The sequence below is a fragment of the Tamandua tetradactyla genome, chromosome 3 (assembly GCF_023851605.1).
Source record: "Tamandua tetradactyla isolate mTamTet1 chromosome 3, mTamTet1.pri, whole genome shotgun sequence".
NCBI lineage: Eukaryota > Metazoa > Chordata > Mammalia > Pilosa > Myrmecophagidae > Tamandua > Tamandua tetradactyla.
In genome coordinates, this window is record NC_135329.1 from 62,291,852 (window position 1) to 62,436,030 (window position 144,179).

Consider the following 144,179-nt stretch of genomic DNA (forward strand, 5'->3'; position numbering starts at 1 on the left):
CATACAAACACACTTTCACACACAGTCTTCCTGATTAACAGAAAAAAGGATGGGTACTGCATTCCTCAGGGCAGCTAGAAATAGACTTCAAGGGCAAGGTAATAGGCTAAAATAAAAAGCCCAAAATATGAATTGGTTCTTCCACAGAGAATCTAAAGTCCTATGCAAAAATGATGCTTAGTACCAAATTATGCCACTTCCCTTCATAGCACCCATTCAGAAGAGGAAAAGGAAGGAAAATTAAAATAAATTTATAAAATAAATATCTGATAAGACAATCTGTGCTATTTGAAATTTAGATAAAAATATCCACATACTATTAGGTTTTAGAAGGCCTTAATTGGATGTTGTTTGTTCATTTAGGCACGAAAACACATACTTGAGAGGTAATTCACCTCAAACATCTCAGAATTTGAACCCAGACCATGGGGGTGATCCTTAGAGCTTGATGAATCCTGGACAACTCTTAAGCTGGACCCTTCCCTGCCTGCACTGTTGGTGTCTAGACTCACACATTTTCCCTGCAGTTGTTTCTGATAATATTACATGGCAGGGTCCTCATCATACACAGACTGAGCTAAAGAGAAAACTGGTTCTTGGAAATTGGCTAGAGTCAGAGTCATCTATAGAGTGACAGGCTATTCATTGTCACTATCAGTGCTGATGCATCCCACCTACTGAAGTCCATTTTGGGCTGGAAGATCCATATTCAGCAGTAATTACTGATTGTGATGGAGAACACAGACTGTGCTGTTGAATGAAGGGGTGTGTGAGGCTTTCACCTGCCCTGGACATGGTTCCTGAAACTGCACCTGGAAACAGGTAAAACTTTGAGTCACTGACTACATAAAACTTGTTTCCATTTGCAACATTCCCAAATACTAGGAGATGCTGAAAACCTGAGATTTCCCACAGGAGGTGGATATAACAAAATGGTTTCATGCTCACTGGGATAAATCCTACGTTTCCCACAAATGTGTACATAGGAAGATGAGAAATGTGATGGAGTATCAGAGTGGCTGTGATGTATGTCAGAAGGCAAGAAGGTGGTTTTTGAGAGGAAAGGATATTTGTGTATAAAAATAGGAAGAATCAATCAGTGATCCTTCTCTCTGGACAACCTGGTTCTTTCCCAGGAACCACTGTGTACACTGACCACAGCCAGAACACAAGGTTTTGTGACAATAGGTAAAACATGTATGTCATTTTTTTGTTTTGTTTTCAAATTTTTAGGAGAACCATCTGCCCGTGAACAAATAAATATCCCTCTGATTATGAAGGAACTCAGTTGGCACTTAGAAGACAGTATATGAATGCATCTTAAATTAATGAATATGTTCATAAATTAATGGGAGAGGATTTTATTGCATAACCATAAACCATATTGGATAGAGACATGTAAAGTTTAATTTTCACAGGGACATTGCCGTGTCCAAGTCTCATGGTCTCATCTCTGTCCCTTGGAGCAGAGGAACATGTGGACCAGCAGGGGATGTGATATAACCCAGTGTGAGGAGGAACTCTGGCCATCTGCACAATTCTTGGTCACATCTGCCTCTGTTTCAATTTCTTTTTAAAAAAAGGAACTACAATTACCCCATTGTGTGGAGTTTCACACTTTATTAATATGAAAACTATGGTGAACTAATAACAAGAAATCATTGATTAATAAAATTAAAAATTAAATAATAAAAAAGAGAATTAAATGTAAATAGAATCAGGGATGATTTTAGGGAAAGTAAAAAGTAAATACACATTGTGAGTCTGCTATTTTTATCCTCTATCCCCTTCATGTAAGCCTACTGGAGGCCACCCTTCAGGGGATCTCTCAGGCTATTCACAGACTCTCAAGTTATACATTGTTGTTTCCAAAGCTCTCAGACTGCCCATATCAGATACAGCATGTTCTACAACTTATCTCTTGAGGCTTTCCAAAGTCTTTGTAGTGTGCCTCATTTCCAACCTTCCAGACCACACCCCTGGGATATGCTTGTAAGTCACTTCTGTAGGTGAATCCAGAATGTGGCATTCCATCTAATGGGCCGTACCTAAATGACCCATAACAAATGTGCTATTGTAAAGGCCTAAGGTCAAGAAAGAAAATAGTCTCCCAGGAGTAGGAACAATGTTACTATCAATTTAAATTCAATATTGATTGTGTCATAGATATAGACACTAATTATCAATATATCAGGTTTTAGGACCTTTTAAGAATATACAAGAGACCTGATGTCCTCATATATATAGAACATCATTGTTCTGAAATCACATATTACTATGTCCACACCCCCTATTGCTGTTGGGGTCCTCAACATCTGGAACACTCACCACTGGAAAATTTCTCCTGTTAGAAAACACAATAAGTCTATGGATGCTCCTGTGCCTTCTGTTATATTTGGTCTCACAACAGCAGTAGCATAAACTCTACAGATACTCAATCTGGGCTCAAATAGAGAGGGCGTCCAAGAGAATTTCAGAGACCCCCAAGCAATACTAAGTGTCCCCAAGATTCACCATCTGCACACGACATTGGACATCTCCAGGCACTAAGAAAACTTGACAGAAAACTGCATGCATTAAGTGTAGTGCTGTCTAAGGATAAACTTTGGTTTGGTATTTGTGAGATATGTACATCAGAATACAAGAAGATACATTGGACAATCAATCTCTTTAAGCAATCTGAGGATTCAGTAATGATATTTTTATGATTAACAGATACAGTATATCGGATTTCATATGTCATCAATGTCCACTTAATTTTTAAAAGCTGATGATGAGAGATTTTTGAATTCTATGTTTTCATATACCACCATGCAAATGTCATTTATATGCACAGGTATTTTAATGGGCATTGCTGTACTTTTCTTGCCCCATAGTAGTTTACAAAGGCAGTTGATTACTTAAATTCATTCAAATTTAATGGACCTGAGAGTAGAAGATGTGCTGGGGAGTTGGGCACATCATAAACTCCTTCAGTGTCAGAGTTCAGGAACATTGACATGTGTGGAGAATCTGGTCAGATTTATGTTGAGTATGTGAATGAATAAAACAAACAGTGATCTTCTCAGGTATGAATAATGATTTTCTCATGCTGTGCACAAATTCTGCCCAAATCCTGTTGAAGGATTCTCACCCACTTGTCTTCCCATATCCATTGGCTGTCCATTCTAGTGGATGTAAATTTCCTGAGAAGAGTCCAGTGATCACACATTTCTCAAATCTGAGTTGGGAGTGAATTCCGATTTGTGAATTCACCATTCTATCAATCCAGCTGCTTCTAGATGATGGGGAATGTGGTCAAATGAGAAAATTCCATGAACATGTGCCCATTTCCTCACTTCATTTTCAGAGAAGCAGTGTTGTGTGGAATACCATGAGGGTAAATAAGACATTCCATGTGTGCTTCCTATGTACAATATGTGCTGTCTCAACATTCTCCATGTGGGACAGGTTGGAATGAGTGTGAGCTCCCCAAGGAATATGTTTATGACAGATGAGATAAAGACCATGTTAGGCATATCCCTTTTTTGAAGTTGGGATTAGGAATTCTCCTTGGATCAAAATTTATTTTCATAAACTCAGTGCTTTCCTTCCAACAAATGATATTTTCTTTGGCCTAAAATTACACAATTCTCGGGAGCCAGTCCATTTTAATTCTGAAGAAAGTTAAACAGAGCCTGAGGATACCCTTGGCATTTCCTCTTGATACATGGGGCTTCACAAAAGCAAAGGACACCACTGTCCTCCAGGTTGACTGTCAGAATTTGGTGGGATTTTCTGCACTGTAGGATATTTTCTCCAGGAATAATGGATCTTGGCTAGAAAACCAAGAAATTAATGTGATTGTCATTGTATTGGTGGCTATATCTGCCCGTGACTTCCTCTTACATTTCACAATGTAGTTATAAGAGAGAAATTAGCCAGAAACAAAACTTTAAATGCTGCATGGTCTCACTAATATGAACTCACATTAATGAGTAAACTTGGAGAATTTAAGTTAGAACACAGTTTTTCAGGAAATAGAAATAGGGTAAAGAATGGACAGTTGGTGCTGATGGAATACAAATTATGCCAGAAGACTTATTTAGAAATTAAAAAATGGATAGCATAATACTACCTGATAGTAGCAAAATAAGATAAGGACACTCAATGAAATTGAGTGTGAGTATGAATGATGGAGAAGTGATGATGACGCTATGAAACCAGAAGGAAAGATAGGGGATAAAGAATAAGATGGAGTAATTTAAGAATAGCTAAATTAGACAATGATGGAAATTAAATATAGTCAACAGTAACATTGTAATATGTTTCCACTGAACATAACAAAGGCATCATGCCCAAACCTACTGTCAGCAGGCAGGGGGCAAAGAGAGAGATTTGGATTCTTTGTGGAAGGAAACGAAATCTCTTCATAGAAATGAATTTGGCAAAGTAATGTCCACACATGCAGGTTTGTTGCACCTCTGGGATTGGGGCACAGCTTTCACCTGAGTGGCTTCCAAAAGAGGATATGTTGAACCATCGTTCTGGGCTGCACAGTGGGACACAAAGACTTGTTGCCGTTTCTAGTCTGGACAAAGGAGGTACAAACACCTGCAGGTGTTATACATAGCATGATGCAGAAAGTTTGGGTAGGGCATTGTGAATCAATCATAAGGGAAGTTAGAAATGATATCCATAATTGGGACTAGCTGCAGACCTGTGGTTACTGATTTGTTGACCTTTACACTTTGCATGCAAAAGGGACATTTCAGATGGCATACATGACAGCCTCGCTAAGGGTTAATGGATGCCAGCTGACTGTGGCTCATTTTGAAAACCTGTTGCAGGCGCCACAGGTTGGGCTGTATGATGTGTGAATAACACTATTTTGAAAATGAACAAAGAGAAACAGGTGCCAGAAAAATGCTGAAAACACACTGCCAGGAGACAAAACAGAACATGTGTTCCCTGTGCAACCACCATGTTCTGAGATGAGAACTCACATGGGTGTTCTCATTTTTCTGAAAGTTTATTTTCAAGTTAATAACAGTGATGATAATATCTAAGAGAACTGAGCCCTAATCTCTGGTTTTCACATGAACTATCTAATGCAAATTCCAATTTAATTATTTTCTGAATGAACACACAGAGATGAGATTACATACATAGGGCCATACACTGAGTGGAGGATCAAGCTGTTTTCTGGTTTCCCCGCTGCAGGACTTCAACTCTAATCCTAGGATTCACTGATGAGATACAACTCTCAGGTGCCTTGTGAAGGGGAGTTCCTTCCTGAGCAGTGATGGCCACTTTATCTTAATAGGCTTCTCCCATCTGCATACCATCTAGAATGAAGCTCTATTACCAAGAATTGGGCATTTCCTAATCGATAAGTACCAGACCCATTTTCTCTCAATCCAAATCCATCCATTTTGTCATAGAGATCAAGATTTGTGAACATCTGGAATTCATGAATATATACATGAAGAACACCTTATTGATTACATTGTTATTATAGGGTCGCTTTAGAAAAGTATCACAATTCTATGACTCAACATAACAGAAATATATTTTCTCCCAATCTTGAAGGCTAGAAGTCTGAAATATGTAAGAAGGAATCCTTCCTTGCTAATTTAGGCTACTAGGGGTTTAGCAGCAATTTGTTGGCTTACCCTTGCTAACATATTCTTCTTATGCATACATTTGAAAATATTTCAAGATATTTATGCATTTACACAGCATAGCAGCAACAAGTTAAGGATTCCTTGTCAGCAAGTCTTTCTAATCTGATGCATCATGTTCTCTATCCATGAGATTATGTCTAACGTAAGAAACATCAGAGGAAACCTGTTTTAATCTCATTTTAAGGGAGCTCATCAGGAAATGTTAACATGAATTAAGTAGGGAATTCCCATGCAGTTAAAAAAATCAATATTTCTGTGTCAAATAAAATAAACATTCATGAGTTCATATTGTTATTAATAATGCTTGAGTAAATAAAATTAATGATGGATAAGGGACAAATCATCCACAAAAATGAATTTCTAGTAAATTATTTAAAGAATGCCCCATTATAGGAGATAGAGCCTAAACACAATCTCTGAATATGGCCTTTAATTAGGAACTTTTGGAAAAAGTAATTGGTGACTTTGGATATTGCTATGAGTATTTGAAAAAAAAAATCTATGGGGAGTATATGTAATTTAAGCACTGCATTTTCTTTCTTTGAAAGGCACAGTTAGAAAATGAGAAGACAAGACACAGAGTGAGGACATTGGGTGAATCAGATAATTTTTATGGACTTGTATTGGTAGTATACGAGGACATATAAAATTTACAAAACTATAAAAATGGGCCCCATATATGATCTAAAAACTCAAAAAGAAGATATGAAAATATATGTCACTAGAGAAAAGGAAACTAAAATAGTAATAATACATTCCTATTCACTTAGTATGAAAATGATTGAGTGCTATTGAGGATACAGAGAAACAAAGTTATTCATACAATGCGTGCAAGAGGGCAAAATCGCTAGCCATTTTGTAAGATGGTTTTAAAATTTCTAATGGAGTTATATATAGAGTTACACAGATAGAAAAATTATGCTCCTAGGATTCTGTTCATATTTCAAGCATTCACATTGTGGGTTTTGGTTAGACATAAGTTAAGCAAAATCCCCAATGTGAATATTTGTAATATCTTTTTTCATTACAAAATCTCCACTCTACTTTGAATTTGCTGACTGGGAGTTTGCTATAAGTAAAATCCCCCATCTTATTTTATTAACACTTTCTAGTATTCCTTATTTGCTTACAAATCCCATGTCACTGGCTCCTTCCAATACAGCTGCCATCTACCTCAAGATTTATGGTACCTCCCAGATGGAGGGTGTTCAAACTGTCTCTTACACAGTAAGAGAAGACCAAATCTTTACATATCAGACTGCTCAGTTTGATGAAGTCTGTGCTCATGGACAAATACCCTGTCATGGTGACTCAGCCCAAGACTTAGCACAGTTAATTCCACGAGATTTCACAATGACCAATCCCTTCCTTGAGGCTTTCATGTTCCAGCTTGCCATACTCACTACATTTAGTGGTAGAGAAATAATATCCAGAAGACTTTCCAGAGAACTTCACTGAACTACTTACCTTCTTCACCACAGTCCTCAACAGCCCTTGCTACACCTGGGCTGGGTACCTGTAGAGAGTAGACAGGAGTGGGGGAAATACCCCCAAGAGGTCAAAGCCCCAACTTCAGCTACTAACCTGAATTGGCCTGTATCCACTACAACCAAGAAGCCCATTTCACAACCACCATCATTGGTAAAGGAGCTAGGTACACACACACATATAAATGCATGAGCATACACACATAACAATCACACATTCCCATAACGGTTATACCCATAAAGCACACCCACCCATATACACAAATATAGACCTGCATATGCATATATATGTACACACATACACAGATTTCACATGCATGCATAATTTGATATTCAAATCATAACCTTCCCTATACTCAGAAGCACACCCCAGAGGTAATTGCATATTCCCATGTCCACATTCTCACATACTTTCCCTCAGGCACACATGGACACACTGACATTTATAATACCAATAACACCTACACTTATAAACATATAAGGAAACACAAACACATGAAAACTTAGGCAGACTCTACTAATGCTAACTCACAGTTAATACATCTATAACCCATGCACATGTGGATATACACATACGTGAAAAAGTGCACATGCTTATGTGTAAATGTTTTTGCAAACATAAATGCAAATATACATGTGCTGCGTATGATTATTGCAACTTTGGATTCCAAATTTGTAATTCTCCATGGTGTCCATAACACGGCTATTTCTCCCCATGTGGACCCTAGACTCATGGGTCATTTAGCAAATATAGTGAAAGAAATTAGTGTCATCATAGACTTGAGAACTGTGTCCCTGTTGGGCTTCCCTTTACCTGCAATTCCATGGCTCAGGAACACAAGGATAATCACATACAAAAAGAAGAACCATGACTTACCCTCCTCTGATAGTTGAGAGAGGACATTCTGGATATAAAGCCCAGCAAGGCGTTATTCTCAGTGACACAGAACCTTGAGTGAGTGCAGAACCACGGAGACCATGTGTCTGGGAGTCCCTCTTTGGAGAAGATCCAGTTGTTAATCAAGGAGTTGGGGGCCAAGAACAATGACCGTGGCTGGGGGACATATTCCCTGCAGGTCAGCATCTGCAAAGTACCTCCTGGTCTTGCCGTCTTGGATGGTGATATCTCCAGGTTGATGTTTGCCTGCCCACTTCTGCAGTGGTATGAATTTGTGAGAATTTTCATCTTTTTATTCAAAGGTCTCCATAAAAGGGTGATGTTAATAAAATATTAACCATTGTGAAAAAAACAATAAATAACTTTAAGTAAATGGAAATTCATGTCACAATCAAAGCTAATATTGGTTGTTCATATCTATGATAAAGATCTTCTATAAAAAATAAAGTATACTTTCCCAAAATGAAAAGAAGACATGCAATCAAGTTTAAAAATTACTTGAATTTTTCGACTGCATATTTCATCAAAATGCATGAATGCCTAATAATTTTTATGAGAGAAATACAAATTTTAGCACAAATGGGTTACTGCTTCATGCCCTGCAAAATGGATATTAGTAATGAACTTTAGAACTGATGAGAAATGATGGAAACTTTTGGGAAATAAATGATAATTATAATACACCAAAATATGTTGTTTTGGAGTTAACTAAATGTATAACATTTATATAACTGTTCACAAATATGGATTTATATATGTGAATTATATATATAACATAATAGCAATATTATATTATGAGATAAATAATATAATGATAAAATCATTAATTACTATAAAGGAGGAAAAATAGCAAAACATAAGCCGAGGGAAGCACATAATTAAGATAGAAGAAGAAATAAATGAAATGGAGCAGAAAGCATCAATTAAAAAAGACAAGAAGTAGTTTAATGACATAATACAAAAAGGTAAGGCACTATCTAATGTGACCAGAGAATAACAAGAACAGAACTTATCAATGCCGTGTCTGAAAACAGAATTTCATTGCACATACTACAGGAAATAAAACAGAAAATAAGATGATATTGTCTAAAATGCACACCAAAGCACTGAAAGTTAAATGGAATGTACAATTCAATGATGCCAACTCAATATCAAAGTTTATTCAGGATTTACAGATAATTTTAACATTTCTATATCTAAAAACGAATTGTAATATTCATAAGTAAATTACCTTTTAGGCAAAAAACCTAAGCCTCATTGTTTTTCTTAGCCAATTATTTTAAATGCTAATGAGAAAAGTTAGTGTCAATCTTATATTAAATCAATCTATAAAAACATAAGTGGGGAAGTCATCAAATAATACATGCAAATAGGATAGTCCAAATAAAATGTGAAAACGTCACTATGTAAAGTAAATTACAGGCCAATCTTACTTATAATTTTACAAGAAAGATACTTGACACAGTATCCAGTGATGAAGATGCATGGCTCAAAAACATTAGAAAATGCATTCATTTAATTTGCCATTTCATAAAATAAACAGGGAGAGTTTATATTTTTCTCAATATGTGTAGAAAAAGATATTGTCAAAATCAACACCTATTCATGAGACTATGTCATGTCAAATTTGCAATAGGAAGGAGCATTCCAAATTGATAAAGGGCTTCTACTATAACCTTGCAGCAAAAATGGTACCTAAAACCAAATTTTGCCACTTTCCTTCCAGACACCCATTCAGAAAAGGATGATGAGAAAAATAAAAGTAAATTCAATAAATAAAAGTTTGTATTGAGAAATTCTGCATTGTTATTGAAATTCAGATAAAAATGATGAGGTATTGGGAGGTTTCAGAAGGTCTTAGAGGATGTTTTCTGTTCGTCAGGGAAGGAAAATATTAGACCTTGAGAGGCAAACCACTCCACACCTCACAGAATTTGAACCCAGATCACTGGGAGTGATCCCCTGGGCTTGATGGGTCCTGGATACCCCTTCAAGCAGAGCCCTCCCCTGACTGCACTGCAGGAGGAGTTGGTGTCCATATTCACATGGCCATATCATCACTTCTATTTCTCGTAATGTTACATGGCAGTGAACTCATCACATACAGACTGATGGTCAGAGCGAACTGATTTTTGGAGATGCCTCTGGTGGCAGAGTCATGTATAGACTGATTCATTATATCACTAATAGCACTGACACATCCCACCTACTGAAGCCCCTTTTGAGCTGGAATTTCCACATTTAGGAATAATAACAGAGTGTGATGGAGAACACAGACAGTGCAGGTGAAGGAAGGGATGTATGAGGGCTTCTGTCCTGAACCTCATTCCTGCAACTGCACCTATGAGAGGAAACCTGTGGATAGAAAATTCTCTGAGTCACCCACTTCATAAAACTCATTTCCATCTGCAACATTCCCAATTCCTAGGAGATGCTCACAGCAGAGGTCTCAAACAGGACATGGTTGTAACAAAATGATTTCATGTTCTTTGAGATAAAACTCATGAATCCCAGAAATATGTATGTAGAAAGATGAGACACCTGGTCGAGTAGTGGCTGCAATGGCTCTCAGGAGGCCAGAGTGTGGTTTCTATGCGGGAGGCATGTTTGTGTTTTAAGAGGGGGAAAGTTGACTTTTGGTTTCTCTCTCTCAGCCCTCCTATTGCTTTCCAGGAAACCAGTATGTACACTGATCACATCCAGAACACAAGGTTTTGCGGCATTAAGCAAAACATTTATGTCATTACATGTTGTTTTCTAATGGTTAGGATAATTTTTTGCATATGAACACAAATTTTTCTTCAAATTATGAAGAAATTCCCTTAGCAGTGAGAAGGCAGTAAATAAATGCATCTTAAATGAATGAATATGTTCACAGATAAAAAGGAGAGGATTGCATTGCATACCCAGAAACCATGTTGAATAGGGGCATGTAAAGTTTAATTTCATGGGGACATTGCAGTGTCCAAGTCCCATGGTCTCTTCTTTATCACTTGGAACAGAGGAAGATGTGGACCAGCAGGGGATGTGAAATAACCCAGTGTTAGTGGGAGCTCTGGTCTTCTGCACAATTCCTGGTCACGTCTGCTTCTGTCTCGATTTCTTGTAAAAAGAGACCAGGATTACCTCCTTGGGCCCTCTGGAGTTTTCTAGCACAGCAGTATGCACAGCTGTGTCCTCATGACTCAGAGGCTAACCTGTAAATGCTCCTGCTCTGAGAGTCCCTCTGGGTCTGTCTTGAAACCTGAGGGCTGTTCTTTGGCTGGTGATCCCACCGCTGTCATTTCTGCCCACATAGTTGAGTCTTTCCCCAGGAATTTGGAATATGGGAAGTGCAATGGAAAAGGGAGCTGGTTATCTTACATATGAAGCTGTGTTCTGGAAGGATGTCACCACCCCTGGCCTGGATATCAGTAGGTGTACCTGGACTGTCACCACCAGAGACAGGTACATTCATTCCCTAAACACAAGATGCTTTAATGAGAAAGTATTTCCCAGTCGAGGTGCTAGAAGGCTGAAGGAAAATGGAGACATTTTCCAATTCGCAGGGTGGCCTGGATTATGAGCTACAAGCACACATCTGAAAGGCTCTGGTTTCAATGAGAAGACATCATGTCACATCCATCTGCAGTTGTTACGATAGTATGAGGAATGTGACATGCTTTCTTCCTCATAAACCTGCCTGGTTCACAGAAATCTAAGTGTATGGAGGTTGATATTTTCTTAATATGAAAATATTATTGATCAATACATTCAAGAGAAATTAAACTAAAAGAAAGAATTAAATGTAAATGGAATCAGGGATGTTCTTTGAGAAAGTGAAAAGTAAACAAAACACCATGATTCTCCTATTTTTGTCTTTGATCCTCCTCTAACTTTCACATTGAAAATGTGCATGCTTTATGTGGCATAATGGTACCATGCCATATAAAGCATCAGAATTTATAAGGCTTTTAAAAATAAGCACAGAGACCTGGTCCTGGATGACACAAAGGACTGAGCCTGCTCCTGAGGCCATGCAAGGTTTTCCCTCCTGCTCTTCCTACCACCTGAGGACTCAGGCTCCACCTGATGGAAGAAGAATGCTATTTTTCCTTGCAATTCTTGGGAGTTTGACAAAAGAAAATTAACTTCACAAAGTCAGAAGAAAGATTCTTTATCCCTACATCCAAATCCAGAAGAAATACACATGCAAACACACACTCACAGATGCACCTAATAGCATTTAAGCTCTATTTTGTTTGAATTTGGGGAATACCAAAGACATGTTTAGAAAACACACAGAGCCCATTATCTGGGGATTCCAGATTGTGAAGCAAGAAGAAGTAGCCAAGGCAAGGCAAAAAATTCTTACCTGAACCTTTTTGCACCTACCCTGGGGCCCCTCATCTCTTTTCAGATGATCATGCAATTTTATTGATTATCCTATTGACATCAGGTATTTTAGTGGTTAAATTGATGCATACAAATAAAACTTGCATGTCTAGGATAAATGCCAATTTCTTATGACAATTATTTTCATATGTTACTCTACTTTTCTATCTTGTATTTTGTCTAAGATTTTGGCCCCATCTTCAGAAGATGTATTGGTGTATTATTTTATTTTGTTCTTAATACTTATTCTTCTTTTGAATTTTGCAAAAAGGGCTTTGTATAATGAGTAAAAAAGTGTTTCTTCTCTTCTATTTTAATGAAACATAATTCCAAATTTGGAGGGACTGTGGTTCATTCCACATTGAATGATAAGTAAAATTCAGTATTGAGTCTATTTTCCCCATGACTTTTATTCATGGTTATTTATGATTACTGGTTAAATCTCTTCATTTGTTATATGTCTATTCAAATTAAAGTCTCCTTTTTGATTCAGTTTGACCATTTTGTGTATTTATCAAAACTTTCTTTTTGTTATCTACAAACCTGGATTATCACAAAAACTATCCAGGTTTTCTAAATTTTTGTCTTACAATAAGTAAAAATGCTCCTGGTATATTTTTAAAAATGACATCCTCTAATTAATAATTCTAATAGTTATGTTAAATCTGACATTTCAAATGTCAGGCATTTTTAAAAATTTTCAGTTATTATTCTTTTTATCTGCAGGATGTACTTTACTTTTGCTTCATTTAGAAATGACTAACTCTGTGTTCAAAATAGGTATTTTGTTCAAAACTACCAATATATCTTCCTTTGATTGTGTATTAAGGCTCTACTCTCTATTTCCCATAGAAAGTGGGATGAGACAGTTTCCAGCAATGAAGGTATGTGCAGAACTACCTCCCCTCTCCTCACTATGTAATAACAGCCTTAATCTGCAGAAAAGGAGTTCTGAAATAGGAAAATACACGACAGCAGCATGGTCAGAAACAACTGGGAAAAACAATGGATAGAAATACATAATAAGAAAAACATTGATTCAAAAACAAACCCAGCCTGCCCTCTGGCAGTCAGGAGAGCTTCCTGCAGGCCTCCCCTACTGTAACTGCAGGGGAGGTTTATGTCTGGCCTCACCCTGAATTCCTCTCATTGTGTCTCTTGCACAGTAATAGGTGCCCTTGTCCTCACCTCTCATGCTGCACATCTTTAAATAAACTTCATTCTTGGAGGTGTCCCTTGTGATGCTGAGTCGGGACTGAAGTGCTGAGTTATAGCTTGTGCTTCCACTACTAATTATCCAACCAACCCATTCCAGGCCCTTTCCTGGAGCCTGGCAGATCCATCTCACATGTTTGCTAGATGTAGAAAACCCAGAAACAGTGCAGGTGAGGGACAGGGTCTGCGATGGCTTCACCAGTCCAGATCCCGACTCCTGCAACTGCACTTGGACAGGACACATAGGAACAAGGAGAACCAAAGTGAGTCGTGTGCTCAGACCCATCCCCCTATTACCTTCATGTATGAATCCCTGAGGCACTCATATCTTGGAGTTGCCATGAGAAAGAAGAAGAGCCACGAGGCTTCCATGTTCTTGTGGATGAGTTCAATGATGCCTAGGAAATATTTTCCAGACTGAGGAGGAACCGGAATTTAAGTGACTGTGTGATATGGTTTCATCTGTTGGTCATGTGGTGATTTGCATTTGGGAGGTAACTCTGTCAATAAAATGAAAGGAGATGAGAGGAAGTGCTTGTTTCAGAGGTAAAATGTGAGGAGGATGCTGGCTGCACCCTGGGAGAATACATCATCTTTTATTTGGTGTGCAGACACTGCTATCCCTGTTTCCTTAACCCTCAGTCAAGAAATGTGTTGAATTAGGAATCAGTTGGGTCCAACGATCAAGAATAGCCCTGGAAATATAATCCCTGTGCCCCTACTCTGAGATATTATACAAATTTTATTGTGTATTTTTCTATGCATATATTACAAATATGTGGACTATAATATATATTTCCTGACCATGGAAGCTATTATGGTTTCTGGTTGATTTTTGAAGTATTGGTGGAGAGAAGGGGATTTGCTGCCACTTCATCCACTTTGGTGATGTAATTCCTCAGTTGTTACTTCATGTATGAAATTTTAGGAAGTTTTCAGTGTTATATATTTTCATTACACCTATTAATTTTATAACTCACCATAGGAGCCAGAAAGAACCTGCTTGGGTTCTCATATTTCACACCATGTTTTCCAAATAGTACTTGCCAAGTTCTGAAACTTTTATATCACACATGCGCAAACAGGGCAGATTAAACCCTTCTATTTGCTCTCATCTAAATTGAATGTCTCTTATATATTCATCTCAATCACTTGTCCCTAATGACCAGATGTTGTGCATTCTAGTGGAGGTAAACTTTCGGAAAAAAGTCCAGTGATCATTAGGTTCCCAAAGGATAAGATATAAGTGAATAAAGACCTGTGGATTCACCATTCTATAAATGCATCTGCATCTGCATGATGGGGAACATGGAAAGATGAGAAAATTCCAAGAGCATTTGCCCATTCACACACTTCATTTGCTGTGAAGTGGTTCCTTCATCTGAGGCAATGCTATTTGGAATACCATGAGGGTAGATAAGACATTCCATATGGGTCTGCTATGTACCATATATGCTGCCTCAACACTCTCCATGTGGGACTAGATGGAATGTCAGAATAACGGATTAGGGTGAACTATGCCAGGAATGCGTTTATGACAGAAGAGAAAAGAACACGTTGGGCATATCACTTCTGTGGGGTTGGTGTGTGGGATTCATCCAAGTTCCAAGTTTATTTTCACATACTCAGACATCTCTCTCTGTAGATTATTAGCTTCTTTGACCTAAAATTACAGAACTCTGGGTTCTTGGTAAATAGAGGATCTTTCCTGGGCAGCCAGTCAGTAGCGTTTCTTAAGATTCTTAAACAGAGGCTGAGGGCACCCTAGGAATTTCCTGTTTATACATGGGGCTTCCGATAAGCCAATCACATTCTGTCCTGCAGGTTGAATATCAGAATCTGGTGTCAATGTCTGCATTGCAGGATGTTTTCTCCAGCAGCAATGGACCTTGTGTTAAAAACCATGAGATTTGTGTGGGTGTCTTTCTAATTGGTGATTACACACTGCTGTGACTTTGTCATATATTTCACAATGGAGTTATATGGATGGGGATATGACATTTTTTTCCTATTAAATGCTGGTTGTTTTTTTCTTTTCCCAAGTGTCTTGCCCCGGTTTAATTGTATGATTCAGGCATAAGCCTCTTGAAGCCCTAACAGGCCATCATGCCCAATTATGCTGACTTGACTCTACTTAACAATCAGAGGTTGTTGCAGAGAAGTGATCAGCCATCCCCTGGATGAGCAACTGGAATGATAGGCAGTATCTGTTATGATGGGAATGTTGTCACCACCCGTCCCTCAAGGGTTGTGTCATGGGGGCAGGGCTAGATGGTGGCTTAGTGATGTGTGGAATTTAATTCATCCACCAGGTCAGTCAGTAAATAGCTAGGAAGGGAACAGAACAATGGTGTGGGGGGACATCACTGACAAGACACACAGCATACACTAGTCTGGACCAGGTGGAATAACTAAGGGTTTCCACAGAACTGTAAGTCCCTTGAAGCTGTGGAGGCCAGTGACCTGTCCCTATGGGGACATCAGGCTGATTCCACAGTGGGAACAGAAACAGACTTAACTAGAAGCAGAGACTAAGCTCAACGAAACTCCAGTTGTGGAATTAACAAATTCTCACTACTGAAAACAGGCATCCACCCATAAAAAGCTATAATAAGCACTATAGGTGCTCAGAGTTTTTTGTCCTAGCTGTGAGGGGGTGGAACTGACAGAAAAAATAAAAAAATCAAACAGCACAAATATTGTAAAAGAGCTGGAACCCACATAAAGGACACATATATATACTTGAGATACTTAAAGCTACTTACAAACATATGCTCCTGATTGACAAACCCATGGAGTTCAGGCCCAGCTTTGTAAAGGCTTCTTTTCTTTTGCTTTTTTCCTACTCTATAACAGCTCATTAGACAGCCCTGGAAGCACTCTCATCTTCTGGTACTGACCTAGGCAAGGGCAGAATTAAGCTTGCATGAGAGGCAAAGTAACCACTCAGGTGAAAGCAGTTAATTCTCCTATGGTTGTTCTCCCCAAGAAAAAGGTGGGGCCCAGCTCAAGTGGTAATCCTCCTTAAAGGAATTCAGACACCAAGAACTGGAAAACTCAAGAAATGAAAGGCATCCTGCAATGTCACGTCTGTCTCAGTCCTGTACCTGAGAGGGAGAGTCTGCTGACACCAAGGGCACCATGCCACTGTGCACTGGCAGACAAGGACCACCTGCTGGGCAGGACAGGCACAGCCCATAGTCCAGAGGCTTGATATGAATGTCTGTCACCCTGCTGGTCTCACCCTCAGGGAAAACTGATGCTGGCCACTCTCTTTTCCTGTGACATGGACCTATTTGCTCTGGGAAAATCTGTGTAGGGTCTATAAAGTCTCAGGAGATCCACCTCAAAAAAAAAAGAACAAACTCCATATAGGCAGAGCAAGAAATGAAAAATTCTGACCAGTTAACCAGAACTTAGGAGCTATAGGGCAATAAAAAGTTGAGCAAATTGTCAAAGAACAGAAAGAGAACAAAGCAATCCAAGAAAACATCCCAGGATAGCTAGTGAAAACAACCACCAGAATAAACTAATTAAGGAAATAAAAAATAGATGCCAGCAAAAAAATTACAAGTCATACTAGAAAAATTGAACATATGGCCCAGTCAAAGAACAAACTAACATTTCAAATGAGGTACAGGAGTTGAAACAACTAATTGAAGGTGTTTGAACAGATGTGGAAAATCTCATCACAAATTTAATTCGTGAGTTTAAGGAGGATATAAAGAAGACATTGGGTATTTAAAAAGAAGAACTTGAAAGTTTGTAAAAAAAAACAAATCGTAGAACTTATGAGAATAAAAGGCACAATGTAAGAGATGAAAAGAAAATCATAATGGAAAGCTACAGTAGATTTGAAGAGGTGGACACATGAAATCCAACATGCAAAAGAAATAGAGGGAAAAGAATGGGAAAATAACAGCGGGGTCTCAGGGAATTTAATGAAAAAAATGAAGCACATGAATACATGTGTTTTGGGTATTCCAGAAGGGAAAGAAAAGGGTAAGGGGGGAAAAGGCTAATGGATGAAATAATCACTGAAAATTTCCCATGTCTTATGAAAGACATAAAATTTAAGATGCAAGATGTGTAGCATACCCCAAATAGAGTAGATCCAAATAGACATACCCCAAGACATTTACTAATCAGATTGTTGAATGTAACAGAGAAAGAGAATTTTGAAATCAGCAAGAAAAAAAGCAATCTGTCACATACAAGGGTAACCAAATAAGACTATGTGCAGATTTCTCAACAGAAACCACTGACGTGAGGAGGCAGTCGTAGGATATATTTAAGATTATAAAAGAGAAAAACAAACAACCAAGACTTCTATATCCAGCAACATTGTCCTTTAAAAATGGGAAGATTAAAATATTTTCAGATAAATAATCACTGAGAGAATTTGTGGCTAAGGGACTGGCTCTTCAAGGAATATGAAAAGATGCACTTCAAGCAGATAGAAAAAAGCAGGAGAAAAAGAGGTCTAGAAAAGCGTGAACACTGAAGACTATCAATAAAGATAAAAAAGATGAAAAAAAGATTAGGTATTGAATATAAATTCCTAAAGATGACAGGGTAGAAGAAAGCACTACTTCTACAATTATAACATTATACGTTAATGAATTATCTCCCTAATCAAAAGACATAGACTGGTAGAATAGATTTAAAAAACAAGGACAGTCTATATGCTGTCTACAGGAGACTAATTTTAGACCCAAGGATGAAAATAGGTTGAAGTTGAAAGACTGGGAAAAAATATTCCATGCAAACAAAAATCAGAAAAGTGCAGAAAAATCTATACTATCATCCAACAAGTTAGGTTTCAAATGCTAAATAATTAAGAAAGACAAAAACGACACTGTTCTAGTTTACCAACAGCTGGAATGCAATATACAAGAAATGAAACAGTTTTTTGAAGGTAGAATTGAAAAAGCTACAAGTTTGCAGTTCTAAGGCTGTGAAAATGTCCCAATTAAAGCAAGTCGATATCCATTGTCTGTTGATGAGCATTTGGATTGTTTCATCTTTTGGCAATTGTGAATAATGCTGTAATGAACATCAGTGTGCAAATTAACAAAACGTGGTATGTACATGTGATGGAATATTATGCAGCAGGACATCAAGTGACATCCTGAATCACATAACAAGATGGAAAAGCCTTGAGGAAATAATGCTGAGTGAAATAAGCCAGACACAGAAGGATAGATACTGCATGATTCTACTTTTATGACCATGATAAACATAAAATCAGAGGCTTATAATGCATAGTATAGGAGGCTTAGAGGTACATAGAAAGTGGAGATGGGTAAATGGTTAGCTTATGAGGTTAAACTCCAATGTAAAGGAGTAGATAGAAGTGAAGGCAGTTCTCTAGTTGGTCCATAAGTAATATTACCATATTGAAGATGAACAAAACTGAAAGGGCTTAATTAGACCTACATGTCTCACTGTTTAACACATGGAATATAAATTAGTCCTCAAAGAACTAATGCAAAGGTAACTTTCATGTGCAAAGAAAGTTTAAGTCTGAGTGCAGGGGGAAAACTGCCACCGCATGCTATGATCTGTATTTAAAATGAAATGTCAGCACTATCACAGCAACAGCAGTGGTGAATAAGGGAGGGAGGGAGAAGACTTCAGAGGAGGTATGAATTTCCTATTTTGTGAGGGTGTGTTAATTGGCTATCTTTCTCTTGGGAACAATGAAATTATCAAAAATTGAGAGTGTTGATCAACTGTGGACTTTGCACACTATATATGATGTCTGATAAATGCAGGTGGCTGAAGGATGCACTGCCTGAGATGTAGATTGGCAAACAATGGTGCATATTTATTATCAAATGTTGTGCTTCTGTAAAACGGAATGAAATTGTGAGGCATGTGTTGGAGACAGTTCTCTGAGGGCTTGAGTGTTTTGCTGACACACCGTGCTCTTCTGATGTGACAAACTGCAGAAACAAATGATCTCATGGATGCTAACTTAAGAGTCTGAAGAGACCTGAAAAGAGAACAGTACGTAAAGAAATAAACAGTTCCTGAGACAGGAAAATGGGAACCAAACTTTTTAGCTTTGCTGGCATGACAGATATTCAAAAATAATTTTGCTTTGATTACACTCCCTAAAGCACTTCCTGATGAGCTTGAGTCCCCTGACCCCACTTACCTTCTTTTGTCTGAGATTTCATAATCCTGTTTGACACCACTTCTTTTCCCCTTTTCTCCTAGTAATTCCCAGTAGGCATGCCACTATGTGAATGACTGTGAGGGACATTTGTTGAGGCAAAATAAGTCAGAAAGGAAACAACAATTATGGTATGGTGTCCTTTAGAAAACGTTCATTAGAAAACAGGGACCTAGATTGTAAGCTTTTATAGCAGACACATTTAGTCTGGAATGGTAATTATTATTTCTGGATTTCAAGAGGCCATTTCATATATACGTGTGTGTGCGTGTGTGTGTGTGTGTGTGTGTGTGTATATATATATATATATATATATATATATATATATATATATATAGAAGAGAATGAAGCTGATCAGGTTGGGAATAAAGTAATTCAGAACACAGGTTTAATGAATACAGTGTCTATATTACAGAACTACACATTCTCTTAGAGACCAAAAGGAAAAAAGTTTTATTCCATCTGTAACCTAAATTCTCTGTAGCACATAATCTAACTGAACTTATGTGTATAGCTCATTTGAACAACTGAAACACAGGGAGCCCAGAATAAAAAATAAGTTATTTAATCATGTATTGCTTAATATAATGACTGGATACATCTTGGAGTATATTAAGCAGATAATCAAAATGTACTAAAAAATTCCTTGAGGGGTGGGAGAAAAATATGGCACTACTAAACCTTACCATCAGGGATTTCCTGATCCTGTGTCAAAACTTAGGGACACCCAAGTCAATAGGCCAATCCTTTCATCTTGAGGCTTACTCTTGTGTTGCTTATGTCAGCAGTGGAGAAGATTATCCCAACTATAGGTATGCCTAATAGTTACTGCTGGAGGACCTCTTTCATTGTTCAAATGTGGTGTCTCTCTCTAAGATAACTCAGCAGGTAAATTCACTACTCTACCCTGGCTATGTGGGGTGCACAACTCCCTGGCAATGTGGGGTAGAAATCCCAGTATGATCAAGACACAGCATCAAGGGATTGCCAAACCCTTCTTGACCAAAAGAGGAAAAAGAGAAATGAGACATTATTTCATTTCAGTGGTTAATGTATTTCAACTGAATCCAGAGATTATCTTGGATATCAATAGAATATATAGCATATAATAGATAACTTTTTACAGTTTGCCATGTATTGGAGTCACAGGAGAGAAGTACCTGGAACTTGAAAGACATGTAAAAAACATGGATTGAAGTAAATAAAGAACAGTTGTGAAAAGGGTAAATTAAATTGGGTTGATGGAAATATTAGTATTTGTATAAGTTAGGGTTCTCAAGAGAAACAGAATCAACAGGGAATACTCAGAAATATAAAATTTATAAAAGTGTCTCATGTGAATGTGGAAATGCTGAGTCTAAAATCCACAAGGCAAGCTGTGATGCCAATGATTTCAATGGAAGGTCTGGGTGAACTCCAAAGGAAAGGCTCACCAGCTAACGCAAGAAGAGCCTGTCTCTTCGGAATTGAAGAGTTTCCGTTAAATTAAAAAAGTTTCCCATTGATTAAATTAAGCACACTCATTGAAGAAGACACTCTCCTTTGACTGATTATAAATAGAATCAGCTTTGGATGCAGCTGTCATGATCATGATTTCATTCTATGAAATATCCTCATCACAACAGACAGACCAGCACTTGCCCAACCAGACAAAGAGGTATGACCACTTGGCCAAGTTGACACATGAACCTGACCATGACAGTCCACCCCTTGTCAACCTGGAAGCTATATATATCACCTTAAATCATACCCAATTTCTAAATAAAAACAATAAAAAATGCATTTTTTTCACCTGACAATATTCAACTGTCCTTCATATAACTGGAAACACATTAAATCTCTCCAGAATAGGGCACAAATCCTTGGTGGAACATTCATTCCTAAACTTGATATCTTACAACTTAAACAAAATAGCATGAACAAAATAGCATTACAGTCCTCGTTTCTATAACTGATCACGTGTTTGAAGTTCATATTTATCACTACCTTCAGCTGGTACTTCAGCTGGCCTTGTTTCCTTACCTGGTGGAGTGACCCAAACTTTCATTCCTGAAGTTTCAGAGCCATTGGTAATCCTGCCTGGATTGAGTTGTTGCAATTTTCCATTGATCTTAATCACAGGGAATGGCAGTAGTAAAAGATGCCCTAGGGGATCTACAATATTCCAAGAAAACTCTTCTTTACCCCCATTGTGTAGTTGCAGTCCTACTTTCCCCTGGTAGTCAGGGTCAAACACCCCAGGCAGTAATCTAATCCCCTTTTTGTCTTGTTGATCCAGTGGCATGAGTAGCCCAAAGTGACCAGGCAGCAGTCTTAATTTCCAGTTCAGTGGAATCATAGTTGTTTCTCCTGGAGGAAACACACCTCATTTTGGAACTAAAACCTATAGACCAGCAGAGCTCAAGGTTGCAAGGACATGAAGCAAAAATTTTCCTAGTGGACCACTAAGGGTAATAGTGAGTGGTACCACTCCCATTTCCACCCCTTGGTTCCTGGACCCATGGATCCTGGCTATAGGAGAAACAGCACTATACAGCAGATGCTGATTCAGAGTACACACAGCTTCCTGGAGAACATGACCCCAGACTTTCAAGGTATTGCCACCTGGTTGGCACCATAATTGAGTTTTCAAAAGGCCATTCCACCATTCTATCAATCCAGCCACTTATGGATGATTGGGAACATGGTAGGATCAGAGAATTCCATGAGCATGTGCCCATTCCCGCACTTCATTTGCTGTAAAATGTGTTCCTTGATCAGAAGCAGTGTTATGTGGAATACCATGACGATGGATAAGGCATTCTGTAAGCCCATGGATGGTAGTTTTGGCAGAAGAATTGCATGCAGGGAAAATGAACCCATTTCCAGAGTATGTGTCTATTCCAGTTAGAACAAATTGGTGCCCCTTCCATGATGGGAGTGGTCCAAATAAATCAACCTGCCACGATGTAGCTCACTGGTCACCTTGGGGAATGTTGCCTATCAGGGGCTGAGTGTGGGTCTTTGCTGCTGGCAGATTGGGCACTCAGCAGTGGCTATAGCCAAGTCAGCCTTGGTGAGTGGAAATTCATGTTGTTGAGCCCATGCATAACCTCCAACCATACCACCATTATCACTTTGTTTATGAGTCCATTGTGAAATGACAGGAGTTTCTGGGGAAAGAGGCTGGCTGATACACACAGTATGGGTCACCTTATCCACTTGGTGATTAAAACCTTCCTCTGCTGAAGTCACCTCTGATATGCATTCACATGGGACACAAATATGTTCATGTTTTTAGCCCACTCAGAAAGGCCTATCCACATACTTCTTCCCCAGACCTCTTTGTCACCAGTTTTCCAATCATGGTCTTTCCAAGTCCCTGACCATCCAGCCAAATCATTAGCAACAGCCCATGAGTCAGTATACAAACACACCTCTGACAAGTTTTCCTTCCAAGCAAAATAATCACCAGGTGCACTGTTGAAGTTTTGGCCACTGAGAGGATTTCCCCTCACCACTGTCCTTCAAGGACACCCCAGAGTAGTGCTGCAGCTGTCCACTTTCAGGTGGTACCTGCATATTGTTCTGAACCTTCGATAAACCAGGATGGAGTTTTCTCTTCCTCAGTCAATTCACTGTAAGGAACTCCCCAAGAAACTCCTGTGGCAGGAGTGAAGACAATTGGCATTTGGGCCACTTCTTCATGTAACTTACTTGTACCTTCAGAACATGCTCTAGCTCTAACTCATATATATCATTTCCATTTTACAATAGAGTGTGGCTGTGCACACCCAACTTTATGACTTGGTGGGTCAGACAACACCCAGCTCATGATAGGCAACTGAGCTTTCATGGTAAATTGGTGGCCCATTGTTAAGCATTCAGTCTCTACTAAGGCACAGTAGTAGGCCAAAAGCTATTTCTCAAAAGGAGAGTAGTTATCTGCAGGAGGTGGTAAGGCTTTGCTCCAAAATCCTAAGGGTTTGCATTGTGATTATCCTATAGGGGCCTACCAAAGGCTCGAGGCAGCATCTCTATTTGCCACTGACACTTCCAGTACCATTGGATCTGCTGGATCATATGGCCCAAGTGACAGAGAAGTTTGTACAACAGCCTGGACCTATTGCAGAGCCTTCTCCTGTTCAGGTCCCAACTCAAAATTATCAGCTTTTCTGGTTATTCTATAAATGGGTCAGAGTAGCACAACCAAATGAGGAATACATTGTCACCAAAATCCAAAAAGACCAACTAGGCATTGTTCCTCTTTTTTGGTCGTAGGAGGGGCCAGATCTAGCAACTTACCCTTCACCTTAGAAGGGATATCTTGAAATGTTCCACACCACTGGACACCTAAAAATTTCACTGAGGTGGAAGGCCCCTGTATTTTTGTTGGATTTATCTCTCATCCTCTGACATGCAAATGACTTACCAGAAAATTTAGAGTAGTCACTACTTCTTGCTCACTAGGTCCAATCAACATGATATCATCAATATGATAGACCAATGTGGTGTCTTGTGGGAGGCAGAAATGATCAAGGTCTCTGCAAACAAGATTATGAAACACAGCGGGAGAGTTGATACACTCCAGAGGGAGGACAGTGAAAGTATGCTTCTGACCTTGCCAGCTGAAAGCAAACTGTTTCTGGTGGTCCTTACTAATAGCTATTGAGAAAAAAGCATTTGCCAGATCAATAGCTGCACATCAGGTACCAGGGGAGGTATTGATTTGCTCAAGCAATGATACCACATCTGGAACAGCAGCTGCAATTGGAGTTACCACCTGGTTGAGCTTATGATAATCCACTGTCATCCTCCAAGTCCCATTTGTTTTCTTCACAGGCCAAATAGGAGAGTTGAATGGGGATGTGGTGGGAATCACCACCCCTGCATCTTTCAAGTCCTTAAGAGTAACTATAATCTCTGAAATCCCTCCAGGAATTCGACATTGCTCCTGATTTACTATTTTGCTCAGTAGGGGCAGTTCTAGAGGCTTCCACTTGGCCTTTCCCATCATAATAGCCCTCACTGCATGAAATAGTGAGCCAATGCCGGGATTCTACCAGTTGCTCAGTATGTCTATAACAATTATATATTCAAGCACTGGGGAAATAACTACAGGATGGGTGTGGGGGCCCACTGGACCCACTTTGAGATGGATCTGAGCTAAAACTACATTGATCAGCTGGCCTCCATAAGTCCCACTCTGACTCGTGGACCAGGATGATGTGTGGGGTCCCCTGGAATTAATGTAACATCTGAACCAGTGTCTAATAATCTCTAAAATATTTGATTGTTTCCTTTTCCCAAAGCACACTTACCCTGGTGAAAGGCTGTCAGTCTCCTTGGGGAAGGTTTAGAGGAAGATTAACAGTATAAATCTGTGGCAGTGTAACAGGTTTCTCCCCCAAAGGGACCTGGCCTCTCCTTCATTCAAGGGGCTCTGGGTCTGCAAACTTTTTCATGTCTGAAAATTGTTTCAGGGGCTGTGACTCTATGTTTTTATTATTCAGGTGAGAGTTCTGTTCACCTGACCTAGAACTGTTTTGTTTATATAGTGCAAACAAGAATTTGCTAGACTGCCCTTGTATTGTATTTCTACGTACCCCATGATTTACTAGCCAATGCCATAAATCTCTGCATGTCATAAAATTTTGACACCTGCTTTGAGTTTGCTGTCCATTATAATAGCCACGTCTACCCTGACTTTGGTGATTAAGTGCTGCCACCTGGCTTCTGCCAACTCAGGATCCTGTCATCTCCATTGTGTTTAAGGATTCCAGCTCAGTGACAGCAGTTCATTGAGTAATATCTGACCTATGGAGAAGTGCAACTACAAAGTTCTTTAGGGATGAGGGTGCTAGTCTCACAAATTTATTTCTCACTGTTCTGGTAAAAGGTGCATCCTCCAGACATTCCTGGGGTGTAAGAGCAGGCTTTGCATGATAAATCCACTCTAACTTTCTAATCTTTCTAAGCTACTGGATCCCCTCATCTACATTATACCAGGGAAGTTCTGGCATTTCAACCTCAAGTAATATTGGCCACCATTTGATCCATGTTTCAACCAACCATCCAAACAAACTGTTCATACCTTTTCTAACTGCTTGAGCTATAACATTGAATGCAGAATTTCTGCTTAGTGGACCCATATCAATAAATTCATCCTGATCCAGCCTTATATCCTCCCACCATTATCCCACACGCTTAAAACCCATTGCCACACGTATTCCCCTGATTTCTGTCAATATAAATTTGAAAACTCACACAGTTCTTTTGGAGTATAACATACCTCCTCATATATGATACTTTGTATCTCACCTTTAGGGGCCAGTTGGGCCTTTAGTCTAGTTATATGTCTGGAAGAAATTAGGGGTGGTGGGGTGGTTCATGAAAAGAATTAGAAATATCTTCCAAGCTATTTGCTTCAGGGCGTTCATTTGCAGTTTCATCTAGTGAAATAGGAGTAATCACTCTAGGGCTAATCCCTTAAGCAGGAGTATGGGTGGTCAACTCTTCAAGGCAGGCTGAAGGTGGGGCAGTTGTGTCCTCAGGGTAAATTATTACAGGGTTATCTAGAGAAGACTCAGAATGATCTAGGGCTTCAAGGTCACACTGACATCATTATCAATCCGTATGTCACCATCCCATTTTTCAGGGTCCCACTCCTTTCTAATTAATGCCCTCACTTTAACAGCAGACACTATGCAAGGTTGAGATTCCAGTTTATGTTCCAAAGTTGCTGCTCTAACAATAATATTCTGAGTCTGATTTTCAGAGATCTAAAGTCTACAGCTACAGGAAATAAGATTTTCCTTCAGGAAACTCATAGAAATGTCTACATCTTTCAGATGGCATTTAATCTTCTTGTTTGAAGCCTTAAGTCCATCTCTTTCACCCCTTAATGTAGCCAATGTATCTAACAACAACCAACCAACATCTCTATACCTCTTATTTCTGAAAAACTCTGTAAAGGTGCCAAAAACATTATCCCCCAGAGTCTGGCTTTGTACAAGCGAAGCATTAGGAGAGTTGAATGATGATTTTTTTGACTATCTCTTTTCCCAACTCACTGTATGTATTAGGAGTGTCATTCTGATTATGGGAATCAGAGTCCTTAGTGTCTCTGAGTCCAGTAAGAGTAGAAAACCATTCATAAAAACCCATTTTTAAGATTCTATTTCTTAAGAACCACTCTTGGTACCAAGATGTATTAGTTAGGGTTCTCTACAGAAACAGAATCAACAGGGAACACTTGCAAATATAAAATTTATAAAAGTGTCTCATGTGATCATGAGAATGAAGAGTCCAAAATCCCCAGGAAAGGCTGTGAAGCTGACGAATCTGATGGAGGGTTTGGATGAATGCCACAGGAGAAGCTTACCAATTGAAGCAAGAATGGAACATGTCTTCTCTGAATCCTCCTTTAAAACGCTTCCGGTGATTAGATTAAGCATCACTCATTGTAGAAGACCCTCCCCTTTGCTGATTACAAATGAAATCAGCTGTGGATTCAGCTGACGTGGTCATGATCTAATTCTATGAAATGTCCTCATTGTAGCAGACAGGCCAGCACTTGTCCAACCCAATAAACAGGTACCACAACTTGGCCAAGTTTACACATGTCCCTGACCATAACACCCCGCCCCAGGTAAATGGCTATAATATTTTTCTTCATTACCAATTCTCCACTCTCCTTGAATTTGCTAACAGGAAGTCTGCTGTACGGAAAAGTCCTCAACTATTATTAGAATTATTACTACTCTCTAATGTTTCTTGACTGCTGTAACTGAGGGAATGACTGTTGACCATCAAAACAGTGTCTATATGGGTCCACAGACAACTGTACAATACGTTGAGCCTTCCTGAGCTAATGTCCCCAAGAATCTGCCTGGGTGCAATGAGCTCAAAGGCTGTTTTTTGGACTCTCAGCAGTTCAAAAATGATCCATGACCCAGACCTGAGGTTATTATTCTCCTGACAATAGTCATTTTATTGCATCCTTTTTAAAATTACAGCTTCCAGAAATTCTCCCAAGAATTTGCTTTGAATAATGTAGGTTCATATTCTCTAACTCTACATAGTACAATTCCCCACTGTATACATGTATTTTAAGTTTATCTCCATAATTCCTTGATTTCAATAAATATCTGGTCAGCTTGTATTCATGCAACTTTGATAATATCTAACCCACTCTTCTGCATGTACACTCATCCCAGACCACATAACCTAGTTTAATCTCTGAATGTATTACTTCTTGCATTACTGTATCTCTTACGATTATATATACACTGATTTTTAAATAATGTATCCCTGTCCTATGGATTCTCACACTTAAGGCATTAGCAGCACCTAGAAGCCCCCTTAAAATGGCTTTCCATTGCCTTACTGTGTTAGGCAAGTCTTCCCAAAGCAGTGGGATATTAGAAGCTGCAGTAATCAGCTTAATTAAATTCTTATTTAATATTGTCTTTTGAAAATAATAACTGTGTCCTTATGAGGAAACTCCTCCTCTGTGTTCCCTGTACCTACCCTTGGGATGGGTCCTGTGTTCATGTGGTCCTTGGTGCCCCTTCAGCTCAGCCCTCACACTGCAGAGAGGTTCCAGTCACTCTCAAAGGGCATTTTCCTTGCACTGTCTCTGCCCAGGCTTACTGGCTTGTCTTTAGACTGCTCTTTAAAGATGCTGCATGTGGGTGATTCATCTTGACAGTGAATTGTTCTTACTAACCTGAAAAATTCTGCAGGCAGACCAAATGTAGGATTCTATGGAGCCCCAAGGCACCCATTCACTGGGGTATGCAAGATGTTCTGACACAGGACTGAGCAATGAATCCAAAAACTTGTCTGGGCTTTTAGCCCTTTTGTGCCCTTCTAATTTATGGTCACATCAGAGAATACCCACATATAAAGAAGTAATGGTTTGAAAGAAAATTTACATGTGTACTTTATCCATAACACCATAACATGCCCACATATATACACAAATATTGACCTGGAAATCCACATGTGTGTATATACATCACATACTACACATAAATGCACAACTTGATATTCAAATCATATGCCCACACCTACTCACAGGTATACCTGAACATATTCCCAAGTGCGCATTCACACATATCTGTACAAAAGCATACATGGACACACTGACATTTATAATGCCAATAACACCCACATGTACAAATATATGAAGAAATACAGGCAGATATTACACATGCTCACTCACTGCTAATATCCTGCAACAAATGCACACATGCACATGGACATAAATGCACATGGGTATAGGCTCATACATATACATATGTGCACACATACGAAGACAAATATACACATGCTGTGTCTGATTATTACAGCAATGGATCCAAAATTTGGACTTCTTCCAGGTGTCCAGTACATGGGTACTGACCTTGCATGGAACCGAGGCTTGTAGGCCCTTCGACAAACATAACAAATGAAACAAGAACCATCTGAGACTTGGCGAATGTGTACATTTAGGTTTGCCACTACCTGCAATGTCTGGGGACCCTGTAGATGCCCTTATGAGATGAGCCAGGACTGCCTGCCAGGGGTTCAGGACACACAACTTCAGGTGATTGATTATTATCCTCTCCACTGGCTCTATCTTTAAATGATCCAGGAACTTTTGGATTATACAAACCCTTTGGAGATCACTTGTGTTGATATTTGAGTCCCTTCACTGTGTTACATTCAGTAGCACACAGTTGTATCCTCAGCATGTCCAGACACAGAATGTTCTAGGCTTTATTTCTTGAGATAATGAACCAGCCTTCCACAGACTCCCTTGTAATTCTTCTTAATTCCAGCATTCCAGAACCACCCTGGGACCTTTTTGTATGTAGCCCATACAATATCTACTAAACATGAATCTAGAATGGGGCAACACAAGATCTGGGCCCCTCCTAAATGGCTTGTAACAAATGAAATATGGCTAAGGCCTAAGATCAAAAAGGTAAATGATCTCCCAGGAGTGGGAAGAATGTTACCATGAATATAAATTCCGCATGGCTTGTAGCGAAGCCATAAACACCAATCATAGCAAAATATCATGTTTTAGGCCCCTTTAATGATTGTGCAGTAGACCTGATGTCCTCATATTTATGGATTTCATTGTTCTAAAATCATGTATTACTCTTTGTGTGCCTATTACTTGTGGGGCTTGAATCATTTGGAACAGCCAGATGGATAATTTATCCAGTTCAAAAGCACCAATAAATCTATGTTTACTTCTATGCCTTGTTTTTTTTTTTTTTTGTTTCATAACGGCACCATCCCATGCTCTACAGGAACTCTACCTGGGCTCAAATAGAGGGGGTGCCAAGGAGTATTTCAGAGACCCACCAAACAATAATAAGTTTGGTCCAGACTATACCATCTGTACTTAGTTTTGCACACCTCTGGGTGCTAAGACATCTGGCCAGAAAATTGTTTTCATTAAGTTAAGTGTTGTTTAAGGAGGGATATTGGTTTGCTATTTGTGAGATATGGATATCAGAATACAAGAAGAAAATAAGACTATACCGTTATGATATTTGAGGGGTCATCAATGCAATCTTTAAGACTAACAGATGCAGTAAAAATACAATTTCATATATTTCTACAATGTCCACTTAATTTTCAAAGTCTAATGACCAGAAATTTGTGGATTCTGTGTTTTTACATAGAGCCATCCAAGTGTCACTTATATGCACATGGATTTAAATAGGCATTGCACAGATTTCCTGCTCCATGTAGTTCAGAAAGGTAGTTGGTTAATTATATTCATTCAAATTTAATATGCCATTTCCTATGGATTCAAGCACAAAATATCCTGAGAGATGAGGATGTGCTGAGGTATTTGGGGCCTCTCATAATCTCCTTGCGGTGTCAGAGTCATAGGAACACTGGAATGTGTGGAGAATATGCTGATATCTTTGCTGAGTGTGAGAGCCAATCAAATAAATGATTTCAGTCATGAATAATGACCTTCTCTAACTGTACAAAAAGTTTACCCAAATACTGCCTGGGGGATCTCATCCACCTGTCCTGTAATGCCCACCTGTTGTCCATTCTACCTGATAAAAGTCCTGTGATCATGCAGTTCTCAAAGACTGAGTTGGGAGTGAATCCAGATTTGTAGATTCACCAGTTTATCAATCCAGCTGCCATTGGATGGTGCGGAACCTGAATTCCATGAGCATGTGTCCATTCTCACATTTCATTTGCGCTAGAGTGGGTTCCTTGGTCAGGAACAATGCTGTGTTGAATATCATGATGGAGGATAAAGCATTTCATAAGGGCCTGCTATGTACAGCATGTGCTGCTTTATGTACAGCATGTGCTCCACATGGGAATAGTAGGAATGCCAAGATGATGAATGAGGGAGAACTCTATAAGGAATATGCTTTGAGAGAGAAGAGAAAGGGCATGCTAGGCATATCACTTTTGTGGAGTTGAGGTGAGGGATTCTTCTGAGGTCAGAGTTTATTTTCACATAACCAGAGTGCTCCCTTTTTTGCAGGGAGGAAGAAAAGGGCTTAACTATGATGGCATTAGGCTCCAATTACTACAGGACTTGGTGAAGTAACAGGTGCAGAGGGAGTTTGTGAATGAATGCCTTCCTAGCAAAGCCCATGTCTCTCCCTCTGTGGAATGTAGCTTCTTGGGTTGGAATGTAGGGTGCTTGGTAAATGGAGGACCTTCCCTGAGGAAGCTAACAGTCTTCCTTCTTAAGACTCTTAAGAGGAGCATAAGGTCTCCCTAGTATGTCTTTTTATACACCAGGCTTCCCACAAGCACAACACACCACTACTTTTCCAGGTTAAATTTTACAATCTGGTGTGAACTTTGCACTGTAGGCTGTTTTCTCAAAACAACGTTCTAGTGTTTGAGGACATATAAACAGTGTCCTTTGTGGTGAGAAAATGGAGCCAGTTGTTTCCCTTTGGAATTGGAGAAGTCCCCTAGACTTGGGTTTCCTCAGCATTCCCATTAAGTGCCTGGGGCTAAGTTCAGATAATTCATCCTGAATTCAGGCTGAGCAAGGTTTAACTTTTGTATCTCCCTTGACTCATTTTGTGGAGATAAGAGATATTGGGTATATGAGTAAATATGATTAATAGAAGCAGCAGCTATCAGTGGCAGTTTTTTTATGTGCAGGATGTTTTAGTTTCTACAGGTGTTCAGAATAAGGTACAACTGGTTGAGTCTGGAAGAGGCTTGGTACAGCCTGAAGGGTCTATGAGACTTTTGTTCATAGTTTCTGCATCCATCTTCAGTAGCTGCTTGATGAGCTGGATCTGCCAGGCTCACTGAAATGAAATGGGCTACATGTGGCAAAATAAACCTGATGGTAGAACAATATACATTGTAGGTTCTGGAGTCAATTCACCATGTCCAAACACCATATCAAGAGCATCCTGTATCTGAAGTTGGCTAGCCTAAGATCTGAGTTCACTGCCATGTACAACTGTGGAAGAAACATATACAGTGATAAAAGCCCAGACACACACTTCTCCTGCAGGAATTCAAATTCAGGGCACAACTAGAAGGAATTACTCAGGACCCACTGGACACACTACCCAAACCAGTTTGGAGGAAAAAGGCTGGTTTCCTGGAAGTTCTTGGGGATTCCCTTATAACTTGCATTTCATCAAGTGAACACCTCTGAAGCTTCTGAATTAGAAAAGGTTGTTTTAATAGGAGAAAATAGTTTCAAATGCACATAAAGCAGACTATTACTTATGGAGACAGATATGACTCAGCCTGTGTTCACCTCAGAGTGCAGGGGATGCTCAGGGCAGCTTGGTGAGTCTTCCCCAGTGTGCATGAGGGCAGGGAACTTAACAGGATTGCCTGATTAAGACACACTTTGTGATTCAGGAAAAAGTCAAGAGAAAGTCTATTTCAGGCTCATTAACCTATATATCCTAATGGATTTCAATCTGACTCCCCCAACGAAAGTGAGAACATAAGATTCAGCCATTCCTCTGTTGTTGTTTTTCTGCTAATTCATTTTATATCTCGTGAGTCTTTGTTCTTACATCTCTCTTTGCTCTTTCTGCATGCCTACAGTAATGGTCTCTTCCTGTGGTCTAAGTTCAGGATTCATGACTTTCAGCTTGCTCTCAGGTTGTGGTTCAGTCTGTGGCTCTTGCAGGAAGTGGACAAACACTAGGGGACACCATCACTCACCATGGATTGGGACCCCCTTCTTTGTCCTCTGTATGTGGATTCATTTGGGAAGTACATGTGAAAATTACTAGGTAAGGAAATAATAATGTTTGAATAAGAAAATGAATGTGGATATAGGATTGATTTATTGTGTTGGTAATGTAGTTATTTCTAATATATATAACTTTGGGGGGAGTTGTTTATGGGATGCTTCATTCTACTCTCTCCTGGGCATGATGGTATTCTGGCTTTTGTGAACTATGTACTTGGTTCTCCACTTGGTGACTACAACATCTACAAAATAAGTAACTGTTATATCAAATGTGAGCTCCAGAAGATATTTCTTCACATGCACTCTATTCATTCCCCTCTATCATATATTTATTTCCATATTTTGCATGACAAAATTATTCTGTGCAACCTGAGGAACAATATCTGAGAGCAGCATGTTTCACATTTTTCATGGATTTGAATGAAAATCACATGTGTTTTTAAAACATTCCTTCCAAAAATTAGAGTGCTTTATCCTGAGTGAATAAGGGGTAATATGTGCTAAAGTTTATTTTATCCAGATACTTCTATGCTTGATCAATGTTTATTGGAAGATGCAAATGTGTCCTCACTTTAAATATACTGGATTATTTTATGGTTGACCCTGCAGGCTTCTACAGGCCCAGATTATGTCTCATCTTCGAGATTAGATGGGCAAAGTTAAGGGTGCCTTATTGCCTGAAATGGGCTTAGTAGGACAGGAGAGAATGTCATTAGGACCACACTTTAGCATGAATCCTGCAGAGAGTTTTTTATTTGTTTAACAAGATTGTTTCAATCTTTTATTTTTCATAAAATTTTCTGCAGAATTAAAATTCACTTTCATTTAGTAAGAGTGCCAACAATGTTGTCATGGTCAGGCCTTGGTGAGCTTTCAAAAAGCAGAGGGATTTTCATGTAGGAAACTGTGGGAGTTGTAAGGGGTGGCTAGAGAAGGGTGTAAACTCAGCATGTGGCCTCAGTAGTAGGGATGTTTTGTCAAAGAAGCGATTTTTCTGGTCCATGTGGGAGAAGGATGCCATTGGCACTGTTGAATATGTCTCCAGGGCTTCCAGGTTTTAAATTGATATAATTCTAAATTGTACCCTCTACCCTCCTCATGCTTTTAAGTTTCATTGTACAGAGAGCCTTAATAATTAATTAACATCAGGTTTGGAGGCCTCCTACATGGCAGTACCTGAATCAATAATCCTTTGATTATGCCTTAGGCTCCATGACTACTTCTCCTATACCCTGAGGATAAGGGGTATTCATTGTGACAGAGGCACAGACAAGACAAAACAACAAAACAGACATTTTGTTGCATCCTAAGGCATGATCTGCTTTAGGAGTCTGGACCTCAGCATTCCAAGTCTTAAAATGCTTTTCTTCATTTAGTGACTACTTCAGCTTTCCCCAACCTCCCATCAGGTGAAGCTACTTATCATGTGAGGTAGAGATTTTCACTAAGTGACACATAACAGAGTAGATGTCTCCTCTTTGAGACAAGGAACTAGTTGTTCACAAGGTCAGTATAGTTAAAACCAAGCTTAATATTATGCAGAGTTTATGCTGAGATCATTCTAACAATACGTATGTGTCACTGTCAAGGTGCATGTATATGCCCGAGAGCCCCTATAAGGGGAGGACTGACCTCCTATTCTGAAATATAATACCATGAATTATTGGAAAACAATATTTACATTGGTTAAATCTGTCACAGAGATTCATTACAAATTGGAAACTGGAGCACAGAGTAGTGCAGCTCAAAATTTTCTGATTATCAGATGGCAGTCAGTTGACCACCAAATGAGAGAAGAAAAACTTTACTACAGGATTCATTGTCTTAGAATCTTGCCCCCGTGTGTGTCTTTTCAGCACATCATGAAAAGAAGATGGGCCTGTATGTTGGTTTGAAATTCTGTATGGACCCTAGAAAAGCCATGTTTTAATCCTAATCCCATTTTGTAAAGGCAGCCATTTCTTCTAATCCCTATTCAGTATTGTATGTTTGAAATGTAATTAGCTCATCTCCTTGGAGATGTGATTTAATCAAGAGTGGTTGTTAAACTGGATTAGCTGGCTGCATGTCTCCAACCCTTTGGGTGGGTCTTGAGCAGTTTCTGAAGCCCTATAAAGAGGAAACATTTTGGAGAATGAAGGAGATTCAAAGAGAGCAGAGAATGCTGTAGCACCATGAGGCAGAGCCCACCAGTCAGTGACCTTTGGAGATGAAGAAGGAAAATGCCTCCCAGAGAGTTTCATGAAAAGGAAGCCAGGAGAGAGAGCTAGCAGATGATTTCTTGTTCACCATGTGCCCTTCCAGTTGAGAGAGAAACCCTGAACTTCATTAGCTTTCCTGAATTAAGGCATCATTCCCTGGATATCTGTGATTGGACATTTCTGTAGACTTGTTTAATTGGGACATTTTCTCAGCCTTAGAATTGTACACCAGCAATTTATTGAATTCCTCTTTTTGAAAGCCATTTCATTTCTGGTATATTGCATTTTGGAAGCTAGCAAACTAGAACAACCTCCATACACAAAATTTAGTTGGATGTTGAGGCATTCAATTCACCAAGAGAAGTACAGAGAGATTTTATATCAATCAAGCTACTTTCTGGGAAAAATGAACAGGCACAAGCAGCTCTGAACTGCATTCAGTAAACCAAAGGGCATGGGATGGGCTGTTATTTTGACTGGAGATAGGAATGGGATGAATTTCCTTGGTGTGGTAGGTTTAAATTTCCTTTAAGAGCTAAGAGAACACGCACACACATGGGCATTTAAAATCTTCCGGTCAGATGAGGGTCCAAACAGCAAAGGAATTAAAAATCAGTCAAATATAAACAACAGAAATGGTGCTAGATATTTAATTAATTTTTTTAAAATCATTATGGGTTTTTTGAAAAGCACATAAACTCAAGTGGATTTTTTTCAGACCATAAGATTGTTACTTTTAATATATAGTATGTTTCACATATTATTTCACATCAGACTTTGAGAATTAACATCAGATTTTAAGCATATTTGTCACTGAGTTATCAATCATTTCACAAATATCATTAGAATTCCAAATAATAATTCTCCTTCCTGATAAGTTAAGATATTGAAAATTTTTATCATTAGAATCAATAGTCTTTTAACAGGAGAAAATATTTCTGATGGAGATCATATAAATTTTCAAAATAAAAGCATATATATATATATTTCTTTTTTTTTCTTTTTGGGATAGTACAGGATTTGGGAATCAAACCCAGTTCTCCCACATGGAAGGTGAGGATTCTTCTGCTAAGCTACCCTTGCATGGCCCTAAACATATTTTTTAATCATTTACTTATAATATTCTAGATTTAAATAAGTGATAGTCTCAGGAAAGGAATGTGTCATTGGTGGAGCAGAGAAACTATATTCATGCCTTTTACAGAAGTCATTTTTCTTATCATGGAACATGCCTATGTTCCATGATAAGTAGGACTCATGTGAGTCTCCTAATAACTGTTTAAAAGCATCTCTGCTGAGAGCACAACCAGACTTTTCATAATACCTGATCTGACATTTGATGTCAGTTTTATTATTCACTCCCCCTAGGACATCCACATTTCTTGGATGGCATTCAGTTCATAATTCTCCTCTTTAAAGAAATTAAAATATGTATTGACTAGTCTTGGTAGAAAAACCAAAACACCCAGTGAGTAAATTCATCTTCCTTGTTTGATGATGCACAATATTGAGGGAAAGTCAACTTTAATGAAATTTTATACTAAATTTTATGACATGAATATTCACATTTTGTTTCCATTATAATATTTTTGGTTTATGTCTTCAACTTTCCCCAGCAATGAAATAAATCATGATCTTTCTTTCTTTCTTTCTTTCTTTCTTTCTTTCTTTCTTTCTTTCTTTCTTTCTTTCTTTCTTTCTTCTTCTTTCTTCTTCCTTCCTTCTTCTCTTCCTTTCTTCCTTCTTCCTTCCTTCCTTCCTTCCTCCTCCTTCTTCCCTTCCTTCCTTCCTCCCTCCCTCCCTCCCTCCCTCCCTCCTCCCTCTCTCCCTCCTTCCTTCCTTCCTTCCTTCCTTCCTTCCTTCCTTTCTTTTTTTTTTTTTTGCATGGGCAGGCACCAGGAAATGAACTCGGGTCTCCAGCATGGCAGGCGAGAACTGCATCTGCTGAGCCACCATGGTCCACCCACCATGATGCTTGTGATGCTTTGTTAAAATCCCTTTGACAAAATTAACTTATCCCTGTTTCCTTTAAGAAAATCTGCACTAGTCAAGTTATGCATATTTGAAGGAAGGGTTAGTTAATTAAGATAATATTTAATTCCTATTTCTTTTGTTTCCAGGAAGGTTATATTTCCATCAGAAGTGGAGGTATGATCAGCTGTTCAACTGAAGTTTCCCTATGGGCCTGACCCCTGATAAAGATGAGGGCATTATTATTTTGTCGTGTTTTTTACAAGCTTAAGTTTGAAGATATAATGGGCAATTTGCACCAGTTGTCAAGATTGTTTACTGATAACAATAAGATCAATGTGATAGAATCTTTCTCATTTACACGTGCTATCTTAATATTCTTGTTATGATAATTTACCTGAATATTTACCTTTTTATGTTCTGTTTTCTCAGTTCTTGCATATTAGAATTTTGCTGTGTATGATAAGTCAGTTCTCACTTTTTAAATTTCTAAATAATTCACGATTTAAAAAAAATTGTCTTTTATTTTTCTCCAAAGATTGGTTGGTGTTGGCTCCATATTTGGTAATCACATAAAAAATATATCCATCCAAGGCTATTTTCCATTTTTTTTTGTTTGGCTTGAAATACCTTGTAGTTAGGCACCTCTCATCCTGCCTAGTTTCCCACATTGAAAGAGGGGAAAGACAAATTGTGGTTGTTTGAACTGTTTCCCCCAAACAAATATACATAATTTTGAATTCACATCCCTGTGAGAGTGGACCTAATGTAAATAGGATATCTCGAAGATATTATTTCATCCAAACTGACTGAGGTTGAGCCTTAATGTATATCACTGGATACCTTCATAAGCATTCAGAAGTTCAGTAATAGAGGGGAAAAATGCTTTGGGGAAGAGTTAGGGAAAGGAAGAACACAACTTTTTCCATGAATCTAGAAAAACAAGACATTATGTATGTTTTCACCACACTAACAAATCCAGTTGAATAAAGACTTCTAGCCATCACACTGAGTGCTAATGCATTCCTATTGTTTAAGCCATCCAATTATGCGGGATTTATCATGCAACATGAAAAAGAAAGAAAATTAAACCCTGAAAGACAAGCTCCATCATTTTATACTTGTGGAGCCCAAACCTCTTGGATATTATTTTGCTGGGATATCCTGGAGAACAACATGGTTTCTATCACTAAAACTAAATGTTTTCATATTTATAGAAGATATTATTTTCATTACCTTTTCAGAACAGCTTTACTGTGATAAAAAATTATCACTAATACTCAGTAGAGGGCAAGAGTAAAATGAATATTGAGGCCATGTAAGTCTCTATAATGAGCCTTGAGTTTGTTAAGGACTCTGGTTGCAAACCATTCCATTGCCACGGAATTGTTCACATGGCCACCTGCCCAGCCAGCACATACTTAGAAGAAATTCTTTCCTTTCTTGCAACTTCACACTGTGTTTTCTGAATTCTCTTCTCTTTCCTAATACTTCTTGATCTTCCCTCAGCAGACATTATTATGTCAATTTCCCATAAGTCATTTCTGTAATTATTAATCTTCATATTCCTTCAAAATTTTATGTATATCACTTTCTGTGCTACAAAATAACATCAACTCTGTCTCATCCCAGGTAATTATGTTTTCCTATGTCAAGCTTCAGAATGACCAAAGAATTCATTTTCTTATATTTTTGAATTCTGTACCAATATAATTATACTATAGCCTCATATAATCTAGTGTGTCTTACTGGACTATCCCATGTAGATATGGCTCTCTGCTCTTCTACTTTTTCTTCATCACGTCTCTTCCAGTCTTCCCTAAATTGTGATGCATTAAAAACTCACTACTGAATTTCTCCTTATTCTTTCAATTCTGCCACTGACATCTTGAGATCAGTGACATTGCTGTCCAGGTAGAGTTTTGTTCATCTGAGGTTGCTGCTTCATTCATGTGTTCCCATGTTAATGACATGGGTCCTGTGCCTTATTTATTATTTAGGTCACCTAATTTATATTGTTGAATCGCCAGGTTGCAAAATGCTGCATTTCAGGCTCCTCCGTATATAATAATTTGAAAAGGGATTTTAGATAGTGAGAAACATAAGTTTTTCACTGTAAAGCTGAGGACCCTGAGGTTGTGTAAGTTTGAGTTGTCTCAGTTGTTCTGTTTTAATATCTAGTAGCTAAGCAGAGCATGTCTTTTTATGCCAATATGTGGGTCATGGATGAGGGCTCACAGAAGAAATTATGGTACTCAAGGCAGGATAATAATGGTAATTTCAGTGATAATAACATCAAATAACATTGATAATCAATTGTAAATTGTTACATAAACAGACAATATGGAGACAAATCAGTAAAATTGCAAAGGACATGGCTCCAAAGGGAAAGAAAGAATGAATAGTAAATGTTAGAGGCAATGTTTTCAAATCTGATGCTGACATAAAAATATCCCTGAAAATACGTACACCTTGACCCTATTCCACAGTCTTGTGATATATGGCCACATGTGTCTTTCTGACTGGTTCCTTCTATTCATTTTCCAACATGGAAATATGTATTTTGAGATGTTGATAATTTTTTCCAAGAATATGGCCCACATTTTCCTCCCAGGCTAGCTTCAGGGATATTGACTTTTCTTGTTCCCTGCTCTTTTTATACAAAGACACTTCCCACATTCATATCATCAGTTAACTATATGAAAGCACAGGGTAATAGCTTAAATTCAGTATTGTTCTCATTCTGGAATACACTTTTTTGAAGTTGAGGATTTTATCCACAAGAACATAAAACCCGTGTGTTTCTTCATCTTTCTGGCAGCAATATCCAGATGTGAGTGTCTCAGGTATTCAGACATGAAGGTAACATGAGCGATGCATATGACCACATGACTCATTGTGATTCTCCTTTACCTCAGGATTCCTGTCCCAGGGGCAGCTGCAAGAGTAAGGAACTTATTCTTATGTAGTACTTACAGAGGGTTCTAGTTTTCTGGCTGTTGGAATGCAATATACCAGAAACAGAATGGATTTGAAATAGTGGAATTTATAAGGCTGCAGGATAATGGTTCTAAGGCTGTGAAAATGTGGAAATTAAAATAAGGCTATGAAAATGTCCAATCTAAGGCATCCAGAGTAAGATACCTTGGTTCAAGAAGGCCAACAATGTTCAGTCTTTCTCTCTCAGCTGGAAGTGTATGTGGTGAGACCTAATGGCTTTCCTGTACTGGCTTCCCCAAGGTTCTGCCCATTCTGTTGGCCCTGACAATTATGACGGCTGTCGTGGCTCTCTTGGCACTCATGACTCTATTCTTTTTCCAAAAGTGGTTCCCTCTTAAAGGGCTACACTAGCAACCCCACCTTGAATGGGTGAAGATATATGTCCATGAAAACCATCTAATCAAAAAGTTAGCACCCACAAGTGGGTTGGTCACATCTCCAAGGAAGCATTCAAAAAAATTCCACCCAGCAATATTGAATGAGAATTAAAGGAAATGGCTTTTCTGATGTACACACAGATTCAAACCAGCACATTCTACCCTTTGGACCCCCAAAAGGCATGTTCTTTCCAAATGCAACATGCATTCATTCCATAAGAATGTCAGAGAGCCTTAAACAATTTCAGTAACTATACAAATACCATACAAAGTCAGAAACTGTACAAAATCCTCAAAAAGTCACCTACCAGCATGGTCAGTTTTAATGTAAAATATTCCTTTGGTTCTGGATCTGTGAAACTCAGAATGAGTTATTTGCTGCCAGCCAACAAAGGAGGTACTATCATAAGATAAAAATTCTCACTTCCATATGAAGAAATTGGAAGGAATATAGCGGTCACCAGACATAAGCAGTTTTGAAAAACTCCAGGGAAAACTATTATATTTCAAAATCTGAGAGTCATTTAACTTCTGGTCTTTGGAAAGTGGTCGACCCACCCTTTCCAAGGGCCTAAGCAATGGCCTGCCTCTCTCTGAATGCAACTTTGGAAGAAACTGGGGAGACCACCATTATCTCAGCTCCACCCTTTCCAAGAATCAGGGACTCACCCAGGCTCTCTGTCATCTTCAGGGCACACACACACAACGCTTCTATGTGGTAGCAGCCAGGTTCTCACCAATCTCCAAGGAATATGCTTCACTCTGACCAAGGTCTGACACAGCACAACTCTTCCCCTGCAACCAGGTGGAAGGTGCACCCTCTACCATTGGGGCAAATTCACCCTCTCCAAGTACATGGATGGGTCTGCTCTCATGACCCAGGATTTCCTGATTTCAGACCTTAGCCTCCATGCTTCTGCCTCTGAAGTCATTTTACCTTCAAGTTGTCCATTTTCTGATCCTTTTAGTTCAGTCTGGCAGTGGTTCCATTTATACAGATCCCAGAACACTCTCGTTTGTTTTCTATGTAGTAGGCAAGGAATCATGCCCATCAGACAGAAGGAGTTTCCTCAAACCCTTCCTTGATAATTCTATCTCCAAACTTAGCTTTTCCTGAAATTCCTGACTGGTTCTATGTTTGGTTAAATCCTCATGTAGGACACTATTCTATAAATTCTTCCTTCCTGGATGTCCAGAATTTTCCAGAACATCAACTTCTGGTTTCTTTGTACCCAAGAGTTCAGTTCTCAGCTTATCTCTTTCCTGTTGTATTTTCCTGTGAGCTGCAAGGAGAAACCAGGCTGTGCTTTCCATATTTAATGTGGAAATATCTTCTGCTAAAGAACCAAGTTCATGGCTTTCAACATCTTCCTTCCATCTAAAGCCAGAAGGTAGTTTTGATAAATTTTCTGCAACTTTAAAACAAGCACTGGGTGGGCAATGGTGGCTCAGTGGCAGAGTTCCCACCTGCCATGCCAAGGACCCAGGTTTGATTCCCGGTGCCTGCCCATGTAAGAGGGAAAAAAAAGCATCACCTTCCTTCTAGCTTACAATAACATGTGCATTGTTTCCATCTAAGCCATTTAAAAAAGCAGTTTCAACATGTTTGGTATTTACCAATCACTGCCCCACAGTACCAAAATCTGTTCTTGTTTGCAAGCTGAAAATATTTGATATAGCAGAAACAGAATGGCTTTTAAAAAGGAGAATTTATAAAGTTACAAATTTACAGTTTTAAGGCTGTGAAAATATCCAAATTAAGGTAAGGCTATGAAAATATCCAATCTGAGGCATCCAGGGAAAGATAACTTGGTTCCAAAAGGCCGTTGATGCTCAGGGTTTCTCTCCCAGCTGGAAAGGCACATAATGAGATCTTCCAGCCTTCTCTTCAATGAATTCCTTGGGGTTCTGTCCCTTCTGTTGGCTATGACAGTTATGGTGGCAAGCCTGACTTTCATTGCTCCATTCTTTTCCTAAAAATGGTTCCCTCTTAAAGGGCTCCACCAGCAGACACAACTTGGATGAGTGGAGACACAAGTCCATGGAAACCATTTAATAAAAAGTTACCAAACACAATTGGTTAGACATATCTCCATGGAAACAATAAATATGATACCACACAGTAATACTGAATGAGGATTAAAGGACATGGGATTTCTGGGATACACAACAGATTAAAACCAGCATACAGAGCGTATCCTTCATCTGTCCTTGCCCTGATTTCTCTGCATCCAGCAATTATATGGGCTGGATGTGTCCATTTTCAGGAAATAGGCAGGAGTTTATTGGAAGGATAACTAGTTGAAGAAGTATATACTATAATGTAACTTTTTATCCGCAATTTACCATCAACAGAACCACCAGCAGAATTCATCTTTTTTAAAACTGAAATGTGCATAGTTAGTTCCTGCCATGCTGGAGACCTGGGTTCAATTCCCTGTCCATGCAACAGAAAAAACTGACTTCTCTGAAAGCTGAAGGGGGAAAATGATCCTGCATTACTGTGTGAGAGATACAGTAGGGAGAAGTCAGGGTGAACACAGGAAAAACCCTCCTTTGTAGTGTCCCCAAGGACTCATGGGGTGTTCAATGGCAGGATGCTCTCTAGCTGCACAGGAACTTTGGGTTTGTTTTCATGCTCATGCACACAAAAAAATGCTGTAGAGCCTGAGAATTGGGGACATGACTGAGTATTACTGTGCTTCAGAAAGAGTGAGGTTAAGTCTGTGTTAATCCCGACAGAAACCTCCCCTGCAGTGTGTCCCTGGGGCCCTGGGTTCTAATGACCTCTGGGGGAAACACAGGTGCAGAGAAGGGTTGCAGAAGAACATCTTGTCCTTATTTTAGAATTTCCTCTTCATGCTTCACATATCTAACCTCCGAGTTCCTGCAGGTGTGCACTTCTAAACAAAACCATTATGTTTCCAAGGTTCAAATTAAGTGCAATTTCTTTTCAAATCAATACATTTATATTTCATAATTTTTGTTTTGTTTTTGTTTTGTTTATGTCACCTTCTAGATTTGGATCAATGTGTGCAAAATCATGTATTAATGCGAATCATTTAGGTTAATTTTTTAAACTGAAGTCACTGTTCTTGGAATCCTCAGAAAAAAGAGTCTTCCCAATCCCATGTAGAGACCCATCTCCTCATGGAAAGGAAGAATAAGTGGAAACCTCAGAATGTATTACGTTTAAATTAAGGTTAGATGAGCTATATTATCTTCCAATGTTTTCACTCTTGCCAAATGGAATAAAAAAATAAAATCACTCCTAAATCAAAGAGAAACTATACATAAGCAAAAAATTTGTACCTTTAGAAATCAACAAATATCCTAAATTTACATCTTCTGTGTTCTGTCACAGTTTGTCTGTTTTCATTAAATCAAAATTCAGTCAAAACATTACTGGACACCTCTCAACTGTTCTTTGGCTTATCAACATTCTCTCACTATAAATACCACTCTGCATGGCCACTTTCTACCTCAGTTGTCCTGCCAAGCCATGGAAATGTCACTTAGATATAAGCAAGAGAGGAATTAATAGACTGAGAACCACTCACTTTCCATTCTCTGAGCCTTCTCTCTGAGTTAGGCCTGCTGATGAGAGTGAGTGGAAAGGGCTGGACCCAAAAGGAAATAACAGAGCAGTAGATGCCAAGATTTTCTAACTGAAGCTAGTAACAGTTGTAATCTGAACAAATCCATGAAAACCCCAAGCAAGAAGGCAAATTTTCAGCTAATTTCAGATAAAATCCCCATTTAGGGACACATTCATGGAAAAATGGCTGGAGAATATACTAAGGGGGTGGTTACCATACATTAGAGCTCTGCATAGCTATTTATATTTATCATACATTATCATCACATGAATCTAAAATTGAAAGAATCCTACTCTTCCTGTTCACCTTCTACAAGAGAGGTATCTCAGGAGTACATACATCAGAAAAACCTGGGCAAGCAAATAATCTATAAAATGTCTCTACAGACATATCACCTTTCGTCTAAGGGCTTTTATATTCTATGAAACAATCTGAAATGAATCAGGACTCAGTTGGTGAGAGAAAGAACAGTGAATGAGTCATAAAGTGGGAGATGACAGAAATTTGTTTCTTTGGTAATGTAATTATTTGCTTGGATTCAAAATGCTAGCAGAAGTTTTCAGAGATTCAAAATTATGGAGGGAAGCAGTGCAACTTGTCTTTAAGATGAGGTTGTTGCATCAGTTAACTCTCAATGAATTACAAGCCATCCCAAGTCAATGGTTAACAAATATACACAAGTACTCATTAGTAGTTGGGTGTTATGGAAACACTGTTATTTTGACGTAGACACTGTTACTTTAGGCTCTGCTTTTTCTTGCACCCATAGTCATGCATTCAACTCAAACCTGTGTTAAGGGAGATGTCAGGCCTGGAGGTTCTCAGCATTTTATAGGTTGGTGGTCAGTGTAGTACCATGCCAGTTGATAGAAACACACAAGGTCCCCTAGCCCAGACTCAGCACCGCATGGCCTCAGCTTACCTGCATTCTATTAAGCAAAAAAGTCCTTGGAAAAGACAGATAATGTTTGATGTTATTTTTTCCATGTCTAGATGGTAGAGACCAGATTCATCATGAAAAAGTCTGCAGGGGCATGATCAATGACCATACATTGCAATTCATACTACAGAGTTTGTATAAAAACACCAGAGAATATCTGTCTAATTACAAAAATATGCCTCAAGCAATGACACCTTTGATTAATATCTTTAACAAAACTGTGGAAATGTATTGAAATGAAAAGATTTTGGACTTGAACATGGAAATAATTTCATAAGTAGATGGCAATACACAAAGTGCCACTATTGTGGTTGATATTTTGACAGGAAAGAAACTTCACCAGTAAGAAACCTCACCAGTGGCTTGAGGAAGCCAGTAATAGTGAAGCAGGGCAAGGAGATAAGTCCCACACTGGAAAGAAGGAAGAGGAAGGGGGATACTTAAAATGTCTAGGTGATGGCAGAGACTCAGCATGACAGGGGACATCAGAACCAGGGAGTTCAAAGGTGTCAACGGGATTTGTGGCCTTTAAGTGCAAGATATTATTTGATTACCTGGGAAGGGATGTTTGGGGTCTTGTCAGTGAAAGGTATTATCAATTGAGAGGGGATTTTTGGTCAGTTCTCTAAGGTATCGAACTTAGCATCAAACAGCTAAAAATACTTATTTGGGGTTGTTTATAAATAAATTGTATAGATAAAATTTACAATTGTGCCAGCAGATTCTAAAGGATCTGGGATTCTCTAAAATAGAAACAAAAACACAGGTCCAGCACACAGGGACCATGTTTAGCTCACTTATGTAATGGTATGAGAAGCTTATGGAAAAGAATTGGGATTATTTTAACTGCATGGTATGAGGCACATGCCTCTCATATTTCCCTACCTATTGCTCTTTTCCACCAATAATGGTTTAAAGAAAAGTAAGAGAAGACTCAGATTGTGGTATTTCTACTCAGGAAATGAGCCCAACAATCCTATGGGTGCCATCTCCTCAACTTTGTATCTTCCTAGGAGTGTTGAGAGAGACAGCCATGACCTGGCCCAAAGGCTTCAATAATGGTTAAAAACCATTATTAACCTTCTTAGTTGTAAGACAATATTGTAATAAAATTGTCTGTCCGTATTCCTCTCTGTTTCACCCCAAGAAGCTCAATTGTGATGCCCCACGTAGTTTGCCAAAGTTATAATTGAAGCGTGAATGTCACCATGGTATGCATTCTCAGGGACAATTCTCAAAATTTAACATTGCATATAATATTATAAACATACAAGGAAAAATTCTTGTTCTTCAAATAACTCCTCTTCAATTTCAGTTATGAATATGCCAACAAAGGAATTTTCCATGTGCTCCTCATATACTAAGTTGCCAAGGTGTTGCCAGGGACGGCAAGTGTGAATGGTTGGTGGAGTGAGACAGCTGGGGTCTTGCAGAGAAGTTTTTTTTTTCTTTTCTCTTCAGCTTATCAGTGGGAAGATTTTAATTCATTCTCTTATGAAAGTGAAACAGATCTTCCCAACCATCTTCTTTTCTAAATGGCAAAGAAAAATTTACTTTTGTTCTGATTTCCAGTTTATTATGGAACAAATTTTTTTATTAATTAAAAAAAAGAATTAACAAAACAATTAGAAATCATCCAATCTACATGTACAATCAGTAATTCTTAATAACATCACATAGTTGCATATTCATCATTTCTTAGTACATTTGCATCGATTTAGAAAAAGAAATAAAAAGACAACAGAATAAGAATTAAAACAATAATAGAAAGAAAAAAAAAACTATACCTCACATGCAGCTTCATTCAGTGTTTTAACATAATTGCATTACAATTGGGTAGTATTGTGCTGTCCATTTCTGAGTTTTTTATATCCAGTCCCGTTGTACAGTCTGTATCCCTTCAGCTCCAATTACCCCTTCTCTTTTTTTTTTTTAATTAACGGAAAAAAGAAATTAACCCAACATTTAGAAATCATACCATTCTACATATGCAATCAGTAATTTTTAACATCATCACATAGATGCATGATCATCATTTCTTAGTACATTTGCATCGGTTTAGAAGAACTAGCAACATAACCGAAAAAGATATAGAATGTTAATATAGAGAAAAAAATAGAAGTAATAATAGTAAAATCAAAACAAAACAAAACAAAACAAAAACCTATAGCTCAGATGCAGCTTCATTCAGTGTTTTGACATGATTACTTTACAATTAGGTATTATTGTGCTGTCCATTTTTGAGTTTTTGTATCTAGTTCTGTTACACCGTCTGTATCCCTTCAACTCCAATTGGCCATTATCTTACCCTGTTTCTACCTCCTGCTGGACTCTGTTACCAAGGACATATTCCAAATTTATTCTCGAATGTCTGTTCACATCAGTGGGACCACACAGTATTTGTCCTTTTGGCTAGACTCACTCAGCATAATGTTCTCTAGGTCCATCCATGTTATTACATGCTTCATAAGTTTATCCTGTCTTAAAGCTGCATAGTATTCCATCGTATGTACATACCACAGTTTGTTTAGCCACTCTTCTGTTGAGGGAGATTTCAGCTGTTTCCACCTCTTTGCAATTGTAAATAACGCTGCTATAAACATTGGTGTGCAAATGTCCGTTTGTGTCTTTGCCCTTAAGTCCTTTGAGTAGATTCCCAGCAATGGTATTGCTGGGTCGTATGGCAATTCTATATTCAGCTTTTTGAGGAACCGCCAAACTGCCTTCCACAGTGGTTGCACCCTTTGACATTCCCACCAACAGTGGATAAGTGTGCCTCTTTCTCCGCATCCTCTCCAGCACTTGTCATTTTCTGTTTTGTTGATAATGGCCATTCTGGTGGGTGTGAGATGATATCTCATTGTGGTTTTGATTTGCATTTCTCTAATGGCCAGGGACATTGAGCATCTCTTCATGTGCCTTTTGGCCATTTGTATTTCCTCTTCTGAGAGGTGTCTGTTCAAGTCTTTTTCCCATTTTGTAATTGGGTTGGCTGTCTTTTTGTTGTTGAGATGAACAATCTCTTTATAAATTCTGGATACTAGACCTTTATCTGATATATCATTTCCAAATATTGTCTCCCATTGTGTAGGCTGTCTTTCTACTTTCTTGATGAAGTTCTTTGATGCACAAAAGTGTTTACTTTTGAGGAGCTCCCATTTATTTATTTCCTTCTTCAGTGTTCTTGCTTTAGGTTTAAGGTCCATAAAACCGCCTCCAGTTGTAAGATCCATAAGATATCTCCCAACATTTTCCTCTAACTGTTTTATGGTCTTAGACCTAATGTTTACATCTTTGATCCATTTTGAGTTAACTTTTGTATAGGGTGTGAGAGATGGGTCTTCTTTCATTCTTTTGCATATGGATATCCAGTTCTCTAGGCACCATTTATTGAAGAGACTGTTCTGTCCCAGGTGAGTTGGCTTGATTGCCTTATCAAAGATCAAATGTCCATAGATGAGAGGGTCTATATCTGAGCACTCTATTTGATTCCATTGGTCGATATATCTATCTTTATGCCAATACCATGCTGTTTTGACCACTGTGGCTTCATAATATGCCTTAAAGTCAGGCAGCGCGAGACTTCCAGCTTGGTTTTTTTTCCTCAAGATGTTTTTAGCAATTCGGGGCACCCTGCCCTTCCAGATAAGTTTGCTTATTGTTTTTGATATTTCTGAAAAATAAGTTGTTGGGGTTTTGATTGGTATTGCATTAAATCTGTAAATCAATTTAGGTAGGATTGATATCTTAACTATATTTAGTCTTCCAATCCATGAACATGGTATGTCCTTCCATCTATTTAGGTCTTCTGTGATTTCTTTTAACAGTTTTTTGTAGTTTTCTTTATATAGGTTTTTTGTCTCTTTAGTTAAATTTATTCCAAGGTATTTTATTCTTTTAGTTGCAATTGTAAATGGGATTCGTTTCTTGATTTCCCCCTCAGCTTGTTCATTACTAGTGTATAGAAATGCTACAGATTTTTGAATGTTGATCTTGTAACCTGCTACTTTGCTGTACTCATTTATTAGCTCTAGTAGTTTTGTTGTGGATTTTTCCGGGTTTTCGATGTATAGTATCATATCGTCTGCAAACAGTGATCGTTTTACTTCTTCCTTTCCAATTTTGATGCCTTGTATTTCTTTTTCTTGTCTGATTGCTCTGGCTAGAACCTCCAACACAATGTTGAATAATAGTGGTGATAGTGGACATCCTTGTCTTGTTCCTGATCTTAGGGGGAAAGTTTTCAATTTTTCCCCATTGAGGATGATATTAGCTGTGGGTTTTGCATATATTCCCTCTATCATTTTAAGGAAGTTCCCTTGTATACCTATCTTTTGAAGTGTTTTCAACAGGAAAGGATGTTGAATCTTGTCAAATGCCTTCTCTGCATCAATTGAGATGATCATGTGATTTTTCTGCTTTGATTTGTTGATATGGTGTATTACATTAATTGATTTTCTTATGTTGAACCGTTCTTGCATAACTGGGATGAATCCTACTTGGTCATGATGTATAATTCTTTTAATGTGTTGTTGGATACGATTTGCTAGAATTTTGTTGAGGATTTTTGCATCTATATTCATTAGAGAGATTGGTCCGTAGTTTTCTTTTTTTTTGTAATATCTTTGCCTGGTTTTGGTATGAGGGTGATGTTGGCTTCATAGAATGAATTAGGTAGTTTTCCCTCCACTTCGATTTTTTTGAAGAGTTTGAGGAGAATTGGTACTAATTCTTTCTGGAACGTTTGGTAGAATTCACATGTGAAGCCATCTGGTCCTGGACTTTTTTTTTTTTTTTTTTTTTTTTTTTTAAAGGAAAGACAGATAGAAGGAAGGAAGGATAGAAGGAAGAAAGGGAAACATCTTTAAACATTTTCTTGTTTTATTGTATTTTGTTTTTCCGTTTTTTGTTACATGGGCTGGGGCCGGGAATCGAACCGAGGTCCTCCGGCATAGCAGGCAAGCACTTTGCCCGCTGAGCCACCGCGGCCCGCCCTGGACTTTTCTTTTTAGGAAGATTTTGAATGACTGATTCAATTTCTTTACTTGTGATTGGTTTGTTGAGGTCATCTATGTCTTCTTGAGTTAAAGTTGGTTGTTCATGTCTTTCCAGGAACCCATCCGTTTCATCTAAAGTGTTGTATTTATTAGCGTAAAGTTGTTCATAGTATCCTGTTATTACCTCCTTTATTTCTGTGAGGTCAGTAGTTATGTCTCCTCTTCCATTTCTGATCTTATTTATTTGCATCCTCTCTCTTCTTCTTTTTGTAAATCTTGCTAAGGGCCCATCAATCTTATTGATTTTCTCATAGAACCAACTTCTGGTCTTATTGATTTTCTCTATTGTTTTCATGTTTTCAATTTCATTTATTTCTACTCTGATCTTTGTTATTTCTTTCCTTTTGCTTGCTTTGAGATTAGTTTGCTGTTCTTTCTCCAGTTCTTCCAAGTGAACAGTTAATTCCTGCATTTTTGCCTTTTCTTCTTTTCTGATATAGGCATTTAGGGCAATAAATTTCCCTCTTAGCACTGCCTTTGCTGCATCCCATAAGTTTTGATATGTTGTGTTTTCATTTTCATTTGCCTCGAGGTATTTACTAATTTCTCTTGCAATTTCTTCTTTGACCCACTCGTTGTTTAAGAGTGTCGTGTTGAACCTCCAGGTATTTGTGAATTTTCTGGCATTCCGCCTATTACTGATTTCCAACTTCATTCCTTTGTGATCCGAGAAAGTGTTGTGTATGATTTCAATCTTTTTAAATTTGTTGAGACTTGCTTTGTGACCCAGCATATGGTCTATCTTTGAGAATGACCCATGTCATGAGCACTTGAGAAAAAGGTGTATCCTGCTGTTGTGGGATGTAATGTCCTATAAATGTCTGTTAAGTCTAGCTCATTTATAGTAATATTCAGATTCTCTATTTCTTTATTGATCCTCTGTTTAGATGTTCTGTCCATTGATGAGAGTGGGGAATTGAAGTCTCTATTATGGTTTGTATCTATTTCCCTTTTCAGTGTTTGCAGTGTATTCCTCACGTATTTTGGGGCATTCTGGTTCGGTGAATAAATATTTATGATTGTTATGTCTTATTGTTTAATTGTTCCTTTTATTAGTATATAGTGTCCTTCTTTGTCTCTTTAACTGTTTTACATTTGAAGTCTAACTTGTTGGATATTAGTATAGCCACTCCTGCTATTTTCTGGTTTTTATTTGCATGAAATATCTTTTCCCAACCTTTCACTTTCAACCTATGTTTATCTTTGGGTCTAAGATGTGTTTCCTGTAGACAGCATATAGAAGGATCCTGTTTTTTAATTCATTCTGCCAGTCTATGTCTTTCGATTGGGGAATTCAGTCCATTAACATTTAGTGTTATTACTGTTTGGATAATATTTTCCTCTACCATTTTGCCTTTTGTATTATATATGTCATATCTGAATTTCCTTCTTTCTACACTCTTCTCCATACCTCTCTCTTCTGTCTTTTCAGTTCTGACTCTAGTGCTCCCTTTTGTATTTCTTGCAGAGCTGGTTTCTTGGTCACAAATTCTCTCAGTGACTTTTTTTCTGAGAATGTTTTAATTTCGCCCTTATTTTTGAATGACAATTTTGCTGGATATAGGAGTCTTGGTTGGCAGTTTTTCTCTTTTAGTAATTTAAATATATCATCCCACTGTCTTCTAGCCTCCATGGTTTCTGCTGAGTAATCTACACATAGTCTTATTGGGTTTCCCTTGTATGTGATGGATTGTTTTTCTCTTGCTGCTTTCAAGATCCTCTCTTTCTCTTTGACCTCTGACATTCTAACTAGTAAGTGTCTTGGAGAATGCCTATTTGAGTCTAATCTCTTTGGGGTGCGCTGCACTTCTTGGATCTGTAATTTTAGGTCTTTCATAAGAGTTGGGAAATTTTCAGTGAAAATTTCTTCCATTAGTTTTTCTCCTCCTTTTCCCTTCTCTTCTCCTTCTGGGACACCCACAACACGTATATTTGTGCGGTTCATATTGTCCTTGAGTTCCCTGATACCCTGTTCAAATTTTTCCATTCTTTTCCCAATAGTTTCTGTTCCTTTTTGGAATTCAGTTGTTCCATCCTCCAAATCACTAATTCTATCTTCTGTCTCTTTGAATCTATCATTGTAGGTATCCATTGTTTTTTCTATCTTTTCTACTTTGTCCTTCACTTCCATAAGTTCTGTGATTTGTTTTTTCAGTTTTTCTATTTCTTCTTTATGTTCAGCCCATGTCTTCTTCATGTCCTCCCTCAATTTATCGATTTCGTTTTTGAAGAGGTTTTCCCTTTCTGTTCGTATATTCAGCATTAGTTGTCTCAGCTCCTGTATCTCATTTGAACTATTGGTTTGTTCCTTTGACTGGGCCATATTTTCAATTATTTGAGCGTGATCCATTATCTTCTGTTGGCATCTGCACATTTCGACAGATTTCCCTGTGTATTGGATCCAAAAGCTTGGAAGATTTTTCTTTGAAATCTCTGGGTTCTGTTTTTCTTATCCTGCCCAGTAGGTGGCACTCGTGGCACACGTTTGTCTGCAGGTCCCACCAGTAAAAGGTGCTGTGGGACCTTTAACTTTGGAAAACTCTCACCGTCCGGGAGATTCGCTAGCCGAAGCGGCTTGAGCCAGCCCAGGGTCCGAACGCAGGGAGGGTTGCTGGCCGCCGCAGCCCGGGAAAGCGCCTGTCCGAATTTCCTAGTCGGCCGGGGCGACAAGCGTGGCGGGAGGGCACCAGCGACAGCAGCCTGCCTGGGAGAGTGCATGTTCCCGGGGAGTCACGGGTTTGGAAAAGGGCCCCCCCACCCGTCACTGTTCTCCGCGGCCTGGGGATTTCCGATCCAATTCTCTCAGTTGGTCCAGGGGGCTGCGCGTGGTGTGTGCACCAGCCACCACGGTTTCAGGGTACCGCCTCTCCAATTCTCCCAGCCGGCCCGGGAAGGGGGAAGGGAGTGATTCTGGCCGCTTGCTGCCCCGCCCGGTGAAGTCCGCGTGCCTCGGTGATCTCACCTGAGCTACTTCTCTCAGCCAGCCAGCTGTTCCAGGATGGAGTACGCTGTCTTTTTTATCTCTGTTGTGGCTTTGGGCACTGTTCTGTATCATTTCTACTCCCCTAGTAGCTGTCCTGGAGAAGGAACTAAGATCCGTACGTCTTACTAAGCCGCCATCTTCTCCGGAAGTCCTGGAACAAATTTTGAGCAATGCATGGACTTTCATAAGTGTAGCCTTAAAATCAAGTGGCACAGGTCATTTGAAAGCACAAACTCAGAGCCTCCAAACTAGAATCAACTGTGAATGTGGCAGGAACAGAGCTGTGCTTGTTTGAAAGCAGTATGAACCCTCAGAAAAGCCATGTTTTGCTTCTGATTAAATCTTGTGGATGCTGCCTTTCTTTTAATCCTAATTCAATACTGTAGGTCAGAAATTTTGAATATATTATCTCCACAAAGATGTGACACACCTAATTATGGGTCTGACCTTTGATTAGATGGAGATATGACCCCACCCATTCCAGGGGGTCTTTATTGGTTACTGTAATCTGTTAATAGAGGAACAATTTAAGAGACAGACATAAATGACAGAAACCACAGAGCCATCAGAGAGAGAGAGAGAGCTGACTCAGATGCTTGGAGCCCAGCAGAAGTTGCCATGAGATGTTAAACAGGCCAGATCCTTGGGAGAGCCAAGTGAAGCCAAGAGAGGAAAGCCAGCCCTAAGGAAGCAAATTGGGGAAGCCCCACAGGAACAGAGTAAGGGACCTGTGGATGCCAGCCATGTGATTACCCAGCTTATAGAAGTGTCCCTGACCCATCAAACTTCCTTGAGTGAAGTTATCTTTCCTTGGATGCCTTTGCTGAATATTTTTATAGGCTTAGAAATGTAAACTTTTAATTTAATAAATTCCCCCTTTTATAGCTATTCCATTTCTGGTATATTGTATTATGGCAGCTTAGTAACTAGCACAATTGTTAGATTAAGTTATAGATAAAGAAAGTTTCCTGGTGAAGTGAAGTTTTCTTGAACCAAGCAGACTGAGGAGAGTAAAATCTTTGATATAATTTTCCATATTCACTGTGCTATTACAGAATTCAGTAAGTTTTAAACAAACCACAGCACTGTGTTAATACTCAGTTCAGGTCATATTCATCATTATTCAATTATTAGCTTCTTATGGGGTTCCCATAAATCTACAGAAATCGGAAACCTCTTTCAAAATAAGCATTGGTAATTTCAGTTTGATGCTTTTTAGATAAATGCATATATATATATCTTTAGGAATTCATAGTTTCCATCCAAATTCCCTAGTATTTACAGTAAGATATACAAATAAATGGAACACAGTTGTCAAAGGGAAATCATATGTATTGTGGAGGTATTGCCATGCATAGGTATGTTTTTCACTGAGAAAATTACATAGCAATTCATATGTATGTGATGAAGCCCTCCCACATGCTCTCCAACAAATTTCTCTGTCTTCAGTTATTCTATCACCATGAGTTCTTGCTAAGAATTCATAGGGCAGCCTGGGGGAATGGTCTGGAGTGGAACTAGGAGATACATGCTAATAGTGACACCCTTCCTTCAAGTGCTTAAGCTCCATCTCCAGAGACACATTCAAGGACCAATTCTATATATAGTTGATCTGCATAACTTCTGCAAATATTGCTATAAATTACTGTGCAGGATATATCGATGGGAGAGCAATGTGACCCCAGAAACAAACCACTGCTTCAGGGAGACACTTGATCTGTTCAGGCTTTAGAGCCACGGTCCAGGAACAGGCTCTTGAAACTGTGTAGTTAGAGACCAGGAAGGCTATTCCTATAGTGTTCTGCTGTTTTCCCTTCAGTATCAGTAAGAAAATATGATGTGTTGCTAACAGGAGCATTCTAAGCCTCTTAGATTATTGTACTTTATTATTATTCCACATTTACTAGCTCTATTGAAAAGAAAATATTTTAAAAATATTATCTAATGAAAAAATCAGAAAGAAAAATTTATGCTTACTAGAAGTTATAGTTCATAACAATTTTACTGTATCATATCTTGAATCATTTCATATAAATATAAATTTATATATATATATATGCTGAGATATACAAGCCTATGCATAATCACATATAGCATTTCATATTTAACATTATTACATACTAGCTATATAATATATTTGCAAGTGGTCTTTTATTATGGTCATTCATAATTTATTTCACTTATTTTTCATACATGCATCAATTGATTTGTCATTGTTCACTACAAAAATGCCAATTTTCTTCAAATTTTTATGTCAGCAAAGGGTTTTATATTCTTTCTTTCAAAAAAAGAAAACACAAAACCTTTGATTAGATGGCCCTGAGGTGCTCATCCTCACTCCTCCTTCCTGAAAATTTCTGGGAATGATTTGAGAATAGACAGAAGAGCTTCCATCCATTTGTTTCCATGTGAATAGGCATCTCCCTCTTCATTGCATTAGGTGATATCTTCAGCATAACCTAGTTTTTCATTATTGCCATCTTGTACTGCCACAAAATATAAAAAAATAGCACTGGTCATCTTCTATTTCCCAAATCAGATAAGAAGATAAATTTTAATAACATTTAAAATGCAACTAAACATCCATAGATATTTAATATCTACAGGCCCAGATTTATTTTCAGGATTTTACATGCATTCCATTTTTTACAATTAATTTGCAAGGTAAGAGAATCTAATATTTCCATGTTAAAGATGAAATAATTAAGGCTTTAAAATGTATCTAAGGACACAATAGAAGGGATACTAGGCTTTAATTCATAATTTCACCTGTCATATTTTACAGAAAACATTAGAAACCAGTAAAGTTTTTAAAAAAGACTCTGAAATCTTTGAAGTTATATTTTCAGCAACTGTATTCATTATATATAATATTTAGGAGGTTGACTCATGCACCCCACAAGAAACATGTCCAATTCTTAATTCAATATTTGTGAGTATAAACCAAGTTTTAAACAGGACCCTCAAAGATATGATTAATAAAGTAGATAATCTTCACTGCTGTTATTTGAAAATCTCTATTTATATGAGGCCAAATTAATTAGGGTATTCCTCAACCTATAAGACTAGGGTAACTATAAGCAAGAGAAATTCAGGCACATTAGGTCAGTAAAGGCTTGAAATCAGATATGACAAAAGTTATAAAGATACAAAAAAAGTGTCACCATGTTATAAAGGCAGAGATAATACAAAGGAACCTCACGATTTGTAGCAAGCCTGGCCAAGTATGTTACAATTTCAGCGAGAAAAAATGGCCTGCTCAGGTTTCATTTTTGAATTCTAGCTTTCAAACATTAGAAAATAAATTTGCACTATTTTAACCAACCAATTTTGAGGTATTTCATGTTAGCCTTCGAAGCAAGCCAAGAATGTTTTTGGTAGCATAAAATTGTGGGCTGCTATTGTAGATTCCTAAAGATATGGAAATTATTTAGTGATTTGATAATGGGCAGAGACTCAAACCCATTTTTTAAGAACTTGTTTGTTTACAGCACCATAATGCATAATATAAAAGATTCCCCTTTACTACCCTATTAATAACCCCTTGTTTGGTGTGAGAAATGTTTTAGAATTGATGCAAACTAACTTTTATAATTGTACTCTTAAGTAAAGTCCATGGTACAATTTAAGATCCAATTTTTGTGTAATGCAGTTATATGAGATTTTTTTCATTTTTTAAAGTATTTTACCATACATGCAGCCTAACAGTTTCTCCTGTTAACCACATTCAGATACATACCTCAGTGCTACCATTGCCAGCTTACATTACAAATCATTTCTACCATTTCAAGTATGAACTCTGTACAAATTAATCTTTGCTTCTCTTTGCTGTATCCCTACCTCATCCTCTGGTAACATATACTGTAGATTCTGGATCTATGTGGTATCTTATTCTTTATATTTCTCACAACTTATGTCATATAATATTTATCTTTTTGTTTCCAGTGTAATTCTCTCAACATGATGATCCAAATTTCATCCATGTTTTTGCATTTATCTAAAATATATATTATTTATGTATCTAACAAATGTATTGTTTTTATAGCTTACTAATACTCCATTGTATGTTGTATTACTTTGCTAAATGCTGCTGGAAAGCAATATACCAGAAATGCAATGGCTTTTATATGAGCAATTTAGTAAGTTAAATGTTTACAGTTCTGGTGCTGAGAAAATGTCTAAACTAATGCACCAAGAGGAAGTTACCTTCATTCAAAAAAGCCTGATGCTGTCCAGAACACCTCTGCCAGCTGGGAAGGAATGTGGCTAGTATTTTCTGGTCTCTTGTTCCTGGACATCATTGATTTCAGCCTCTGTTTCTATGGGGTTTCCTTGCTTGTTTTCTGTGGGACTTCACTTATCTCTTCCAGGACATAACTCTGGTATCTGGCTTGCTTAGCATCTCATAGCAAGGTGTAGGGTGATGTTTTCTGGCTCATATCCAAATGTCTAGGTCTTGTGTTGGCTGTGTCATCTTGGAAATGACTGTTCTCCAACTATCTACATCAGCAAGCATCTCTGTCATCTTTGGAACTCTTCAAAATAAATCTTCTTTTGAAGGATTCCAATAAGCAAATCAAGATCCACAATGAACATGCATAGTTAAATTTCCATCTAATGACAGGCACATACCCACAATTGAGCATGTCACATTACATGGATATAATCTAATCAAAATTATTCCCACCCTACAACAATGAATCAGGATTAAGAGAAACAGCTATCCCCAAAAGATTGAGTCAGGATTAAAATGTTGCTTTTTCAGGGTACAAAATTGTTTCAAACTGGCACATGTGCATAGACTACATTTTCCTAATCTGGTCATTAGTTGATGGACCCCTTGGGTCACTTCCATCTGTTGGTAATTGTGAATAATGTTGCTATGAACCCCAGTGTGTACATTTATGTTTGAGTCCCTTTTATCAATGTTTTGGTTTTTATAACAAGAAGTGTGATCATGATGTCTTATGCTCATTTTATAATTATGAAATTATATTATAAATGCTATGAAAGAATGTTAATTATTTAAGAGAATTTTTATTGGCTTTGATAGATAAAGCTCACATTCCTGGGAAAAGTGTTGTACAGAAATAGTCTATCACCATAGGGAATACTTATATATTCAGGAGTAGAAGGTTGCTAGAAGTTTGGCTTTTAATCAAGACTTTTGGGTATCTTTAGGAGAATAAATCTGCTTTTGGAAACTGGAGGAAAGGCAATTTCTCCCTTCAAAATGTGACTTTCTATCTTATACTTACAACACTATTTTATTTTGGAACCACATGTTTGGTCATATTCAGAGGACTATAAAATGAGTTTTGTCCAGAAATTAAGAACCCTCACAAATGGTTTTTATGAGATTTGAAGCTTGGTTATTACTTAAATGGGTTAAGGCTTTGAAGACATAGGTATAGGTTAAATGCATTCGGCATGGGGGAGGAGCATGAGCTTTTGGCTTCAGAGGGCATACTGGGAATGAATCATATATTACACAGAAGAATGTTCAAGCATTTATTTTGTTCCTGTTATTGTGAACACCTTTGTTAATAGGACCATCAGAGGCATTATTATCAGTGAAGGGGCACACTCACTTGTGAATAGGATCTGAGAGGTTCCTATGTATATTATGCCAAATTAAATAATGGTGAGACTTAACGCATGTTCCTTGAGTCATTTTAATTAAAAGAAATTAAGATGGGTTCGATCAGTAGTGCCAAAAATCAGTAGAAGACACAAGTCAGTGGAAGCAAGAAGTCATGGAATACCAGAAACTGAGAAGGATCTCCATATAAAAGGGACAAATTTGGATAACAGGGAACCCTAATGATAAACACAAATCAGCCCCAAAAAGATACAGAATGAGAGAAATCCTTGGTGTGGAGACATGTATCTCTTCCTTAAACCAACTAGATTTGTGGTATTTGTCATAGTAGTTTGAGAAAATGAAAAAATTTGTATTGTATATAAATACAATAAGATAAAATATTATTCAAATCTGACACTGAGAATGCCTTTGATAACTATGGAATGTAGTACTTTCCTAATATTCCTTTGCCATATTCTCTTTTTAAGCAGGAGAATAATTTTATTGCACTTTTATATGCCATACTTTTATTTACTATTTCTAAAAAATAGTACTAGGTATTATAATTTTATTTAATTAATCCCATCTGTGCCTCTGTCTCATTTCCACTTTCTTGATTTATTTTGTTAGAAATATACTAAATGTATTATATTTTTAAAATAGAAATCTAACCTGTTATTTTATTTATATTTCCTATTATTCTTGTCATTTCTTTGTATCAAGATTTTAACTTTAATACCTTATTTTTTTTCTGTTTTCTTCATTTGCAAAATTATACCAATAGGTCTAGAAAAAAATTTTAATTTAACATTCAAAGTTACATACTGCCTTCTGTAAAATTGCCTTGCTTTCTTCTCATAAATATTATTGATTGTGCTTAAAAATTACAATATTAACATTAGGATAACTTCACATTCACAGAAAGGTGGTAAAAATATTGTAGAATTTCATGGTGTGTTCCTGAATACACCTTGACCTGAGCCACCCATTATTATTAACTAATATCCTCATGGAACATTTGACAGTCTAAGGAATTGTACTTTGTGAGTTAGCATTAACTAAATTCCACTCCTTATTCGCTTTCACTGATTTTTCCATAATGTCCTTTATTTGTTCCAGGATTCCATTCTGTTTATCATATTACATATCATTTCATATCTTCCATAGTTCATTACTTTCTTTGAGGGTTTCTCTGCATTTGAAGAACTTGAAAGATGTGAAGGATGGAGAAATATTATTTTGTACTCTACTCAATTGGAAAGTTTATAAGTGTTTTCATGATTAAACCTGCAGTATAGATTTTAGACGGAAGGTCACAGAAGTATGATGCCATTTTCATAACATTTTGTCTTGTGTATGTTATGCAAACATGGTTTTCATTGTGAGTTTGTCCTTGATCACATAGCACTGGTAGTGTTTCTTGTCTTCCTCCACTGTGAAAGTACTTTATTTCTCCCTTCCCATATTATTTCATATGTAGTCAAGTTATTAACACAGACAACACTCATAATAGAGGGATAATTTATTTCATGATAGAAGCTCTTTTATAATTCATTTCATTATTTTCATAAATCATTTGGAATTATGCTCTAGGGTAGATCATCTCTCCCAGTCCATGATGTTTTTTATTATTTATTCAATTATTTATATCAATATGGGCTCATATATTTATTTTATACTTTGAGTTAATAGGTAATATTGTGTTATTTAGTCTATTTCACCTGTTATGAATTTGGTCATTGGAATTTCTATAGGGTTGCCTTGCATTTTCTGTTGAAATGCTCCTATCTTTTTGTACTAAATTGCTTCTTCACTTTCCGGCACTAAAATACACTACATGATCATTTTAGACCTACAAGTGGTGATTTCACGTAGTTTTGTGGTATCTTACGTTGAATATTGTTATTTATAAATTAATGCATTGACATTAGTTATGGTAATTCCTGCTTGTAAGTAACTATTTTTTGTATAGATTCATTAAAGTGTATGTGCTTTGTTTTCTAAATCTGCTGGAATGCATTTACCTGAAATTAAATGGCTTTTTTCAGTTGTGGTTACACATTTACAGTTCCAATGCCATAAGAATGTCCAATTAAGGCATAAACAAGAGGATACCTTCAATGACAAAAGTCTGATGACATCTTGGTTTCATCTGTCATATAGGAAGGAATATGGTGACATTTACTTGTCTTATTCTCCTTGTTTCTGGTTTTAATTGTGGTTTCCAAAATGTATCCAGACACTTTCTTTCTCTTTCTCCAAATTTCACAGATTACTGAGCCCTCTGTGTCTTCTTATAAAAGGCTCCAAGGAAAGGATTACAACACACCTTCAATTGAATGGATCACAACGACATGGAAAAACCTAATAAAAAATATCCCACCCACAATGGGTCTGCACCCCAAAAAAATGGATTAGGAGAACACTGCTTTTCAGGGGGACATAGCAGTCTAAGACCAGAATATTATACCTTCAAGAGTCCAAAAAGGCATGTTCCTTTCATATATAAAATACAATCATTCAGAGAAGGCCATGGTGGCTCAGCAGGCAGAATTCTCACCTGCCATGCTAAAGACTTGGGTTTGGTTCTGGTGTCTGTCCATGCAAAACAAACAAGCAAACAAACAAACTAAAAAAAGTAAAATACTGTCATTTAGTCAATATATCGCAAATATCTTAGACCATTTCATGAACAATGCATACACAGTATAATGTCTCATCCAATCATCTGCAGACATGGTCATTCCCAAGGCAATATTCTCCTCTGGCTGTGGAACTTTGAAACTCTGAGTAAGTTATTTGCTACCAATATACAAAGCCTTTCATCTCTTGTAGGGAGAGTCATAGGAAAATCATTCCCCCTGCCATAAGGATAAATTGAAAGAAAAAATGTAGTCACTATACTTCATCAGTTCTGAAAACCTGCAGGACAAACTTCTTTAAATTTTAAGGTCTGTGAGTCATCTATATAAATTGTGTTTTATCCTTGGAATTTGAAAGAACATCACTTCCATTCTCTCCAAGGGCTTATGCAGCAGCCCTACCCTCTCTAAACAATGGTATGAGGGTTTTATGATATCCAAGCACTTGGGAGACCACCTTATTCTTTGTGTTACATTCTCCAAGCATTGAGGGTGCGCATAGATTTTTGCCATCTCTGAGCACATGTTCAACCACTTCATAAAATTAGATGGTGGCCAGACTCTCCCAAATCCCCTTCAAGTTTGTTCCATTATCTCTGAAGCATTGGGCAACAAAATTCTTTTTGTACAATGAGATGGAAATTTCACCCTTTGCGGACTCTAGGGCAAACTCATCCTCTCTCACTGATGGATCTACTCTCCTGGCCTGAGCTTTCTCTGCTCCAGTTTTCAGTTTCTATTTTTCTGCCTTTGAGGTTACTTTTCATTCAATCAGTCCATTTTCTGTCCCTTCTAATCAAGAATGTCAGTGAAATTATTTGGTTTTATGGGCAGCAAAGAGAAGTCCCTACCATTTCCAAGCTGTCTCCAAGTGACATGGCTATTTTTACATGTTTGGTTAAATCTTCATGTGGCAATTTTCAGAGAAGGCCATAGTGTCTCAGTATGCAGAACAATATTCAATAACCTTGAAGGCTCATGTTTCAAAAGCTCAGTATTTTCTAAACAATGAGGTTCTGATTTTTTGTGCCCAAGAGATCAGGCAGGTATCAGCTTATCCCTTTGCTCTCACACTTTACTATAAAAAACAAGGAGAAGCCAGGCTGCCTTTTCCACATTTACTTTGGAAATTTCGTCAGGTAGGTATTCAAGCTTATCATACCGGACTTTTCCCTTCCATCCAACATCAATACCCATAAAACAGATTTTCTGCCAGTGAAACATTAATCATTTTTATTAATGAAATGTATATTTCCACATACTCAATGGAAGTATTTTTAGAGTTCATATATCTATCCAGAGTCTCACCAAAGCAATCTAGACCTTTCATATTGAGCACCTCACAATATTTCCAGAAACTTCTACATATCCATTTATAAAGCCTTTCCAGAATTTTTGGTATTTGCAAATAGCAGCACCCAGCATCTCTAGGACAAAACCTGCTTTGGTGTGGCAAAGTTGCTAGAATGAAATATACAAGAAATGGGGTGTTGTTTTCAATGGTGATTTATTAGATTACAAACTTATAGTTCTTAGGTCATAAAAATGTCAAAACTAAGGCAACAATGAAACGATATTTTCCCTGAAGAATGGCTGATGGCATTTGGAACTCTTGTGTCAAATGGGAAGGCACATGGCCTTGCCTGCTGGTCTTTTTCTTGCACTTCTGCTTTCAAATGCTGTCTTCAATAGCCAGCATGTTTTATTTAAGCATCTCAAAATATCCTTGAGCCTTGAGCAATTTGTGTCCTCTCATAAAGAACTCCAGTTGAATGAGGAAGACTGTCTGTGAAATGGGTGGATCACATCTCCATGGAAACAACCTAATTAAAAAGTCCTAAAAAAGGGGGAAGGAGATAGGGAACAGTGGCTCAGTGGCAGAATTCTTGTCTGCCATTCTGGAGACCCAGGTTTGATTCCTAGTGCCTGCCCATGTGAAAAAAATTAAAAATAAAAGTAAACAGTGCTGCCCACAGTAGGTCTACACACACAATAATGGATTAGGAAACCATGAGTTATCTAGGGCACATAACAATTTCAAACCAGCACAGGATGTATGCTTCTACACTAATTAATGTGCAGAACTATACTATGTTCATAGGAAGGGTTCATAAGAAGGACCTAGCATGTGATGGAAGTTAAAAAGCATTGGCCTTTCTTAGGGTTGACTTTTACTATATTCCAGGACTAGCTGGGCAGAGTTGACCATTGAACTTAAACTCCACTCAAAGATGTCCCTGAAATGTATTTGAGAATTGAACTGCTACTTGGGCAAGATCAACTGCTTTCATGGCCCCGAGATCAAAATGGGAGCTACTTTCAAATGGAAAATAGCTGTCTATGGAAGGCCTGGTCTTAAGGAAACAAACATAGTGCTTTGTCCATGTAATTTACCACTAGAGCTCTTTAGATCACTCATTCTACAGAGTTCAATTTAGGGTTCTATTAACAACTAAACTAGTCACCCTCGACCTCCCTAATTTTTTGAAATCTCTTTCATGCCAAAAATTTCACCCTGTTTGGATTCTATTACATGTCACTTTGACTCCAGTGTGCCCTTCCAGGCATCCTCCCAAGGTTGATACACATAATAACAGTGAAGGTCTTGTCATTCTCTGCCTTAGGTCTTACAGTTCATGACAGATACCTGTCAGCATGTAAGTATAATTATCTTGGAAGCAATAATTACAGTTTGTATGAATACATGCTGTGTGTGTGTGTACGTGTGTATGATTTATTTGGAAATAAAAACCAATAGTTTTCAAAGCACTCTTCAACAAGTGGTTACAGGACAGTTCCCAGAGTTTGTCATCGGCTACCATATGATCTTCTCTTATTTTTCATTATAGTTGCTCCAGAATATAGGGGGCAAGAGGGCTTAAATACTTTATCATCACAATCAACTTGTTTTCCTTCTTTGTTTGTGAAAAATAGTATATATACAAAAAAAGCTATAAATATCAAAATACAACACCACAATTGGTTGCAGAACATATTTCAGACTTTGACATGGGTTACAATTTCACAATTTTAGGTTTTTACCTCTATCTGCTCTAAAATACTGGAGACTAAAAGTGACATCAGTTTAATGATTCAGCAGTCATATTAATTTGTTAAGTTCTATCTTTGGTGTGTAATTCCACCATCACCTTTGGTCTTTCCATACCTCTGTTTAGGGGTGTTTGGGCTATGGCAATTCTAAATTTTTGATATTGGAAGGATCTGTCACTAATATGGGGTAAGGAGATTGAACTGTCTGATGTTCTGGATATGCTGGCTAGGTTTCAGGACTTCTCTAGACCAGGGACCCATCTGGAGGTTATAGGTTTCTGGAAAATTACTTTAGTGACTGAAACCCTTGAGGAATCCTATATATTGCCTGAGGTGTTCTTTAAGATTGTCAGGAATGTCCTGGTTGTGGGTTGGCAGGTTATGAAAATAGCAAGGTCTACCTGAAGCTTGCAAAAGAGCCATTTTCAGAGTAGTCTCTCAACTTTATTTGATCTCTCTCTGGGTAGGATGAATTGGAGAAATCAAGACCCAACAGGGAACATTTTGCAACTCCTCCTGCACCTAATCCTAGGAGTGGGGCCCTGTGTTCAGTGTGCCCTGAATGCCACCTGCAGCCCAGCACACTCCATGCACCCCAAAAGAGACGTTTTCTGTCCACCTGCCCTTCACTGAGGCTCTTGATCTTTCTCTTGAACATCAATAAATACTTATGTCTTCAAGTTTCAGAACATTCATTTGGAAACACACTTGGTTCTTGATGATGTCCTTGGTGAGGGAGGCACCAGATTTGAAATCAGGGTGAGACAGTATCCAGCACAACACACTGATGGTGATGCTTGCTCTTAGAGGGCTTCCCCATTTCTGGCCTAGAATACTGAAGTTGGATCTATGAACATGCAGCTAGAAATGAGTGTCATCCTTCATTAAGTAAAGCACACATGGATAAGAAACACTCTTTCTGAGTATAAAGTTATCACAGTTTAAGACAGATCCAAAATCAAATTGGTAAGGGCAGTGATCCAGTGTTGCTAGCTGCTCCTGAAATTTGAGCTGAATACCTAATGGGATATTGACATTTGGGGTGATTTACATGTGGTCTTGGGGGAGCAGAAGGGGTAGAGCTATGAGGAGGAGACTCTAGATTCTGGCACATTCAGGGAAAGCATTCTCCCCAATGTCCTGGGAGATCAGTTTCTCTCCCTCCACCAGGTGTTATTTTTCTGGGAATCTCTAGCCAGTGACTTCCTGTGAGAAACACACATTGGTGGGTTGAAAAGCAATGAGAAAATGATGGAGATTTCTTCACAGGAACAACCACTGGGGTTGGCCTGTCCTGTAGCTCTTCCATTAGAATATCATTTCATCTATCCCTGTGCCCTGGGCAGAGATTTCCCATGTTTGTATTGAGAATAGTTCAGAGAACATTTTAAGGGTTTACATGTTGGAATCAGGAACAACATAATATGACATTATACTTAATTTTTTCTCTCTATTATAGTAATATGTATTTAGCAACATAAATATCACTGATGCATGTCATGTGCACACAATGTGTGATATATTGCCACACAGATTGTGAGGAAAATCCTAACAGGGTCTTTTTGAATAAAGCTTTTAGTACACAGTAGGGCCCGCAATCCATGGCCGTGGGCCACTGGCATTGCTTTCTGAATAAAATTTTATTTTCTCACACCTGGGCACATTCACACTCTCTATGGTAGCTTTCCACTAAAATGGCTGCTCAGTGTGTTACCATCAAGTTATAATGCCCCTCCAAACTAAATTTCTTATATGGTAACCTAAAAAATTAATGTCTGAACTTTTTCCTTAAGGGTTGGTGTAAAAACCATTAAATAGATAATTAAACAATGTGAAGTAAATGTATAAAAAATATGAAGGACTTAATCTAACTTTATTGAAGGTGTGTACATTAGGAAAACGTTCCTCAGAAGTAAAATTTACTGAAATGATTTTATATTGTGGAACAGTTATGAGCAATGAACATCTCAACAAAAAGTGCTGCAGGTGATAAAAACATCTCATGTTCGATTCCTGGGTTTGATGGTTTGACTGGGGAAGATCAGCGGGCCTTTAGGTTTCTTTCTCAGGAGAAGGCAGCACAGGTAAGACAGGGAAAATCAGTAACTTTAAAGGCTACATGTGGTAACCTTGATTCTCCATGCAGCTTTGAGGGAACTTCCTATCTACTATAGACCCAGGGTGACAATTCAGGTTCTGGCTATACACCACCTCAAATCTTAAACCAAAGGAGATCACAGATATCAAAGCTGGGAGATGGCTCTGATGTTCCCAGTCATACCGATGCTTTGCCATCACTTAAATGTGTTAAGTCTGCCTCTTCCTCTTTCTTCTCTTCAAGTGTGGGGGTTTTCTCCTTCCCCCACCTCTTCTGGCTCCTTCAAGCCAATAGTGAATCTCTTCCTCTTTGGAACTTTCCTGCTCATGGAAATCTGTCAAAGCATCAACTACAATAAAGGTCCTTTGTGCTACTACCAACTACTTATCAACTTCTTTCCCTGGTCAGACCCAAAACCTTTTAATTTCAACTCAAAACAACTGCATAGTCTTGGTAAAGATATTGATCAAAGATGCTGTCATTAATGCCATATTTGTGCTATTAGGCAGGTGTTCGGTGGTAATTTTGACATCAATTCTGTGGCATAGTTTGCAATATATGCTCATTGTTCATGCCTCTGTGGAAATTTTCATAATGAATCTGGTTTCTGACATCTAGAGGTGGAAAAATATCATCAATCCATGGATTTGTCTTGTCCTAGGACTTGTTTGCCTAACAGAATGCAGGTGAGCTGTGGCCATGCAGTGCTGAGTCTGAGCTGAGGACTTTGCGTGCTTCTATTTGTTAACAATTGAACTGGGATCGTTTGTTACACATTGCAAGGTAAGTGAGGGAAGAACTTCATCTCAAAGGCAGGTTGTACTGTTCACCTCAGTAATTTGGAAGTTCTGACAACTACTGTTAGCATTTTGAATGCAAGCAAAGAATTATATTAACAAAGAAACATTTCTGATTTCTGACATATTCTACCTTACAATTCATTCATTGTCGTCTCTATCTTTCATGAACTTAGTCTCAATAAATTTCAGATTATTTCATAGAATTTAAAAGTCCTTGAACTAAAGGAGATGTGTCTGTATAGACACTTTATGGATTATATTCTTCTCCAGGTTTTTCTGACATATGGACTCCTGAGATACCGCTCTGGTAGAAGATGGACAGACAGAGTAGGATTCCTTCAATATTAGATTCATGCAATAATAATGTATGATAAGTACAAGCAAGTATGCTGATCCTTAATAGATGATAAACACCCACTTAATACATGCTCCTGGCATTTTTCCATGTATTTGTCTGCAGATGGGAATTTAGCTATACATTTGCATCTTGCTTGGGATTTTACTGATTTGGTCAATTTGCAACTTTTGTTTCCAGCTTCAAGTAGAATGTCCTGGTGTCCAAAGCCTGTTCTATCCTGTTGGGTCTAGTCTTTTACATTCACTCTTATCAACAGGCCTGGCCCTGCTGATAAGACAAAATTTGGAAAATAAATGATAATAAAATACACCAAAATATATTGGTTGGAAGTTAAGTGAACAGGTTTTATTTATATAGGTGCTTATATAGCTGAATTTATACACATTAATTAATATATCAATATCAATTTTTAACAGATTATAAAGATAAGATCTAAATGAAAGGGAAAAGATAGCATAGATTAGCAAAGACAAGAGGTAGTCTAATGTCATAATACAAACTGTTAAGGCACTATCTAAATTGGCCAATGGAGTAGAAATAATGCAAATAATCAATATTGTGTTTGAAAACAGATTGCCAAATAATTTATGAGGATAGGGTAGTCCTAATAAAAGCAAAAATGTCACTATGTACATAAAATTATAGACCAATATTACTTATAAATTTACAATAAAGGTACCTGACTCATATGCAGTGATGAAGATGCACAGCTCAGAAAACATTTGAAAATACATTCATTTAATTTGACATGATCAGAAAATAAACAGGAAGAGTTTACATTCTTCTCATTAAGTGCAGTAAAAGGTATTGTCAGAATCAGCACCTATTCATGAAACTAAATCATGTCAAACTTGGATGAGAAGGAACATTCTAAAATGGACAAAGTGCATCTACCAAATAACAAAAATGATACTTAATACTAAATTATGATACTTCCCTTCCCAGCACCCTCCATAAGATACATAGGAAAGAAAGTAAAAGTGAATTTGTCAAATGAACATTTTATTTGAGAAACTATGTATTGTGATTGAAATTCAGATAAAAATGACCACATATTGGAAGGTTTTAGAAGGTCTTAAGTGGATGTTATCGCTTATCAGGAAAGGAAAATATAAGACCTTAAGAGGAAAATCACACCAAACTTCCAAAAACTTGGACCCAAAACACTGGAGGTGATCCTCTGTCCTTGATATGTCCAGGACACCCCTTGAAACTCAGTCCTTCCCTGCCTGCACTGTAGGAGAAGTTGGTGTCTGAACACACCCTGCTTTCCCTTTACATGTGTTTCCCATAATATTACATGACAGGACCCTCATCATACACAGGCTGAGCTGTAGAGAAAACTGGTTCTTGGAACTGCCTCTGCATTTAGCATTATGTAGAGAGTGGTAGATTATTTTTTTATCACTATCAGCACTAATGCATCCCACCAACTGAAGCCTATTTTGGGCTGGAGGATCCACCTTCAGCAGTAATTACCAATTGTGATGGAGAACACAGCGAAAGTGCAGGTGAAGGAAGGGATATGTGAGGTCTTCACCTGTCATAGACCTGATGCTTGCAACAATGCCTGGGACAGGACACCTGAAAGCAGGAAAATCTCAGAGTCACACACTTCATAACAATCACGTCTGTCACACAATTCTCACATCCTAGAAGCTGCTCAGAGCTGAGATCTCCCACAGGAGGATGATGGACAAAAATGATTTTGTGTTCTTCGGGATAAAACCCATGAATCCCACAAATATGTGCTTAGAAAGATAAGAAAATCGACTAACACAGGGGTTGTGATGGCTCCCAAGAGGTCAGAGTGTCGTTTCTGTGGAGAAGGCATGTTTGTGTATGAAGAGAGAAAGGGTTATTTGGTCCCTCTGGGTGCTCTCCATGTCACCACGATGTATTCTTACCACAGGTCAGAGCTCAAGCTTTTGTGACAATAAGCATAATGTTTATATCATTTTATTTTGCTTTTGAATATTCAGGAGAATTATATTCCCCTGAAAATGAATTATTTCCTCTGATTGTGAAGAAATTCCCATGGCATTTAGAAGGCAATAAATAAATACACCTTAAATGAGTGAAAATGTTTGTGCTGATTTGAAGCTATTATGTACCCCAGAGAAGCTATGAGCTTTAATCTTCATTCAATATTGCTGGATAGAATCTTTTTATTTTTTCCATGGAGATATGAACCACCAAATTGTGGCTGGTAACTTTGGATTAGATGGTTTCCATGGAGGTCTGTTTCCACCCATTCAAGGTGGGGTTGCTTACTGGAGCCATTTAAGAGGGAACCATTTTGGAAAATGAAGCTATAACATCAGTTCCTTCTGCAATAACCTGTGATTGTTCAGGTAGGATGAGTGTGACTTTGTCTTCCTGATGTCTCTGTCTGCTTCACAGGAAACTAAATGTGTGGAGCTTGATATTTTATTAATGTGAATGCACATGAAACCTTTAGGTTAAAAGAAAGTGCAAATAAATAATTGATTAAAACATAAAGAATAATTAAATTCAAAGAAAGAAAATTAAATGTAATCAGTAATGATGTTTGGAAAAGTGAAAAGTAAACAGACATTATGAGTCTACTCTTTTATAAATAGAGACACACTCTTCTAATTTATAAATTGAAAGCCTTTTCTCTTTATGCATGTAAACATAATTGTAACATTCCATCTAATAGCATCAGAATTTGTAACAGATATAAAATAAGGACAGAGAAATATCACAGAGGACTGAGGCTGCTCTGAAAGCCATGCAAGGATTTCCCTCTTCTTCCTACTTCCACCTGAGAACTTCAAGTCTTCCATGATGGTTGGAGAAGTTTATTCTCAAGAGATTGCCTTAAAAGGACTAATGTCACAAAATCTGCTGAAAATAGAATTTTCTACACTTCTATCCAAAACCAGAAGGAAGAGCAGGGAATGTGTGTGTGTTTGTGTGTGTGTGTGTGTGTGTGTATGCACATGCATTTAATAATATTGCTTTAAAACACATGCAAAGTATACTTTTTTAAAAACTTGGATAGATCGTGGACTTGCTTAGAAAAGAAGCAGTACTTATTATATGGGGTTTGCATGTTGGGAAGCAAGAAGAGGAAATACCAGGAAAGGGCAGGAATTTCCTTCCTAGCCTCTTCCCCCACCTGCCCCTGGAGCCCCCCAACTCCGTTGGTATAATCATGACATTTTACTTATTTTCCTATTCATTTCATGTGTTATATCAATTGATTGATACATTATAATTCATCCTTGCATCCCTGAGATAAATATCAACTCTTTATGATACACAATTAATTGTATTTGTTATCTATTTTACTACCTGGTATTTTGTTAAGGATTTTCTACCTGTATCAAGATGTTTATATGTTCATTTCTTTTGTTCAGATAACTATGTCTGGCTTTGGAGTAATCAAAATATGGGCCTTAGAGTAGGACTGGGTAAGGTCTCTTTCTCCTCTATTTTTTGAAATCATTGCTCCAAATATGGAAGAATTATGATTCATTCCAGTTTCAGTGATAAAATACAGCTGTGAATCTGTATTGACGTTGGCTTCTACTCATGGTTACATATAACTACTGATTCAATAACTTTATTTGCTAAGTGTCTTTTCATATTATTTATCAGTTTGGTATTTGGTTTCATCGTATTTGGCATTTCTAGCAAATTTTCTTGTTCATCTATGTCTTCTAATTTTTTGACCCACAGTAACTTAAAATATTCCTGATATTCACTGTGATTTCTCTTATATTTTCAGGTATGATCTTCAATAGAGGCATGAATCTTCTTCCAATTAGATTTGCCACAATTTCCAATGATTGTGAGGCAAAAGTTAGGTTAGAATTGCTCCCAAGATTGTACTAATGAACTAAGCTATGGACATGAATCTGGTCTCTAAAGCTGAGCATGGGAAAATGGAAGTTGACTCCTACAGACAGCCTCTCTAGAACCTCAGTATTTGCTGAAAGAGAGCAACATAGTGAAATGTTCTAGGCTTGAGTTTCCTCAACTGGAATCACAGTCTCATGAAAAAAAAGGAAGCTGCAGCCAAGCTAGAGCCACACTCCACAGTAGGCTTTGGGTAAATGAAGGAAGCATTATTTCTTGAGTACATTCAGTCTTGACCTAGGCTCAGAAGCATCTTCTGGTCAGGATATGTCCTTCATATCCAGGTCTTCCTTTGAAGACATACTTTTTATGTACTTTTATTAATGTGTATTCTATATCTGAGCTTATATTGTTATGTCATTCTCATTTTTGTTCTTAATTTTTTTTGTATGATCTATTGTGGGATCACATGTCATTCTTTTTCCATGTGAGTATACTGTTACTGCAGCACCATTTGCTGAATTTGTTTTTGTTTTGTTTGTTCGTTTCCTTTCTTCTTGGTTTGTTTTTTGAGAAATGCATGATATAAGAATTGAACCAGGGTATCCATCATGATTAGAATCCCAAACAGAATTTCAGTATGTCTTTATATCTCAATTTACTTATATTTCAACCTGTTTAATGTCACTGATGTTGTTTCCAATGTATAGGCATTACAATGCAATCTACAAATTATCTTTGGTGTCTAGTAACTGAGAAAAATATTGTTCTAAGTCTTAAATGAACAACACCAAAACAGATGTGGGAAAATTGTAAAGTATTAACATGTATTCAACTCATTACAGAATTGATGCAGTACTGCAAAAAGTAAGAACATGTGGAGACAGAAATCTGCTCTATTAAGTTTGTATATATAGAGTAGAGGTTCTTCGTTCATGACACTGGTTGATTTCCAGGAAACCACTAAGTACACTGATGACTAGTCAGAGACCAAGGTTGTGTGGCAATAAACATAAAATTTATGTCATTATATTGTGTTTTCCAATGTTCAGCTGATTTTCTGTGTGTGAAGAGGATTTCTTCCTCTAATTATGAGGAAACCTCAATGTCATTTACAACAAAGTAAATACATACATTTTAAATGAACTGAATACATAAAATTTAGAGTATTTTTCATTAAGCAAAAATTATTGCAATAGAGACAAGTAAATTATAATTCCCTAGGTATATCTCAGTGTCTACCTCTCATAGTCTCCCTTCTGTCACTGAGAAGAGTGGAAGATGTGGACCAGTAGGTGCATGTGAGAAGGAGATGAAAGCTGCCTGAGAATTGTCTCTCTACAGTATTCCAGGCCACACCTGCCTCTGTCTGGATGTCCTGTGAAATTCAAAGGAACTATGACTACACCCTGTGTGGTAACTGAGAAAAATAAGAAAATCAGAACAGCAAGTACCGGAGAGAGTTCCGTGGATCTCTGTCTTACTGGTGGGAGGAAACAGAGAGGCTCATTCAGGAACCTCCTCATCTTCCCTCTGTAGCACCTTGTCCCTGGGCCCCGTGGGCAGGGTAGACTCCTTTGCCCACCTATTCTGGGCTTCCAAGCAGAGGGATCATCATGTCTCCTGCCCTATCCCGGGGCCTCTGATGTTTCACAGCAAAGCAGTGTGCACACTTGTGTTCTCAGGTCTCAGTGGCTCATACGTTATTGCACTGAGCTCTGCAGGATGCCCAGCCAGGTGGTCATGTGATACCTGTTAGTTGCTCTCTCAATGATGTTCACACAGTGTTGATCCTGCCTACATATACCAGCCTCTCCTCAGGAAGCTGGAACTCTGAAAGTTCCAAGGACAAGGAGCCAGTTTTCTCACAGGTGATGTTCATGTTCAGATTAGGCATCCTCATTCCTGGGATGGATCCCAGTAGGGGCACCTAGAGACTCACGATGTCAGGAACTGTCATTCCTTAAGCCATGCTGCACCAGGTAAGAGTTATTTCCAGATATAGATGCCAGGTGGGGTGGAGGAAGAGACAATGACCTCCGATTCCAGGGATGGCCTGGAACATGTGGTCCAAGCACACATCTGAAAGGAACTCATCTCCATGAGAGGACATCGTCTCAGCCATGTCTGCAGAAACCTTGGATTGTTCAGGCAGGATTAGGAGTGTGACTGTGTTCTTCCTGATTGCCCTGCCAGCTTCACAGAAAACTAAATGTGTGGAGCGTGACTCGTTATTATATGAAAATACAAGGAAATTTAGGTAAAAGAAAACATGAATAAATGATTGATTAATACATCCAAAACTAATTAAAATATAAGAAAGAGAAGTAAATGTAAGTGGAATCTGTGATGTTCTTTGGAAAATGAAAAATAACCAAATATTATGAGTCTGCTATATTTGGCCTTAATCCTCTTCCAAATTATGCAATGAAATCTTGCATGCTCTGTGTGACATAACTGCACCATGCCATAGAGAGCATCAAAATTTATAAGCATTTTTAAATAATATACATCTACGTACACACACATATACCTAGACTATATGCATATTTATATACACACAAACAATGCTAATTAAAATGACACATAAATAAAACCTCTACTTTGATTCTGGGGTAACCATGGACATTCTTAGAAAAGAGTCAATGGTGAATATCTGGACATTATAGATTGTTGGGCAAGAAGAAGGAATCCAAGACAAGGCCCAGAAATTCTTCCCCAACCCTGTCCACACATGCCCTGGGGACCATCATCTGTTAAGATGACAAGCAATTTTGCTTATCATAGTATTGATTTCAGCTATTATACTGATTTAATTGATGCATGTAATTCAACCAAGCATATCTAGGATAAATGTCAATTGTTTATAACATCTGATTATTGCTATATTTTACCCTATGTATTAGTTAGGGTTCTCTAGAGAAACAGAATCAACAGGGAACACTTGCAAATATAAAATTTATGAAAGTGTCTCACGTGACCGTAGGAATGCAGAGTCCAAAATCCACAGGGCAGGCTGCGAAGCCGATGACTCCAATGGATGGCCTGGATGAACTCCACAGGAGAGGCTCACCAGCCAAAGCAGGAATGCAACCTGTCTCCTCTGAGTCCTCCTTAAAAGGCTTCCCATGATTGGATTTAGCATCACTAATTGCAGAAGACACTCCCCTTCGGCTGATTACAAATGGAATGAGCTGTGGATGTGGCTGACATGATCACGACCTAATCCTATGAAATGTCCTCATTGCAAAAGAGAGGCCAGCACTTGCCCAATCAGATGAACAGGTACCACAACTTGGCCAACTTGACACCTGTCCCTAACCATGACAGTCCACCCCTTGTCAACTTGACACACACACACACACACACACACACACACACACACACACACACACACACACACACACACACATATATATATATATCACCTCAGACCATACTTAATTTCCAAATGAAAACAAATAAGCACACATTTTTTCTTTTACCTGACAATACTCAACTGTCCAACATATAACTGGAAACACATTAAATCTCTCCAGTATAGGGTGCAAATCATTGGGCAACATTCATTCTTAAACTTGATATCTTACAACTTAAATAGTATAACACAAACAAAACAGCATTACAGTCCTCGTTTCTGTAACTGATCACGTGGTCGAAGTGCATATTTATCACTGCCTTCTTCCACTACCCATTCCATTTTCCCTTTCCCCTCAGCAAGCACTTCAGCTGGCCGTGGTTCTTTGCCTGGTGGGGTGACCCAAACCTTCATTCCTGAAGTCTCAGAGCCATTAGTGGTCCTGCCTGGATTGTGTTGTTGCAGTTTTCCATTGATTTTAATCACGGGGCATGGTAGTACTAATAGACGCCCCAGGGGATCTCCTATATTCCAAGAAAACTCTTCTTTACCTCCATTATGTAGTTACAGTCCTACTTCCTTCTGATAGCCAGGGTCAATTACCCCAGACAATAATGTAATCCCCTTCTTGGTGTGTTGATCCAGAGGCATAAGTAGCCCAAAGTGGCCAGGTGGCAATCTTAACTTCCAGTTCAGTGGTATCACTGTTGTTTCTCCTGGAAAAAAGCATACCCCGTTTTAGAACTAAAACCTGTAGAGCAGCAGAACTCAGGGTAGCAGGGACAGGAAGCAAAATTTTCCTAGTGGATCACTAGGAGTAATAGTGAGTGGCACCACACCCATTTCCACCCCTTGGTTCCTGGACCCATGGATCCTGGCTATGGGAGAAACAGCCCCATACAGCGAACGCTGATTCAGAGTATACACAGCTTCCTGGAGAACATTACCCCAGCCTTTCAAGTTTTTGCCACCTAGTTGGCACCATAATTGAGTTTTCAAAAGGCCATTCCACCGTTCTATCAATCCAGCTGCTTCTGGATGATGGGGAACATGGTAAGACCAGAGAATTCCATGAGCATGTGCCCATTCCCGCACTTCATTTGCTGTGAAGTGTGTTCCTTGATCCGAAGCAATGCTATGTGGAATACCATGATGATGGATAAGGCATTCTGTAAGCCCACGGATGGTAGTTTTGGCAGAAGCATTGTGTGCAGGGAAAGCAACCCATATCCAGAGTATGTGTCTATTCCAGTTAGAACAAATTGCTGCCCCTTCCATGAAGGGAGTGGTCCAATGTAATCAACCTGCCACCATGTAGCTGGCTGGTCACCTCGGGGAATGGTGCCATATCGGGGGCTGAGTGTGGGTCTCTGCTGCTGGCAGACTGGGCACTCAGCAGTGGCTGTAGCCAGGTCAGCCTTGGTGAGTGGAAGTCCATGTTGCTGAGCCCATGCATAACCTCCATCCCTACCACCATGACCACTTTGTTCATGAGCCCATTGGGCAATAACAGGAGTTGCTGGGGATAGAGGCTGACTGGTATCCATAGAACGGGTCATCTTATCCACCTGATTATTAAAATCTTCCTCTGCTGAAGTCACCCTCTGGTGTGCATTCACATGGGACACAAATATCTTCATGTTTTTAGCCCACTCAGAAAGGTCTATCCACATACTTCTTCCCCAGACCTCTTTGTCACCAATTTTCCAATTATGGTCTTTCCAAGTCCCTGACCATCCAGCCAAACCATTAGCAACAGCCCATGAGTCAGTATACAAACACACCTCTGGCCAGTTTTCCTTCCAAGCAAAATGAACAACCAGGTGCACTGCTCGAAGTTCTGCCCACTGGGAGGATTTCCCCTCACCACTGTCCTTCTAGGACACCCCAGAAAGGGGTCGTAATGCTGCAGCTGTCCACTTTCGGGTGGTACCTGCATATCGTGCTGAACCATCTGTAGACCAGGCCCGAGTTTTCTCTTCCTCAGTCAATTCACTGTAAGGAACACCCCAAGAGGCCATAGCTCTGGTCTGGGAAAGAGAAGGTAATTTGGCAGCAAGAGTGGAAACCATGGGCATTTGTACCACTTCTTCATGTAACTTACTTGTGCCTTCAGGACCTGCTCTGGCTTTATCTCGTATATACCATTTCCACTTTACAATAGAGTGCTGCTGTGCACGCCCAACTTTATGGCTTGGTGGGTCAGACAACACCCAACTCATGATAGGCAACTCAGGTCTCATGGTAACTTGGTGGCCCATGGTTAAGCGTTCAATCTCTACTAAGGCCCAGTAGCAAGCCAAAAGCTGTTTCTCAAAAGGAGAGTAGTTATCTGCAGCAGATGGTAAGGCTTTGCTCCAAAATCCTAAGGGTCTGCATTGTGATTCTCCTATAGGGGCCTGCCAAAGGCTCCAGACAGCATCTCTATTTGCCACTGACACTTCAAGCACCATTGGATCTGCTGGATCATATGTCCCAAGTGGCAGAGCAGCTTGCACAGCAGCCTGGACCTGTCGCAGAGCCTCCTCTTGTTCAGGTCCCCACTCAAAATTAGCAGCTTTTCTGGTCATTCGATAAATGGGCCGGAGTAGCACACCCAAATGAGGAATATGTTGTCGCCAAAATCCAAAAAGACCAACTAGGCGTTGTGCCTCTTTTTTGGATGTGGGAGGGGCCAGATGCAGCAATTTATCCTTCACCTTAGAAGGGATATCTCGACATGCCCTACACCACTGGACACCTAGAAATTTTACTGAGGTGGAAGGCCCCTGTATTTTTGTTGGATTTATCTCCCATCCTCTGACACGCAAATGCCTTACCAGTAAATCTAGAGTAGTTGCTACTTCTTGCTCACTAGGTCCAATCAACATGATATCATCAATATAATGGACCAGTGTGATGTCTTGTGGGAGGGAGAAACGATCAAGGTCTCTGCGAACAAGATTATGACATAGGGCTGGAGAGTTGATATACCCCTGAGGTAGGACAGTGAAAGTATATTGCTGACCTTGCCAGCTGAAAGCAAACTGTTTCTGGTGGTCCTTACTAATAGCTATTGAGAAAAAAGCATTTGCCAGATCAACAGCTGCATACCAGGTACCAGGGGATGTATTGATTTGCTCAAGCAATGATACTACATCTGGAAAAGCAGCTGCAATTGGAGTTACCACCTGGTTGAGTTTACAATAATCCACTGTCATTCTCCAAGACCCATCTGTTTTCTGCACAGGCCAAATAGGAGAGTTGAACGGGGATGTGGTGAGAATCACCACCCCTGCATCTTTCAAGTCCTTAAGAGTGGCAGTAATCTCTGCAATCCCTCCAGGAATACGGTATTGCTTTTGATTTACTATTTTGCTTGGTAGCAGCAGTTCTAGTGGCTTCCACTTGGCCTTTCCCACCGTAATAGTCCTCACTGCACGAGTTAGAGAACCAACGTGGGGATTCTGCCAGTTGCTCAGTATGTCTATGCCAATTATACATTCCGGAACTGGGGAAATAACTACAGGATGGGTCCGGGGGCCCACTGGACCCACTGTGAGACGGACCTGAGCTAAAACTCCATTGATCACCTGGCCTCCATAAGCCCCCACTCTGACTGGTGGTCCAGAGTGACGTTTTGGGTCCCCAGGAATTAATGTCACTTCTGAACCAGTGTCTAATAATCCCTGAAATATCTGATCATTTCCTTTTCCCCAATGCACAGTTACCCTGGTAAAAGGCCGTCGGTCTCCTTGGGGAAGACTTAGAGGAAGGTTAACAGTATAAATTTGTGGCAGTGTAGCAGGTTTCTCCCCCATAGGGACCTGGCCTCCCCTTCACTCAAGTGGCTCAGGGTCTGTAAACTGTTTCAAGTCTGGAAATTGGCTAAGGGGCCATGACTCTGTGTTTTTTAATTCAGGGTAGACTTCTGTTCCCTTGACCTAGAACTCTTTTGTTTATACAGCTCCAACAAGAATTTAGTAGACTGCCCTTCTATTGTATTTCTAGGCACCCCATGATTTACTAGCCAATGCCACAAATCTCTGCGTGTCATATAATTTTGATGCCTCCTTTGAGTTTGTTGTCTATTATAATACCCGCGTCTACCCTGTCTTTGGTGATTAAGTGCTGCCACCTGGCTTCTGCCAACTCGGGATCCTGTCATCCCCATTGTGTTTAAGGATTCCAGCTCAGTGACAGCAGTTCCTACAGTAATATCTGACCTACAGAGAAGTGCAACCACAGAGCTCTTGAGGGATGATGGTGCTAGTCTCACAAATTTATTTCTCACTGTTCTGGTAAAAGGTGCATCCTCTGGACATTCCTGGGGTGTAAGAGCAGGCTTTGCATGATAAATCCACTCTAACATCCCAATCTCTCTAAGCCTCTGGATCCCCTCATCTAAATTATATCAGGGCAGTTCTGGCATTTCAACCTCAGGTCATGTTGGCCACCTTTTGATCCATGTTTCAACCAACCACCCAAACAAGCTGTTAACACCTTTTCTAACTGCTCTAGCTATAACATTGAATGCAGAATCTCTGCTTAGTGGGCCCATATCAATAAATTCAGCCTGATCCAGCCTTATATTCCTCCCACCATTATCCCACACTCTTAAAATCCATTGCCACACATATTCCCCTGATTTCTGTCTATATAAATTGGAAAACTCACACAGTTCTTTTGGAGTATAATGTACCTCCTCATGTGTGATACTTTGTACCTCACCTTTAGGGGCTTGTTGGGACTTTAGTCTAGTTATAGGTTTAGAAGAAATGAGGGGTGGTGGGGGTGGGTCATGAAAAGAATTAGAAATATCTTCCAAGCCATTTGCTTCAGGGCTTTCATTTGCAGTTTCATCTGGTGAAACAGGATTAATAACTCTAGGGCTAATCCCTTCAGAAGGAGGTTGGGTGGCCAATTCCTCAAGGTAGGCTGGAGGTGGGGTGGCTATGTCCTCAGGGCAGACTATTAAAGGGTTATCTAAAGAAGGCTCAGCATTGTCTAGGGTTTCAACCTCACCCCCAACATCATTATCAATCCATATGTCACCATCCCATATTTCAGGGTCCCACTCCTTTCCAATCAATGCCCTCACTTTAATGGCAGACACCATGCAAGACTGAGATTTCAGTTTACGTTGTAAAGTTGCTACTCTAACAATAAGATTCTGAGTCTGATTTTCAGAGATCTCAAGTCTACAGCTACAGGAAATAAAATTTTCCTTCAGGATACTCATAGAAACCTCTACATCTTTCAGACGGCACTTAAGCTTCTTGTTTGAAGCCTTAAGCCCATCCCTTTCACCCTTTAATGTAGACAGTGTATCTAACAACAGCCAACCAACATCTCTATAACTCTTATTTCTACAAAACTCTGTAAAGGTGTCAAAAACATTATCCCCCAGAGTCTGGCTTCGTACAAGCGAAGCATTAGGAGAATCGAATGATGATATTTTAACTATCTCCTTTGCCAACCCAGTCCATGGATTGGGAGTGTCATTCTGATTACGGGAATCAGAGTCCTTAGTGTCTCTGAGCCCAGTCAGAGTAGAAAACCATTCATAAAAACCCATTTTTAAGATTCTGTTTCTTAAGAACCACTCCTGGTACCAAGATGTATTAGTTAGGGTTCTCTAGAGAAACAGAATCAACAGGGAACACTTGCAAATATAAAATTTATGAAAGTGTCTCACGTGACCGTAGGAATGCAGAGCCCAAAATCCACAGGGCAGGCTGCGAAGCCGATGACTCCTATGGATGGCCTGGATGAACTCCACAGGAGAGGCTCACCAGCCAGAGCAGGAATGCAACCTGTCTCCTCTGAGTCCTCCTTAAAAGGCTTCCCATGATTGGATTTAGCATCACTAATTGCAGAAGACACTCCCCTTTGGCTGATTACAAATGGAATCAGCTGTGGATGTGGCTGACGTGATCATGACCTAATCCTATGAAATGTCCTCATTGAACAGAGAGGCCAGCGCTTGCCCAATCAGATGAACAGGTACCACAACTTGGCCAACTTGACACCTGTCCCTAACCATGACACCCTATTTTTCATTTTAGTGTTTGGTGTAGGAATTTGTTTCCATATTCAGAAGAGGTACTGGTATGGTATTTTATTTTTTTCTGATGACTCTTTCTTCCTTTGAATTCAGCTAATTGGTGGCCTCCTATGATGAGTGGGAAAGGGTTCTTTCTCTTCTGTTTTGATGAAAAATATGTTTCCAAATTTGGAAGGATTGTAGACCATTCTAATTTTAATGAAAAGTATAATGGCACTGTAAATCTATATTCACATTGGCTTTTATTCATGTGTATTTATGATTACTGATTCAATCTTTTAATTTGTCATACATCTATTGAGATTATAAATTGCTTTTTGATTCAGTTTCATATTGTATGTATTCTTCACAATGTTTCTATTTCATCTAAGTTTCCTAACTTTTTTACGCACAGTAATTCAAAATGCTCCTGAAATGATTGTTATTTATGCCATGTTTTCAGGAATGCCATCATCTAATTAACAATTATAATAATTCTGTTAGTTTTGCCATCTCCATTGTGTGCTGATGGTTTAATTTCAGTTATTATATTTTTCATCTTCTATATGCAATTTTGCTTTTTTAACAAAAATGACTATCTCTTCTGCTAAAATGTGTACTTGGTTTAAAATTGCCAAAGTATTTTCCTTTGCTTCTGTAACCAAGCTTTACATTCTGTTTTCAATAGAAAGCCATAGGAGACAGTTTTCACCATGGAAAGAATATCCAGAACCACCTCCCCTCTCCTCACTGCATAATAACAGGCTTAAGATGCTGAAGGGTGATTCTGAAATAAACAACAGAACACAAACTCAGCATAGTCAGAACATCTCAGAGACAAAACAGGAGGCCAAAAGACAAAAGAAGACAAGCATTGACTCAAAAACAGACACAGCCCACTCTCTGGTGATTGCAAGTACCTCCTGCAACCCTGCTCCTCCTGCAACTGCAGGGGAGCTTTGTGTCTGGGCTCACACTGAGTTCCTCTCACTGTGTCTCAGTAATAAGGGCCCGTGTCCTTGGCTCTCATGCTGTTCAACTTTAAATAAACTTCATTCTTACAGGTGTCCCTGGTGATGCTGCATTTGGACTGAAGAGCTGGGTTACAGTTTGTGCTTCCAGCATTACTTATCCTGCCAACCAACTCCAGGCCTTTTCCTGGAGCCTGGTGGATCCAATCCACATGGGAGCTAGTTAAAGAGAATCCAGAAACAGTGCAGGTGAGGGACAGGGTCTGAGATGGTTTCACCAGTCCAGGTCCTGACTCATGCAGCTGTGTGTCAGACAGGACACCTGGGTACAAGGAGAACCACAGTGAGTCATGTGCTCAGATCCATCACCCAATTACCTTTATGTCTTATTTGCTCAGACATGCACATTTGGGAGATGCCACCAGAAGGAGGAAGAGTCACAAGGCTTCCTTGTTCTTCTGGATGAGGTCCATGATGACAAGAAAATCTTCTCCAGACTGAGGGGGAACCTGAATTTAAGGAAATGTGCGCTGTGGTTTCAATGTTGGCCACATGGCAATTTGCATTTGGGAGGTAACTCTCAGTAAAATGAAAGGAGATGAGTGGAATTCCTGCCTTATAGACAAAAAGTGAGGAGGATGCTGGCTGCACCCTGGAAGAACACCGTCCTCTCCCTGGTGTCTCCGCACAACAATCCTTGTTTCCTTTTCTTTGAAACATGAAATGTGTCAAATGGGAAATAATATGGGTCCTAGGCTCAAGAATGGCTCTGCAAATATGGACCCTGTGTGACTACTCTGAGGGATTATATTCTTTTTTTTGTGCATGTGTTCGTATTCATATATTGCAATTATGTGGGCTACATACTATATATGTATTCACTGACCATGTTAGCTATTATTAATTATGGTTGATTTTTGCAGTGTCAATGGAGAGAAGAGGGTTTGATGTTAGCTTTCACACTTTGTTGATGTAATTCCTTAGTTTTTAATTCATATACTAGAATTTAGCAATATTTTAGTGCAGTCAGATATTTTCATTACAACTATTAGTAGTGCAAGCTGCCATGGAATCCAAAAAGACATGTATGTGTCCTCATACACACCACAATGATTGTCAAACACTAATTGCCATGGTCCTGTGTCTTATATGTCACATATGTCAGCTCAGACAGGTCAAAACCACTTATACTCTATTTATTTTGATGAAAAGAAACATGTCCCTAGATACTCATCTCTGAATATTTATTTCTAACATTTCATATGAGGAAAACACCTTGATACAATATAATAAAATCTGGATGTGCAATAATATTTTTTAAAGATTGAGGAATAGGTATGGTAAGAAATTTATCTTTCACCTATTTCCAATTTGGTGAGGAAGCAGCGTGATCCCAAATGATTTGGCCTCGACCCTAAAGTCACAAAAGTTTATAGCACAATTTCAGATTTAAGGAAAACATCAGAATTTGTGTTATACGGTACAAGAAGCATTCATAAAACCTATACATCAAGTTGTTGTAAGATGTAGGCAGGAAAATGAAGTCACATCTGGAATGAATTTTTAACTTTGAGAAAACTATAATGAAGGTCAATGTGAATTCTTTATATGTGACATATGTCCACATTGCCACATTTAGTGCATTGACTACAAGGTTGGCATTTGCTTCCACTGATGCACTTTGAGGGACTTGCAGATATATTATTTGTTTCACATAATTTTATAGCTTTTATTTTTCAATAAAAATGCTCAAATATAGTCACAGTAGTGACATTTCACTTATGCTGTATATTAAGCCAACGAACAGACTCACAGCCATGTTTATTGAATCCTGATGAAAGAGAAGTCATAAGAAGAATCCCCACATTCTGAAAGGGAGCTCACTTATTCTACCTCTACAAAAACCCTCACACTGGTATCTGGATTCTGTGTTGCTGAGCTCCCCTGCACTTCCCCTGGTCTTTTATCTCCAGACTGTGTTCTGAAACTCCCTCAACTGGTCCCTCTTCTGTGTATCTGGGCTGTTTGTTCCTGAGCTCCCCCTGCTCCTGTCCTGGTCGTGGCCCCTGGACTCTGTATTTATGAGCTCCCTAAAGCTGCTTCTGTCCTAGAAACTGGGCTCAATGGTGATGTGAGCCTGGTCCTCTGGTTTGGTCATCCTGAGTTCCTAAGTTCATCCCCACAATGTATGTATTTATGGTACAAACATAGCACATATTGTCGTCCTGAGCATTCAGTTTCTTGGTACTGGGTGTGAGCTGGAACTGTCATTGGTGGGTATCATGTCAATGGATGGCTGTGCTACAGTTGTCGTCAGTAGGGCTACAGTAGCTAACCAGTATTGCAGTTCTGTCATGCCTGTCTGGTTTCAAACAGAGTCTTTAGGCAGCAGAACATCTCACATTGCTCTCAAATTCTGATTTCTCCAGGGGTCCTCAGAGATATTGATCACTGGTTAGAAAGACTGTGTATAAGGAGAAAATGTGAAACTCACTCCATTAAGGAAGACTCCAAATTATTAATATCGCATCCCCTGATTCCATCTACACATGATCCAAGAGCTTTGGGATTATGTAAGTCTATTGGAGGCCACCCACAAGGGAGCTTTGTGTCCCTTTCCTGTGTTTCACTCAGTAATACATGGCTTTGACCTCAGTTCTTAGATTGTACATTTCAGACACAGCATGTTATAGGACTTATGTCTTGAGTGGATGGACGAATACTTCACAGATTCTTTCTTGTGCATCTTTACTGCATCATTCCTGACACCTCCACCCACTCCTGGACCTTGTTGCAAGTAGCCATCAATGAGCTCCTGTAGATGAATCCAGAATGTGGCAGTCAAAGCACTGGACCTCCTCTATGCCTCAAAACCTGTGTGCTATAGTAATGGCCTAAGATTGGACTAGAAAACAGCTTCCAGTCCTGGGAAGAATGTTACCATGAATGTAAATACTGCATTGCAATGTCAAAGTTATAAACAGTAATCATAGCCAAACTTCTGGTTTTAAGCTCCTTTAATGATTACAAAAGAGACTGGTTGTCTCTCATACATATGGGGTGTCATTATTCCAAAATCATATAATACTCTTTGTATACCCTTATTGCTAGTCGGGTCCTAGACCTCTAGGACAGCCAACACTGGAGAATCTCTCCTGTTCACAAGCCCCAATAAATCTCTGTCTACTTTTATGCCTGGCATGATTTTTCATCTCACAGCAGCACCTGCTCATCCTTTGCAGGGATTCAGTCTGGGATCAAACAGAGGGGGTGCCCAGGAGAATTTCATAAGACCTCTAAGTTTCCCCCAGCCTCTACAATCTGAACTTCTACTAGACACCTACAGGTACTAAGATGTCTGGTCAGAAAATTGTGCTCATTCATTAAACTGTTGTCTAAGGAGAAATATTTTTTGGTAATTGTGAGATATGGACTCTAGAATAAAAGACAAAACAAAAGACAATATCTTTATGAAGTCTGAGAGAATGAATATGATTCTTTAAAATTGACAGATACAGGACATGTTGAATTCCATAAATATCCTCAATATCTACTTAATTTTCAAAGTCTGAAGACCTTAAATTTAGGAGTTCTGTGTTTTTGTATACAGCCATACAAATGTCATTTACATACACTCATATTTTAATAGGTATTACTGTGGTTTTCCTTCTCCATGAAGTTCACAAAGGCAGTTGACTAATGAAATGCATTCAAATTTAATGTACCCTTTCCACCAGGATGGGGGATTCAAGAAATCAGCACCCTTAGAGTAGAGGATGTGCTGAAGGAGTTGAGGTCTCTCATAAGCTCCTTTCAGTTCCAGAGCCCAGGAACCCTTGTTTGTTTGGAGAATCTTCCCAGATGTGTACTGAGTGTGAGAGCCAACTATATAAAGATGTTCTCCTCAGTTACAAATGATTATTTCTCATGGTACACAAATTTTACCCAAACACTGCCTGGTGGATTCTCATCCACTTGTCTCCTAATGTCGAGTTGTTGATTATAGTGGAAGGAATCTCCCTGAGAAAACTGCAGTGATCATGCTGTCTCAAGGTTGAGTTGGGAATGTATTCGGATGTAGGTTCAAAATTACATCAATCCAACTGCCTCTGCATAAAGGGGAACATGGTAAGAGCAGAAAATTCCATGAGCATATGCACATTCCCACACTTTACTTGCTGTAAAGTGGTTTCCTTGATCAGAAGCAGTGCCGTGGGGAATATAATTATGGTGAACAAGGCCCTCCATAAGTGCTCCCTATGTACAACATGTGCTGTCTTTACATTCTCTATTTGGGATTAGTTGGAATGTCAGGATGAAGAATGAGGGTGCGCTCTACAAGGAGTATATTTATGACAGAGGAGAGAAAGACCATGTCAGATAGATCACACTTGTATTGAGATGAGGGATTCTTCTGAATTCAGAAATGATTTTCACACAGTTTCCTTCTCATTCATGGAGGAAGAAAGGGGACTAGCTATGAGGGGCATTATGTCCCACTGAATGCAGGGCCAAGCCCAAGAGTAGGTGTAGAGTGTAGCTGTGGAATGAATGACTTCCTGGCAAAGTCCGTGGCTCTCACTCTACAGAATGATGGATTCTTGAGCTAAATTTTCATGATTATGGGTTCTCAATAATTAAAAGGCCTTCCATGGGGAGGCTGAGAGTCTTCCTTCTTAATATTCTTTAGCAGAGACTGAAGATGCCCTAAGTATTTCCTGTTTAAACAGGAATATTCCCACATGCACATCACACCTATGTCCTCCAGGTTAAATCTCAGAATCTGGTGTGAACTACTTAACTGTCATCTGTTTTCTCCAAGAATGTGCTTTGGAGAGGGAGGAAATATGAACAGTGTCCTTCTTTCTTCTGAGAAAGTGGAGCCCAATTTCAGCCCTGTGGAATTAGAGAGTCCTCCAGAACTGGGTTTCCTAAGTATTCCCATTCACTTCCTGGGATGAAGTGAAAGCAATTCACTGTGGATTTGGGCAGGGATGTGTTTTCCTTTTTGATTTACTATGTCTTACTTTGTGCAGAGAAGTGCTATTGGGTATGTGAGAAAATATGATTAATAAAAGCAGTAGGTATGAATGGCAGTTTTTATGAACACTATGCTTTAGTTTCTGTAGGTGCTCATTATGAAGTACTACTGGCTTAGTCTGGTTGAAGCGTGGAAGAGCCAGGGGGTTCGGTGACTTTCATTTGTAGTTTCTGCATTCATATGCAGTTGCTGCTTCATGAGGTGGATCTACAAGGCTAATAGAAAGGAAGTGGGCGAGGTCTGATAAATTAACCCTGACAATAGAGCAATCTATATTGTGAGTTCTGAAAAAAATTCACCACGTCCAGGTATCATGCCAAGAATATCCTGTTTCTGAATTTGGCTGGCATAAGATCTGAGTACCTGGACATGTAAAACTGAGCAAGGAAACGCACAGACACAAACTTCTCCTGAGGGACTTCAAGTTCAGGGTTTAGCTGTAAAGGGTTACTTGGGACCCACTGAACACACTACTGAAACCCAGAGGCAACTGCAGTTTGGAGGCAAAAGGCTGGGTTCCCATAAGTTCTATGGGATTCCTCTGCACTTTCTAATTCACCACGGGAACATCATCAGAGTAAGTGATTGAATTAGGAAAGATTGCTTTAATAAGAGAAAATGCATTCAAATGCCCACAGAGCAGTCTGTTACTCATGGAGGCCGAAAGGACTGCCAGTGTTCACTTTGAGCATGCTGAGGGAGCTCAAGGCAGCCTGGTGAGTTCTCTCCAGTAAGTATTAATGCAGAGAACTTAACAGGATTCCCTGATTAGGGAACTCTTTGGGATTCAGGAAAGAGTTGAGAGAGGCTATTTAAGGCTCAGTAACGTATGTAGCCTAAAGGATTTCCAGTATGAGTCCAAAAAAACTGAGACCATTAGATTCTGCCTTGCTCTAGATGTATTTTTTTATGTTAATCCACTTTCTTCCTCCAGGGTCTTTGTTATTACATCTCTCAATGCTCCTTCTTCGCCCCTACAATGGATGATGTGTTTATGTTGTCAGTTTTCTAGGACTCATGCCTTTCAGCTTGTTCTCAGGTTGTGGCTGAGGCTGTGGCTGCGGAGAAACACTAGGGGACACCATCACTCACCATAATTTGGTACCCCTTTCTCTGGTCTGTGCATGTGGATTCATTTGGGAAATACATGAGAAAATAGCTCGGTATGGATATAATAATGTATGAATAACAAACTGAATGTGGAAATTGGGTTGATTTCTTCTGTTGGTAAAGTATGTATTTCTATTATAAGTATCTTTTCAGGGGATTTATTATATTGTGTCTCAGTATACTCTTCACTATGCATGATGGTGTTCTGATTTTTGTGAGTGGCATCCTTGGTTTTATGTGTGGTGACTACAACCCCGATGATATTTGTAACTGGTTCATAAAATGTCAACTCATGATGATATTTCACCTTTTGTATTCTTCTCACTCTTCTCTATCATATATTTCTCTCCATCCTTTATATGACAAACTTATTTTTGTCCATCCTGACACACATTAATTGGGAGCAGCATGTTTCACTTTACTTCATGGGTTTAGGTAAAAATCATAAGTGCTGTTTAAAATATTCTTTCCAAAACTGGGAGTGATTTATCCTGAAGGAATCGAGGAGAATATGGTCTAAATGGTTTATTTTATCCAGATATTAATGTGACTGAAACATAGCTGAGTTTATTGGGAGTTACATATAAATCTTCACTTTAAATATGAAATATTGAATTATTTTATGTTTGAGCCTGAAGGCTTTTAAGGGCTCAGATCATGGGCTGAAAAAAAAAGGAGACTATTTATGTGCAGTGGATGGTAATGCTTTAAGCCAAAATCCTAAGGGTCTTCACTATGATTCTTCTAAGGGCACCTGTAAGAGCTTCAGAGAAAAACTCTATTTTCCATAGATATTTACAGCACCATTAGATCTGCTTGATTATATGGGAAAGTAGCACAGCAGTTTACAGAGCATCTGGCCCCCTTCACAGAGCCTCCTTATGTTCTGGTCCCCACTCAAATCTAGCAGTCTTTTGGTTCATTTGGTAAATTTGCCAGAGTACCACACTCCAATGAGGAATACGGTTTCCCAAAAACTTTAATAGGACAATTAGGTGCTGTGCTTCATTTGGGTTACAGTAGGGGCCTATTGCAGCAGCTTATCCCTCACTTAAAAGGTACAGATTTAAATGACCCACACTAGGGGAGACCCAGAAATTTCAGTGAGGTGGAGGACTCCTGTGTTCTTGCTGGATTCATCTCCCAGCCTCTGACATGCAAATGCCTCCACAATAGTTCTAGAAGAGTTGATAATTCTTGCTTACTAGATGTACTCAACATGCTAATTGAACAGAGTGATGTCTTGCTGGAGAAAGAAATGATCAGGGCTCCAGCACACAAAAAAATCATGATATATGGCTGGAGGATTGATACACCTCTGAGGTAGGACAGGAACAAAAAGTGAATAAAGGGCATTATTGAGCACTTCCAAGAAGATGGCCAAATAGAGAAGCTTGAGATTATCCCTCCTCCATGGGAAAGGTAGAGAAGGGACAGGAGCATGACCGAGGTAGCAATTTGGGAGTGCAGCTGACCTTGGAGAGGCTTCTACATGACATGAAGCAGCCCTGGTTTTAGTAGCCGAGGAACTGAGGGGGATAAAGCTGGAACCTGGTGCTGAGGCATGGAGGTGTGGGGCAATGAAGCTGATGGGTGTGGAGGGATGGGAAACCTGGACTAGCAAATAAGTTAAGCTGTGTCCCTGGGGTTTGCTATACTCACCAGCACAACCCCATGGTTTGTGACTTACCTCACACACCATGCACCAAAAACCCATCACCCACTTCCATTCTCCATGTTCTATGCACACCCAACACCACCAGCCCACAGTGCACATACCTGTCCCAAACACCCACCCCTAGTGCAGCCCAACCCACCTCTCCTGCACTCCCCTCCCAAGCACTACTTCCACCTCCCTGTCCCCTTAGGCTGTTGCCAGCCCATAAAAGCTGCAGGCGCTAACCTCCATACCTAGGCTTCCCTTGCTGCCCCCATCCATAGTGTCACATTGCCTAACACTGTCCCTTCTGAGCTCTTCACATCCCTTCATGGCACTCCCAGGTACACCCATGTGCACAAGAACCCAGTCATACCATTCTGCTCTGAGAACTGCACTTTATAACAGGTCTATAAAGCATTCATGCACACGACCCTCAGGCAAACTTCCTACCTCTGAGAAAGTGCTGACCTGCTCAGCCAGGTCACTTCTGCCTCCAATTGACAAAGGTATAACTCCAACCTGATGGCACAGCTCTATACATGCACACAAATGGACCCATGCCTTAAGCCAGTGCACATATTATAAAACAAACAAGAGCAAAAATCAAGGCCTTGACAGTACACCTGGAGGAACTTGAGAAAGAACAGCAAACAAACCCCAAGGCAAATAGAAGAAAAGAAATAACAAAGATTAAAGCAGAGATAAATGAACGGGAGATCAAAGAACAATAAAAATAATCAGTAAAACTAAAAGTTGGTTCTTTGAGAAAAATCAATGAAATTTATGGACAGCTAGTAAGACTGACAAAGAAAACAAGAGAGAAGATGCTAATAAACACAATTAGAAATGAGAAGGTGTACATTACCACAGAGTCTGTAGAAATAAGATAAATCACAAGAAAATACTATCAATGAACTACACACCAATAAACTAGACAACATAAATCAAATGGACAAATTCCTGGAGACACACAAGCTACACTGACTCATGAAGAAGTAGAAGCTCTCAACTAATGAATCACAAATAAAGAGATTCAAGCAGGCTTCAAAAATCTTCCTACAAAGAAAAACCCAGGGCCAATAGCTACACAGGGAAATTTTATCAAATAGTCCATAAAGAACTAACATCAATCCTGCTCAAAATTTTCCAAAAAATTAAAGAAAAAGAAACTCTACCTAACTCGATTTATGAAGCTAATAACATTTTAATAGCAAAACCAGATAAAGATGCTATAAGAAGGAAAATCTACAGGCTAATCTTACTAAGGAACATAGATGCAAAAATTCTCATTAAAATATTAGCAAATTGAATTTAGCAACGAAGTAAAAGAAGACTACACCATGATCGAGTGGGGCTTATACCAGAAATGCAAGGATGGTTCAACACCAGAAAGTCAATTAATATAATACAGCACATTTACAAATCTAAAGGGAAAAGTCACATAATCATTTCAATTGATGCTGAAAAAACATTCGACAAAACTCAGCATCCATTTCTAATGAAACACTCCAAAAGATAGGAATCAAAGTTAGCTAACTCAATATGATAAAGAGAATGTATGAGAAAACGATAGCCAGCTTAGTACTCAATGGTGAGAAACTGAAAAATTTCCCCATAAGATCAGGTACAAGACAAGGATGCCCAATGTCACCACTATTATTCAACATTGTGCTAGAAGTTTTGGCTAGAGAGATTAGGTAGGATCAAGAAATAAAAGGCATCCAAATTGGAAAGGGATCAATAAAACTCTCATTATTTGCAGATGATATGATACTATACATGGAAGATCTTGAGAAATCAATAACAAAGTCACTTGGGCTAAAAAAACAATTCAGTAAGGTGGCACTATATAAAATTAATGTGCAAAAATCAGTAACATTTCTATACACAAGCAATGACCTAGTTGAGGAGTCAATTAAGAAAAAAATTTCAATCCAAATAGCATCTAAAAGATTCACGTACTTACAAATGAATTTAACTAGGTAAGTAAAGGACTCATAATTGGAAAACAACATAATCGCTAAAAGATATCAAAGGAGATCTATACAGGTGGAAAGAAAGTCCCTGCTCATGGATAAGATGGCAAAATATAGTTAAGGTATCAATTTTCCCTAAATTGATCTACAGAGTCAACACAGTACCAATCAAAATTCCAACAACTTACTTTGCAGATTTGGAAAATTCATCTGGAAGAGAAAGAGAAAGTAAATAGCTAAAAGCATCATAAAAAAGAAGAATGTAGTGGGAGGATTAAGACTCCTTGACCTCAAAACCTATTATAAAGCCACAGTGGTCAAAACAGCATGGTACTGGCACAAAGAAAGAAGCATTGACCAATGGAATCAAATCCAGAGTGCAGAAAAAGAACACTAAATCTATGGTCAACTGATTTTTGACAACCCCCCCAAACTTCTGAACTGGGACAAAATAATCTTTTCAATATTTGAGCATGGAAGAACTGGATATCAATAGACAAGTGAATGAAAGATGTCCCTTATCTTATGCCTTAAAAAAAACACCTTCACTCAAAGTGTATCAAATACCTAAATATAAGAACTAGCATCATAAAACTTCTAGAAGAAAATAAAGGGAAACATGTTCAAGATGTAGTAATAGGAGGTAGTTTCCTGAACTTAACATCCAAAGCACAAACAACAAAAGAGAAAATAGATAAACAGGAACTCCTGAAAATCAAATGCTTCTGCACATCAAAAGACTTTGTCAAAAGGTGAAGAGGCAGCCAACTCAATGAGAGAAAATGTTTGGAAATCACATATTTGACAAATGTTTGATCTCCTGCATATTCAAAGAAATCATACAACTCACAACATATGAACAAGCAACCTAATTATAAAATGGGAGAAAGATATTAATAGGCATATTTCTGAAGAGCAAACACAGATGGCTCAAAAGCATTTGAGTAGATGCTCATTTTCATCTGTTATACGGGACATACAGATAAAGAATGCAATGAGATTACACCTCACACCTATAAGAATGGCTGCTATTAAAGAAGAAAATATAAATGTTGGAAAGAATGTGGAGAAACTGGGACACTTATGCACTGCTGGTGGAAATGTATAAAGGTGCAGCCACCATGGAAGACTGGTAGCCCCTTAAGAAACTAAATATCTAGTTGTCCTATGGACCAGCAGTGGCACTACTTAGTATATGCCCAGTGGCGCTGAAAGCAAAGATGACACAAACAGACATTTTCACACCAATATTCATAACAGCATTATTCACAATTGCTAAAAGATGGAAACAAACAAAATGACCAGTAACAGATGATGGAGTACATACAAACAAAGGAATATTTTGCAGCAATAAGACAAAATCACGTTCAGAAGCACATGACAAGATGGATGAGACTTGAGGTTATAATGTTGAGAAAAATTAGCCAGACGTGAAAGGATAGATACTGCATGATTCCAATTTTCTGACTAGCATAAATGTATACTCAGAGGCTTATAATATAGAATATAGGGAACAAAAAGATTCATAGAAGGTAAAGATGGGTGACCCTTCCAATATCAAAAATTTAATATTGCTATAGTCCAAACACCCCTAAATGGAGGGATGAAAAGATCAAAGGTGATGGTGGAGTTATGCAGAGAAGATAGCATTTAACAAAAGAATACGAATGCTGAATCATTAAATTGATAGCTCCTTTAGTCTCCAGTGTTTCAGACCTGCTAGAAGGAAAAACCTAAAATTATGAAATTGTAACCATGTCAAACTCTGAAATATGTTCTACAACTAATTGTGGTGCTGTGCTTTGAAATTGTAGCTTTTTTTGTATATATGCTATTTTTTTCACAAGAAAAGAAGGAAACAATTTGATTGTGATGATAAAACAATATTTAATCCTGCTAGACTCCTATAATCTGGAGCAGCTAGAAGCAAAAATATGACAGGATTGTATGGTAGCCCATGACAAACTCTGGGATCTGTCCTGTAACTAGTTGTCGAAGAGTGTTTTGGATGTACTGCTTTTTTTATTTCTTTGACTTGTATATATGTGATTCTAAACAATAAAATAAATTTAATAAAATGTCATTATTGAAGATTTGGGTGGTTTGGGGTCATATTCTGAAAGGCACAGCGTTCACTGGGCCTCTTCAAAATGCCTTCGAAAATTCACCTACTTTTGCTTTTGCTACTGACCATACTTCCTCTCAGAAGTCTCAGTTAAGGACCTTATTTTGTTTTATGAAAAATACATTAAATATCAGGAAGAAGCACCACTTCATTTTACATTGGTGTATCTCCACTTCATCTGTCCCCAAAACTTGTGAATATTAAAATATTTTGAAAATTATTTGAAGGAAATTTCTGACCAATGCGATTCTTCTTCTTTTTCCTTAAAATGTAAACTTACCAGATTTTATGGAATAGAAAAAATAATGGAAAGCTTATGAGTGAAGTTAACCTGGAAGGACATGTATTCATATAGTCACATGCTCAAGTCAATAAGAGCCCACCTGAGTGTATTATAGCAGGATGACCAAATTATTTCTAAACATTTAAACAAAACAGAGATTATGGACTAAATGTTCCCTTTCTAAGAACCAATGGCCCACAAAAAGGTCAATTATCAGTTTAATATAAAATACTATTGATGATTTTTCTTGATCTATTGTTTTCATTATGTGATTGCATCATAGTTCAAAACTTTATTTAGTCCAAACCTAAACCAACAGCATTTCTAACTGCTGAGAAAATATTCCACACTTACTCAATACCTCTGAAAATTGACCAATGTCCTTAATTATTGGCATTTGGCATGAAACTCCATCATCCCTACACACAGCCACATACGTGGGATCACCCAGATGTAGAGACCCAATCTACTACAAGAGATCCTGTTTCCTGGACTTTCTAGGTATATGTGTCTATGTTAAAGTAAACATGAGACAACAACACATACATGCTAAGATGCCTAGCTGAATCATGGATGTGCTTAAGAAAAAATATTTTAACATCAAATATACAGATTCACACATTCACACGCACACAGTCTCCCTGTTTAACAGAAAATATATGGAACCTGCACTACTTGGGTCAGTCGGGAATTAGAATTCAAGGACAATGCAACAGGCTAAATGATAAGCACAAATTATTCCTGGGTTCTTACATGAGGAATCTATGAATATAAACTTATGGGACATAAGGGAGTTTGTAGGTGTGATGTAAGGAGGATCTTGAGATGAAGTTTTCCTGGCTTTTGAGGCAGGCTCTATGTGTAACTACAAGTATCACTATAAATGATTGACAGGGTTATGGGTTTCTAGATGAATTACAAAACAAGATGAAAATTGAAGCAAGGTATTTTACTGCTTGTTTCAAAGATGGTTAAAGATACCAGTAGCCAGGGAGTTACAGAATTTCATGTTCAGAATCAGAAAAGGGAAAAGAAACAGGTACTTCCTAGAGTCTCTGGAGGAAAATACATCCCTATTGATACATTAGTTTGGACCAATAAATTGAACATAAGAATTCTTAATATCAGAATATGGAAGAACAAACATATGGAGTTTTGTTTTTAGTTTGTAATTGTCATTAAAATCATGAGAAACCCATGCTTTCTGGGAGCTGTACAGCACATTATCATTAGTTTTCCACAATACTCCCTGTTGTCTGATACCCATAAGTATGCACTTAGGGACATGATTATGGCCCAAGGATGTGTCCCACTTTGGGGATTTATTGTCAAGGAGAAGACAAAAGAAAGGATAGTACTAAACAAAACTGTGCTTGAACCAAATGCACTTGTCATTTCGTTAGATTGCTGTCATTTCCTCAAACTTTTTCTGCCTCACTAGAATTTGGTGATTGCAGATAAACTGGTAAACATAAAGGTTAGCTGGGATTTATTAAAACATAGGTTGCATTCCAGTTCATTTTTATTTTAAAAATCATATACACCCAGGGGTGTTAATCTCCCTGGTGACATAAGATGGAACTTCCAGGATGAGGTGGGTCCCAGCATCAAGGAAATGAGAAAATCTTCTTGATCCAAAATTGGGTGAACTAAATGAGAATGGTATATTTCCTTGCAATTCCTTGGAGTTTGACATGAGAAAATGTACTTCACAAATTCAGATGAAAGTTTGTTTATACTTGCATCCATATCCAGAACAAAGGACAGAGAATTACATATGTGTGTGTGTGTGTGTGTGTGTATACATTTCTACAACTCAAATAAACACACATATTTACAGATGAATTTAGTATTTCAAAAACACATAAAAAACTCTACTTTGATTGAATCTAGGGTAGATCATAGATGTGCTTAGAAAAGTCATAGTACTTGTGATCTGAGGACTACAGAATGTGAAGCAAGAAGAAGGAACCCAAGGCAAGGCCCAGAATTCTTTCCCAGTTCCTCTCTATACCTGCCCTGGTGCTCTTAGCTGTGTTCAGAATATCATGCAATTTTACTTATTATTCTATTATTCTATTCTATTGATTTCAGAAATTATAGATTTAATTGATGGATGAAAATTCAACCTTGCATCTCTTGTGTAATGCCAAATTGTTTATGACACCTGACCATTTTTATTTTTATATTTATATATATTACTCTATTTTCCTATCTTGTATTTGGTCAATTTCATCATTGTGTGTATATTTGCAATTTATCTGTTTCATCTGAGTTTTCTAAGTTTCTTGACTCGCGATAATTCTGATTATCCTGTTGATAGTTGTTATTTTCTCTCATGTTTTCAGGAATACCATCTTTCAATTAGTAATTCTAATAATTCTGATAGTTCTGTCATTTCAAAATTTTGGCGACTTTTAAATTTCAGTTCTTATTCTTTTCATCTCCAGAATGTATTTATTTGCTTCATTTAAAAATGCATGGCTTTATTGAAAATAAAAATTTGTTTCAAAATTGACAATACATTTTCCTTTGCTTCAATAATCAAACTTTCTATTTCCAATAGAAAGTGAGAGGATACAGATTCCACCATGGAAAGTATGTCTGGAACTACATCACCTCTCTGCACTGCATAATAACAGGCTTAAGTTGCAGAAGGGTGGTTCTGAAATAGGCAACACAACTCAAACTCACCATAGTCAACAACATCTCAGGAGAAAACATGAAATACATGAGAATACATGAGAAGTATTGACTCAAAATCAGGCCCAGCCCACCCTCTTGTGGTTGTGAGCACCTCCTACAGCCAAGCCCCTCATCTAACTTCAGTGGAGGTTTGTGTCTGGGCTCACCCTGACTTCCTCTCACTGTGTCTCTTGCACAGTAATAGGTGCCTGTGTCCTCAGTGCTCAGGCTGTTCACCTTTAAATAAACTTCATTCTTGGAGGTGTCCCTGGTGATGCTGAGTCGGGACTTTAGAGTTGGGTTATAGTATGTACTTCCACTAGTTTCTATTACCCCAACCCACTCCAACCCTTTTCCTGGAGCTTGGCGGATCCAGTCCACATGGTAACTACTTAAAGAGAATCCAGAAACAGTGCAGATGAGGGACAGGGTCTGAGATGGCTTCACCAGTCCAGGTCCTGACTCCTGCAACTGTGCCTCAGACAGGACACCTGGGAACAAGAAGAATCACAGTGAGTCATGTGCCCAGATACACCCCCTATTACCTTTATGTCTCATTCTCTGAGACACTCACATTTGGGAGCTGCCACCAGAAGGAGAAAGAGCCACAAGGCTTTCATGTTCTGGATGAGGTCCACGATGGCAAGGAAATCTTTTCCAGACTGAGGAGGAACCTGAATTTAAGTAAACATGTTCTGTGGTTTCATCTGTTGGCCACATGGTGATTTGCATTTGGGAGGTAACTCTCAGTAAAATAAAAGGAGATCATGGGAAGTCCTTGTCTTAGAGACAAAATGCAAGGAGGATGCTGGCTGCATGCTTGGAGAGCACAGTCCTTGCCCTAGTGTGTTCCCACAGCAATCCTTGTTTCCTTTACTTTCAAACATGAAATGTATTGAATGAGAAATAGTATGGGTCCTAGGATTGAGAAAAGCTCTGTTAACATGAACCATGTGCCACTACACTGAGGGATCATATTCTTTTGATTGTGCATGTGTTTATACACATATATTCCAGTTATGTGGGCTATATAATATGTATGTATTCCTTGACTATGTTAGCTGTTATGGATTCTGGTTCGTTTTTGAAGTATTACTCGAGAAAAGCAAGTTTGATGCTTCCTATTGCACCTTGATTTTGTAATTCTTTAGTTTTTACTTCACATGTGGAATTTTAATAACTTTTCTGTGTAGTCAGATATTTTAATTACAGCTTTTATCAGTGTAAGCTCACATGGGAGTCCAAAATGCCTATGTGTTTCCTCATAACACACCATAGTGATTGTCATGCATTACTTGCCACAGTCCTCCTCTTTTATGTCATGTGTCAACTTAGGCAGGTGAAAACCACATATCTATTTGTTCTGATGGATAGTGAAAGGTTCTGAGTGACTCATCTCTGAATATTTGTTTGCAAATGTTTGTATTAGGAAAACACATTGAAACAACGTATTAAAATCTGGACTTTGCAATAATATTTGCTGAAACTTGAATAATAAATGTGGTAAGAAATTCAACTTTCACTTGTTTTCAAGTTGGTGAGGCACAAACATGATGCCAAGTGATTTGGCCTGTAACCTTAATTCACAAAAGTTCGTTGCACTCTTTCAGATTTACTGAAAGCTTCATAATGCATGTTACAAGGTAGTCCTGGTGCAAGAAGCCTTGAGAAAGTCCATGCATGGAGTTGCTGTGAGACGAGACAGGCAGAAAAATGAAGTCCACATGTGGAATGAATTTTGTAACTTTGAGAATACTGGGTTGAAGGTTGATGTGAATTCTTCTTAGGTGACATATGACCAAATCTCAATGTTTAGTGCATTGACTATGTGGTTGGCATTTGGTTTCATTGATGCACTTAGATGGACTTGTGGGTATCCTATTGTTTCACATATTTTATAACTTTTATTTATTAAGAAAATTACTCAAATATAGCTGCAGTAATATAATTTCACGTATCTTATTTATTAAGCCAAAAATAGAGGCAAGACCAGGTTTATTAAGCCCTGATGAAAGAGCTGTCATAAGAAAAATCCCCAAATTCTGAAAGGGAGCTCACTTACTCTACCTCTACAAAAGCCCTCACACAGGTCCCTGGATTCTGTGGTGCTGAGATTCCCTGCATTTCCCCTGATCATGCAACTCTGTGCAATGCTCTGAAGCTCCCTCAATTGGTCCATCTTCCACATGTCTGGGCTGTTCCCCAGATGTCCTTGGTCCTGGCCCCTGGACTCAGTGTTGCAGATCTCCCTGAAGCTGCCTCAGTCCTTAAAACTAGCCCCAATGGTGCTGTGAGCCTGGCCCTCCAGTTTTTTCACTGCTGGGTTCCTAAGTTCATCCATGAAATGTGAGTCCTACATAGCACATATTTATGGTCCTGAACATTCAAGACTTTATTTGTAAGTGGCAGCTGAAACTGTCATTGGTGGGTGTAATGTATATGGATGACTGAGCTACAGTTGTAGTCAGCATGGCTGTAGTAGTAGTTGGACAGTATCTGCAGTTCTTGGCCAGGCTCCTCTGGTTTCAAACACAGTCCATAGGCAACAGAGCTTCTCAGATTGCTCTCAACTGCTGAACCCACCACAGATACTCAGAGACACTGATCACTAGTCAGAAGAGTAGTGTATGAGGAGAAAAGCAGAAAACATCTCCCTTAGAGAAGACACCAAAAGATGAATATCCCATCCCCTGCCTCTGCCTTCAAATGATCTAGGAGCTTTGGGAATATGCAAGCCCACTGGGAACCACTTTCAGGTGAGCTTTGTGCCTTTTTTCTATATTTCACTCAGTGGCTGGGGACAGATTCCCTGTGGGTCAGTTTTATAAAGTGCCTCCTGGTCATCCCTCCTTGGATGGGGATATATTCAGGATGATGGTGTGTTTGTGCCATCACAGCAGTGGTGACCATGCATGAGAATATCTATCTTTTAATTCATGAGTATCCAGAAAAGAAGGATGTCAATAAAAAACCAACCACTGTAAAAAAGAAATAATAAACAACTGTAAGTACATGGAAGTTCATTCCACAGAAGCAGTATTGTCAAATCACAATTTTGATAAAAGAAATTCTATCAAAAATTATTTCCCAAAATAAAAAGATATACAATTAAGTTTTATTTTTTTTATTTTGTGTCTGCACATTTCAACCAAAAATTTATATGAATGCCTAACAGCTGCCATGAGAGAAATGCAAATTTTAAGCAAAAATGGCTTCAGCTTAATGCACATCAGAATGGATACTGCAAATTAATTTTAAAAATGATCAGAAGTTCTAGAGAAGACATGGAAAATAAATGATAATGAAAATGCACCAAATAATATATTGGCTGGGAGTTAACTAAACGCATAATATCACTGTTTATATATCTGAATTTATATATATATATATATGAATTACCATAATATCAATACTATATTTTAATATAAATAATATAATGATAAATCATTAATTATTTAAAGAGAGCAAAAGGAACAAAAATAAACATAATAAATATGAGAAAGAGCTAAAAGAAATAGAAAGGGTAGCACAAATTAACAAAGATAAGAGGTAGTTTAACATCATAATATAATTTTTTGAGGCACTATCTAAATTGACCAACAGAATAAAAAGAATGCAAATAATCAATATTGTGTTTGAAAACAGATTGACATTGCACATACTACAGGAAATAAAAGTTATGACAGTATTTTCTGAAATGTACACAAAAATACTGAAATTTAAAGGGAATGAACATTTCTAAGAAGTCCACTTACTACAAAAACATAAGCAGAATTTGCAAATAATGCCAATATTAACATATTTAATGAGTAATTTCATTATTCATAAATTCTCACAAAACAAAAAATCTGTGCCTCAGATTTCTTGGTAATTTTTTTTTACATTTATATGGAAAAAACAGCATCAATCTTATAGTAAATCTGCACAGAAATATATAAAGTATGAAAATCATCAAATAAGTTATGAAGATAGGATAGTCCTAAAACAACAAGTGAAAATGTCACTGTATACAGAAATTGTTATTTCTGTATTATTTCCATATTATTATATTACATGGCAGGGTCCTCATTAAACACAGACAAAGCTTCAGAGAAAACTGGGTTTTGGAACAGCTTCTGGAGTGAGAGTCATATACAGATTGATAGTTATTTGCTATATCACCATCAGCACTGATGCATTCCACCTACTGAAGTCCCTTTGGGGCTGGAGGAGCCACCTTCAGCAGTAATTACCAATTGTGATGGAGAATATTGACACTGCACATGGAGGGAGGGATACGTGAAGACCTTACGTGTCCTGCAACTGCACCTAGAACAGGACACCTGGAAACAGGAAATGCTCTGAGTCACCCATTTCATAAAACTCATTTCCCTCACACCATTCCCAAATCCTAGGAGATGATCAGAGCTGAGATCTTCTAGAGTTGAAGGATGTACCAAACTGATTTCATGTTATTTGGGATAAATCCTATGAATCCCATAAATTTTTACATGGGAAAATGTGAAAGCTGACTAGCAGAGAAGCTGCAATTGTTGTTCCCATAGGGTGTGGGGTGTGACTTCGTTCTTCTTTATGGCCATGTCCATGATAAAGTCCAAAAATAGACTTTCAGCTTTGCAGAAAAATAAATGTGTGGAACTTGATATTTTATTAATGTAACTGAACATGAAAACATTAGGGTAATAGAAAGCAGAAATAAATAATGGATTAGTACATCCAAGAATAACTATAACAAAAGAAAGATAATAAAATGTAAATGGACTCAGTCAGGCCCGTTGGAAATGTGAAAAATAAACAAGTTATAAAAAATAAAAAATAAAAAAAATCTGCTATTTTTTGCCCACTATCCTCTTGCAATTTATACATTGCAAACCTTTTACCTTCATGTGTGTGTGATGTAATTGTATCATCCCATGTAATAGCATCAGAATTTATGAGATTAAAAATAAACATAGTGACCTTGTACTTGATGCCATAAAAGATAGTGGCTGCTCCTAAAACCATGCAAGGATTTCCCTCTTCCTCCTCCTTCCACCTGGGAGCTCAAGCCCTGCATGATGGCAGGAGAAGGGTATTTTTCATTGCTATTCCCAAGATATTAACTTAAGAGAATTAACTTCACAAAATCAGCTGAAAAGTAGACTTGTTTACACTACTATCTAAAACCAGGAGAAAGGGCAGGAATTAAGTGTGTGTGCATATATGTATATACAGAAATACTTTTAATATTTTTAAATCACATGCAAACAAACTATACTTTGTTTGAATCTTGTATTGATCAAGGACTTTTTAGAAAATATGCAGTGGTCATTATCTGGGGTTTACATGTTGGAGAGCAAGAAGAGGGAATGTCAGGCAAGGGCAGGAACTTTGTCCCTAGCAACTGCCTGCATCTGTGGAGATGATCATGACATTTTACTTATAATTCTATTGATTTCATATATTGTAGCAATTGATTAATGTGTGATAATTCATCCTTGCATCAATGGGATAAATGTCAACCATTTATGATACATAATTAATTGCATGTTTTATTCTATTTTTCTACCTTGTATTTTGTTAGGAATTCAGACAAGATGTTAGTATGTCCCCCTCTTTGTTCAGATGATTATTTCTGTCTTTAGTGTCAGCAAAAATATGGGCCAATGACTGGGGAACTGTTTCTTTCTCTTCTATTTTTTGAGACAACTGTTTCAAGGATGGAAAAATTATGATTCATTTCACACTGAAAGATAGATAGGGTACAGATGTGAATCTATATTCACCTTAGCTTTTATTCATGATTATTTATGATTATTGACTCAGTATCTTCATTTGTTACATGTATTTTGAGATTATATATCATTTTTGTATTTGCTTACTTCAAATTTGGTAATTCTAGCATATTTCCTGTTGCCTCTAAGTCTTCTAATTTTTTCATTCACAGTGTTCTTAAAAGGTATTGTTTTTTCTCTTATGTTTTCAGGAATGACATACTTTAATGAGCACTTTTAATAAGTCGGGTAAATCTTTCCTTTCAAATGTCTGCTGATTTTTCTTAACTTTAATGTATTTTTATTTTCATTTCCAGAATGTAATTTTGTATCTTTAAAAAATATTCATTATTTGTAAAAATAAAAAATAAAAAAATTCACTATTTGTTTAAAAAATTTCAATATATCTTCCTATGCTTCCATAATCAATCTTAACTTAGATTTCTGGAAGTAATTATAACAGTTACATTAAAATATTTATTTATGATATATGACATATGGACTATTCCACAAGCAGTTTATGTGCACACATTTTTTTTCAAGAATGGGGTAGGTAATATATTCATGCATCTTTATGCATCCCACAATTGTTTATTGGAAACTGGGCAGTCTGAATAAAAATAAATCCAATTACTGCAAACCTTCCCCCAGGATTACTTTTTCTTTAATCTCCATACTTGTCAAGTGACTAACTGGAATAATTCAATGAAGTAATCTGCCACCACTGTGTTGAGTGTCTAATATTTTTCCTCTGGGAGTTGCAGATTTGGCTACTCCCACAGTTGACCTAGCATGAGAGCTGTGCTGCTAGTTCTATGTTCAAACCATCCACCAGCCACAAAGTTCGTTTTAGCTAATTGATGGCCAATTATTATATTTTGTAGAAATATAATCTCCTGAGACCTAAGCAGATCTAGTATCTAATGTAATAAAACATAGACACTTCTAATGGTTAGTAATGAAAACAGTGTTTTTGGTCTACTCAACTGCCTTCTAACCCATTTCTCACTTACCAACCAACTGGTCTTCAATCTAGGTATTTTCTTCATTAGAGTAGGAATCATCTTCCAATTACCACATCACAATGTCAGCTTTTTATGAAGAAATTCTTAGGTTAAGACTGTTCCCATCAACATACTAATGAGCACAGCCATGATCTTGGATCTGGACCCATAAACTGAGGATGAGGTAACAAAACTCACACATAGAGATACCCCTTTCTAGAAACTTTCAATTTTCTGGAAGTGAGCAGTAGACTGAAATTTTCTAGGCTTGCCACTCCTTGCTTGGAATAGTGGCCTCATGAAAAAAAGGGAGCTGCACCCAAGATAGAATGACACATAGTTGAATCGGCTTTGAGCAAACAAAGGAAGCACTATTTCTTGACCACATTAACTCTTGACTCAGGTACAGAAGCATCTTCTGATCAGGATGTGACCTTTATATCCACATCTTTCTTTGAAGAAATACCCTGTATGCTTTTTATTGGTATATATTCTATCACTCAGCATAGTTGTCAGATGTCATTCTAATTTAGTTATTTTTATTTTTGTATGCTCTATGGCAGGATCATGTATTATTCTTTTACCATGTGGGTGCCCCATTACCGCAGCATCATATGTTGAATTTGTGTTTGTTTTGTTTCTTGTCTTACTTGTTGGCTTGTTTTTTGAGAAGTACATTGGCTCAGAATCGAACACTTTTCTCCTGTATGGCAGGTGAGAATTCCACCATTGACCCACCCATGTACCAGAGTCTCTTTTTAATGTACCAAGCGTTTGCTTTTTGGAATACTCAGAAGAATTTCAATGTGTCTATATATTTTAATTTAATTATATTGTAAACTGTTTACTAGCATTTATGTTGTTTCCAAAGTATGGGCATTACAATGTAATCTGAAATTCATCTTTGATGTCTAATAGTTGAGAAAAAATACTGTTCTGGGATTTAAATGCTCAACAACAAAAACAGATCTGTGAAAATTGCAAAACATCACACGTATTCAAACATTATTGAATTGATGCAATAGAGCCAAAAATAATAATAAAATATGGAGCTAGAGTGTAGCTATCAAAAGTTGTAATAAAGAGTTGTGGCCCTGGTGGCTTTTCAGAGAGCCATCATGCATACTGACTCCAGATCAGAAAGCTAGGTTTTATGGCAATAGACATAAAATTTTGACATTATATTTTATTTTCTGTTGTTCAGCTAAATTTTCTGCCAGTGAAGGGGATTTTCTTCCTCTAACTAAGAAGAAATTTCAATGGATTTAGAGCACGGCAAATAAAAATATTCTAAACAACCTGAATGTTTTAATATGTAAAATTGAACTATCACTGAAGCAAAAATTAAATTGTACAGAGACAAATAAATTATAATTTTCCCGGGGACATTGCAGTGTCCATTTCTCATAGTCTCCCCACTGTCACTTGGAAGAGTGGAAGATGTGGACCAGCAGGGGCATGTGAGAAGGAGATGTGAGTTTCATGAGCATTGTCACTTTACAATATTCCAGGTCACATCTGCCTCTGTCTGAATTTTCTGTGAAAGTCTAAGGAACCATGACTATACCCTGTGTGGTAGCTCTAAGAAAAATAAGACAATCAGAACAGCAAGCACAGGAGAGGGTTCCGTGGATCTCTGTCTTCCTGGTGGGAGGATCAGAGAGGCTCAATCAGGAACCTCCTCATCTTCCCTCTGTAGCACCTTGTCCCTGTGCCCCATGGGCAGGGTGGACTCCTTTACCCACCTATTCTGGGCTTCCCAGTAGGGGTATCTTCATGTTTCCTGCCCTACCCCGGAGTCTCTGGTGATTCACAGCAAAGCAGTGTGCACACTTGTGTTCTCAGGTCTCAGTGGCTCATATGTTATTGCATTGAGTGTTGCAGGATGCCCAGTCAAGCTATCACATGACACCTGTTAGATGTTCTCTTGATGATGTCCCCACAGGGTTGATGCTGCCTGCATATACCAGCCTCTCCCCAGGAAACTGGATTTCACAAAGTTCAAAGGACAAGGAGCCAGTTTTCTCACAGGTGACGTTTATGTTCAGAATAGGCATCCTCATCCCTGGGATGCATCCCAGTAGGGGAACCTGGATACTAACGACGTCAGGAATTTTCATTCCTTAAGTCATCCTGCACCAAGGTGAGTGTTATTTCCCAGCCATAGGTGCCAGGTGGGGTGGAGGAAGATGTGATGACCTCTGATTCCAGGGATGGCCTGGGACATGTGGTCCAAGCACACGTCTGAAAGGGACACTTCTCCATGAGAAGATATTGCATCAGCCATGTCTGCACAAACCTTTGATTTCTCAGGCAGGATTAGGAGTGTGACTTTGTTCTTCCTGATCGCCCTGCCAGCTTCATAGAAAATTAAGTGTGTGGAGCCTGACACGTTATATATGCAAATACAAGAAAACTTTAGGTAAAAGTAAACACAAATAAATGATTGATTAATAGATCCAAAAGTAATTAAAAGAAAAGAAAAAGAATTAAATGTAAGTGGAATAAATGATGTTCTTTGGAAAATGTAAAATAATCAAATATTATGAGTCTGATATTTTTGGCCTCAATCCTCTTCCAACGTATGCATTAAAAACTTGCATGCTCTGTGCGGCATAACTGCACCATGGTATAGAAAGCATCTAAATTTATAAGAGTTTTTAGATAATATTTATATATATACACATGCACACATATATAGAGACAAATTTATTTATATTTATATGCACACAAACAATAATAGCTAAAATAATATATAAATAAAAACCTCTACTTTGTTACTGGGGTAAGCATGGACATTCTTAGAAAAGAGTCAATGGTGAAATATCTGGACATCCAAGACAAGGCCCAGAAATTCTTCCCAGTCCCTGTCTGCACCTGCTATGGGTCCCCTCATCGCTGTTCAGATCACATGCAATTTTGATTATCATGTTATTGATTTCAGGTATTATACTAATTTAATTGATGCACGGAATTCAACTCATATATCTAGGATAAATGCCAATTGTTTATGACATCTGATTATTGCTATATTTTACTCTATTTTTCAATTTAGTGTGTGATCTAGGAATTCAGTTCCATATTCAGAAAAGGTATTGGCATGTTATTTTACTTTTTTTTGACGACTCTTTCCTCCTTTGAATTCAGCTAATTGGTGGTCTGCTATGGTGAGTGGGGAAGTGTTTTTTTCTCTTCTATTTTGATGGAAAAAATGTTTCCAAATTTGGAAGGATTGTGGAGCATTCTAATTTGAATGAAAAGTAGAATGCTGCTGAAAGTCTTTATTCACTTTGGCTTTTATTCATAGGTATTTATGATTACTGATTCAATCTCTTTACTCATTATACATCTATTGAGATTATAGATTGTTTTTTGATTGTCTGCATTCTTCTCAATGTTTCTGATTCATCTAAGTTTTCTAATATTTTTAAGCATAGTAATCCAAAATGCTCCTGAAATAATTGTCATTTATGCCATGATTTCAGGAATGCCACCATCCAATTAACAATTATATTAATTCTGTTAGTTTTGCCATTTCAAATATGTGCTGATGCTTTTATTTCAGTTATTATTCTTTTCATTTTCTGTATCTAATTTTGCTTTTTTTAAAAACAATGACTATCTCTTCTGCTGAAAAGAACACTTTGTTTAAAATTGCCAAATTATCTTCCTTTGCCTCTATAACCAAGCTTTATATTCTGTTTCCAATAGAAAGCGATAGGAGACAATTTCCACCATGGAAAGTATGTTCAGAACCAGCTCCCGTCTCTTCACTGATAATAATAGACTAAAGCTACAAAAGGGTGATTCTAAAATAGGCAACAGAACACAAACTCAGCATAGTCAGAACAACTCAGAGACAAAGAAAAAGGCAGAAATACATGAGAAGACAAGCATTGACTCAAAAACAGGCAGAGTCCACCCTCTGGTGGTGGCAAGCACCTCCTGCAACCCTGCTCCTTCTGCAACTGCAGGGGAGGTTTGTGTCTGGACTCACCCTGACTTCCTCTCACTTTGTGTCTCTTGCACAGTAATAGGTGCCTGTGTCCTCGGCTCTCAGACTGTTCAGCTTTAAGTAAACTTCATTTTTGGAGGTGTTCCTGGTGATGTTCAGTCAGGACTGAAGATTTGGGTTATAGTTTGTGTTTCCATAATTACTTATCCAGCCAACCCACTCCAGCCCATTTCTGGAGCCTGGTGGACCCAGTGCATATGGTAGTCGGACAAAGAGAATCCAGAAACTGTGCAGGTGAGGGACAGGGTCTGTGATGGCTTCACCAGTCCAGGTCCCGACTCCTGCAACTGCACCTGGGACAGGACACTTGGGAACAAGGAGAACCACAGTGAGTCGTGTGCACAGATCCAACAACCTGTTACCTTTGTGTCTTATTTGCTGAGACACAGACATTTCGGAGCTGCCACCAAAAGGAGGAAGAGCCACAAGGTTTTCATGTTCTTTGAGATGATGTCCATATGTTGAGGAAATATTTTCCAGAGTGAGGGGGAACCTGAATTTAAGGAAATGTATGCTGTGGTTTCAATGTTGCCCACATGGCAATTTGCATTTGGGAGGTAACTCAGTAAAATAAAAGGAGATTAGGGAAGCCCTTGCCTTAGAGACAAAAAGTGAGGAGGATTCTGCCTGCACCCTGAAATAGCACAGTCCTCTCCCTGCTGTGTCCCCACAGCAATGCTTGTTTCTTTTATTTTTAAACATGAAATGTATTGTGTGAGAAATAATATGGGTTCTAAGATTGATAATGGCTCTGCAAATATAAACCCTGTGTGACGACCCCAAAACATCATGTTCTTTTGGTTGTGTGTGTGTTTATACACATATATTCGAATTATGTGGGTTACATAATACATATGTGTTCCCTGACCATGTTAGTTATTATGGATTCTGGTTGATTTTTGAAGTCTCAATGGAGATAAGAGGATTTGATGTTACCTTTCCCACTTTGTTGATGTAATTCATTAGTTTTCAATTCACATATAAAATGTAATAATATGTCACTGCAGTCAGATGTTTTCCTTACAGCTATTACTAGTGCAAGCTGCCATGGGAGCCACAAAGACCTGTCTGTGTCCTCATAACACACCACAATGACTGTAAAACACTACTTGCTATGGTCCTGCATTTTTATGTCACATGTGTCAGCTCAGGCAGGTCAAAACCACTTATCCTCTATTTATTCTGATAAATAGAGACTGATCATTAGAAACTCATCTCTCAATATTTACTTCTAAATAGTTCTATCAGGAAAACACCTTGAAACAACAGAATACACTCTGGATAAGCAATAATATTTGTTAAAGATTGAGTAATACATATGGTTAAGAAATTCACATTTCACCTATTTCCAATTTGGTGAGGTAGCAGTGTGATCCCTAATGATTTGGCCTTGACCTTAAAGTCACAAAAGTTTATAGCACTATTTCAGGTTTAAGGAAAATATCATAATTCTTGTCATAAGGTAAGTACCTGGTAAAAGAAGCATTCATAAAATCTATGCATCAAGTTGTTGTAAGGGGATGCAAGCAGGAAAATGAAGCCATGCATGGAATGAATTTTTAACTTTGAGGAAACTGTGTTGAAGGTCACTGTGAATTCTTTATATCTGACATGTGTCCACATTGTCATGCTTAGTGCATTGACAACGAGGTTGGCATTAGCTTTCATTGATGCACTTTGATTGATTTGTGGGTATATTATTTGTTTCACATAATTTTAAAGCTTTCCTTTATCAATCAAAATTACTCAAATATAGTTGCAGTATTGAAATTTCACTTAAGCTGTATGTTAAACCAAGGAATAGACTCATGACCAGGTTTATTGAATTCTGATGTAAGAGAAGTCATAAGAAGCATCCCCGAATTCTGAAAGGGAACTCACTTATTCTACCCCTACAAAACCCCTCACATTGGTACCTGGATTCTGTGGTGCTGAGCTCCCCTTCAAGTCCCCTGATCATGTACCTCTGCACCATGCTCTGAAGTTCCCTAAACCTGTCCCTCTTCTGTGTATCTGGGCTGCATGTTTCTGGGCTCCCCTTGACCTGTCTTGGTCCTGGCCCCAGGACACAGTGTTGCAGAGGTCCCTAAAGCTGCTTCTGTCTTAGAAACTGGGTTCAAGGTGTTGTGAACCTGGTGCTCCAATTTGTTCATCCTGGGTTCTTAAGTTCATCCCTGCAATGTACATGTTTATGGTACAAACACAGCAGATATTATGGTCTTGAGCTTTCAGATTCTTGGTTGTAGATGACAGCTGGAACTGTCATTGGTGGGTATCATGTCCACAGATGGCTGAGCTACACTTGTGGTCAGTATTGCTATAGTAGAGGGCTAGTACCTGCAATTCTGGTAAGACTCACCTGGTTTCAAGCAGAGTCTGTAGGCAACAGGGAATCTCACATTGTTCTCAGCTCCTGATTTCTCCAGGGGTCCTCAGAGATACTGATCTGGTGAGAAAGACTGTGTACAAGGAGAAAAGGGGAAACTCACTCCCTTAGAGCAGACTCCAGATTATTAATATCCCATCCCCTGCCTCCATCTACAAATGATCCAAGAGCTTTGAGAGCATGTAAGCTCATTGGTGGTCACTCACAGGGAAGCATTGTGTCCCTTTACTGTGTTTCACACAGTAGTACATGTCTGTGTCCTCAGCTCTTAGACATTACATTTCAGACACAGCATATTCTAGGACTTATCTCTTGAGTGGATGGACCACCATTTCACAGACTCTTTCTTGTGTGTCTTAACTGCATCATTCCTGACACCCTCCACCCACCCCCAGACGTTGTTTTAAGTAGCCCATCAATGAGCTCCTGAAGATGAATCCAGAATGTGGCAGTCAATGCACTGGACCTCTCATAAATGGCTCATAACATGTGTGCTATAGCAAAGGCATAAGATCAGAAAAGAAAACAATCTTCAGGACTGGGAAGAATGTTACCATGAATGTAAATGCTGCATTAAAGGAATCAAAGATATAAACACTAATCATAACAAAACTTCCGATTTTAGGCTCATTTAGTGCTTATAAAAGAGAACTGTTGTCCTTAAACATATGGGATGTCATTGTTCCAAAATCACATATTACTGTCTCTATTGGTCCTATTTGTAGTGGGGCCTTACACATCTAGGACAGCCAACACTGGAGAATCACTCTTGTTCAAAAGCCCCAATAAATCTCTGTCTACTTCTGTGCCTGGTATGCTTTTTGGTCTCATAATGGCACCTGGCCATGCTCTGCAGGGACTCTGTCAGAGCTCAAACAGAGGGGGTGCCGAGGATAATTTCATAAGACCCCAAAGTTTCTCCCAGACTCAACCATCTGAACTTCTATTGGACACCTCCAGGCACTAAGATATCTGGTCAGAAAATTGAGCTCATTCATTCAACCATTGACTAAGGAGAAATTTGGGGTAACTGTGGGATATGGACATAAGCATACAAGAAAAAACTTAAGACAATGCCTTTATGAGATTTGAGGGGATGAATGTAATTTTTTAAAATTGACAGATACAGTACATATTTAATTTCATGAATGTCATCAATGTCTACTTAATTTTCAAAGTTTGAAGACCGTAAATTTGTGTATTGTGTGTTTTTGTATAGAGTCATAAAAATGTTATTTACATATACACATATTTTAATAGACATTGCTGTGGTTTTCCTTCTTCATGTAGTTCAAAAAGGCAGTTGATTAACTAAATTCATTCAAATTTAATGTGTAACTTCCTCCAGGATGGGGGATTCAAGCACTAAGCATACTTAGAGCAAATGATGTGCTGAAGGAGTTGAGTCCTCTCATGAACTCTTTTCAGTGCCAGAGACCAGGAACCCTGGCTTGTTTGAAGAATCTGCCAAAATTTGTGCTGAGTGTGAGAGCCAACTAAATAAAAAATATTCTCCTCAGTTACACATGATTATTTCACATGGTACACAAATTTTACCCAAACACTGCCTGGTGGATTCTCATCACTTATCTCCTAATGTCCAGTTGGTGATTCTAGTGGAAGGAAACTCCCTGAGAAAACTGCAGTCATCATGCTGTTCTCAAGGCTGAGTTGGGAGTGTATCTAGAACTTCGGGTTCAGGAGTCCATCAATTCGACTGCCTCTGAATAATGGGGAACATGGTAAGAGCAGAAAATTCCATGAGGATGTGTCCATTCCCACACTTTGCTGTGAAGCGGGTTCCTTGATTAGAGGCAGTGCTGTGTGGAATACAATTATGGTGAATAAGGCTTTCCATAAGTGCTCCCTATGTACAATATTTGCTGTCTTTACATTCTCTATTTTGGATTAGCTGTAATGCCAGGATGATGAATGAGGGTGAGCTCTGTAAGGAAGTTGTTTATGACAGAGGACAGAAGGACTGTTTTAGACAGATCACTCTTGTGGAGTTGAGGTGAGGGATTCTTCTGAATTCAGAGTTGATTTTCACAAAATTAGAGCTCTCCTTCTCATTCAGAGAGGAAGAAAGGGGAGGAGCTATGAGGGGCATCATGTCCCACTGAATGCAGGGCAAAGCCCAGGAGCAGGTGCAGCGGGTAGTTGTGGAATGAATGACTTCCTGGCAAAGTCCATGGCTCTCACTGCATAGAATAATAGATCATTTGAACCAAATGTTCATGATTATGGGTTCTCAATAATTAAAGATCCTTGCATGAGTAGGCTGACAGTCTTCCTTCTTAAGATTCTTACGCAGAGACTGAAGATGCCCTATGCATTTCCTACTTATACATGAGGCTTCACACAAGCACCTCCCACCTTAGCCCTCCAGGTTAAATCTCAGAATCTGGTGTGAATTTCTGAACTGTCATCTGTTTCCTCCAAGAATGTCCTTTGCAGAGGGAGGAAATATGAACAGTGTCCTTCTTTCTGCTGAGAAAATGGAGCCCAATCTCATCCCTGTGGAATTAGAGAGTCCTCCAGAACTGGTATTCATGAGTATTCCCATTCACTTCCTGGGACTAAGTGAAGGTAATTCACTGTGGATTTGAGCTGAGCTGTGTTCTCCTTTTTGATTCCCCTTATCTTATTTTGTGCAAGGAAGTGCTATTGGGTATGTGAGAAAATATGACTAATAGAAGCAGCAGGTATGAATGCAGTTTTCGTGAACACTATGTTTTAGTTTCTGTAGGTTTTCATTATGAAGTACTATTGGATTAGTGTGGTTGAAGCTTGGAACAGCCAGGGCATTCCATGACTTTCGATTTTAGTTTCTGCATTCATACTCAGTTTCTGCTTCATGAGCTGGATCTACCAGGCTTACAGAAAGGAAATGGGCTAGGTCTGACAAATTAACCCTGATACTAGAACAATCTATATTGTGAGTTCTGTAATCAATTCACCATGTGCAGGTACCATGCCAAGCCTGTATCTCAACCTGACTAGCCTGAGATCCAAGTACATGGCCCTGTACAACTGAGCAAGAAATTCACAGCAAGAAAATACCCAGACAAAAACTTCTCCTTGGGATATTAAGTACAGGGTTCAGCTGTAAAGGGTTACTTGAGACCTATTGTACACACTACCAAAACCCAGAGGCAATTGCAGTTTGGAGCAAAATGCTGGTTTCCTGTATGTTCTATGGGATTCCTCTCCACTTTACAATTCACCTAAGAAACATCATCAGAGGAAGTGTTTGAATTTGAGAAGACTGTTTTAATAGGAGAAAATGCTTTCAAATGCACACAGAGCAGACTGATACTTACAGAGGCAGAAAAGACTGCCAGTGTTCACCTTGAGTGTGCTGAGGGAGCTCAAGACAGGCTCATGAAGCATCTCCAATAAATATTAATGCATAAAACATAACAGGGTTCGTTGATTAGAACTCTCTTTGGTATTCAGCAGAGTCCAGAGAGGCTATTGCAGACTTTTTTTTGTTCATGAGTCCTAAAAAATTGAGACCATTAGTGTCTTCCTTGCTTTAGATGCATTTTCCTCTGCTAATCCATTTTCCTTCCACATGGTCTTTGTTATTACATCTATCAATGCTCCTTCTGCACCTCTAGAATGGATGTTGTGTTTCTGTTGTCAGTGTTCCAGGACTTATGCCTTTCAACTTATTCTCAGGTTGTGGGTGAGGCTGTGACTGTGGAGAAACACTAGGGGAAACCATCACTCATCATGTATTGGGACCCCATTCTCTGTCCTCTGCATGTGGATTCATTTGGAAAATACATGAGAGAATAGCTCTGTATGGATATAATAATGTATGAATAACAAACTGAATGTGAAAATAGGATTGATTTCTTCTGTTGGTAAAGTATTTACTTCTATTATAACTTTGCAGGGGATTGCTTATGGGATGTCTCATTATACCCTTCACTATGCAAGATGGTGTTTTGATTTTTGTGACCTGCATCCTCGGGTCTACACGTGGTGACTACAAGATCTATGATATAGTAACTGTTGTATAAAATTTCAACAAATGATGATAGTTCATCTTTTGTATTTTTTTCACTGATCTCTATCTTGTATTTGTCTCCATCATTTATATGACAAAATTATTATTTTCCATCCTGACAAACAATAATCTGGAGCATCATGTTTCACTTTCTTTCATGAATTTAGGTAAAAATCATATGTGCTTTTTAAAACATTCTTTCAAAAACTGGGAATGATTTATCCTGAAGGAATCAAGGGGAATATGGTCTAAATGCTTTATTTTATCCAGATATATTTACATATCTGAAACATGGTTGCATTTATTGGGAGTTACATATAAATCCTCACTGTAAATATGAAATATTGGATTACTTTGGGTTTGAGCATGAAGGCTTCTAAAGGTCTAGACCATGGACCAAAAAAAAAAAAAAAAGAAAAAAGGAAACTATTTATCTGCGGTGGATGGTAATGGATTAAGCAAAAATCTTAAGGGTCTGCACCATGATTCTTCTAAAGGCACCTGCAAGAGCTTCAGAGAACAACTCTATTTTCCATAGATATTTCCAGCATGATTAGATCTGCTTAATCATATGACCATGTGGCACAGCAGTTTGCAGATCATCCTGCCCCCTTCACAAAGCCTCCTCTCATTCTGTTCCCCACTCAAAACAAGCAGCTTTTCTGTTCATTTGGTAAATTTTCCAGAGAACCACACTCCAATGTTGAAAATAGTTTCTCCACAATTCTAATAGAATAATTAGGTACTATGTCTCATTCTGATTACAGTAGGGCCCTACTGCAACAGTTTATCCTTCACTTAGAAGGCATAGATTGGGCGGGCCGCGGTGGCTCAGCGGGCAAAGTGCTTGCCTGCTATGCCGGAGGACCTCGGTTCGATTCCCGGCCCCAGCCCATGTAACAAAAACGGAGAAACAGAATACAATAAAACAAGAAAATGTTTAAAAATGTTTCCCTTTCTTCCTTCCTTCCTTCCTTCTATCCTTCCTTCCTTCTCTCTGTCTTTCCTTTAAAAAAAAAAAAAAAAAAAAAAGAAGGCATAGATTCAAATGACCTGCACCAGGGGAATCCAGGAAATTTCAGTGAGATGGAAGGCCCCTGTGTTCATGCTGGATTGATCTCACAGCCCCTGACATGCAAACTCTTTAATGATAACTCTAGAAGAGTTGATAATTCTTGTTTACTGGATGTAATTAACATGATAATTGACCAGAGTGAGGTCTTGTGGGAGAGAGAAATGATCAGGATCCAGCAGAAAAAATCATGACATAGGTGTGGAGGGTTGATATAACTCTGAGGTAGGACAGGGGCAGTGTAGTGAATAAAAGGCATTATTGAGCACTTTCAAGATGGCTGAATAGAGTAGCTTGACATTATCCCTCCTCCATGCAAAAGTTAGAGACAGGGACAGGAGGGTGACTGAGGTGGCAATTTGGGAGTTCAGCTGACCTTACAGAGCCTTCTGCACCACATGGGGCAGCCCTGGTTGCAGTAGCGGAGGAACCGAGAGAGATAAAGCTGGAGCCTGGTGCTGCTGAAGCATGGAGGTGTGGGGCAATGGAGCTAGTGAGAGTGCAAGGATGGGATCCCCGGACTAGTAAGTAAGTTAGGCTGCATTCCTGGGATTCACTACCTTCACCAGCATAACCCCAAGTCTGGAGACCCACCTCACACCAGATACACCTAAGCCCTGCCACTCCCTCCCATTCCCCATGTTCTATGCACATCCAACCCCACAAGCTCCCAGTGAACATACTTGCCCCACACACCCACCCCTAGTGCAGCCCAACCCACCTCTCCTGCACTCCACTCCCAAGCACTACTTCCATCTCCCTGTTCCCTTAAGGCTGTTGCTAGCCCATCCAGGCTGTGGGCAGTAACTTCCATACCTAGGCTACCTTTGCTGCCCACATAATACTTCACATAGCCTCACTCTGCCCCTCCTGAGCTCTGCACATCCATTTATGGCACTCTCACACCCACGCATGTGCACAGGCACCTAATCATGTCATTCTGCTCTGAGAAATGCACTTTACAGCAGGCCTAGATCCATGCATGCACACAGTCCTTGGCCAAACTTCCTACCTCTGAGAAAGTGTTGAACTGCCCAATGATATTCATATAATTATTCTCAATAAAATAAGTGGAATAGAAAATGGCATAAAGCTGATCAAGAAAAGAGTAGAAGAGCATAAAGAGGAATTTGGAGGATAATAGAAAAATAGAAGATATCATGGAGATTAATAGCTCTGTTGAGCAAATAAAAAATGCACTAGAGGCACACAACATCAGATTTGAAGAGACAGAAGAAAGAATAAATGATACGGGGGACAGGATAATTGACTTTGAAGACTCAAAACAGCAAACTGCAAAACAGATGGAAAAATTGAATAGGAAATCAGGGAAATGATAGAAAAAACACAGTGCACAAATATAATAATCATTGGTGTTCCAAAACGAGAAGAAAGGAGTAAAGGGCTAGTAAGAGTAGTTGAGGATATAATGTGGGATAATTTCCCAACCCTCATAATGGACATAAATATACAAGTCAAAGCAGCCCAGTGAACCCCATACAGAAAAAATTCAAATACACCTTCCCCAAGTCACATACAAATCAGTCTGTCAAATGTTGAAGAGAAGCAGAGAATCCTGAAAGTGGCAAAAGAAAAGCAGTCAACTACACACAGGGGAAATCAAATAAGACTGAGTTCAGACTACTGGCCTAACACACTGGAGGTGAGAAGGCACTGGTATGATACATTCACGAACCAGAAAGAGAAAAACTTCCAGCCAAGAATTTTTACCCAGCCAAATTGCCCATCAAAATTGAAGACAAGATGAAATTTTTCACAGGCAAAGAAGTCCTGAAATATTCTGTCAACAAGAGACTGGCCCTACAGAAATACAAAAAGGAGATCTGCAAGCTGGAAAACAAAAACAAAAACAAAAACAAAACAAAGACAGGAGAAGGAGATCTGGAGGAGGGCATAGAATCAAAGAGAACCACTAAGGGTAATTTAAAGAATACAGAGAGTAGGAAAAAAAAGAATATATAAATCTGACAAGTAAACTAAAATAAGATGGTGGAATCAAGAAAGATATTTTCACTAATAACTTTGAATATTAGTGGGCAAAATTTACCAATGAAAAGGTACAGATTGGCAGAATGGATTAAGAAGCATAATCCATGGATGCAAAGAGATTGAAAGTGATAGGATGGACAAAGATTTTCCACAAACATTGTAACCAAAAGTAAGCAGGAGTAGCTATAATAATATTGGGCAAAATAGACTTTAAATACGAAGATATCATAAGAGACAAAGAAGGACACAATACACTAATTTAGGGGTCAATTCACCAAGAAGATATAACAATCATAAATGTTTATGTTCCCAATCAAGTAATGCCAAAGTACATGGCACAATCATTGGCAAGACTGAAGGGAGTGATCAAGGTCTCCACAATAATAGCAGCAGATTTCAATACACCACTCTCTTCTATAGAACAACTCTTCTCTATAGAACAACCAACCAGAGGAACATTAAGAAAATAGAGATGTTAAATTGCTTGATAATGGAATTGGACCTAACAGACATATATACGTCATTGCACCCCAAAGCATAAGGTTATACACACTTCTCTAGTGCTCATGGAATGTTCTGCAGGATAGATCATATGCTGGGACACAACAGGTCTTTATAAATTTAAAAACATTGAAATTGTTCAAAGGACTTTCTCTAATCACAAAAGGATGAAGCTGGATCTCAAAACCCTCCAAAGAACAAGAATGTACACAAATGTATAGAGATTAAATAACACACTCTTAAACAATCAGTAGGTCAAAGAACAAATTGCTAGAGAAGTCAGTAGCTATCTGGAGATGAATGAAAATGATAATACAACTTATGAGAACTTTTGGGATGAAGCAAAGTCTGTGTTGAGAGGGAAACTCATTGCCCTGAAGGCCTATATTTTAAAACAAACAAGAACAAAATCAAGCCCATGACAGCACACATGGAGAAACTTGAGAAAGAACAGCAAACTAAACCCAAGGCAAATAGAACAAGAGAAATAACAAAGATTAAACCCGAGATAAATGAATAGAAGGGCAAAAGAACAATAAAAATAATCAGTAAAATCAAAAGTTGGTTCTTTGAGAAAATCAGTGAAATTGATAGACCACTAGTAAGACTGAAAAAGGAAAATAAGAGAGAAGATGGAAATAAACGAAATCAGAAATGAGAAGGGGTACATTACCACAGAGTCAGAAGAAATAAAAGAAATCATATGAGAATACTATGAGTGAACTATACACCAGCAAACTAGACAACTTAGATGAAAGGCATAAATTCCTGGAGACACACAAATAAGCTACACTGAATCAGGAGGAAATAGAACATCTCAACAAATGAATCACAAATAAAGAGATTCAAGCAGTCATCAAAAATCTTCCTACAAAGAGAAGCCCAGGGCCAATGGCTGCGCAGGGGACTTTGATCAAATATTCCATAAAGGACTAAGACCAATCTTGCTCAAATTTTTCCAAAAAATTGAGGAAAAAGGAACCCTACCTAACTCCTTTTATGAAGCTAATGACACTTTAATAACAAAACCGGGTAAAGATGCTGTAAGAAAGAAAATCTATAGGCCAATCTCCCTAATGAACTTAGATGCACAAACTCTCATTAAGATATTAGCAAATTTAATCGAACCACAAATTAAAAGAATAATACACAATGGTCAACTGGGATTTATATCAGAAATACAAGGATGGTTCAATGCAAGAAAGTCAATTAATGCAATACAGCACATTAACAAATCGAAAGGGAAAATCACATAATCATTTCGATTGATGCTGAAAAAGCATTCGACAAAATTCAGAATCACTATCTAATAAAAACACTCAGAAAGACAGGAATCAAATGTAGCTGAATCAATATGATAAAAAGGGTATATGATAAAATGAAAGCCAGCATCTTACTCAATGGAGAGAGTCTGAAAATTTTCCCCCTAAGATCAGGTACAAGACAAGGATGCACAATGTCACCACTATTATTCAACATTGTGCTAGATGTTCTGGCTAGGGCAGTTAGGCAGGACCAAGAAATAAATGCATCAAACTTGGAAAGGGACTAATGAATCTCTCATAATTTGCAGATGATATGATTCTATTCATGGAAGATCCAGAGAAATAAGCAGGAAAGTTACTTGAGCTAATAAACCAATTCAGCAAGGTGACACTATATAAAATTAATGTGCAAAAATCGGTAAATTTCTATACAAAAGCAATGACCTAGTTGCAAAGTCAGTTAAGAAAAAAAGAGGATCCTTATCTTAGGCCCTAAAAAAAAACTTCACTCATAGTGTATCAAACATTTAAATATAAGAACTAGTATAATAAAACTTCTAGAAAAAATATAAGGAAAGATCTTCAAGATGTAGTAATAGGAAGTAGCTTCCTGAACTTTACACCCAAAGCAAAAACAACAAAAGAAAAAATAGACAAATGGGTACTCCTGAAAATCAAATGCTTCTGCACATCAAAAGATTTTGTCAAAAGGTGAAGAGACAGGCAACTCAATGGGAGAAAATATTTGGAAATCACATATTGGACAGATGTTTGATTTCCTGTATGTACAAAGAAATCATACAACTCCACAACAAAAGAACAAGCAACCTAATTATAAAATGGGCTAAAGATATGAATAGGCATATTTCTGAAGAGCAAATACAGAGGCTCAAAAGCACATGAGGAGATGCTCATTTTCATCAGTTTTAAGGGAAATGCAGATCAAGACTTCAATGAGATAAAACCTCACACCAAGAAGAACAACTGCTATTAAACAGAAAACTATAAAGGTCAGAAAGAATGTGGAGAAACTGGGACATTATACACTGCTGGTGGAAATGTATAAACATGCAGCCACTATGAAAGACTGGTTGTTCCTTAGGAAACTAAATATTCAGTTGCCCTATGAACCAGCAATGACATTACTTAGGATATGCCCAGAAGAGCTGAAAGCAATGACAACACAAACCGACATTTGCACAACGATGTTCATAACAGAAATATTTACAATCACTAAAAGATGGAAACAAACCAAATGACCATCAGCAGATGACTGTATCAACAAAATGCAGTATATGCAAACAATGGAATATTATGCAGCAGTAAGACAAAATGATGTCCTTAAGCATATGACAAGTTGGATGAGCCTTGAGGTTATAATGTTGACAAAAATTAGCCAGACACAAAAGGATAGATACAGTATGATTCCACTTTTATGACCAGCATAAAGGTATAATCAGAGGCTTATAATACAGAATATAAGGGACATAGAGATACATAGAAGCTAGAGTTAGGTGACCCTTCCAATATCAAAAATTTAGAATTGCCATAGCCCAAACACCCCTAAATGGAGGGATGAAAAGATCAAAGGTGATGGTGGAGTTATGCAGAGAAGATAGAATTTAACAAAGGAATATGAATGCTGAATCATTAAATTGATATCTTTTTTAGTCTCCAATATTTTACCTATTATAAGGAAAAAAACTAAAATTGTGAAATTGTAACCCATGTCAAACTCTGAAATATGTTCTACGACTAATTGTAGTGCTGTGCTTTGAAATTTGCAGTTTTTTGTATATGTTATTTTTTGAGAAAAAAGAAGGAAACATTTGATTGTGATGATAAAACAATATTTAAGTCCTCTAGCCTTCTATATTCTGGAGCAGCCAAAAGCAAAAATATGAGAGGATTATATGGTCGACCATGACAAACTCTGCGATATGTCCTGTAACCACTTGTCAAGGAGTGTTTTGAAACTATCGCTTTTTTATTTCTTTGCCTTGTGTATATGTGATAATATACAATAAAAAAGTTTGAAAAAGTTATTATCAAAGATTTGGGTTGTTTGGGGTCATAGTCTTAAAGGCACAGCATTCACTGGGCCTCATCAAAAGGCTTTTACAAATTCACCTACTATTGTTTCTGCTACTGACCATACCTCCTCTCCGGAGTCTCAATGAAAGACTTTTTTATGAAAAATACATTAAATATCATAAAGAAGCCTCACTTCACTTTTCATGGGCATATCTCCACTTAATCTATCCCAAAGTCTTATGAATATTAAAATATTTTGAAAATTATTTGAAGGAAATTTCTGACCATTGGGATTCTTCTCCTTGTTCTTTACAAGGGAAAATTACCATATTTTATGTGAGAGAAAAAATAATGGAAAGCCCATGAGTGAAGCTAACCTGGAAGGAAATGCATTAATACAGTCACATACTCATGTCTATAAGAGCCCAACTGAATGTATCATGGCAGAATGAACAAATTCTTTCTAAACATGTAGACAAAACAGAGATTTTGACATAATGGTCCCTTTCTAAGAACCAATGGACAACAAAAGGGTCAATTATTAGTTTAATATAAAATACTATTGATGATTTTTCTTGATATAATGTTTCCCATATGTGATTGTACTATATTTCAAAATTTATTTAGTCCAAACCTAAATCATCAACATTTTTAACTGCTGAGAAAATATTCCACACCTACTTCATACCTCAGGAAATTGACCAATGTCCTTAATTATTGGCATTTGGCATGAAACTCCATCATCCCTATATACAGCCTTACATGTAGGATCACCCAGACATAGAGACCTCTTATACTTCAAAAGGTCCTGTTTCCTGGAGTTCCTATGTATATGCACCCATGTTATTAAAGTAAATATGAGACAGCAACACATATATGCTAAGACACCTAGCTGAATCATGGATGTGCTTAAGACAAAAGATTTTAACATCAAAGACACAGATACACACATTCACACGCACACAGTCTCCCTGTTTAACAGAAAAGATATAGGACTTGCACTGCTTGGGTCAGTTGCGAATTAGAATTCAAGGTCAATGCAGCAGGGTAAATAATAAGCATGAATTATAACTGGGTTCTTACACAAGGAATCTATGAATATTAACTTATGGGACATGGGGGACTTTGAAGATGTGGTTAAAGTAGGATCTTGAGATGAGATTGTCAGGGCTGTTGAGGCAGGCTCTATGTGTAAGTACAAGTATCATTTTTATAAATGGGTGACAGGGTTATGGGTTTTCAGGTGAATTACAAATCAAGATGGCTATTGAAGCAAGAAATTTTACTGCTTGCTTCGAAGATGATTGAAGATACCAGTAGCCAGGGAGTTGCAGGATTTCATTTTCAGAAGCAGAAAAAGGAAAAGAATCAGGTACTTCCTAGAGTATATGGAGGAAATACATCTCTATTAATACAATTAATTTGGTCCAGTAAATCTGATGTAAGAATTTTTAATATCAGACCTATGGAAGAACAAACATATGGAAGTTTTTTTTTAAGTTTTTCATAGTCACTACAATCATAGGAAACTCATGCTTTCTGGGAGTTGTACAGCACATTATCATTTGATTTCCACAATACTTCCTATTGTCTGTACCCATAAGTATGCACTTAGGGACATGATTATGGCCCGAGGGTGTGTCACACTTTGGGGGTTTATTGTCAAGGAGAAGACAAAAGAAGGGACAGTACTAAACAAAACTGTGCTTGAACCAAATGCTCTTGTCATTTCGTTAGATTGCTGTCATTTCCTAAAACTTTTTCTGCCTCACTAGAATTTGGTGATTGCAGATAAACTGGTAAACATAAAGGTTAGCTGGAATTTATCAAAACATAGGTTGCATTCCAGTTCATTTTTATTTTAAAAATCATATACACCCAGCGGTGTTAATCTCCCTGGTGACATAAGATGGAACTCCCAGGATGAGGTGGATCCCAGCATCAAGGAAATGAGAAAATCTTCTTGATCCAAAATTGGGTGAAATAAATGAGAATGGTATATTTCCTTGCAATTCCTTGGAGTTTGACATGAGAAAATGTACTTCACAAATTCAGATGAAAGTTTATTTATACTTGCATCCATATCCAGAACAAAGGACAGAAAATTACATACATGCATGTGTGTATACATTTCTACATTTCAAATACACACACAGATTTACAGATGGATTTAATATTTAAAAGGCATGTAGAAAAACTCTACTTTGATTGAATCTGGGGTAGATCATGGACATGGTTAGAAAAGACGTAGTCCTCATGATCTGGAGACTACAGTTGGTGAAACAAGAAGGAACTCAAGGCAAGGCCCAGAATTCTTCCCCAGTCCCTCTCTGCACCTGCTATGTCACCCTCATCTGTGTCCAGAATATCATATAATTTTACTTATTATTCTATTCTATTGATTTCAGAAATTATACTGATTTAATTGATGGATGATAATTCAACCTTGCATCTCTAGTATAAATTCTAAATTGTTTATGACACCTGACTATTTATATTTTTATATGTTATTCTATTTTTCTGGTTTGTATTTGGTCTAGGATATTGTTCCCATATTCAGAAGAGGTATTGGGATGATATTTTATTTTCTTCTGATGATCCTTTCTTCCTTTAAATTCTGCAAACTATGGGTGTTGTACAATGAGTGGGGAGGTGTACTTTCTCTTCTCTTGTGGAAAATTGTCCCAAATTTAGAAGGACAGTGCTTCACTTCACTTATAATGATAAGTAGAATGGCACTGTGAATGTATGTTCATTTTGCCTTTTATTCATGGATATTTATGTCTATTCCAACTACAGATTCTTTTTTAATTCAGTTTCATCCTTATGTGTATATTTGCAATTTTTCTGTTTAATCTGAGTTTTCTAATCTTCTTGACTCACAATAATTCAGATTATCCTGTGAATAATTATTATTTTCTCTCATGTTTTCAGGAATACCATCTTCCAATTAGTAATTCTAATAATTCTGATAGTTCTGTCATTTCAAAATTTTGGTGATATTTAAATTTAAGTTCTTATTCTTTTCATCTCCAGAATATAATTTTTGCTTCATTTAAAAGTGTATATATCTTTATTGAAAATAGTAATTTGTTTCAAAATTGACAATATATCTTCCTCTGCTTCAATAATCAAAGTTTCTGTTTCCAATAAAAAGTGAGTAGACAGGTTCCATGATGGAAATTATGTCCAGAACCACTTTCCCTCTTCTCACTGTGCAACAGGCTTAAGCTGCAGAGGGGTGATTCTGAAATAGGTAACATAACTCAAACTCAGCATAGTCAGAAACATCTTGGGAGAAAACAGGAGGCAGAAATACATTAAGAAAAGCTTTGACTCAAACTCAGGCACAGCCAGCCCTCTTGTGGTTGCATGCACCTCCTGCAGCTCTGTCCTTCCTCTAACTGCAGGGGAGGTTTATGTCTGGGCTCACCCTGACTTCCTCTCACTGTGTCTCTTGCACAGTAATAGGAGCCCATGTCCTCAGCTTTCATGCCGTTCAGCTTTAAATAAACTTCATTCTTGGAGGTGTCCCTAGTGATGCTGAGTCGGGACTGTAGAGTTGGTTTATAGTATGTACTTCCACCAATCTCTATTAACCCAACCCACTCCAGCCCTTTTCCTGGAGCCTGGCGGATCCAGTTCACATTATTGCTGGTTAAAGAGAATCCAGAAACAGTGCAGGTGAGGGACAGGGTCTGGGATGGCTTCACCAGTCCAGGTCCCAACACCTGCAACTGCACCTGGGACAGGACACCTGAGAACAAGGAGAATCACAGTGAGTCATGTGCACAGATCTATCCCCCATTACCTTTAAGTCTTATTCTTTGAGACACTCACATTTGGGAGCTGCCACAAGAAGGAGGAAGAACCACAAGGCTTCCATGCTCTTCTGGATGATGTCCATGATGGCAAGGTAATCTTTTCCAGATTGAGGGGGAACCTGAATTTAAGGAAATGTGTGCTGTGATTTCATCTGTTGGCCACATGGCAATTTGCATTTGGGAGGTAACTCTCAGTAAAATAAAAGGAGAAGAGGGTAAGTCCTTGTCTTAGAGACAACATGTGAGGAGGATGCTGGCTGCACCCTGGGAGAGCACAGTCCTCTGCCTGGTGTGTCCCCACAGCAATCCTTGTTTCCTTTACTTTCAAACATGAAATGCGTTGAATGAGAAATAATATGGGTCTTAGGATTGAGAACAGCTCTCTTAATATGAACCTTGTGCCACTACTCCAAGGGATCATATTCTTTTGGTCGTGTATGTGTTTATACACATATATTCCAACTATGTGGGCTATATAATTTCTGTGTATTCCTTGACCATGTTAGCCATTATGGATTCTGGTTGATTTTTGAAGTTATCAGTCGAGAAAAGCAAGTTGGATGCTTCCTTTTCCATCTTGCTGATGTAATTCTTTAGTTTTTACTTCATATTTGGAATTTTAATAAATTTTCAGTGTAGTCAGATATTTTCATTACAGCTTTTAGCAGTGTAAGCTCAAATGGGAGTCCAAAAGGCCTATGTGTCTCTTCGTAACACACCAAAGTGATGGTCAAACATTACTTGTCATGGTCCTCCTTTTTTTATGTCATGTGTCAACTTAAGCAGGTGAAAACCACAAATATTCTATTTGTTCTGATGGATAGTGACAGGTTCTGAGAGACCCATCTCTGAATATTTGTTTCTAAATTTTCATATCTGGAAAGCACCTTGAAACAATATACTAAAATCTGGACTTTGCAATAATATTTGCTAAACCTTGAATAATAAATATGATAAGAAATTCACCTGTTTTCATGTTGGTGAGCCACCAATGTGTTGCCAAGTGATTTGGCCTCTAAAATAAACTCACAAAAGTTTATTGCACTCTTTCAGATTTAAAGAAAACATCATAATGCATGTTACAAGGTAAGTACCTGGTGCAAGAAGCATTCATAAAGTCCCTACATGGAGTTGCTGTGAGAAGATACAAATCCACATTTGGAATGAATTTTGTAACTATGAGAACACTGGGTTGAAAATCGATGTGAATTCTTTATAGGTGACATATGTGAAAATCTCCATGTTTAATGCATTGACTATGCAGTTGGCATTTGGTTTCATTGATACACTTAGATGGACTTGTGGGTATACTATTTGTTTCACATAATTTATAGCTTTTATTTATCAAGAAAATTACTCAAATATAGTTGCACTAATGAAGTTTCACTTATCCTATATACTAAGTTAAGGAATAGAGGCAAAGCGAGGTTTATTGAATCCTGATGAAAGAGATGTCATAAGAAGAAGCCCCAAATTCTGAAAGGAAGCTCATGTATTCTACTTCTACAGAAGCCCTCATACTTGTGCCTGGATTCTGTGGTGCTGAGCTCCTCTGCAATTCCCCGATCATGTACCTCTGTCCTGTTTTCTGAAGCTCTCTCAACCAGTTCCTCTTCTGTATATCTGGGCTGCATGTTCCTGAGATTCTCCTGACCCTGGCCCCTGGACTCAATATTGCAGAGCTCCCTGAAACTGCCTCAGTCCTTAAAACTGTGCTCAATGGTGCTGTGGGCCTGGTCCTCCATTTAGTCATTCTGGGTTCCTAAGTTCATCCCTGCAACATGAGTCCCACATGGCAAATATTTATGGTCCTGAACATTCAGGACATTAGTTGTAGGTGGCAACTGGAACTGTCATTGGTTGGTATAACGGCCTTAAATGACTGAGCTATCATTGTAGTCAGTATGGCTGTTGCTGAACAGTATCTGCAGTTCTTGTCAGGCTCCTCTGGTTTCAAGCACAGTCAATAGGCGACAGGGATTCTCAGATTTCTCTAAACAGCTGAACTCTCCACGGATACTCAGAGACACTGATCACTAGTGAAAAGAGCAGTGTACTAGGAGAAAAGCAGAAAATATCTCCCTTAGAGAAGACTCCAGAAGATGAATATCCCATCCTCTGCCTCTGTCTTCACATGATCTAGGAGCTTGGGAATAGGCAAGCCCATTGGGAACCACTCTGCAGGTGAGCGTTGTGTATTTACCATAATTCACTCAGTAATACATGGCTTTGTCCTCAGCTCTTAGACTTTACAGTTCACACAAAGCATGTTCTAGGACTTATCTCTTGAAATGATTAACCAACCTTTCACAGACTCTTTGTAGTGTATATTAATTCGAACATTCCAGACCCCCTCCACCCACCCTGGGATCTTGTTGTAAGTAGCCATCAAAGAGCTCCTAAAGATGAATCCAGAATGAGGCAGTCAAAGCACTGGGCACCTCTTAAATGGCTCATAACATGTGTGTTAAAGCCAAGGCCTAAGGTCAAACAAGAAAACAATCTCTCAGGAGTGGGATGAATGTTACCCTGAATGTAAATACTACACTGCTGGTATCAATGTCATAAACACTAATTATAACAAAACTTCAGGTTTTAAGCCCCTTTTATGATCATGAAAGATACCTATTGTCTTCATTCATATGGGTTGTCTGTGTTCCAAAATCATATATTACTGTTTGTATTTCCCCTATTGCTAGTGGGTCCCTAAACATATGGGACAGCCACCACTGGAGAATCCCTCCTGCTCAAAACCCCAATAAATTTGTGTCTACTTATGTGGCTAGTGTGTTTTTTGCTCACACAACAGCACCATCCCATGCTCTGCAGGAACTTCATCTGGGCTCAAATAGAGGGGATGTCCAGGAGAATTTCATAGCCCCCCAAGCAATACTACTTTTCTCCAAGACTCCACCATCTGAACTTGCTATTGGACTTCTCCTGGCACTATGACATTTAGTCAGAAAATTGTTCATTAAGTCAAGTGTTGTCTAAGAAGGAACATTTTTTGGTACTTGTGAGATATGGACATTAGAATATGAAAAGAGACGTAAGAATATACCTTTATGAAATTTGAGGGGTCATGAATGTAATTTTAAAAAATTGACAGAAACAGTACAAATTGAATTTCATATATGTCCTCAATGTTCACTTAATTTCCACAATATCCATTTGATTTTCAAGGTCTGATGACCATGAGTTTAAGTACTCTGTATTTTCGCATACAGTCATGCAAATGTCATTTGTATACACATGTATTTTAAAAGGCATTCCAATGGTTTCCTGTTCCATGTAGTTCAAAGGCAGCTGATTAATTACATTCATTCAAATTTAATATGCCCTTTCCCCAAGATGCAGGATTCAAGTACTAAATATGCTGAGATTGGAGGATGTGCTGAAGGAGTTGAGACCTCTCAAAAACTCCTTTCAGTGCCAGAGTCCGGGAAAACTGGCATATGTGGATAATCTCCCAAGATTTGTACTGAGCGTGAGATCCATTAAAATAAATGATCTTCTCAGTTATTAATGATTATCTCTTAGGGAACACAAGTTCTACCTAAACACTGTCTAGAGGATTGTCTCACCCAGATGTACCCTAATGTCCAGTTCTTGTCCATTATAGAGGAGATTAACTCCCTGAGAAGAGTGCAGTGGTCATGCAGTTCTTGAGCCTGACTTGGGAGTGTATCCAGATCAGTGAATTCACAAGTCTGTCAATCCAGCTACCTCTTCATAATGGGGAACAGAGTAAGAGCAGAAAATTCCATGAACATGTGTACAGTTCTAGACTTCCTTGATCAGAAGTAGTGCTGTGTGGAATACCATGATGATGTATAAGGCCTGCTACAAGTGTCCCTCTGTACAATATGTGCTGTCTTTACATTCTATATTTGGGATAGTTGGAATGTCAACATGATGAATGAGGGTGAGCTCTACAAGGAATATGTTTATGACACAAGAGAAAAACCATGCTAGGCAGATCACTCTTGTGGGGTTGAGATGAGGGATTCTTCTGAATTCACAGTTTATTTTCACATAATCAGAGCTCTCCATCTCTTGCAAGCAGGAAGAAAGGGGCTTAGCTATGAGGGGCACTAATTCAAACTGAACACAGATCCTGGCTCAGTTAAGGTGCAGAAGGTGGCTGTGGAATAAATGACTTCCTGGAAAAGTCTGTGCTCTCCCTCTGCAGAAGGATAGCTTCTTTGAACTAAAATTTCATGATTATGGGTTCTTGATAATTGAAGGGCCTTCCCTGGGGAGGCTGACAGTCTTCCTTCTTAAGATTCTTAAGCAGAGACTGAAGATTCCCTAGGCATTTCCTGTTTATACATGAGGATTCCCACAAGCACATCACACCTCTGTCTTGCAGGATAAATCCCAGACTTTGGTGTGAACTTCTGAACTGTAGCCTGTTTTCTCCAAGAACGTGCTTTAGAGAGGAAGGACATAAGAACAATGTTCTTCTTTCTGCTGAGAAAATGAAGCCCAATAAAATCCCTGTGAAATTGGAGAGGTCCTCCAGACCTGGATTTCCTAAGTATTCCCATTCAGTTCCTGGGGATAAGTAAAGTCAGTTCACTCTGGATTTAGGATGAGCTGTGTTTTCCTTTTTGTTCTCCCTTGTTTCATTTTGTGGAGACAAGGGCTATAGTGTATGTCAGAAATTATGATTAATAAAAACAGCAGGCATGGATGGCAGTTTTCTTGGACAGGATGTTTTAATTTCTAAAGATGTTCATTTATGAGTTACAACTAACTTAGTCTGGATGAGGCTTGAAATAGCCAAGGGGTTCTGTGACTCTTGTTTATAGTTTCTGCATTCATACTCAGTAGCTGCTCCATGAGCTGGATCTGCCAAGATCACAGAAAGGAATTGGGCTAGGTTTGACAAATTAACCCTGAAGATAGAACAACATACATTTTATGTTATGGGGTCAATTCCTCATGTCCAGTTACCATGCCAAGAACATCCTGTATCTGAACTTGGCTAGCCCAAGATCTAAGTACATGGCCATGTACAACTGAGCAAGAAACACACAGTGAGGCAAAGCCCAGACACAAATTTCTCCTGCAGGACTTCAAGCCAATTTGAAATATGACTTCTCCTAACAAAAATTGAGACCATTAGATTCAGCCTTGCTCTAGTTATATTGTTTCTGCTAATCCATTTTTTATCTCCTGAGTCTTTGTTCTTACATCTCTGTGCTCCTTCTGCACCCCTACACTGAATGACCTGTTTCTGTGATCTATGTTCTAAGACTCCTGACTTTCAGCGTGTTCTCAGGCTGTGGCTCTTGCAGAAACTGGGACAACAGTAGGAGACATGATCACTCACCATAGATCAGGACCCCCACCCCTGTCATATGTATATGGATTCATTTGGGAATCATATTTGACAGTAACTAGGTATGGAGATAATAATGTATGACTACCAAACTGAATGTGTAAATAGGGTTGATTTCTTGTGTTAACAAAAAATTTACCTCTATTATATGTAACTTTGGGGGGAGTTGCTTATGGGATCTCTCATTATACTCTTCACTATACATGATGGTTTGTGGAATTTTGTGATCTGCATCCTTGAGTCTTCACATGATGACAACAGCCTCTACAATATAAGTGAATATTGTGAATATTTTGTACAAATTTTGCAATCTCCTCACTCCCCTCTATGATATATTTCTTTCCATTCATTATATGGCGAACAATAATTTGGAGTAGCATGTTTAATTTTTTCATAGATTTGGGTGAAAATCACATGTGATTTCTAAAACTTTCCTTCCAAAAATAAGAATGCTTTATCTTAAGTGAATAAATGGGTTTTTGAGGTAAATGGTTTACTTTATCATGATATTTATATGCCTGGTCAATCGTTGTGTTTATTGGGAAACACATATGAGTCCTCACTTTAAATATGGAATTTTGGATTATTTTATGGTTCCTTTCTGCCCTAGATTATGTCAGGATCAGATGGTCAAGGAGAGGGGTGCAATGTTGCCTGACATGGGCTTAGGAGGAGAGGAGAGGATATCTTCAGGGCCACACTTTAGTATGGATCCCTTAGAGATTTTTTATTTGTTTGCCAGGGTTGTTCCAATCTTTAATTTTTCTTAACGTTTTTCTGTAGAATTAAAATGGAATTCATTTAGTAAGTGCCAACAAAGTTGTCAAGGTCAGAACTTGGTGAGCTTTCAAAGAGCAGAGCCATCATCATGTAGGAAGCTGTGTGACTTCCCAGGGGTGGCTAGAGAAGGGTGTGAACTCAACCTGGGGACTCAGTAGCAGGTATTTATTGTCAAAGAAGTCATTTGTTCATGGGGGAGCAGAATTCTACTGGCAGTGTAGGATATGCCTCCAGGGCTTGCCAGGTGTTTAATAGATATAATTCCAAATATACCCTCAACCCTGCTCATGTTTATAAGTTTCTTTCTACAGATAGCCACAGTAAATATCATCAGGTTTGGAGGCCTCCTTCATGGCTGTATCAAATCAATAGTCCTCTGGCTGTGCATTAGGCTCCATGACTGTTTTTTCCCCATTCACTGATTATCAGGGATGTTGATTGTGGCAGAGGCACAGGCAAGGAGAAGCATCAGGACAGACATTTTGTACCATCCTGAGGCCTGATCTGCCTTAAAAATCTGTAACTAGCATTCCAAATCTTAAAATACTTTTCTTCAATTAATGACTGCTTTAGTTTTCCCCACCGTACGATCAGGTGGAGCTACATATCATATGGGTCATTTTTTTTTTCACTGTACACCATGTAAAATAGTGGACAAATTCTAATTGAGACAAACAAGCAGTCGTTCAAAGGGTCTGAATAGTTAACCTGAGCCTAATATTATACAGAATTGATGGGAACATTCTGTCAATACAGACAGGTCTGGGTCAAGATATATACCCAAGAACCACTCTAAGGAGAAGACTGATCACTCACTCTGAACTACAATACTCAGAATTATTGAAAAATTATACTTATATTGGTTAAATCTATCACAGAGATTCATTAGAACTTGGAAAATGGAGCACACAGTAGTGCAGCTCCAAATGATGCTGGTCACAGGCAGCAGAGTCAATTAACCACTGATTTAGGTAGGAAAGACCATTGCGTGTAGCTCATTGTCCATGAAACTTGTCACAGTTGTACTATTTTTCAGCTAATCATGGAAATAAGATGCACCTGTGTATACAAAATTTAGTTGGATGATGAGACTTTGGCATTCAATTCACCAAGAGACTTATAGAGAAAGTTTACTGTCACTCATGCTACTTCCTGGGAGAACTGGGCAGGCACAACCAACTCTGAGCTGCCTTCAGTAAAACAAAAAGGATGGGAAGAGCCTTTATTATTTATTCATTTATTTTTATATGGCCAGACTCTGGGAATTCCATGCAGGTCTCTGGCATGGCAGAGAATTCTGCCACTAAGCCACCATTGCTTGCCCTGGATGAGCTTTTATTTTATCTTGAGATTAGGAATGGGATGTATTTCCCTAGTATGGTAGGTTTAAATAACCTTTAAATGCTAAAGAATCATGCAAATGTGGGCTTTCTTATCCTCCTGGCCAGATGTGGTTCTAGATAGCAAGGGAATTAAAAATTGTCAAATTCAAACACCAAAAATGGAGTCAGATATTTAATAAATTTTTAAAATCATTCTGGGTTCTTTGAAAAGCATACAAAGTCAAGTTTAAATAGGTGTGGTTTCTTTCAGATGATACAATTATTTGTCATCGAGTAATAAATAATTTCACAAATGTCTTCAGAATTCCAAAAAGAATCCCCTTCATGGTAACATAAGATATTAAATATTTTATCATTATTATCAATAGTCATTTCTTGGAAAAATATTTCTGATGGAGGTCAAATATATTTCCAGAATAGAAATATAAGTTTTAATTACTTACTTATAAATTTGTAGATTTAAATGACTGCTGGCATTGGGGAAAGGCTGTGCCATCAGTGGAGCAGAGAAGTTATATTCATGCCTTTCTGCAATAATTCTTGTTATCATGGAACATGCCATGGATTCATGTGACTCTTCTAAAAATTGTTTGGAAGCATTCCTGCTGGGAGCCCAACGAGTCTTCTCATAATACCTGATCTAACATTACGTGTGAGTTTGTTATTTTTCTTCACCTCCCACACCCATGTTTCTTGGACAGGGTTCAGTTCATAACTCTATTCTTTAAAGAATTTAAAATAATATATTAACTAGTCTTAGTAGAAAAACCAAAACTGCCAGTCAGTAAGTCCATCCTACTTGTTCGAAAATACAAAACATTGAAGGTAAATCAACTTTAATGAAATTTTATACTAAATTTGAAGGCATGAATATTCACATTTTTTCCATGATAATTATTTTGGTATATATCTTCAAATTTTCACACACAAAAAATTAAGTAAACTGGGATGTTTTGGATGCTTTGTTAAAATCCTTATGAATAAAAAGATATTTCATGCAAATAACAACCAGAAAATAGCAGGAGTGGCTATACTAATATCCAACAAGTTAGACTTCAAATGTAAAACAGTTAAAAGAGACAAAGAAGGACACTATATACTAATAAAAGGAACAATTAAACAAGAAGACATAACAATCATAAATATTTACGCACCAAACCAGAATGCCCCAAAATACGTGAGGAATACACTGCAAACACTGAAAAGGGAAATAGACTCATATACCATAATAGTTGGAGACGTCAATTCCTCACTCTCATCAATGGGCAGAACATCTAGACAGAGGATCAATAAAGAAATAGAGAATCTGAATATTACAATAAATGAACTAGACTTAACAGACATTTACAGGACATTACATCCCACAACAGCAAGATACACCTTGTTCTCAAGTGCTCATGGATCATTCTCAAAGATAGAGCATATGCTGGGTCACAAAGCAAATCTTAACAAATTTAAAAAGATTGAAATCATACACAGCACTTTCTCGGATCATAAAGGAATGAAGTTGGAAATCAATAATAGGCAGAGTGCCAGAAAATTCACAAATACGTGGAGGCTCAACAACACACTCTTAAACAACGAGTGGGTCAAAGAAGAAATTGCAAGAGAAATTAGTAAATACCTCGAGGTGAATGAAAATGAAAGCACAACATATCAAAACTTATGGGATGCAGCAAAGGCAGTGCTAAGAGGGAAATTTATTGCCCTAAATGCCTATATCAGAAAAGAAGAAAAGGCAAAAATACAGGAATTAACAGTTCAATTGGAAGAACTGGAGAAAGAACAGCAAACTATTCCCAAAACAAGCAAAAGGAAAGAAAAAACAAAGATCAGAGTAGAAATAAATGAAATTGAAAACATGAAAACAATAGAGAAAATCAATAAGACCAGAAGTTGGTTCTATGAGAAAATCAATAAGATTGATGGGCCCTTATCAAGATTGAGAAAAAGAAGAAGAGAGAGGATGCAAATAAATAAAATCAGAAATGGAAGAGGAGACATAACTACTGACCTCACAGAAATAAAGGAGGTAATAACAGGATACTATGAACAACTTTACGCTAATAAATACAACAATTTAGATGAAATGGATGGGTTCCTGGAAAGACATGAACAACCAACTTTGACTCAAGAAGAAATAGATGACCTCAACAAACCAATCACAAGTAAAGAAATTGAATTAGTCATTCAAAAGCTTCCTAAAAAGAAAAGTCCAGGACCAGATGGCTTCACATGTGAATTCTACCAAACATTCCAGAAAGAATTAGTACCAACTCTCCTCAAACTCTTCAAAAAAATCGAAGTGGAGGGAAAACTACCTAATTCATTCTATGAAGCCAACATCACCCTCATACCAAAACCAGGCAAAGATATTACAAAAAAAGAAAACTACAGAACAATCTCTCTCATGAATATAGATGCAAAAATCCTCAATAAAATTCTAGCAAATCATATCCAACAACGCATTAAAAGAATTATACATCATGACCAAGTAGGATTCATCCCAGGTATGCAAGGATGGTTCAACATAAGAAAATCAATTAATGTAATACACCATATCAACAAATCAAAGCAGAAAAATCACATGATCATCTCAGTTGATGCAGAGAAGGCATTTGACAAGATTCAACATCCTTTCCTGTTGAAAACACTTCAAAAGATAGGAATACAAGGGAAATTCCTTAAAATGATAGAGGGAATATGTGAAAAACCCACAGCTAATATCATCCTCAATGGGGAAAAATTGAAAACTTTCCCCCTAAGATCAGGAACAAGACAAGGATGTTTATTATCACCACTATTATTCAACATCGTTTTGGAGGTTCTAGCCAGAGCAATTAGACAAGAAAAAGAAACACAAGGCATCAAAATTGGAAAGGAAGAAGTAAAACTATCACTGTTTGGAGACGATATGATACTATACGTCGAAAACCCAGAAAAATCCACAACAAAACTACTAGAGCTAATAAATGAGTACAGCAAAGTAGCAGGTTACAAGATCAACATTCAAAAATCTGTAGCATTTCTATACACTAGTAATGAACAAGCTGAGGGGGAAATCAAGAAACGAATCCCATTTACAATTGCAACTAAAAGAATAAAATACCTAGGAATAAATTTAACTAAAGAGACAAAAAACCTATATAAAGAAAACTACAAAAAACTGTTAAAAGAAATCACAGAAGATCTAAATAGATGGACGGGCATACCGTGTTCATGGATTGGAAGACTAAATATAGTTAAGATGTCAATCCTACCTAAATTGATTTACAGATTCAATGCAATACCAATCAAAATCCCAACAACTTATTTTTCAGAAATAGAAAAACCAATAAGCAAATTTATCTGGAAGGGCAGGGTGCCCCGAATTGCTAAAAACATCTTGAGGAAAAAGAACGAAGCTGGAGGTCTCGCGCTGCCTGACTTTAAGGCATATTATGAAGCCACAGTGGTCAAAACAGCATGGTTTTGGCATAAAGATAGATATATTGACCAATGGAATCAAATAGAGTGCTCAGATATACACCCTCTCATGTATGGACATTTGATCTTTGATAAGGCAGTCAAGCCAACTCACCTGGGACAGAACAGTCTCTTCAATAAATGGTGCCTAGAGAACTGGATATCCATATGCAAAAGAATGAAAGAAGACCCATGTCTCATACCCTATACAAAAGTTAACTCAAAATGGATCAAACATCTAAACATTATGTCTAAAACCATAAAACAGATAGAGGAAAATGTTGGGAGATATCTTATGAATCTTACAACTGGAGGCGGTTTTATGGACCTCAAACCTAAAGCAAGAACACTGAAGAAGGAAATAAATAAATGGGAGCTCCTCAAAATTAAACACTTTTGTGCATCAAAGAACTTCATCAAGAAAGTAGAAAGACAGCCTACACAATGGGAGACAATATTTGGAAACGACATATCAGATAAAGTTCTAGTATCCAGAATTTATAATGAGATTGTTCAACTCAACAACAAAAAGACAGCCAACCCAATTACAAAATGGGAAAAAGACTTGAACAGACACCTCTCAGAAGAGGAAATACAAATGGCCAAAAGGCACATGAAGAGATGCTCAATGTCCCTGGCCATTAGAGAAATGCAAATCAAAACCACAATGAGATATCATCTCACACCCACCAGAATGGCCATTATCAACAAAACAGAAAATGACAAGTGCTGGAAAGGATGTGGAGTAAGAGGCACACTTATCCACTGTTGGTGGGAATGACAAATGGTGCAACCACTGTGGAAGGCAGTTTGGCGGTTCCTCAAAAAGCTGAATATAGAATTGCCATACGACCCAGCAATACCATTGCTTGGAATCTACTCAAAGGACTTAAGGGCAAAGACACAAACGGACATTTGCACACCAATGTTTATAGCAGCGTTATTTACAATTGCAAAGAGATGGAAACAGCCGAAATCTCCATCAACAGAAGAGTGGCTAAACACACTGTGGTATATACATATGATGGTATATTATGCAGCTTTAAAACAGGATAAACTTATGAACCATGTAATAACATGGATGGACCTAGAGAACATTATGCTGAGTGAGTCTAGCCAAAAACTAAAGGACAAATACTGTATGGTCCCACTGATGTGAACGGCCATTCGAGAATAAATTTGGAATATGTCATTGGTAGCAGAGTCCAGCAGGAGTTAGAAACAGGGTAAGATAATGGGCAATTGGAGCTGAAGGGATACAGACTGTGCAACAGGACTAGATACAAAAACTCAAAAATGGACAGCACAATAATACCTAATTGTAAAGTAAGCATGTTAAAACACTGAATGTAGGTGCATCTGAGCTATAGGTTTTTGTTTTGTTTTGTTTTGTTTTGTTTTTACTATTATTACTTTTATTTTTTTCTCTATATTAACATTCTGTATCTTTTTCGGTTGTGTTGCTAGTTCTTTTAAACCGATGCAAATGTACTAAGAAACGATGATCATGCATCTATGTGATGATGTTAAGAATTACTGATTGCATATGTAGAATTGTATGATTTCTAAATGTTGGGTAATTACTTTTTTTCTGTTAATTAAAAAAAAGAGAGAAAGGGTAATTGGAGCTGAAGGGATACAGACTGTGCAACAGGACTGGATATAAAAACTCAGAAATGGACAGCACAATACTACCTAATTGTAATGTAATTATGTTAAAACTTTGAATGAAGCTGCATGTGAAGTATAGGTTTTTTTCTCTCTATTATCGTTTTAATTCTTATTCTGTTGTCTTTTTACTTCTTTTTCTAAATCGATGCAAATGTACTAAGAAATGATGAATATGCAACTATGTGATGATATTAAGAATTACTGATTGTACATGTAGAATGAAATGATTTCTAAATGTTTTGTTAATTGTTTTAATTAATAAAAAAAGCAAAAAAAATCCTTATGAATAGCTAACTTATCTCTGTTTCCTTAAAGAAAATTTTCACTAGTACAATCTCATATATTTGTAGGAAGGGGTGGTTCATTAGGATAATACTTAATTCCTATTTCTTTTGCTTTCAGGAGGGTTAAATTTCATCAGGAGCGCAGGTAACATCACTGATTCAATTGAAGTTTCTCTATGGCCCTGACCCCTGATCCAAATGAGCACATTATTGATTTACAGAGTTTTTTAAAAATTTAAATCAGAGGATGTTCTGAACAATTTATACCAGATTGTCAACGTTTTTTATTTATAACAATGAGATCCATGTGTTAGAATATCTCTCATATACAAGTGTAGTCTTAATATTCTCCCTAAGATAATTACATGAATATTTATATTATTATATTATGTTTTCTTAATTCTGGTTTATTAGTATTTTGCTGTGCATGATAACAAGTCAGTTGCCACTTTTTAAATTTGAACATAATTCACAAATTCTTTTTTTTTTAATTTTGTCTTGTATTTTTCTCCAAAGATTAGTTGGAGGTGGTTCCCATATATGTTAATCAAATACCAAAAATATGTCCTTCCAGGTGAATTTTTCATTTTTATTTGTTAAACTTGAAATCCATTGTAGTTAAGTTCCTCCCATCCTGCCTAGTTTCTATAATGAAGAAGGAGAAGAAATATGGTGGTTTTTTTAACTGTTTTTTCCAAACAAACATATATTCTTTATTTTGATTCACATCTTTGTTGGTGTAGACCTAATTTATATAGGATATCATGAAGATAATGTTTCAGCAAAATTAATGAAGTTGAGCTTTAATCTATATCACTGGAGACATTCATAAGCATCAGAAATTCAGAAAAAGAGGGGAAAATGCTTTGGAGAAGAGTTGGAATAATGAAGATAACAGGAACCAGGAAAAGGCAGAAGACAACACTTTCCTATGAGACTGGAAAAGCAAAGAACCTTAAGAATAGAAACATGACAGAAAGTTTGTTGTTCCCATGCTAACAACTCCAGTTGGAAGCAAGATTTCTAGCCACCACCCTGAGAGATAATTATATCCATTATTTTAACCAACCAATTATGTGTGATTTATCATGAAATCTGAAAAAGTGAGAAATTAAACACTGAAAGATGAACTCCATCACGCTTACACTTCTCAGGTCCTAAACCCCTTAGATCTTCTTTAGCTGGAATATCCTGGAGGACAACATGGTTTCTATCACTAAAACTAAATGGCTTGATTTATGGATGATATCTCCGTCATCACCTCTTCCCAACAGCTTTACACTGATTCACAATTATCACTAATTAATCAGTATAGAGCATGGGTGAAATGAACATTGAAATCATGTGTCACCATAACCAGCCTGGACTCTTTTGTTGGCACAGACTAGAAACCATTCCACTGTCGAGGGATTGTTCACATGGTCACCCACCCAGCCAGCACATACTTGGGATAAAGTATTTCCTTTCTTGCAATTTCTCACTATGTTTTGTGAATCCTCTTTGCTCTCCAAATATCTACTGACCTTCCCCATCCACTGCTACTATTTTCCCTTTCTGTAAGTCATTTCTGTGATTATCAATCTTCATATGTCCTTCAGAATTTACTCATATCTCTTTCTACCTCCACAAAACAACATAAGCTCAGTCCCTCCCAGGTAATTATGTTTTCCTATGCCAAGCTTGAAAGTGAAATGGAATAATTCATTTTCTCATATTCCTCAATGCTGTACCAATATAATTACCCTATAGCTTCATATACTCTAGTGTGTCTTTCTTGAATGTACCACACAGATATGCAAGATCTACTGCTCTATTTTTCCTTGATCACTATTCTCCAAGTCTTCCAAAATTGCCTGAGGTATTCAAAACTACCTGCTGAATTTCTCCTCGTTCCTCAAATCCTACCCTTTGACATCAGTGACATTGATGTCCAGGCAGAGTTTTGTCCATCTAAGGTTGATGCTTCACTCATTTCTTTCCTTGCTGCTAACATATATCTTGTGTCTTATTTATTATTTAGATCATCTAATTTATACTATTGAATCATCAGGTTGCAAAATGCTGCATTCGGTGCTCCTCAAGTTGTAATTAATTGAAAATGGATTTTAGAGACAGAGAAACATATTTTTTCCACTGTAAAGATGAGGAACCTGAGGTTAAGGAAGTTTGAGTTGCCTCAGTTATTTAGTTTTGATATCTCAGGGGGAAACAAAGCATGTCTTCTTTCTACCAACACACGTGTCAGGGATGATGCCTCAAAGAAGAAATTCTGCTTCCCAAGGCAGAATAACAAGAGAAATTTCAGTGATGATAACATCAAATAACAGTAACGAATTACAAATTGTCATATAAACTGACAATATAGAGACATCAGTAAAACTGCAAATAAGGGCAAAACACACATGGATCCAAAGGTAAATAAGGAATGAATAGGAAATTTATGAGCAATATTTTCAGACAGGATGCTGACAAATATGTATTCCTGAAAAAGTGGATATGCATTGGCCCTATTTCACAGTTATTGCTGATGTTTCACCACTGCCTTCCTGAGCAGTTTTTTCTACTCTTTTTCCAACGTGGAAAAGGGGATTGAGAGATGCTGATACTTTTCCCCAAGAACGTGGCCAGCATTTTCCTGCCCTTGAGCCTCAGGGGTGTTGACCTCTTTTGTCCGCTGTTGTTTTCATATAGTTACTTCTGACATGAAAATGATCAGTAAACCATATGAAACCACAAGAAAATAGCTAAAATTCAGTATTGTTCTCACTCTGAAATACAGTTTCCAGGAGTCGAGGATTTTGTCTTCCAGAACATAAAAACCCGTGTTTCTTTGTCTTTCTTGTGGCAGCTTTCACATGTGAGTGTCTCAGAGATTTAGGCAAGAAGGTAATGTGGACGATGCATCTAAGCCTGTGGCTCATTGTGATTCTCCTTTACTTCAGGTTTCCTCTGTCAGAGACCACTTCAGGAATCAGGACCTTTGCCTTATGAAGTGCTAACAGACTTCTACTTTGCAAGCTGCCACAGTGTGATATACCAGAAACATAATGGCATTTAAAAAGGGGGATTTATAAAGGTGCAAGTTTATAATTCTAAGGCTGTGAAAATGCCCAAATTAAAATAAGACTAGGAAAATGTCTGATATATGGTATTGATGTAAAGATACCTTGGTTCAAGGAGGCCAATGATATTCTGGATTTCTCTCAGCTGGAAAGGCATAGGGCAAGATCTGCTAGCCTTCTTTTAAATGGATTCCCCAGGGCTCAGTCTATTATGTTGGCTCTGTCAGTTATGTTGGCTCTTGTAGCTCTCTTGGCACTCAAGACTCTATCTTTTTTTCCTTTAAGAGGGAACCTAGTTAAAAATTTCTAATTAATTAAAATGTAATTAAATATAAAATTTAAATAAATAAATCTAAATAAAGTCTAATTAGAAGTTTCCACTCACAAGTGGGTTGGTCACATTTATATGCAAATATTCAAGTAAATTTCAACCAGAGGCGTTGAGTAATGATTAAAGGACCAGCACATTACACCTTTGGGACCCCAAAAAGGCATATTCTTTCCAAATGCAAAGTGCATTTATTCCATAACAATATAAAAAATTCTTAAACAATTCCCATAACAATACAAATGAAATACAAAATCAGAAACACTTCAAAATCTTAACAAGAGTCAGTTATCAACAATGTCTGTCCTAAGGTAAAATGTTCCCTCTAGCTCTGTACTCAAAAAACTCAGAACAGGTTATCTGCTGTCAACATACAAAGGAGGGAAATCAAAAGATGCATATTCTCATTTTCATATAGAATAATTAGAAGGAACCCAGGAGCCACCAGACCCAAGCAGTTTTGAAAAGCCACAGAGCAAATTCTATTATATTTCAAGGTCTGAGAGTCATTTAACTTCTTGGATTTGTAAAGTGGCAGTTCTACCCTTTCCAATGGCCTATGCAGTGGATTACCTCTCTCCAAATGTAACCTTGGAGGACTTTGAGGTGACCACATTTATCTCAACTACAGCTTCTCCAAGCATCAGAGTCACACTTGGCCTCTCTGATTTATACAGGCAGAAGCTCAACCCCTCTATGTGGTGGCAGCCAGATTCTCACCAGTACCCACAAAAGAGCTTCACCCTCTCCAAGGTCTGAAGCAGCAACCAGGTGGAAGGCACACCCTCTGCCTTAGGTCAAGCTCACTTTATCTAAGTACTTGCATGAGTCCATTCTCCTGACCCAAGATTTCCTGACTTCAAAACTTACCATGGTTCTACCTCTGAAGGTAAATACCTTCACTTTATCCCTTTTCTTAACCTTTTAGTCCAGATTGGCCACAGTTCCATTTATATAGATCCCATAACACTCTTTTTTGCTTTCTATGTAGTAAGCAATGATCATGCCCATCCATCAAAAGAGGTTTCCTCAAATCCTTCCTAGATGACCCTATCTCCAAACCTAGCTTTTCCTGAAATAGATGACTGGTTCCATGTTTATTTAAATCCTCATGTGGGGCACTATTCTGAGTTCTCCCTTCCTGCAAACCCAGAACATTCCAGAACATCAATTTCTGGTTTCTTTATACTCAAGAGTTCATTTCTCAGCTAATCTCGTTCCTTTTCCATGTCACTGTAAGTTGTAAGGAGAAAACAGGCATCACTTTCCACAGTTAATTTACAAATTTCTTCTGCTAAATATGCATGTTCATGGCTTTTAAAATGTGCCTTCCATCTAAAGTCAGCAGTCAGTTTTTATAAATTCTCTGCAACTTTAAAACAAATATTGCTTTCCTTCCAGGTTGAAATAACTTGTGCATCATTTCTTTCTAAGTCCTTATTAGAAATATCTTTAGAGTCCAAATTTCTACCAACAGTCTCTTCAAAGCATTCTAGGCTTTCCCAATTGTGCTCCTCACAACTCCTTCAAAATCTTCCCCTTATTTCATTTAACAATCCATTCCACTTGATCTTTACCTTTTGTCTGATGCTCCTTTTATCTACATTATGGACAGATAAGTAACACATATGAATTAAAAATAAGTAAATAATAAGAGGAACCAATGATAAAATAAATTTAATAGATTGAAATGTTACTGATCAATGAAAGGGAGGGATAAGGGATATGGTATGCATGAATTTTTTTCTGTTTTCTTTTTCTATTTCATTTTCTGAATTGAAGCAAATATTCTAAGAAATGATCATGATAATGAATACACAACAACATGATATTTTGAGTTATTGATTATGTCTCAGGAATGGAATGATCATATAACAAGAAAGTTCATATCTGTATGTTGCTATGTTTAAAAAATGATTGACTAATTAATTAAACAAAAGAAAAAAGCCATTCCAACAATGCACTATTTGCAATCCATAGCCCCCCACTCTCAGTACCAAAATCTGTTCTAGTATTTAAGTTGTCAGAAATGGAACAGATTTTTTTTATTGCATGAACAAGTACTGGGAATCAAACCCAGGTCTGTGGCATGAAAGGTGAGAATTCTGACTGTGAAGCCATCATCACACTGCACTGGAATGGCTTTTTTTTTCCTGAAATGGCTTTTAACAAGAGGAATTCATTAAGTTGCAAGATTACAGTTCTAAGGCTCTGAAAATGTCTAAATTAAGGCACAGTTATAAAAATATCCAAACTAGACATCCATGAAAGAATGTTGTTCAAGCAGACTGATGATTTTCAGAGTTTTTCTCTCAGCTGGAAAGGCACATAAGTTCAGTTAGCCTTCTCTTCAATGGCTTCCTGAGAGTTCTGTCTAGTCTTTTCTCTGATTTTTATGGTGGCTGTCATTGCTCTCATGGCTCTGTATTTTTCTAAAAATTGTTCCCTCTTAAAGAGATCCACAAGCAACCCCACTTAGAATTGTTGGAGACACGTGTCCATGGAAAATATCTAATCAAAAGATACCATACTCAGTTGGCTTGGTCATATCTCCATGGAAACATTCAAAAAGAACTCTACCCAGCAATATTGAATGAGGATTAAAGGACATGACTTCCATTGGGTACACAACAGATTAAAACCTATATACAGAACCTACTCTCACTCTGAGTTCTCTGCAACCATCAGTTATATGGGTGGGACTTGACATGCTCCAGGAAAGGAGCTGTAAGAATATTGGTAGGAAAACTATATGTATAAGTACATACTATAACCCAACACTTCAGGCCCAATTTAGTATCACCAGAGACACCAGCAGGAATGAAGTATATGTAAAGCTAGAGTGTGCCTGGGTATCCCCTGTCATGTTGGAGACCTTAGTTTAATTCCCTGTCCATGCACCAGAAAAAATCTGACTGGTCTGAAAGCTGAATTTGGACGACATGATCCTGTATTAATATGTGAGAGACACAGTGGGGGACACTCAAGCTGAGCTCAGAAAAAACCTTTTTTGCAGGATGCCCAAGGGTGCATGGGTTGTTCAGTGGTAGAATGGTTTCCTGCCATGTAGGAGAACTGGGTTTGCTTCCAGGCTCATGCACTCAAAAAAAAGTGCTGAGTAGCCTAAGAGCTGAGGACACAGCTGGTATTACTATGTGAGAGAGACAGTGAGTTAAAATCTGGTTTAATCCAGACAAAAACCTCCTCTGCAGTGTGCCCATGAGGGCTATGTGTTCTAATAATCACTGGGAGAAACACAGGTGCAGGTA

At 38.1% G+C, this 144,179-nt stretch overlaps 1 long non-coding RNA gene across 1 annotated transcript; it reads left to right on the forward strand.

The window, feature by feature from the left end:
- The first annotated feature begins 32,952 nt into the window (after positions 1–32,952).
- LOC143676112 (uncharacterized) lies at positions 32,953–71,540 on the forward strand. The gene is made up of 3 exons (XR_013171826.1): positions 32,953–33,065; positions 67,190–67,311; positions 71,444–71,540. It is a non-coding gene; the product is annotated as an uncharacterized LOC143676112 (long non-coding RNA).
- Positions 71,541–144,179: the final 72,639 nt, after the last annotated feature.